Source organism: Pocillopora damicornis, chromosome 6 (genome assembly GCF_964200805.1).
Source record: "Pocillopora damicornis chromosome 6, jaPocDami1.2, whole genome shotgun sequence".
NCBI classification, from domain to species: Eukaryota; Metazoa; Cnidaria; class Anthozoa; order Scleractinia; family Pocilloporidae; genus Pocillopora; species Pocillopora damicornis.
Genome location: NC_142675.1, coordinates 7195151 through 7339329, shown reverse-complemented (window position 1 = coordinate 7339329; position 144179 = coordinate 7195151). Strand labels below are relative to the sequence as shown.

Here is a 144179-nt window from a genome sequence, read left to right as displayed (position 1 = left end):
CAGGCATTTGCCAAGTCATTGAAAATAGAGGAAACAGTGACAAGAGTCTGCCTGTGCCCAATTTCAAGCAATGCTTGCTCTAAAAAAAGTCAAAATTGCCTTTGACCGATTGTAAGAAAATATAAATAAGCCAAGTAACCCAATGAGAGCATCAAGAATCTTTTCTTATGAGAAGTGACAAATTACACTTCCCTCTGTTACTATCTGAAGATCTCCAACAATTAAAATTTGTGCTGGACATAATCTCTGATTGCTGAATCAACATCAGCTACTCTATGCAATAAAAACAAGTTTTACAACCACATTAAAATCAAGCCAAAGTGCAAAAAGTGCCTGTAGCCAGAAAAAAAGAATATATATATATATATATATATATACACACTTAAGTTAAAGAATTAAAGAGGATGCATCAATTCTCTGTGACTGAGTTTTGTGCCTAAGTGCTTGTCAGACAGAAAAGTTCTGTCTGACAAGCGCTTAGGTGCGAAATTTTGAGTCACAGAGAATTGATGTGTCCTCTTTAATTCTTTAACTTATGTATAATTAGCTCTACTACCACAGCATTGAGCACTTTATGCCAAGGTAGACTCTACCCCCACATTTACATATATTTATATATACATATTGTTTTTCTAAAACTATAAGCTAAAACACCAGAAATGGAAGTGGAAGTTTAGCTCAATGTGTGTAATTTGTCTCCCATTCAAGACTTGAAAAACTAATGTATGACTCCCAAAATATCTGAAAAAAATCAGCTATTCTATGTCCAATATTTATCTAATGGTTTGACAACAGGAATATTTTAAAAAATTGCAAAATCAAAAAAACTAAACAAAAAGGCAAAATTAATACAACCCCAAAGTACTTGAACCTTTGTATCTGGACTTCATTGGCAAATGGGCTCAGAAATTTTAGCTGTTCATCTTAGTACCAAAGTAGCAGTTTTTTGGACTTGTACCTCCAAAATGGTCACAACTTCATTAAATGCATGTGATGACAAACACACAAGAACAAAGGTCATGAACTTAAAAGGTGAGAGTGAATATTTTGCAACTTTTTATTTTAAGGCAAGAGATTCAGCACCACAAAATTGTCTCTCTTCACTGCAAGCAGAAGAGGTGAAGCAATAGATTTTTAGACCATACCAATCCATTCAGTTTCCAAGTCAACTTAGTCTAGTATCCTGCTAACCATACAAGGATACTCTGCAATAATTTTTTTTTGCAATCCACTGTTGCTCAGAGTACTGCTGATGAGATATCCCTTCTGGGTATCCAACTCTACTGAGGCAGAGAACTGTACAAAAAAACAAACAAATGAGCAAATTAATTTGTTGTTGGAGAACAGTAAATTTTTGCAACTACAAAGTTGCAAAATATTTGTAAGCAAACTGTGCATAAGAAGTAAAAACACAATAATGGTGATCATCAATGATGTATTTTCACCAAACTGTATATGTACTTATCAAGAAAAGAAATCATACATCTATGCACTTCAGTTTTAGTTCAGTATTCATGAATAAATAAGGATTGCTTGTAGACTTAAAAAACAAAACAAAGAAAAGTTTCTTACCCTCGATGGTAGTTGGAATTTCGAAAGCCATTCAGGAGGAACCTGTAGGTAAATATTTGTTTTCAAAAAAATTAAACTGTCTGATAACATCCTATCAATTCACTAATTTTTTAATTTACCAGATTTAAAAATTGGGTTTACTTTGTTTTATGTATGGTGCAAGTAAATACATATCTAATATATTTCAATAAAAATAAAGCAAATCTCGCCATTTTTGTAGGTGCAATCCCCGAGATTTGTCATCTTTAACTGACCAACTGGCACCTTGTGTGTTTTCCTTTAGGATATAATCGAAAGAAAGTAGTCGATAATGTACTCTTCACCATCCTGCTAAGTTTAATATACAAGAACTTACTTAGACAGTGCTCAGTTCTGTCGCCTCGTCCATAAAACAGAGATCCTTGAGCGATTTATAATATTGATTTACCCATTTCTTTCGGTGCCAATGTCACCTCTAAATTTTCATAATCGCTGATGTTTTCTGAATCATCAATCGACGTTTGAACCGTCTTACTCGAAGGACTTGATTCTGCACGCTGAAAGAGTGATAGCCAAAAAATCAGCTTAAGTGGATGCAAACAAAGAAATAGACATAAAAATATCAGTTCATCTTTTCAAGAAAAAGATTAAGAATTCAGAGTGAGAGATCCTAAAATCAGAGAATCTTGAAATAAGTTAAATCCATCTTATGCAAATGCAGTATTCGAACTGTAACCGTCTCTATCTCTCGGCGCCAAAATTTGATCACGTGACTTTAGTTGCGAAACCGCTGAGACTCAACAAGACTCGGGAGAAGAGGCGAACCATTCTTGCGTCAAATTCTCTGGTGGGAAAATTAATTATCGTACCGACGAAGAACTCGTGTCATCTCTAGGTTCAGCGTTCATTGCAATCAATTTCTTGAGCTTTAGACGCTCTTTTATAATAGGGATGTAGTGCCTTGGTACGTCTGCATCTTGGGCGATCGCAAGGAGATCTTGGCCACCGCAACCGTCTTTTTCTGCAAGATAAGATACGAACAAAGATCAATGGAGCGGTCAAGTTTGTGAATGTAAAGTTGCAGTAAAATACGTTGTTAAGAAATTTCTTTTGCCTACCTTTCCTTTCTTAAGTCTCATTCCATGCGACTGTAGCCAAGAAACAGCCTCTTCAGTGACGAATTCGCTGCTATAATTCATTATTGTTTCCGACGCACGTGGTCTAGGTTCGACTAATGCCATCACAGCCAGCTCACGCTCACGTCTCGAGAAAAAGCCAACGATTAATTCGTTGTGTGACTCGGTGTTCAGTTACGAGAGGATCCGTTGAAAATTTGAACACTTTATAAGGAATAGTATAGGGAACGAAATATGGTCGAAAAACGAAAATTATTTTCATATTTTCTTTTTTTTTTCAAAAATTGCACCTCGTTGGGGCCAAATTGGTCAATCCTACTTGGCTCTTGGAAGGGCCAAATTGAGAAAAAGTTCCAAAGTAGAATTCATAGGGGCCAATTCAGATTTTGGAGGGGTCGAAATGGTACTTGTCACGCCCGTTTTGGCTCAAATAGTCCAAAACGAACCTTGATGGGCCAAACTGGCCCTCGAGAAATTGGGGCCAATTTGGCTTTTGGGGTCAATTTGGCTCTTTTCATTTTACAGTGTAAAGCTGTCCTGGTTTTGACATCTTTTTTCTACAGATAAATTTTGACCAAATTTCGTTCAGCTATGATTTATCAACTCGTAAAGAGACGTAATTAATTTAATCACAAAAAAAATTCAAATAATTAAGACCTCAAACAAAATATCTTGGCAAATCTGACGTATTCACCACTACGGGAACGAAGCGATTTTGCCGTAACAGATGGCAAGAGTACGGCGTGCATTCCCGCCTTAGACATGCGCAGTCCGATGGGTTTTAAGTGTAGACTTCCGGTCGCCGTGGTGGAGCCTGCATCTTGAAGTCCCTAAAATCAGCCGAGAAGCTACTGCACGAACACGAAGTGGTAACAACAACTAGCTTTGTCATGTATTACTGCTACGGTGTTGGCAAAGGTCAATCTAAAGTCAGAAGGGCGCCTCAGATGAACTCTGGTTACGAGGGGGAATATTAAGTGGAGGGATGCAGGGGTGTAGGGGCTATGGGGAGACCAAGAGGGGAGGGGGGATTCCAAAACATTCCATAAAAATCGCAAATTAAATGTACTCTTTATTTTGATTTTTAAAAGACAGGTGTGTCGAAAACATGAAAAAGCTGTACCATGCTTCCTTATTATAAAAGTTTTATTCACTTGATTTTACGATCTTACTACAACGCTTCGGTTAACTCCCACACACAACTCTCGACTTATTCTAAAGAAACACACACCCAACTTTCCGTTGTAAGCACGTGGAACAGTGCCATATATGGCGCGATAAAACACGTGTCGCATGCATGTTTGTTTGGTTATGTATAGGTAAACGAAATCACTCATAGATGTCAATCAAATTAAGAATAATTAGCGTATCGTACAGTTTCCAACACAGGTGTGTAATTCACTTACACACCTAATTTTTTTTCTTCGCAAAAATTGAAAACATGGTGTGGAATAAAAAATAAAACCACTACAGATCTTTAATAGCTAAAATGTGGTGGCTAGCCCGATAAAGGAGAGGTTTAGATGTGGTTTTTAATACCCTTTTTCAGATATGATCCAAAAGTCAATACTTGCAGCAGATGCCTCTCGCACAGACTTATTGACTAACTGACTGACTGACTAACTAAGAGACCAAATTAATACATGAATGACTGAATGAATGAATGTCTCTTCAATGCCCCTTGATTTGTCACAGAGAATGTGGAAATTAAAGAATAAAAGTATTTTTTCAAGATTCCCAGACTGCAATGTTCCAACCAAGGATCACATATGATGGAATTCCTTTTGTTATCATTAGAAAGCGTGTGTATGATTGTCATCAGGGCACTGACAGGCATGCATCTGATAAGCAGCGAAGAAAAAATGCTAAGGTGACAAACCTTAGCATTACACTATCGTAATGTTTGAAGATATATTAATCCATGAACCTGTAGAGGCCAGTGTTTTGTGACCTTTGCCTGCGTGAGGCGAAAAAGTAAATAGTTGAAAAAGAAAAAAAATAGGACCAAAGCTGGGAAAATAGTTGTGCAGAATGTGTTTATACAAAACATAATGAAATATAATGAAATAAAAGACGCAGAAGACTCACATTTCTGCTTTCCAAGGAGCAAGAACCACTATATTTTCTACTAAATGGTGATTGCATGGCAGAATTGCTTTCTTTCGCTGATTTCAAAATTCCTACCTGCTAGAGGTACAAGACTAAATAAACAAAAAAGAAAACGTAAATTTATTCATGAAAATAATTCCAAGGAGTGTACGACTCGTTTGGAGGGCAGAAAAGTAATATGTGGAACAAACCATAGTAAATATTGGGCAAAGTCGACTAAATATGCAAGCTGTACCTCCAGCCAGTAGTAAAAAACGTTTTCACAATCACGTATTGGAAGAACCGTAGCCGTAAAAATTAGGCAAACACGACTGATGTTGTGTAGTGCCGCCATGGACGAAGGTAAACGAGAGGTGCGTATTATTTCATCAGTCAGTTATTCTTTTTTTTAAATATCATCCAGAACCGTATCATTTGGCAAGCAGTAGTTCCATTTCTGCTGCTTATATTATTATTATTGCTTGGGTATAATCAGGAAATTATGTGAACAACTGAGCACCTACCTCTCCAACGACCCGACAAAAGTCAACTGACGACAAGTTATGGTCAACGTTCTCTTAGGGGAAGGGTCTGTATGCATTTGCACAGATACTGACATCTAACCACATGTGGTTACCCCTCTAAAACTTTGGATGCAAAAAACCTATCTCGTTTTTCTGCAAACGTACCTTCTTTGAAGAAATTTATAAGGCATGAAAATTTCACGAATTGCCCTGAAATTTGGTCAAAATACTCCCAAGATATCAAACTATAAAAAATCTGTACGAAGGAATTCTGTTTTTCGAAATCAGTAAAATTTTGATAAGCAAACTGGACTGGAGAATTGCAAAGCAACAAATAACGATATCGAAAAATCCCGAAACGATTTTGAAGACTAACCCCTCAGTATTGGAATTGTGCAGAAATTTACATGTGCCGTCAGTGTCGATACCCGATTTTCTCAAAGAAACATCGTTTAATTGGAATTTTTGCAGCTCAGTCGGTTTACGATTAGATCAAGCTAAAAGGAAATTGATTTTCCCAGATAGCGCATTTTATAACTTTGCCACTGATACATAGTTTATGGTGGTTACGCTGTAACTAGGCGTTAACAGTATCTTTTTTTCGCGAAGGATACCCGTGAAAGTCGACCTTATTCTTAAATTTGAAGAGCAGTGACAATGAGTATGCTCGAAGGTGTTAGGTTGCAAAAACATGGCGCTATCGGTAAGAAGCAAAGATCTTGTAGATTATGCTGCACTAAATAATCTCTCTTCGGACATAATCTTAAGGAAATATAACCCGGAAATATAAACCCGGTTCAAAAATAAATCAATTGGAGAGCCTCGTCAGCAAGCGGTAATCGTCCAACAATACTTTCCAGCGTTGTAAACAGTGGACGGCTCATTTTATTACCAAAGTATTTGCGTATACACTATTCTATAATAGATCACACATGAGCTACCTACCATAAAGATGCCCGGCTAAATTTCCAAAATGGCTACCAAAACAACGAAGGAAAAGTGCCGATACTGCAAGCGTTTTCTATATTGTTCACCTTGTTGTGACACATGTCTACTTAACTGTGCATTGCATGAACGAGCGAATCATTGCTCTTCAAATTCCTTAATTTGTCCGAACTTTTAAATCGATCTACAGGAAATTTCTAACGGCTTTGAAGCTTTGTTTCCAGACGATGCAGTTGGGAGTGGGAGTTACTACATGTGATATTGCAGTTTTTTTTTTTCAGTATTTCTTAGACCATAAGCTTTTAAACTACAAGTGTTTATCGTAATTGATTATAATATCGTAATAATTTTAGGCGGATACAGGGCCCCTCTGGGCAACAGCCTCGTAGCTGTGGCCATCCAGTTTTAAATAAAGTTCACTTATTCACTCATATATCACGGGCGACGAGCCGAGAAAGAAAAATAGTCCAAAATGTGAGTGGTCAGCGGAGAAACAAGTTTTAACTATTTATATGGAGGCAAATCATTTGCAGTTGCAGAAAAGAATCGTGTTGTAAAACCAAAATGTCACCAAGTTATACTTCGCTAATTAAAAAAGTTAAGGAATTTTCCAAACACTTTGACTGTAAAAATATTTTTTACCGCTATATTAACCAACGGAGGCATCGGGAAAAGAAATCGGTGACACCGGGAGAGGCATCAAGAAGAATGATATTTACGTTTGCTAATTTGTTGTATGACGATAAAAAAGTATCTTGACTTCCAGTTGTTCAAGGTGTTAATGATACTTGCCTTGCTTTTCACTTGAATTTTGCAATCTAGATTGTTTTTTCCCGGAAAATGAAAAGCCACGCAACTCTTCTCTCGATTTTTATATTTTTGAGTTTTTAATAAGTTTGTATCCACCCATAGTTTATTAAAGCAATAAAGGATATATGTAAAGTTAACACTTTTCAGCGAAAAATAGCTGAACTTCTTATTTAGCGAGGTATCCTGTCAACAGAGAAAGATGTTTTTCGTCTTTTCACGAGCGCGGGACAAAGAGGAAAATCTGAGTCCCCACACGGAATCGAATTTCAAACCTGCGGAATCCGCGCTCCGATGCTCTACCTCTGAGCCACAGAGACTCTACAGTGAGCAAAGTCTATTGCGAAGTTCATATGACACGCGTCCTCCACACAGCTGGGATCAGCGATGTCAATAACGTCATGTTTGTAAATAGACTAAGAGAGATGGTAAAGTTTTGAGCGCGGTAAAGAAATAGAGAAAGATTTTCTCTTTGTCCCACGTTTGTGACAAGACGAAAACATCTTTCTCCATTTCACCGAGCTTAAAACTTACCATCTCTCTTATTCTGGGGGGCGCGCGTAGATAGTGCAGCGAACGAGTGAGATGAGAAATTCCATATCTGAAAGCAACCATGTATTATTCTGTTTATCGTTTAAACACAACAGCCCTTTACTGACAAGAAAAGCCGACTTTAATAATGAATGAAAATAAAAGGATCAGCAATCTCCGAATAAAAATCGTAAAATGAACGACTAAAAACGATGAAAAATGCTGCGGTAAAACCGTGTATGACGACTACAACTGAAAAACAAGAGAATTCTACATACAAGTATGCAAGGTTAGAGCGAATCTTAAAAAATCAAATAGAACAGAAAAGCACTTATTGGGGAATTAATTGTTCTAGCTTAGATGGCAAAATATGAAATAGAAACTATAACTGGAGCGACACAAACGAACGAAACGTGAGAATAAAACTAAGTAAAATATAGTCCAACAACAAGAGTAGTAAAAGGAACAGAGGTTGGTTTGCAATAAACTGATTGAAATTATGACGAGCTGTGCGAATATTGTGCGAACAAAAACGAATGAAGCGAGCACGTTTTTGAAAAAAAGCGCGTGTCCAATTATAATAACATCAGATGAAAATAAAATGAGAAATGCAAGTAAACAAAAGAGCGAATGTCCCTGATTCCTAACCAGGGAAAAGCAAATGCAAAAGCGGGCTAAAAACAAATTGCAATGAAACTATTTAAAAAAGTGAAACAATGTTATAACTAAGCAAATTTGCGGGGTTTACGCGCCAGAGAACAAGATAAGCGACTAAAAGCGATTCGGTAATTAACAAGGTCAAGCACATGTACTGACTGTAGCAAACAGTATAAACAATCTTCCCCTACCAGGAGCAAGTTCTCTAGCTCTTTAGCCTTCTCTCAAGCGAACAGTTCAGTAGGGCAGCACAAACTCAAAAGCATCGTTTCAAAAAAATTTATTACAGGGCTCTTTCAAGATTCACCTAAACAATAAGTAACTTTTTTTCTCTTTAAGCTGCAGCGAGTTACCGTTAAAGTTGCTTCCAAACAACATCGCGTGATTGCTTTCATATCACCTCTCGCTACAGGTCACGCTTCTTAAGATTGAAAAACAAGACACGCACGGCAGATTTTCCGCAGTTTCCGCATTGCAGTTAAAGACTTTCCGTTTTCGCCTGGTGATCTCTTCATTTTGCACCTTACCTCTGGCAAAGAAAGATAATGTTTTCCCTTCTATAGTAGTAACATGATCCTTCGTGGTTTTTTTTGTATATTTGGGCGTATCAGCGTCAGATAGCGTTTTTCTGCCAAAACTACGAATGATGCGTTCGTCTTCTTATATTTTCAGAGTTTTTAGTTGCAGAAATCCGCCTCTCCCACCCACTACCCCTTTGAAACTCTAACCTTCCACGCTCCTAATTGCGACTTAATCCCAATCAAAACTTTCCTCCTTCTCATGACTAATTGTTGGAATCTGATCAGTAGAGCTAAACTGTAAACCAAGCCTTTGAGTCTATTCCTTTGACGTCTCCATCGTCGACCCGTCCAAAGACTGGGCCAGAGAGACTGCCATAGATGGACCTGATCAGAATATTGTACGCAATTAACACATAAAGAGAGAGTCGGATAATCTGCGGGGACAAACAAACTCTGCACCTAATTTTCAATTACGAGATGGCTGTATTCAAATGTATTCAGCTGAAGCTACAAAGGAAAAGCATAAAATTTACCAGATAAATACTTTATAAAGCTATACTGAAGAATTATTGACGGTTGGTCCAACAAAACCAGACAGGCAATCCAACTAGGCTACGCAAATCGTATAATCTATTCCAATATGTTATTATTCGATCTAAAGAAATGAACGAGATACATTTGAGAAATTGAACAGGATCTATCGATTCATAAACACACGAGTAAAACTATTAGATAGAATTACATCACTGAGAACTTACTTCTATGACGATGTCTAGTAGGATTGTTTCACGGTGTATAGCTACGTACAGGTCAGCAACAGATGAAACAGGTCAGGGTATAACAGAACACGGGTCAGCAAGACAGGTTAGCAGAACTTGTACGTATCTTCGGATCTTAAGTATCTGAACTGAAAACTGAACTATTCACGCGGCTTAATTACATAAGCTAGTGTCAATCAAAATCAATCAGGAAAATCAAGTTAATAATTCATTGTATTGACGAAACAACCGTATTCCAATGACTTGCAATTTATCTGTGCAAACTCAATAGTAATAAAATCCCTTCATCAAAGAAAAAAAGGAAGAGGAATCTCCCATCCCCCGGTGGTAAATAAAATGTTTGGTCTCTAAAACTCTTTTCATGACTGTGGGAGCAAGATGGGTTGACATTCACCCTGACACCTAAGTTTGTTATCCATTCCCCGAATTTACTGAAAAAATTCTTTCTTACATTCCTACATACCCTAATTTAATACACTGTTCTCTTTATTAACCTGTATAATTGGTTTCTTTCGTCTTTCACCACAGGTATTTAAGCATTATCTCCACCAAATCCTTAGCATCCAAGCAAACTTCTTCCATCCTGTTTCCTTAATATCGCATGTCAATGGAGTCGCTTCGGTAACAAAAGTGTAATAATAATGACGTGGTACACTTCCTTTATTGGAATGGAGCAGATATTTCAACAGAAATCTCATCTTTGAAAACGAAGTTTCGAAAAAGTTACACAGCTTACTGCAAACGGCTTGATTGTAATTCCATTATAGGGTGCGTGGATTAAAACGACTTTCAAAAGAAGGAAAAGCCATCAGGGTTCTTAAATCAGTTTAGCGCAATACATATGACATTGGTATATGAGGAATACTACATTTTGCTCTCAGAATTGTTTCCTCCTTTTATTTCTCTTCACAGGAGGATATGTTAGTTAGCCACTTCCAGGAAAGACTGGAAATGGGCTTTGACAACAAAAACAAATGAGATGGGAGGGGGAGGGGGAGGGGGAGGGGGGGTTAGAAGGGAGGGGAGGGGAAAACTACTTTTCTGTTTCTTCCGCCAAGCTCTTATGAAACTTTTTTTTTTTAAACAATTTTATTTACAAGACGATCACTTACACTACTTACAGTATTAATTACACTTACATTGTACTTGCTACTAACACTACTGATACTTATACTTACACAAATTATGCATACACTACATTACGATACATGTATTACAATACTATTAGCATTAATTTAATTTACGTTTGGCGTATTTTCAAAGTTCTTTTCAATTAAAAGACAATCACAAGTAAAACATACAGGTCTCAAAAATGAAGTTAAGTATAAGTCTAACCTAAAAACAACAGCAGTATGAAAAATTAAAGTAAAAAAGCCCACGTGCGATAAAATTTCGGAAGTTCTTTTTTTGCGGTCGCGATCTCTTTTAGGATTTCAAGTTTTCCCGTGATGAACAGTAGGAAGATTTGAAAATCTAGGATGTCTCCGCAAAGGCTTGTGCAGAAAATGTGATATTTGGCTAACAATAGGCAATAATTTAGGACTTGCCAATGCTTTGTCCTATAATGCCAGCCATAGAGTATATGACCTGTGGATAACGTTATTGTTTCATTTGTTTTTTGGTGCCACCAGTCTTGAAACAGAATCCAGAAGTCGAGTATTAGTGTGCAGTTTATTACTAGGTGATGCAACGTTTGTTTTTCTGTATTGCATAGGTTGCATAAGGGGCTCTCTGAAATGCCGTCTCGGTAAAGAGTGGCGCGAGTTGGAAGCACGTTATGAATCACTTTATACTGAAACATTATTATTTTAACTTCGTTTGTTACTTTAAATGGCATAAGATAAACGTTCTTGATGGTAGTTTTTGTAAATCCGTGGCGTAGAATTTTGGTTTCGGCAGTGGGAGGAACAAAGACGGTGTTTAAAAGAGAAGAGTAAATAGAACTGGTTCTTAGGATGTTTACAGTAGTGTTCGCGTGTGTGACGTTTGGAATAGGGTTTGTAAGAATAGCTTTCCAGTCTTTTGGGATTGCGTCGACCAAGCCATAGTATGTGGTGAAAGGCACATTTAAATTAAATTTTGTGACAAATTCATGCCACTTCAAAAATTTCTGATTTTGGTTTAAAATGTCGCTTATCTTAGTAATACCGGTGTTATACCAAGTTTGGTAAAAGACAGGTTTTTTTCCTATAAGAATTTTTCTGTTATTCCACATTATTTCGTTTTTAGGATTTATTTTGGAATCGATGCCCGTTGAGATTTTAAACTCGCACCAATAATCTAACACTTTTTTGTAAAATGCATGAAGCTTATCATCGAGGTCTAATGTGCTTGGTGTAAAGTTGCATTTTGTTAGAAAAGCAAGACCACCATGTTTGTGTAAGAGCTAGTTAGGAATAATTTTCCAGGAGGCTTGTGAGTCATCTTGAATTCTGTTGACCCAAGCTATTTTGAGTGCTTTTTCCATGATATTGAAATCGCACATTTTCAAACCGCCATCTTTCTTTTCTCCAATTATGGTGTTTCTTTTTATTTTAGGGGGTTTTCCTGCCCAAATAAAGTTGAAAGTTAGCTTATTTATTTCTTGGATATAGTGATCTGGAACAGGGAGCACGGAGGCTGAGTAAATTAACTTAGATATCCCAAGTGTTTTAACTATGTTTATCTTTCCATAAAGAGTTAGATTTCTCCGTTGCCAAGTGATTAGCGTTTTCTCAAGATTACGTATTTTTTCACCGAAGTTCAGTCTATTAGCACTTTCTTGGTTATGAGAAAAATAGACACTAAGGGCATTGACAGGTTCTTTTGGCCATTTAAAACCAAAGGGTTCATCTGTTCTGTCTTTCCATTTGCCTAACCACATTGCTTCGGTTTTAGTTGTATTTATGTCTAGGCCAGAAAGTTCCTTAAACTCATTTAAAACCTTCAGTAGACTCACAATGGAATCGAGGTCACGAACAAATTCTGTTGTGTCGTCGGCATATTGACTTATTTTAAGCTCATGCTTGTTGACTTGGATACCTTTAATAGTAGGATCATTTTTTGTGGCTTTAGAGAGGAGTTCTATGCCGAGAACGAAGAGAACGCCAGACAAAGGGCAACCTTGCCTGACTCCCCGCTGGAGGGAGAAAAAAGTTGAGGCATGACTGTTATTCAGAACACAGCTAGTAACATTATTATAAAAAAATTTTTTATCCAATTTTGGATGTCGTGGCCGAAGTTGAAGAGCTGCAGTGTTTCTACCTTTACCAATCCTTCACAAGAATTCTTTTCTTCTTCACTTAGTGCGGTTACGTTTTCTGGAATAAAAAAAGGCGAGTTTTTAAAATTTTCGGGATTGATATTGGTGGAGCGGTATAACGACTCATAGAACTTTTTTTCTTCTTCTAAGATATCGAATTGATCTTCTATATAACAATTATCCCCAACTTTGAGTTTTGAGACTGTTTTAATATCTTGATGTCGTTTTTCTAAGCTGTAGAAGTACTTAGTGTTGCGTTCTCCTTCTTCATGCCATCTTACTTTGCTTCTCAGGATTGCACTTTGAGTTTTAATCAACATGATTTTTTTAAGATGTGATCTGGCACCTTGAAGTTCTAGTAAGATGTTTCTGTCGTGCGGGTTATTTTCCGCTCTGGATTGGAGGTCGTTTACTTTTTTGTGCAGTAATTTTTCTTCATCTCGATATTTTTTTGCTTTTCGTTTGGAGTACTTGATCGTGATGCCTCTTATCTCCATTTTTATGAGGTCCCATTTTAAACTTAAATCATGAGTCTCGTTGTATTTCTCTTTAAAAATTGGAATGTTTATCTTAAGTGCTGTTACGTATGCTTCATCTTTAAGTAAAGCTGTATTAAATTTCCAGAGTCCCGGTCCTCTTTTTTGGTTTAGGAGATTAGACTGTAGAACAAGTGAGACAGCGGAGTGGTCAGATTCGGGTGTGTGGATTATGTCACACTTCTTTGCTAATTGAATTAACTCCTGCGACACTAAGAACAAATCTAAGCGGCATTGAATTTTAAACGATTTAGTTCTCAACGTAAAACATTGCTTATCATTGTTCAGGATTCGCTATATATCACTAAGGTTATACAAATCACAAAGCGTGTTAATTTCTTGGATGACAGCTGCCTTTTTAGACACAGGATTTCCGCCTCTTTTATCATTTGGAGTGAGTGCGCAATTGAAATCTCCACCAATTACAATTGTATCTTGCGCGAATTCCTCGAGTTGTTGGTATAGTCTTTTGAAAAAAGAAGCTTGCTGAGCGACATCGTTAGGCGCGTAAATGTTGACGAGAACAATAGCTTTCTCTTCAAGTGACAATTTTAAAATAATGAACCTTCCTTGTTTGTCTGGAATGAATTTTTCAACTTTGAAATTCACAGAGGGATTAATTAGTGTGATGATACCTTTACTGCGGTTTGTGCCGTGGCTAAAGAAAGCTTTGCCACCCCATTCGTTTTCCCAGATGGGTTCAAGATTTTTGGAGCAGTATGATTCTTGCAAAAATATGATATGATGATTTTGTTTGTGTAACCATCGAAAAACGGTTCGACGTTTGATTGATTTATTAAGACCTCTAACATTTAATGACAGGCATTTTAGGTCAAAAGCAATGGCAGTATTAACGGTATTCATTTTGTTGGCGATTTAAAGAAACACAAGCCAGGCGTAGTGATAAGTAAACACTGATTTCTTCCTACCGAATTGTGTTGATTCACAACAAATTGGGACATGAACCAATTTGTAATTTTCGCTGATGGGCTGTTACGAGAACGTGAACGAGTAGAAAAAGAAGATGGTTGTTTCAACCGAAGCGTGTTGGTGTAACATGTAAAGCAAAGAAAGTGAAGCATAATAAACATAAAGACTACAACAACTACATAGTGCTTATGTAATAACATGGACAAAAAGGAAATTTGGATACTTAGCTCGATGAGATAGAGTCACTAACCCGGCACAGTTTTCCAGGCTTCTTGTCGACTTTGAATGTCTTCATTAAGATAACAAAAATTAAGTAGAAGCTACTTGATATTCAACTGGAATATTCGAGATGTTAAAAACATTATTATCAATAAAGAGAGATCTGTTGACTACCTTCGCGACGCGGCCAGCTTGTTTAGCAGCAAACATGGATTGTATAAGGGTTTTCCTTTCTTTCTGGATTTCTCGAGCAAAGTCTTGGGTAATGTATGCCTCACTGTGTCTGGCTGAGGACTTGATCCGGTTTTTAACATTGAATACAGCATCCCTATCTTCTCTCACAGCAAACCTAGCGATAATCGGACAAGGGCGAGCAGGAGTAGCTCCATTGCTTTGTGGCTTGCCCACGCGGTGGACGACATGAAAACGTATATGCTGGATGTTCATTTTAAGATCATTTTCTAGAACATCATAGATGATATTCTGGCAATTTTCGCCTCGAATTTCGGGGATATTCATGAAACGCAAGTTTTCTCGTCTCGTATAGTTCTCAAGAGCGACGAGGTTCTCCTGTGCTTCTTTCAAAGCAGGCTTAAGCTTCTCGTTCTCGGCTTGGAGCTTTTCCAGATCAGCTTTTAGGCTTTCGATTTCCGCAGACTGCTCGTCCATCATTTTTTGGTGAGTGCTTTTTGAATCTTTTAAGGCTTTTGACTCTTGCTGTAGGTCCTCGATGCTTGCCCACGCGAGGTTCACGGATTTCTCTAGCTCATTCAGTGTTGATTTGACGACATTGATTTCGTGTTTAAATTCACACGTAAGCTCTGAGATCTGTGTGTGTAGATTAGAGAAATTGTCTTCCATACGAGATTCTATGGCACTTAATTTATCAAGGAGTATTTCCGTAGAGCTGAGCGAGGCGATCTTCTGGTTTCTTTCCATTTCTTCGCTCTTCTGTTTGTTTCGTTTCGGAGTTGGCCTGTCGGCGGAGCTTGAACTTGACGAGCGTTCGGAGCGTTTTGACATGAGAATAAGCAGCGAGCAACAATTGTTTTAACTACCTGGTTGTGTCGATGTTAAGAAAAAGACATTTCTGGTTACATTTGGGTGAACTTAAATGGCCTGGTATGACTCTTCTCAACTAAGGAATCACAGAGCGCGAAGAACACGTCCGTCCGCCATGGTTCCTTCCCAGACTTCCCCAGCTCTTATTCAACTTACTGATGGAGTTTTCAAGTTTTCCTCCCCTTACAGCCCGTGTGGTCAGGCAATTAACGGAGGGATCATGGCTCTTGTAGGATAAGGAGTGGATAGGGGGTGGGAGGGGAGGGGAGGGGAGGGGAGGGGAGGGGTTGTACGGGAAGTGAGGGAGCATAGCAGCGTTGCTTTAGCAGCAGACAATTTCCTGTCCTTCCCAATCCCACTATTATGGCTTTGTTGAGGAAACATTAAGATTTTGCGATGTTTCGTTTCGTTTCGTTAAAAACCCAACGAAAAAAGAAACACTTACTGAATTGTGCTCGAAATCGTTAACTGTGAATAGTACCCGTTGTTTAGATCACTCCACTAACTAACAGTCGTCCACCTGGTCCTCATTGTTCGATAACGATGACCACTGCATAAATCTCCATCCGATGGATGGTGCAGTATTCTTTGTCAACACATCCGTTGGATAGCGATGTATTCATTGGATAGCGTTATCCGCCTTTTGAACAACTGGGTCCTATTCTATTTTAGAATCTATTATTTTTTTTAAAATATTTTTATATGACTTCGAGGATGTCGGTTTACGTTTCAAATCCGTTGTCTTGTCCTTATCAAAATTTGTTCAAACGATTTGGTTTCAATCTGTTGACCAAGCTCTAACTGCCAGTCTCTTTAGCAAAGAATCTATAATTGGTACAAATCCAGGTCTTCCTGCATGGGAAACCGACAATCATCCCTTCATTTCTGGGGCTATGCGTCCTCGCTTGCCGAATCGCACATCTACTAACTCATCACCAGAAATCAAGGACATTTCGAGCCCGCTAACAATTATCAGCGGTATATCGTATTACACTCCGGAACAATAGAATATCAAGAGAATTCAATATGACGGCGATTACGGCTCGATCTGCAAAGAAGAGTGTTTCGTACCATGACTTATACAATTTGAGCACCGCAGATCTTCTATTTGATGAAAAGAAAAAGAAAAGAAGACCTGCAAGTAAATCTTTGGGATTTTTCGAGGCAGAGCGATGACATGATGTCAGAATTTTGATTTGCTTTAATTTAATTTTCGCGCTAAGACTACTGAATTTGCATTCAATGCCTGGAATATTTTTATTCCGAAAAGGACCGAGAACTAAAGTATTTCCCTGCAAGAACATAAACAAATATGGCCGACGATTCGAAGATCAGCGTTGCTCGTGTTTAACTATTTCAGTCATAGTTTTCAACATGGCGTCTCGTCACTTACTCAACATGGAAAATAAGGGATATTCTGGCGCGTTGGGAACTTTTTTGATAGGAGGAAATGGCAATTTTACAGGATATTTGGACGATTCGAACTCTGTAGCAGTTAATTCGATCGAGAGCAGTTGACTTTATTGATGCACTTTCCTGTAATAGGCGAGTGTTTGGGATAGAGAACGACGGATTTTGAAGAATTGTATGGCGACCTAGGTCAATAATCAATGACAAAAGAACTGGCTCGGGAAGTAAGTGGTTTTTATTTATCGAGTCCCTGTGAGGTTTGATGAATAGCAGAATCAGTACTGAATATGTCTCGATCGAGAGCAGACGGGACCATGAGCTCCTGATTGTTATATTTTAGAAATTTTACAAATTTCCATACAGTTTCTTAATATATTATTTGGACGCCATTATGAACGAAATGCGCCAGCGCGGCCGCCATCTTGTCCAATATTTCTGCCGATGTCATAATTAGGCCCCAGGCCTGTGTGGTAATAAGCATCCGCTGGCAATACATCACCCTTTAAGAGTTATCAACAGCACACTTTGTTTACCTCGCCCCTGTTGTGTCCCCACCCATCCCCTTTCCCCGCACACCTCCCCTTTAGGAACCTCCCAGTGGTCAAATTTCATTTAATGGCTGTGCAGATCGAAACAGAAATAAAAAACAATGCCTATAAACTTTTTTTTGCTTTGGTTTATATTGAAAGAGAGGCGCTCGAGGCTTATAAAGAATAGAAAAAATATTGCTGCTCGTGGATGATACATGCTTATGATATTCCTTTCATAACAAAACTCTAAAAACAATGGCGTTTTACACTTCTTTCCGTCTAATGTAAATACCTCAGAAGCATAAACATCACCTTAAACGAAAAAAGCATCACAAAGGTAGCTATTATAACTTGAATGTAATCTTATCAAAGAGCAACTAAAGACAATTAAAAAAGCTCCTTCCTGCATCTGCAAAAGGGAAAATTAAAAAAACGTTACTTAAAAGGAAATGTACAAAAGTAAAAGTACAGTCACTTCAATCAATTGGTCAGAGTCTTGCTGACTTTGATTGCCTCGGCATAAAAAGGAGCATCGGCATCACTAATACTATTCTAAGACAAATGCCAATTGGTTAGCTTCCTGCGAACTTAGATTGGCCCAGCAACAAATTTAGCACCGGCAATATCTTTGCCGGACAAGCTCCAAATTGATTAGTGTCTTGTTGACTTTGATGGCCTCAGCAATAGATGTAGCACTGGTATCATTAATACGATTACGAGACAAATTCAAACTAGTTAGCGTCTTGTTGACATTGATTTCCTCAACAATAGATGTAGCACCGGTATCACTAATACCACTGTTAAACAAATTCAAATTAGTTAACGTCTTGTTGACCTTGATTGTCTCAGCGATCGATGTAGCACCGGCAGCATTTATACGATTCTGAGACAAATTCAAATTAGTTAGCGTCTTGTTGACTTTGATTGCCTCAGCAATAGATGTAGCACCGGAATCACTAATACCATTGTGAGACAAACTTAAATTGGTTAGCGTCTTGTTGACTCTGATTGCTTTAGCGATAGATGTAGCCCCGGCATCACTAATATGATTGTCATACAAATTCAAATTGGTTAGAGTCGTATGAAAATCTTGCCTCTGGTTGTCATCAAAAAAAAATTGTTCAAGCTTCATGGCGGACAACTCGACGTAACCAGAAACATATACCTCAAATCGTGTGCATATCATGCAGATAGTGCTGCACTAGTCCAGAAAGCTGCACCTTATTTCATGGGAATTTGAGCAATCCGAAGTCTTCTGAAGGTGCACTGTTCTACTTGTATGTCATTTAAAACATGTTGAAGTCGGCGGATCTACACGAAACTACCCTCACACCGGTCATTTGTCATAAACATGTACGTTATCATGATGCTGTATTTCTCCGTGAAGTTTCTATCGGTCGCTCCAAAGAGGACGAGAAATGGATATTTTTCATATATTTTAGCAGATTTCCGCTTTCTGAAGTAAAAACAAAACAACCCAAAAAAGAATGAAAGAAAAAAAAAACTTCGAATGAACGCTAGTAAACACTGAAAATCTGAGAGTATAAATCGTAACTGTCAGCGGCAGTACCACATGTAAAACCCAGTTGCAATCGCAATTTGAACGACATGGGCATCTCCTTTCAAAGAGCAGATTCGGGCAGTTATCACTTCCTTGTGACAGGAACTAAGATATTTCGAATCATCTGAAAACTGTCGGAAAACTGTTAGAACATTTGCATAAGATATGACGAGGAGAGACTTATCCCCGCCGCAGTGTAATCGAGTCAATCGATATTTCTTTCCATAACAAAGTTCGAAATAAAAGATTTAATGGAATCATAATGTCATAATTCCACCTTTCAAACAACTTATTATCCCCACGCAAATCGCAACTTGTCACTTGAAAGAATTTTCCCATGGTTAATATGTAATCTGGATTGCTTCATGTCCTTCAGGAAAAAGAAGAGTCAAAGCTCTCTTTAATTTTCCCCTGAGGTGGCCGGCTCACCAGGAAGAAACAGGAGATCGTTCGGTCCAATAACGTTGGTCTGTAGAGATTATCGAGCTAATAACTGAGAAGATTGTGCCCTTTGGTTCATCAGTGACAGCATTAACTATTTCAAATCTGTATTTCTCGGTCCAACCGACACTAAAAATAGTTCCTTTGTAATTTTGTAAGCACTTTCTATAGCATTTTATTGTCAAGGAAAATAAATCTCAAGGCTCAAAGCCAATATAACGTTCGAGCACGTGAAAGACTCCCTGAAAAAAGCTAAATTTTTGGAAATTGATTGTGATGAAATCCCTGTTCCGTTTGTTGTACAGCAGGGATACTGAGTAGTTCAAAATCTCCACTTGGTGATGATTTTCGTGCAAGTCGTACAAATTGCTATTGTGGCGACTGGGTTTTACATGTACTACTGCCGCTGACAAGTTGCGATTTCTGCCCTCTCAGTGTTTACGAGCGTTCAATCGAGGTTTTCTTCTTCTTTTTGGTTGTTTTCACCTAGAATGCGCGGAAATCTGCTGATATTTCGAAAAATATCCATTTCTCGTCTTCTATGGGACGACCGATGGAAACTTCATGGAGAAATACGGATTCACGCCATCGTGACAACGTACATGTTAATGACAAATGACCGGTGTGAGGATAGTTTCGTGTAGATCAGCCGACTTCAACATGTCTTAAATGACATACAAGTATAACATTGTATCTTCAGAGGACTTCAGATCGCTCAAATTCCCATAAAAGAAGGTGCAGCATTCGGAATCTGGATGATATGCACACGATTTGAGGTATATGTTTGTTGCTACGTCGAGTAGTCCTCCATGAAGGTTGATCAATTTTTTTTTAAAGATGACAACTAGAGGTGAGATTTCTCTTCGAGATATTGCTCATCAGATAACATTCTTTGAAAGCCTTAAATGTTTCATTTTTCTGAAACATTTATTGTTGAGAACATTAGATGTAAACATCTCCAAATTATGCAATATCTGATTTTGAGCTTCGTTCGCGAATTTCCTCCATAAAAAGTAGAGGCAGGCCCGCAGAGATTTTTACATATTTAATAACTAGAATATTATAACCAGCTAGGTGGGTAGTTTCAGTTGCAGAATCGGTGCACTTTTGGAGAAATTCAGATAAACGTTTTCCCTGTTTTACCCGACAACAAAAATGACCGAAACTGTACCGAGATGAATAATCTATTGGTGTGTTCACATTCACTCCCAGGGAAAATTGAATGAATCAATGTAGAGACGAGTGATGTTACTATGTATGATAGAAGTGCCAATTTGTGATGTTTTATTTAGCTTGAGATAGAAATAAAAATTTCACTCTTTTTGCGACGTTTTGGTGTGAAAACGAGGCCCTTGGCCTCGAAAAAGCAGCCGCTGTTACCATGGCAACAAGAGTGCTGCGACCTTTATAAAGGGTATTTTTATACATCCCTTCTGAGCGCCTAACTGCATGCAAAATTTGAAGGAGGGTTGAAAATTTTCATTCCCAAGATGTTTGATTCTTACAGGGACTTGTTCTTAATTCGGCTGTTTCGTCCTAGTTAGCAGCTAAACCTCGTCGCAAGCGCCCTCCAAAGGTTTTCAACACAGCACCACCACCAGGTCCCGGATCTGCAAATGAGGATGTTCCAGTGATAATTGTACATAATGTTGGTGTACAGGCAACTGATGATGACGCCCAGTTATTCTATTCTGTTGAGGAAGAGGTAGAGGAAATCTCCAAAGCCTTGGAGCTGCCAGATTTGGATGCCGAAGATTCTGATTGTGGCTCTGACTTTGAGTTTTCATAAACTACAAAAAAGTGTCAGTTTCACGCTTTATAACTTTATAAGTTGAAGTAAAAGGCCCATTTCCAACCTTGAGCCAACACGGTCGTTTGTTTTCGTTTTGAACCACCGCTTTTGTTTAAATAGCGCCTCTGATTGGCCAGTTATTTTTACCTTGTCACGTCTCAAATACCTGCCTTTTCTCCGATGAATTTGAAGAGCTTATCAAAATAATTCTGTTTAAAACAGTTCTATACGTTTTAATCCGGTATGAAATTGGATGAATCTATTGATTTAGTAGATTCCGAGGCAGTTTTCATTCAATTTTTTTAATTGAAGTTTGCCATCCTTGTTAAATAGGACCAAGGGTCACTTGAAGTTTCCTGCAAGTTCCTGAGAGGAACTTGCGCTCGAAAGAGTGGTCGGGGTTGTTGTCCATGCAAAGCAGCAAATAAGAATTGTAACATAAACTGTCAGTGTCGCTGACGTTCGAGTTCCTGCAGTGAAGTGACTACACTTAAAATAATTAAACGTCCGGCAGTGCGATATTTTTCCATATTTCTCTTCGAAATCCAAAAAATATTTATATGAAAATGTTCTACCTTTATGTACAATCCTCAAGCGCTTCCAGGCAGCCTAAAATTTCGAACTTGATGTTTCTCACTAACCCTGTCTACAGAGTAGGAAGCCATCCAAGCCCTTAAAATTTCAATGACACGGCTGGACACGGTCCTCAAACAACTCCATATTTCTCTTTGAAATATACTAATTTTTCATTGGAAAATATTCTACCTTCATTTACAATCCTCAAGCGCTTCTAAAAAGTGATAAAATGCCAACGTTCTCTGTTCCGCTGACCTTGTACACAGAGTGCGAAGAAATCCAAGCGTGACACTAAGAAAATTTTCACCAGACACTACCGGAAACGGTCTTCAAATAACTAAACGTCCGGCAGTCTGATATTTTTCCATATTTCTCTTTGAAAAAATACCAGTTTCTATCGGAAGTATTTTGTCTTCATTTAGAATCCTCAAGCGCTTCTAGAAAGTGAAAAATTTGAATATTGTCCTTTTCGCCGACTCTTCACAGAGTACGAAGAGCTCCAAGGGTGACACTTAAAAACATTTTTCTTTGGATTCTTCAAGACAAAATTTAAAATACTGTAAGGAAACAGTGAAATAACGAACGGCGAATGTATTTACCGTAAAACTGTTGACTATATGTTCAGGGTGGCTCTTGAGAAAGATGATTTTAGAAGGTTTTTAGTGATCTGGGAATTTCGTGTTACAGGAAATTGGGTCGCGGCGCGAGTTGCATCAAGGTTGGAAATGGGCCTTTAACTTGTAACTGTAGGATAAAAAGAGGCTCCGAAAACAACAGCGAAATAAACAAATTCTCCCAGAGTACCATTCTTTTTTATTATAATAGATTAAGTATGCATCATTCCAAGATTTCTTTTCCAGATTGCAGGAAAATGCCTTTCTGGGAGACTTATCTTTTAAAAATTTCCCGGGGGAGCATGCCCCCGGACCCCCCTAGAGGTTCGGGCCTTCGGCCCTCAATTTTCAAAGGTACTTGCCTACTTTGAAGGCAGTGTCCTTCTACTTCAAAGTTGTTTAAACCCTGCTTTCATTGCCTCAGCACGACATACTCTTCTAAGAAAAATCAACCTTGGTAGATTTGATTTAATTCGATTGCCTCCGCAATACATGTACCATCAAAATCTCTAACACGATTCCAAGACAAATCCAAATTGGCTAGCGTCTTGTTCACTTTGATTGCCTCAGCAATACATGTAACACCCGCAGCACTAAAATAATTCCAAGACAAATCCAAATTGGTTAGCGTCTTGTTCACTTTGATTGCCTCAGCAATACATGTAGCACCCGCAGAACTAATACCATTGGAAGACAAATTCAAATTGGTTAGCGTCTTGTTCGCTTTGATTGCCTCAGCAATACATGTAGCACCCGCAGCACTAATATAATTGTTTTGCAAATCCAAATTGGTTAGCGTCTTGTTCACTTTGATTGCCTCAGCAATACATGTAGCACCCGCAGCACTAATACCATTCTTTTGCAAATCCAAATTGGTTAGCGTCTTGTTCACTTTGATTGCCTCAGCAATACATGTAGCACCCGCAGCACTAATACCATTCCAAGACAAATTCAAATTGGTTAGCGTCTTGTTCACTTTGATTGCCTCAGCAATACATGTAGCACCCGCAGCACTAATATCATTTATAGACAAATTCAAATTGGTTAGCGTCTTGTTCACTTTGATTGCCTCAGCAATACATGTAGCACCCGCAGCACTAATACCATTGTAAGACAAATTCAAATTGGTTAGCGTCTTGTTCACTTTGATTGCCTCAGCAATACATGTAGCACCCGCAGCACTAATACCATTCTCAGACAAATTCAAATTGGTTAGCGTCTTGTTCACTTTGATTGCCTCAGCAATACATATAGCTCCCGCAGCACTAATACCATTCCTTGAAAAATCCAAATTAGTCAGATTCAAACCAGTTCCAAACGACTTGGATAAATGCGAGTGAAAATCGCTTTTTTCTCTTTTGCATTCGTTGATGGCCTCCAATACAATTTTTGCACCACCGCCTTCATTTTTGTTGACTTCATTTGTTAAACTCTTTACAAGAGCCACAACTTGTTTATCGCATTTCATGGCCAAAATTCCACACGAAAACAAAAGTATTTGTTTCAGTTCAACGAAATACCTTGGATCGGAAACTAGTTCTTCAGGTTTCATTTCCTTGCTTTGAATCTGAGAACAAATGAAGAATGCTGCAAGGAATTCTTGAAAACTTTTATGTAAGAAGGCATAATGCAATGTTTGTCTCAGTTTGCTACCACCAGGCTGCACTGACAGGAATCCAAATTCAGTCAGGTCTTTCGCATGGTTTCTCACTTCACTTTCATTAAAATCCAACTTATCGTCAAGTAAACTATTCAACGCTACCTTTCCAAGGTGATTCAATTGCGGTTTGTAATAGTTTGTCAAGTCTTCGATTGTTTCTAGTAGTCCCTTTTTTTTTCTATATCTTCTCAAAACACATTCAACCATATCCAAGTACAGTTGAGCTCTGCTTTCGGGGAGTGTGCCCTCAAACTCTTCGCATAAAAGGCAAAGAAGTGCTGTGTTTAGAGGATTGGCCGCTATTTCTCTCAGGTTTTTATCTCGCGACATCCGTTGCGAGAGCTTGGTGGCTAAATCCGTCCTTTCTTTAAAGTAATTGGTGACAAAGTCTTTCACATGCTTTTTAGTGAATCCTTCGATCTGAAGCAGCGCGTCACAACATTTTCTCACCTCCTTTCCAGCTTCGTGTCTTGCTGTTGCAACTATGTGGCATCTGGGGAGTTCTCTTCCTTCAATTAATTTGGAAAACATCGACAATTTCCCGGATGGTAACTCATCCAATCCATCCAATATCAATAAAATGCTGGACTGATTTTCACGAATAAACTGAAAAAATTGTTGTTTGACTTTTTCATCGATGCTTAGGGGCAGCAGCTGATCATCAATGGCTTCCCAAACGTCAGAGTGGATATCTCGACATTTCAGCAACAATACCACTTTAAATGCTGTTGAGCCGCAGCCCTGAGGTGCTTGCTGTTTTGTGGCCCAGTCGTAGGCGTACTTTTTACAATAGGTGGTTTTTCCCATACCAGGTTCTCCTTCAATCAACACTGTTCTCGGCGCTGAACACTCTTCATACGGGTCTAGTATTGACGACATGTCAACAAATACGTCAGTGATTTCTCCTCTCGTTTTCTTTCTTCTGACCACTTTGAGCCTTGTAAAAATATTGCCAAGAAAAAATTGAAACTCTTCACACCATGGAAATGGTGAGAGCCATCCCTCGCGAGTCTTGTACAGCTGGCGAATTCCATTGATAAGCTCAGTTGGATCAAAAACACCTAGCAGTAGCAAAATAGGTAATAAATCTAATGAATGCAGCATTGAAAATTGTGGTACATCTCTGGTATTCGGCACTGAATTCAAATATGCGAATGAGTACGATGCCGTTGCCAAAGAAATTACTTTGACGATGCAAAAAGGTTTAAGTGTATTATTCATGCCTACTAATTTAAAAGCCATTTAGATTTTGAATTAAGTTGAACCTACTCTGTTTGTTCGTTTTTAGCGATGTCTGACAGTGAAACTCTGTGTAAAATGAATTACTCGGGAGATAAGTATTCATATTATTGGAGCCGTAGTCTGAGCGAGGCTTTTTCGGAATATAGCGAGACTACGAACTAATGAATGAAAATCAAACAACGTCTTTCTGCCTTATTTGTCGCGCAGTTTCATCAAAAATGCTGCAGAAAACCGGAGGCTCGCCTGCGATGAAGTGGGAGGTTTTGCCAACAGTCCTTTCCTCAGGAAATGTAAAATAACCACATACATCTCATTCTAACCTATTTTACTCGAGACGATCCTCATTCAGCTATTTTCCCATGTAGAATTGAATACTCCACAATATGAGTGCAGGAAGGGTTTGGTTATTTTATTCAGAAATATGCGGATTACGTCTAATGCCACTAGGTATTCGGCACTGAATTTAAATAAGTGAACGAGTACGACACCATTGCCAAAGAAATTACTTGGACGATGAAAACGTATCAATGTATGATTCATGTTAATTTACTGACCAAAAGCCATTTAGATAATAAATTCAGTCGATCCCACTCTGTTAGTTTCTAACATCGAGTCGAACTTAACGTCAATATTTTCGTTAAAACTGTACGTTACTTTTACATCGTTCTACATTCTAATAAAAATATAATGTTTCCAGGCTAATAACGAGTGAACGTTTAAACAATTGAAGGGAATGAAAGTACACCGCAGAGACTATTCCAGAGATTGTTTAAATTGAAAAGCTGAATCTCTTTAACATAGGATTATTTCTCTCACTCTCTCTCGCTCTTACATACAGGAAATCTTTACTAAGGCTAAATTTGCGGTTAAGCAGGACAACTTTTATTGTATAATTCAACTAACCTTCACCCTTGCTTTCTCCCACTGGGGCTGTCAAAGTACACAGCTTTTCTTTCACTTCTTTTAGTTCGCTGTCCATCTTTGCCATTTCGCCTCTCATTTTGTCAAGAGACCCTTTCGTGGAATAACATTGGAACTTTTAGTCCGAGTGAGAGTCACTTTATTCATTAAAAGTTAACTAGAAAGATCCTTTTCCCTTCCTCGGTTTTTTTTTTAATTTTAAATAACATTCTAAAAAAGCTTATGGCTTGGCTTCAGCGGTTTCTAATAGTGAAACTCGGGAGATAGATATTGATAACAATGGAGCCGATAGTCTCAGTAAGATTCTTGTCGGTCAAAAGAGACAATGTAAGAACTAATAAACAAAAACCAAAGAACGCTTTTCTGCCCTCTGATTTCTCATTATGTGCTTAACAAAAGTAAAACTAGAGTAAGACAATAACCTTCTCGGCTAAATGTGTATGAGTACTGTCAGAAAATTATCCAATCCCAGAGATAGCCTCAGACTCCGTGCCATCCCTCTCATTCCACACATTACCTAGTATCTTCATTTGAAGCAAGAGTAGATTGGTAGCCAGGGTGTGCTCTTACAACAATACATTAACTAAAAAAATGTAAAATTGGCCGACATTAAGCGAACGATGTAGTAATGCTCAAAAGATGTGTTACGTACTCAAGTTAACAGAATCCCTGTTTATAGTTCAGTTTATCTGTGAGTAGCACTTTCAAGCAACCAACCTTCATTTGTGCTTTTTTCCATTGTGATCGTCAGGCTACTAAGCCTCTCTAAAACCTCGTTCATTTTAATCTCTATCTTCTCAGTTGTGTCTCTGAGGTCACCTAGCGAAGGTGAAATGTAAGAAAGATAAAAAGGAATTTCATACGCACGTTTACATCACAGATTCACTTTTAGGCGCAGATAAAACAATGATACGTATATCAATATCTAGTCAATTCCGAATAGATCAAACTCAACAAGACGCTTAGAAATCACAAAAATGCACTCCAGCAGTTTTACACGAGTACCCACCAACACACAAAAATACTGCCAATGAAAACACAGTGTGACCATTTGGGTTAATCTTCATTTTTCATACATGATACAAGAATAATGTTCCAAATACGTGACTAGTCCCGTCCAAAATGAAAACATCATGAGTTACCCTACACCGCGGTGATTCATCATGCAAAAAAAAAAAAAGCTGTAGAAGTCTAGAGACCCGCCTGCGATGAAGAGGGAAGTTTTGACTACAGTCTTTTTCTCAGTAAATGTAGAATATCCACATACATCTTATTCCAACCCATTTTACTCAAGACGATCCTCATTTAACTATTTTCCCATGCAGAATTGAATACTCCACAATACACCAGGAGGAAGGATTTGGCTATTTCATTGAGAAATATGTGGGTCACATCTAACGCTTCTAGGAAGTCAGGTTCATTATAAGAAAGGTAATACTAAAATAAGACTATAACCTATCTCGCCTACGATTATACACATGTATGAGTGCTATCAAAACACTATTAAATCCGAGAGGAAGCCAGGGCGGAAAATCTCAGATTCCGTGGCATCCCACAGATTACAGAGAATCTTCATGTAGGGTGCGTTCTTAGACTAGTAAAGAACCAAAGTATGCTGCGTTGGCCGACATCCAGCGATGAACGTGAGCTGCGTTATGAACACAAGAAAACATTGTCGCTCTTAATAATTTTTTTGTTGTGAGTAGCTCTTTCTACCAACTAACCTTCTTGTCCGCTTTTTTCAGCTGAAGCCGTCAGACTACTCAGCTTTTCTTTCACCTCTTTCATTTCAATCTCTATCTTGTCAATTGTGTCTCTGAAGTTTCTCTCCATAATGCTTTTCGCGCTTTCCAGCGAATCTGAAAATTTAAAAAAAAATGCGCATTTTCATAAGCAAATTTATATCACAGCTTCACATTAGGTGCAGATAAAACAATGATAGGTATACCAATATCTAGTCGATTCCGAATAGATCAAACTCAATAAGACGCTTAGAAATTACAAAAACGCACTCCAGCAGTTGTACACGAGTACCCACGAACAGACAAAAATACTGCGAATGAAAACATAGTGTCAACATTTGGATTAGTTCTTCATTTTGCACACAGCGCAAAAATGAAACTAGTTCCGACCAAATCTAAAACATCATGAGCTAGCCTACACTGCCGTGTTAACTGAAATAAATACTGGAAATATACCCTTTTCTAGTCTTCTGATTCATCCATATTGGCAGTACACAATATTTTTCTTACTTTCAATTTCTTCAAGCTTGTCTTTGATGCTGTCGTCGTCTTTCTTCCATTGTTTCATCAGTTCACGGTAATGCTCCTCGACATCTGGATCCATGCAATCGTGCTCAAGATTGTCGATTTCAGCTCTAAGATGAGCTCCTTCCAGTCTCGCCAAGGCTTCTCGTATCTCCTGCCAGTAAGCACTGAAACTAATGTCATCCACAAAGGCTTGAGATGCATGGCCGTATACAGTGTTTCTGTAATACTTCACTCTGGCGATATCATCTGCGATGCTTATGTCTGTAGCTAGGGGAAGACGATCCCATCCGTTGGCAGGAGGGCCCAAACCACAGATATTTCTAAGAAGCACCGTTAGAAGTGTGATATCGAAGGCTGCAGAAGACACGGGTGAGTGAGTAGGGTACAACCTTCCCCATTGCATGGGATTAAGCACTTTCTTCTTCCCTTTGCACAGTGATTGCAATGTAGCGTAATGCACTGACGTACTTCCCAAAACTATATGTAGAGTCGCTGGTGGATGTATTTTGTCAAAAGTGGACCGGAGCACTTGAGATCCAACGTCCACCAGGAGGCGGCATAGCCTTGCATAGTTTGTAGTCTCTTTCGTAGACGCAAATGGCGATGGAGCCGTAGCCATGAAACTGACTTTACCAGGATGACCTGTCAAACATGAATTGACAATGTGTTATGTTGATCAAATCCATTTGAAAAAAAATCCCGATAGCCAATTGAGACCGAGAATGGTTTCAAATCGTGATGCATGCAGAAACATATGGAAACAGGACACAATTATTCCCAGCAAATAAATTATTAACCCTTTAACTCCCACATCAAATTTGTAATTCTCCTTACTCCCAACCATACAATTCTTATAATGTTAGTTCAGAGAATTTAGTATTGGATCTTATCTGGTTGATATTGTGTTGATATTGTGTTGATATTGTAAGGAGAAATTCTGTCTTGGTCACTCATGGCAATTAAAGGGTTAATAAAGTCTCTCAAATGTTAATGATCATAAGTCAACTTTCAGTTGAAGCACTCTACAAACCAAGCTGTACTAAGTAATTAAACCAGCAGTATATCAGAAGGACCACCAGAATTTCAGCAACATTTTCTAAGACTATTCCACATGTTTGTGGCAAAACATAATCACAACCATCAATCACAATATAATTAAATATTAGGTAATTAATATAATGTATAGTTCTTGACACATTACCACGCAAAATAATTAATACTCACATAGATATGAGTGAAATGAGAGCGTGCAGAATTTTAAACAAATGCAAACAGGACACAATTATTCGCAGCAAATAAATTATTAACCCTTTAACTCGCACATCAAATTTGTAATTCTCCTTACTCCCAACCATACAATTCTTATAATGTTAGTTCAGAGAATTTAGTATTGAATCAACTTATTATCCCCAAATTTATATTTTTCTTTACTCTCATCACTTATCTGGTTGATATTGTGTTGATATTGTAAGGAAAAATTCTTTCTTGGTCACTCATGGCAATTAAAGGGTCAATACAGATTGACAAAACAAAGGCAATTTTCAAAAATGAGAAAAAAAAGAGCAGTGTTAGTACTCCTACCTTGTATAGAGTTTCCTGGGTTCAAGAAAATAACCCTTGAATCAGGGATAAAGTCAGAAAGTCTGAAAAGGGAAGCAGCAGAACAACAGTTACTATAATATATCAGTTATGAAAGACAATGACAGTCACAAATAAGGGCACTAACAGGTGCCCAAGGTTATAAGTGGTATTAACCACAACATTATATAATTATATCAATAATTTCATATTGTCAGCTGAGTTAATTGATAATGTAAATTTGCTACTGTGACGAGTTTAAAAGCTGACAATTTGTTTGTCAGCCCAATTGCTCTGATGAAGGCCTAACACTCAAAATGTCATCTTTTTAAACCCTATCAACTCAATTGATAATACTAAATTATCCTGGTATACTCTCCCACCAAGGCAGCACCACAGTTTCTTTAGAAACTTACCCCCTTTATTCATTTATAATTATCACAATTCAACTGGAATTAAAAAAAACAACAACAGAAAAAACCACCATGATTCACAAAGGCTGACCAAATGTGACCCTCTATATGATTTTAGGAACAAAGGTGATGACACACACTCAACACACCAACACATCATGCAGAATGCCAATTGTTCTCGTGACATTTACTAACAGTAGTGAAAAATATATAGATCTGTAATATTAGCAGTGAACTGCACTCTGGAGAGCTTTGATTGGTCATACATTACATACATGTAGGCTTTCCTCCTCAGGGAATATCACTCTAGCTCATTAACTGTTCAGGTGGAGCTAAGAAACAACAGCTTAATAGAAAGTTATAGTTTATGCTATTGTTAGAAAAAAATCACCCCTTCATGCTTGTGTTACAAGCTGGATGAGCATTCAATTTTGAAACCTTTCATTACATATTCATCTCTTTCTACAACTTACTCAATAACACTTTGGTTCTATCATTAATCATATATAGGATTCTATTTTCATCAGTAAAATCCACCTGCACAATTTTCCTATGATCATAAGGACATAATAAAGTCTTAAAAGTCACTTTGACACCTGTTTCTTTGAAACAAAATGGGCCATCATGATTCTGAGAATCATGAGGGCAATTCCATGTTACAGACATTACATTCAGAGACCAATTTTTTGGAAACTAATTTCCTTAACAAACTTATTTTGCACAGTTTTCAATGTATAATTTGTACAAACATTCCTCACAGGGTACATGACCATCAGCAGAAAAAGAAACTTTCCTTTCTTTCACAAAGGCTTCCAAAATTTTTGTGTTAAACTCTGTTATGAACATTACAAAAAAATCAACCTACAATTTTTTGTGTTCACTTGACACTTTTTTTGCCTGTGAATTGACTACTCAGACAATAATTATTTTAAAATAATAGGAACAAATTAAGCTGCTTCACAGCTTTGTAAAATCTAATTGTACATGTATCCCTTATTCTGTAGTTAGATTTGAGCTTAAGCTAAAAACTTCCTGTTGTGGACATTACATAATTTTTGTTACAGACATTACACTGTGGAACTTCTTTTTTACACTGGTAAGAATAAGGAATAGTTTTGTTTATCTAGGAGCTTTTTATAATTGGCTTTGTCAGAACTGATAATCTTAATCAGGCCCAATTACAAGTTAACCCTTTAACTCCCAGAGGTGATTAATGTAAAACTTCTCCCTACAAACCATACATTATTCAGGAAACATGTGATGAGAATATTCAAACTTATCAGGTAGAAGCTGCTATCTTCATCTAGCACCAAGTTCTCATAACTAATTTACAAGGAAATGTGTAGCAGCTAGAGGGGAGAATTAACAATTAGATCTTGGGAGTTAAAGGTTAATTCTCTTTTCTGGTTGTGCTGATAACCAAAGCATTAATATCACACTTGGGTGTACAAATTGTAACTGTGGTAGGTGGAGTATCCCATATGGAGCATGCTCCTTACAATTCCATTTTATTGAGCATACTCTAACTAGTGTTTCTGCTGTCTTTTGGTTCTTGCTTTCTGAGATGCAGTACAGGTTTCTAGTGTGACAACAAGTTTTACATTGGAAGAGCCCTTAGGGTTACTGATATTGGGGTTGAAATCAAATTTCTTCACCAAGTTTTGAAAACATTTAACTGGCCTCTGAGGAGCAATATCGATATTGTCCACAAGAGAAGAAACTACTGTGGCTCCAAAGAGCTGAAAGGCATTGGACCCTTCAATATTCCAAGTCTTTCATATATTGAGAAGATTTTTTTAAATATCTTTGAAAATAAAATGTTGCAAATAAATGATCAAATTAACAGCAGATTGCAAAAGTTAAACACTGCTTTAATAACCAAACTTAGATTGTTCTGATCTTTTTGTAAGAGTACTATTCATTGACTCTTAGTAAGCCAGTTGCACTTGCTCTCATTTACAAAGTACATCCATTTTGGAAAAAATCCTATCTGCAAGTTTTTCTATGTGTTGAGTTCTGTTAGTTTTGTTGTTCTGGTGAGACTTAAGGAATACAATTGTGTCTTACTGAAATCATTTTAAACCTTTCAGCATGCCAGCTATTTTCATACACTTTTCATTGGTCAAAAATAAACAGCCTTTCTTGGCCATTTCCCGCAAAGTCATCTTTCAGATTACTATTTTTTAAACAATTTAGGGTCTCCTAATCCACAACATTTTGGATTGTTTACATGATCTTTGTGATTTGTCCAGCATTGGGTTTGATTTTGTGCCTCGACATGCTACAAACATCATCAAAAGTAACCTAGCTCTCCACATGAAAAAAAAGATTATGCAAAAATCCATGATTGGGCTAGATATGAAATAATTTATTTTATATGAATTAATTTATTTTTTAAAATAGAATAGGTCATGATGGTTTTGGTTATTTTTATCATCCTGTAAAAATTGCTCTTGCCATTCGGTGAAATATACTTTTACACAAATGTTTTGGCTGTCAATGGCTTTATGTAATGGCAATTTATGAATATCTTGAATGTGTTGGATTGTTTACGTGATCTTCATGATTCATCCAGCATTGGGTTAGATTTTTTGCTTAGACATGCTACAAACATCATCAGAAGTAACCTCTCCACATGAAAAAAATAATTTACACAAAATTGACATGGTAGCTGCTAATTGCCAAAGGGTACCTTGAAGGACTTAAGTTAGGTTTAACTTGGCAAAACCTATGATAGACAGTTTGCAAGAATGTACTAATTTCCCAAGACATGCAAGTGTGGGGTGATTATGTACTTTGTCAAGGATGGAACCTGAGATTTCTGCACAAGATCTTCCATATTCCTGTTTTAGGAGGGGAGCTTAAACTTTGATTTTATATAGATTTATAAGTCTTAATCAGTGACCAAATTACCACCCAACACAGGAACCAAAGAGATGACTCAATCAGCATAAAATTGAGTCTCTCAAATGTTTATATTCATAAGTCAACATACAGTTAAAGCACTCCACAAACCTAACGGTACACAGTAATTCAACCAGCAGTATATTAAAAGGACCACCAGAATTCCAGCAACATTTTCTAAGAGTATTTCCACATGTTTGTAGCCAAACATAATCACAAGCATCGATCACAACATAATTAAATAGGTAAGTAATATAATGCATAGTTCTTGACATAACATTACCAGAAAAATTAATTGATACTTATAACATGGATATAATGAAATAAAAGCATGCAGAATTCTAAACATATGCAAACAGGACAAAATTATTCCCTGCAAATAAGTTATTAAGTAAACCCTTTAACTCTCAAATCAAATTTGTAATTCTCCTTACTCCAAACCATACAATTCTTGTAAGGTTAGTTCAGAGAATTTACAGTATTATTGGATCAACTAATCATCCCCAAATTTATACATTTCTTTACTCTCATCACTTCTCTGGTTGATATTGTGTTGATATTGTAAGGAGAAATTCTGTCTTGGTCACTCATGACAGTTAAAGGGTTAATACAGATTGACAAAATGAAGGCAAGTTTCAAAAATGAGAGAAAAAAAGAGCAGCAAGTCCTCCTACCTTGTATAGAGTTTCCTGGGTTAAAGAAAATAACCCTTGAATCAGGGATAAAGTCAGAAAGTCTGAAAAGACAAGCAGCAGAACAACAGTTACTATATATCAGTTATGAAAGACAATGACAGTCACAAATAAGGGCACTAACAGGTGCCCCAAGGTTATAAGTGGTATCAACGGCAACAATTTATAATTGTATCAAAGTACTTTCTTATTGTCAGCCAAGTTGATAAATGAATGTAAATTTGCCTCTGCGATGAGGTTAAAAGCTGACAATTTGTTTGCTCTGACAAAGGGCTAACACTCAAAATGTCATCTTCTTAAACCTTATCAACTCAACTGATAATACTAAATTATCCTGTTATACTGTCCCACCAAGGCAGTACCACAGTTTCCTTATAAACTTATACCCCCTAATTTATTCATTTATAATTATCAAAAGTCAACTAAAATTAAAAACAACAACAAACAACAACAACAACAACAAAAACAACAACAACAAAAACCTCCATGATTCACAAAGGCTGACCAAATGTGACCCTCCATATGATTTCAGGGACAAAGATGAGAACACACACACAACACATCAACACATCGTGCAGATTGCATAACTTTAAAATCTAGTTGTATTCCTTATTCTGTCGTTAGATTTTGTGTTTGAGGAAAAAACTTCCTGTTATGAACATTACACAATTTTTGTTACGGACATTACGCTGTGGAACTTTTTCTTACACTGGTAAGAATAAGGGAATATTTTTATTTATTTAATATGAACTTTTGATAATTGACTTTGTCAGAACTGATAAATTTATCTTAATCAGGCCCAATTACAAGTTAATTCTCTTTTTTGGTTCAGCTGATAATCATAACATCAATACTAAACTTAGGTGTACATGTAATGGTGGTATCTGGAGTATTCCATAAAGAGCATGCTCCTTACGATTCAGTTTTAATGAGCATGCTCTAAATAGTGTTTCTGCTGTCTTTTGGTTCTTGCTTTCTGGTGCAGATTTCTAGTGTGACACCAAGTTTTACATTGGAAGAGCCCTTAGGGTTACTGATAATGAGGTTGAAATCAAATTTCTTCACCAAGTTGTCAAAACATTTAACTGGCCTCTGAGGAGCAATATTGATATTGTCCACAAGAGAAGAGTCTTCTCTGACTCCAAAGAGCTTAAAGGCACTGGATGTTTCCATGTTCCAAGTCTTTCATATATCAAGAGGCTTTTTAAATATCTTCAAAAAGAAAACGTTTTCAAATAAATAATCAAACTACCTGCAGATTGCAGTAGTTAAACACTGCTTTAATTATGAAACTTGGATTGTTCTGAACTTTTTGTAAGAGCACTATTCATTGACTGTTAATAAGCCAGTTGATACTATTTTGGAAAGGTACACTGCACTGAACTGTATGAATTGACAACTTTCTCTATAGTATTATCAGTGCAATGACCTTTGAAAGTTGAAGTATTGCTTATTTTAAGCTACATTTCTGAAACATTGCATGCTATATTTTAATTTGTTATCTTCAGATATTATAAAAGAAGGTGCTGACTCTAAATATATGTCTCAGAAAACTTAATTCACACTTGGATTCACACTTTTTGAAAATTTATACTCCTCATGTCAGCGTGGTGTTACTTTTCCTAATCAATGTACAGTTGTTGTTATGGTTATTGTTAATGGTGTTTAGTTAAAAGCACTGAAAACTTGGATATGATAAATTTGAACAAAATTGGTATGCATGTGGCATTTATTTCTCCAAAGAGAATTACCATAATTAAAGTAATGCAGTCATAATGTCCATAATATAATATGTCTATAATGTGATGTCTGTAATGTAATGTCTTTAATATGATGTCCATTATATGAAGGGGGCTTTATGTTTTCATGTGTTTTCCAGGATTTCGATAATTTATAACACTCAAGTTTAGGCCCCTAGAAAGAAAAAAAGGAGCCAGGCTGACAAAAAAAAAGGTAATTTAGTGTTAACAACTGGGTTGAAAACGTAAATTAGCCACCGTAAAGAGTAAAAAAGCTGACGTTTCGAGCGTTAGCCCTTCGTCAGAGCGATTAGAAAGCCTTCTAATCGCTCTGACGAAGGGCTAACGCTCGAAACGTCAGCTTTTTTACTCTTTACGGTGGCTAATTTACGTTTTCAACCCAGTTGTTAACACTAAATTACCTGCTATACTCTCCCACTGATGCAGCACCACAGTTTCTTTAGAAACTTACCCCTTCATTCATTTGACAAAAAAAAAGGTTTTTAATTTCAGAGAAAACAAAAAAAGAGGACTGGTTTTATTATGGACATTATGTAATATCCATAACAAAATAATGTTACTTGCTCTCATTTACACGTACAAAGTACACCCATTTTAGAAAAAATCTTATCCACAAGTTCTTCCTTGTGTTGAGTTCTGTTAGCTTTGTTCCTCTGGTGAGATTTAATGAATACATGTGTCTTATTTAAATCATTTTAAACCTTTCAGCGTGTCAGCCATTTTCACACACTTTTCATTGGACAAAAATAAACAGCCTCTCTTAGCCATTTGCCACAAAGTCAACTTTCAGATTACTATTTTTTAAACAATTAAGGGTCTCCTTAATCTAAAAATCCATGATTGGGCTAGATATGAAATATTTTAAATTTCATCATTTAAGCAGTTGTAAGATGGTATGGGCCATGATGGTTTTTCATTATTTTTACCATCCCCTAAAAATCCCTCTGGCCATCCAATGAAATATACTTTTTAATTACACAAACATTTTGGCTGTATGTAACTGTGATTTATGAATATCTTGAACATATCGGATTGTTTACATGTAATTGTCACAATTCATCCAGCACTGAGTTAGATTTTGTGCTTCAATATGCTACAAACATCATCAAAAGTAACCTCCACATGAAAAAAAGTAATTGAAGTGTCTGCTTTAAATCCTAATGCAACTCATACACAGCTAAATGTTCAACTTTGTTTTTGCTAATCAAGAAGTTGATAATTATAAACATGGATGTTTTCAAGTAGAAGCCTGTTGTGAGCTTAAGCTTGCTATCACCTTTCTCCCAAAAATTGTATGGATGGTCAGAAATACAGAACCTTGCATAAGAGCAAGCAGTTGCATGCTATACTGGTCAATTTACACCTGTAACAACCAAAGCAACTTTCTAATCATTACATGCATTTCAGCTGCAAGGTCCAACATAATAAGACATGGTGTCAAACACTATTGAAGGATGACAACATTCAATTTATACTCCTGAGCGTAAATTCAAAGGATCGAACCACTGGTTAAAGATTGATGCAAATTTAATTAATGGCCTATCTTGCTACTTTAACATTATATTTTATATTCAAAGCAAACTGATATTCATGAAAAAAAGAGAATAGCCCATAATAACATTTTTCATTCCCATGAGAATGAGACACAAAAAATCCTTACATATATGTCTTATATTAAAGAGGGAAAAATGGAAAAAAAAACATATATACCTACCCTGTTAAGATTTCCTGCCTTCAAAAAATCACAATATGAGCAGTCAGAAAATGATGGACATGTAATAACTTCTGAAAAAGAAAAACATAAAATAAATATTAATCTAATGTGAGAGATATTGACAGTCACAAAAATTCCATTTAAGGTGCTATATTTATTCCTTTAACTCCCATGAGTGACCAACACCAACACCAAATTTCTCCTTACAATCAACCAAATAAATGACAAGAATTAAGAAAAATTTCAATTCAGGGATAATTAGTTGATCCAATACTAAATCCTCTGAACTAACATTATAAGAATTGTATAACTGACAGTAAGGAGAATTACAAATTGGATCTGGGAGTTAAAGGGTTAAGGCAGTAATTGTTGCTATTGAACAATAAAATGAACTGAAGAAAGCTTTAGGACAATCTGAAAGACATAGATGACATAAGGCTGTTTCACTCGATCATGCTCAAAAGGGGTTGTTGGAAAATAATTGAACTCAAGAGGAATATATCCTACAATGGTAAAACCTTCAGATATTTCAATTCATGGATACTGCATGTGTTTGCTATTTTTAGAACACAGCAAGTTGAACCGGGAACTGAGGATAATTAAATATAATATATAATATGTAAATATTTCATTCAACAAATTGCCAAGGAAAACTTCAATAGTTTTTGGGAAACTTAGCTTTGAATCAGCTGTTGCATAATTTAACATCTGCAGACTATTCAGTGGTCCCTGTTACTACTAAAGTAAAACTATATGCTAAGGCACAAAGAAAGATTGCTTTGGAATTAGAGTTCAAATGCTCAATAGCCTCTTCAGTGTACACTGAACCTCATTTGCCATTTTCTTTCCATCCCTCCCTAGTCAATGGTTATTTGTTATGGAAATATTCCCTATCTTTTGGGTTTTCTGCATAAGAAAGCCTCTCTGTTAATATTATGTTTTAGCACTATTAGATTTATCAGCTTATATGCATCAAATGAGAGTCACACTTTGTGGAAAATTAGTTGACTATAACCAAGACTGCACGATTTGTCCCAAACATTACTTGTGGTCAAATGTCCTATGGTTTATCAGATTGAATTTAAAAGCACAATAATTTTGTTGAAAAAAATACCATCGATAAATAATGCCTCAGTCGAGTTCTCGGAAAACATGTCATCGAATTAGAGAAGGCTAGTCATTCTCTAGCACTGGAAAACAAACTGTGAGTAAAGGCTTTCGCTTTCAGTTTCCTGTCGCCTTCGAAAATAGCAACTTCCGCCAAGACTGATACGTATTGCGTGTTCCAATCTTCACTAAAGCATTTCCCTGTCCCGTTAATCTAGATCAGAAACGACTGCTGGAAGTAAAACATCTGGTCTGAGTACAAAACAGACCCTTACTAAAGTATGAAATTCAAATAAAGTGACCTTTTAGTGCGCATCAATTCATAATTCATGAATCTACTTACCTCTCAGAATGGCGCTTTAAACGAAATAATTACGTGTAGGTACGTGTAGAGGATACGCAATCGACCTGAAAAGAGAAAAAAGTAGCTTATGTATCAGTTATATCTTCACCATATGCTTATTTCCAAAGGCTTGTGTTAAAATTGTACGTAATCATACGCATTTACGCGAGTGAAATACCGTAAGTCAACAACGGGTTATTGAAGTTTAAGTTAAAGTTACAGAGTGAATAACTTTACTATTTTGTCTGTACCTGCTCTTTCTTCGCGTCAACTCTTGTCATGAACAACAATGTAAGTTTAAACCGGTTTTTTTTTTTGTTTCCTGATCTTCCGTCGAGAGAACGAAGAAAGTCATAAAAGTTAGGTATTCTAACAGACTCAGAGAAGGGAGTTGTTCATGACATGCGCAGATAAGACCATTCTGAAATGAAATATAACACCTAAAATCGAGTAACACCATCACGCAATAAAACTAACTTTGCAATGCGTTTCTCGGCCTCAGGAAGAAACATCGTTCAAAAAATTGCAACGGCATTCTTTTAACGTTCACATGAACAATAAGCAACTTTTTTTTCCCCCAAAGCTGCTGACGAGTGACGCGTGATTCATTTCATACCACCTCTTACTACAGGTCACGCATGTTGACAACACACGCATGGCAGATTTATAATAGCATTATTTTTATTGCCAAAACTATTGACGAGTGATGCGTTAGTCTTCTTACGTTTTTAAAATTTTTAAAGGTCGGAATCTGTCCCCTTAAAAACGCGGCCAGAAACTCTCAACTTCGACGCTCGTAGTTGCCACTTAATCCCAATCAAAACCTCCCTCCTTCTGATTACTAATTGTTGGAGTCTGATCAGCAAAGTTAAACTGTAAACCAAGCCTTTAGGTCTGTTCCTTTGATGTCTCCATCATCAACCCGTCCAAAGACTAGCTAGGCGAGGACTGACCCAGATGGACCTGATCAGAATATTGTACGCAATCAACACATGGACAGAGAGTCGGATGGTCCTGCGGGGATTAAAGAAAGGAACTCTGCGACTGATTTTAAATTCATGCTCTCAAATATATTTTTAAGCTGACGCCTACAAAGGAAAGGCATAAAGTTTTCAAAATAAATACTTCATAAAGCTCTACTAAATAATTATTGACCTTATTCCTATAACTTGCAATTTATCTGTGCAAGCTCAAATAGTGAAGATAAAATCTGAATTGAACCCTGAGTCAAACGCACAGAAAGACTAGCTTCATGTTGTAAGGCGCCGGTCATTTTTTATCGCCTATGGGGGTTGGAGGATTTTGGTTGTGTCACGACTAAATTTACCTGCTTCCCCCATAATATACTTATGATTCCTCATTGACAGTCAATTGGCGGTCAGTTTTCTATAGTCCCCCTTACAACCCTGTTAGCGACAACTGATCAGCCTCCGTTCACTGAAAACCATGTAAATCCCATCCCCCATCCGCCCCCCCCCTAAAAAAAAAACCGAAGACGAATCGTCCCTCCCCCGGTGATAAATAAAGTGTCTGGTCTCTAAAGCTCTTCATGTAACTGAAATTTGTTTGTCTTTGAAAAAATTTACTCGTGCTTATTTATTCCAAATTGAACTCGAACTCATGTGACCACCTCTACAAATTCAAATTGGTTAGCATCTGGTCGACTTTGATTGCCTCAGCAATAGATGTAGTTCCAGCATCACTTATATCATTGCTACAAAAATTCAAATTGGTTAGCGTCTTGTTGACTTTGATTGCTTCAGCAATAGATGTAGCGCCGGCTTCACGCATACCATTGTCAGACAAATCCAAATTGGTTAGCGTCTTGTTGATACCACTGCTACACAAATTTAAATTGGTTAGCGTCTTGTTGACTTTGATTGCCTCAGCAATAGACGTAGCGCCGGCTTCACTCATTCCACTGTAATACAAATTCAAATCGGTCAGATTCAAACAAGTTCCAAAAGACTTTGCTAACCGTGATTGAAAATCACTCTTTTGTCCCTCACATTCGTTAATGGCCTCCAATACAACTTTTAAACCACTACCTTCGTTTTCGTTGACTTTATTTGTTAAACTCTGTACAAGAGCCACGACTTGTTCACCGCATTTCATGGCTAAAATTCCGCACGAAAACAAAAGTACCTCTTCAAGTTTAACAAAATACTTTGGATAGGAAACTTGTTCGAAGAATGCTTCAAAGAATTCTTGAAAACTTTTATGCAAGAAATCCAAATTCAGTCAAGTCTTTTGCATGGTTTCCCAATTCACTTTCATTCAAATCCAATTTGTCGTTGAGTAAACCATTCAACGCTACTAACCCGAAGCGATTCAATTGCGGTTTGTAAAGATCTATCAGTTCTTCTTCCGTCTTTAATATTCCCTTCTTTTTTTATATTTTCTCAAGACACATTCAACCATACCCAAGTACAGTTGAGCTAAATCGTGCCTTTTTTTAAAGTACTTGGTGACAAATCCTCCCACATGGTCTTCAGTGAATCCTCCGATCTGAAGCAGCGTATCACAGCATTTGCTCACCTCTTTCTCAGCTTCTTGTCTTCCTGTTGGAACTATGTGGCATCTCACATCTCTTTCTTCAATTAATTCGGACAAAATCGACAATTTACTGGATGGTTACTCATCCAATCCATCCAATATCAATAAAATGATATTTTTGTTTGACTTCTTTATCGATTTCTTGCAGGGACAGAAGCTGATCATCAATGGTTTCCCAAACGTCAGAATGCATTTCTCGACATTTCAGCAGCAATACTTCTTTGAATGCTGTGGTACCACGCAGCAAAACATTTGAACATTAGGGTATAACGTTTTACTTATTTAACCAAATGTTTGTCTCTGAGTAGGAATATAACTCTTAATTCGTACACTCGAAGCGTGAAATCGAGGTCAAGATATTGAAACGAAAGCTATCCTCGATCACAAGCTTTACTCTGTTCCAGTTAAACAAAACACTAAATCAACTTGTTCACAAAATGTTTCGCTTGCCTATAAGTTGGAACTCAAAGACACCTGAATGCTTGTGTAGTAAGTATTGTATGTCGTACCCTTAAACGTTTCTTCGATCGTAGATTAGTGTATTTTGTGTACAGCTGAATAAACTACTTGCGTTGAATTTTCATTCAGCTTCGGACTTAACTTAACCGTTACTTGTGTGATTCAAGTTTTGCCGTGTTGACGATCAGAAATGATATTGACTTCAGGTGGCTTTAATTTGAAGAAAAATTGAGCGTTAAAACGGATTACCAAAAGGTGAAAAAATTTGATAACTCAATAATTCTATTCGCTCTTGTTTCTGACTTTAATTGAAATTTTGATGTCTAGAAAAGCCAAAGAAGTGTCGAAAATTTCCCAGGTATATTTCAAAGCCAGGCGAAATGAGTTGATAACGGTTATTAATTGAGTCAGTTCATCCCTGGTAGAGGAAGTGGCGCTGATACAGTCGTCGATGTAGCGACCGTAGATTTCAGGTTTGGGGCCGTTGTATTGACTGAAAAATTGGTGTTCGATAAAACCTACGAAACAATTGGCGTAGCTGGGTTCCATTTTGCTTTATTAAAAGCAATTAACTTTTCTACCCCGCATTTTTTACCCCATGGCTCGGGTGTCATCTTTCCTTGAATGTTTTCTTCAATACACCCATTTCATTTACATAACGATAAAGCAAAAAGACCAGAGTGTCTATTAAGAAGCTTTTAACAAATCATATTTTATTCCAGCGTCAATCTGAACTACATATTAACCTAACAATTTTTTTCTGCTTCGTGAAGCCTCTGAGTTTGGGTTTGAGTTTAGGTTTGGGTTCGATCAAATTCTTGATCCACATATTTTTTTAAACACGTGGAATTCAACGTCTCCCTTTTACTTTCTTTGGCTACACAGGTTTCTGATGGGGTCAATTTTTTAAATCTAATTGACAGAATGAACCGACAGGAATCTAGAGGTAACATTTCATCTGTGCAAGCTCATTGGTCAAGTCGTGCTGTAAATTATTCCATAATTTCCTGTTTCTGACTTGTTGGATACGAGATTGGTATAGCCAGTTCATATCAGGCGCGGGCTCATGGAACAACTGTTAAATATAGTGCACATATTATAATAAGTATATACAGTAATTGTACGAAAGACAAAGGTTCTTTGATTACGGCTTACGTCCATTTCTTAGGCAAGACCACTGAATTAAGAAAAATGTGGGGACTTCGATTCATTAACCGGTTCTAGGCGTTCATTTACTAAAAAAGAACGAAATAAATGAACTGCGCGATGGTACCAACAAAACAGTACGCGACCCGACCCACCCCTGGCCCGTTTTTTTCACTCAGCTGCTATCATCGCATCATTTACTATAATTACACTTTGCATTTGCAGGAATTGTACGTGAAAAGTTAAGTGGTTTTTTCAAAGACAATACTCTGGACGCCAGTAATAGCAATGTACACTGTATGTCCCGTTACAAATCCATTTATTTCCTCTTTCACGACAAAGCGCAGTTTACGTGACGATAACTACCAATAATTCCCAGAGCACTAACTTTTGTTGACTGTTCCAAAATTGTATGGTCAGCACCCGTTCTTATTATTTTATTTTGTTATCCTCTCCAGGCTACTCGAGAGAGCACTAATGATTTAACAAACATCTCCAGGGTAAAACCTGTGCATTTTAATGGTAGGTGTTAAAATATTATCACACTTTCGCGACATGCTCCTGATTGTGGCGACAAATCCTAGCAGATAAAGTTATTTACCTGCATAAATCAGATCTTAAAATTTAGCTTCTTGTGGTCTTACCATACCATGTATTTCACAATTTCTCTACATTTCGTTTCCCGTAGAAAAGTTAGGAAATAGTCATTTCCCTCTGGGCAAAAATCTTCAAAATTTTATATACAATTTTCAGCAAATTCATCTCTCAAAGCTAAGACGATTGCACAAGTAATGTGCCAATTATAATTTTTATTAGGATAAGGCTAATTTTTAATTAATAATACTTTCAGTGTAAAAGTATTTCGAGTTAGTATCGCAGGTAGATGCGGTCTTAGGGAAAGCAATTTTTTAGCAATTTACTAAAACTGCAGACAACTACGGCACACAGAACGAGATCTCATCAATCTAGTTAATTGGATATTTTCTGCACTATCCTGCCTTTCAGAATTGAGTCAGAAAATAAACTGAACTCCAACGCTTGTGTCGAGCATGCGTGTAAGTGCTAAACATGTAAAAGAGAAAATGAGAGTATACTTTATCGGTAAACTGATAAAAGCGTTACAGCGTTTAAGAATATAAAATCAATTGAGTTATAACGTTCCAGCCTAATTGCTTAACACAAAATGGCTTTTTCTACCAAGTAAGCGTGTGAGGAAAAGATGATTCAGCCCTGAAACTTGTTGTGGCAAAGTGTTCAAACTATTAGCCGGTCATATACCGCGGAAATCTATCTAACTACACCATTAAATCCTCGACGTTTGCATACAACTGCTTGTCGTACATTGTCATGTTGATCAGCTTCTGCAGAAAAGAATAATATAATAATTGGCATCATTAAAAAAGTGTTCCTCTTACGTTATAAGCGTTTATCCTCCCAAGTGGTCAGCATTTCACACCAAAACAAATTCAAGAAAGTATTTTACGGTGTCGTTTGCTGCTCTTTGTGCGTCTCAATACAATTTTGCAATAATCCTACCATCTTTTAAATAACCATAATGAGTCAATTGTCGCAAGGACATTCTAGTTCGCTTCCTCCTTGTTTTTCGTGGAGTGCTTGCTTCAGTGACATAACAAGAAGATGCAATCCCAACTTCGTAAAAAGTACGCTATCTAAGCTAAACGCTATTAAGTTTAAAACCCTATTTAGCTAAGCCTAAGTTAGTCGGTCTAACGTGAAAAGAAACTTTCATGTTGAAGAAAATTCTCACCTTGTGTAGGGTTTCCATGTCCTTAAGCTGATTTTTCAATTCAGTAAAAGTTGGTCTTGCATCTGGGTCATTCTTCCAGCACTTCATCATAATCTGATACCTGGTATTGTTCAAATGATCTGTTAGAGATTTAAAGAACGTTTCCTTGTAGGATGAGAGAGAACGAATTGAAAAAACACTTACAATTCCTCATCAACATGTTGTGGTTTAGGCATCCTGTATCCTTCCTGAAGTAAGTTTGCAATTTTTCTTCCATCCATTCGTGGGTAAGGTGAACCACCTGGAAGAGCCATAAGACCATCGAAATATAAATGTGACGAAAAAACGACCTTCACTGAAACACCACCCATGTCATTTGATGTAGTTTGAAGCTCTTTACGTTTGTCTAAGTGAACACCTTACATTGCTTAATTGAACATGGTATATAGCAAAAAACATATACAGGGCCTTATAAATTTCCATTCGATGTTACCTATGGTAAAAATCTCGAACAGCAAAACTCCATAACTCCATCTGCAGAAAGACAAATCAAACAAATATATATTGGGTGACTGAAGACATAAACATTTTATACGACAACTAAAATATATGTATTCTTTGACAAAGCATAGAATTCATGTCCTGATTGAAACTGATAAAACTTAGAGAAAGATGTTTTTCGTCTTGTCACGATTGTGGGACGAAGGAAAAATTTTGAGTCCCCACGAGGAATTGAACCTCAGACCTTCGGATTCCGCGCTCCGATTCTCTCTCTTATTTTTATTTACAAACATGACTCTATCGACATTGCTGATCCTTGCAGTATGCAAGAGAATAGAGTCGTAGAGTCTCTGTGGCTCAGTGGTATGAGCATCGGAGCGCGGAATCCGATGGTCTGAGGTTCGATTCCTCAAGGGGAGTGAAGAATATTTTCATTGTCCAACGCTCGTGAGAGGATGAAAAACATCTTTCTCTATTTCTTTACCGAGCCCAAAACTTACCCTTCCTCTTATTCTATTGGTAAAACTTGTTGGAAAATTGCTACGGGTAATAATCGGGTATACTTACACATCACTTTTGGTGGTATATTTACCATACATCAAGGCCTCATAAGCTGTCCACTTCACTGGAAGACGGCCCTAAAGATTTCAAATATCACTTTTTGAAACACCTAAAAAATTATAGGAAGCGACCGGTCAAAGACAGTGATATTTAAAATTATACTCGTATACAAATGGCTGTTTTCATTATGGTCCCATCCAAGGATTTTGTCATTGAAATCAGGAGTATATCAGCTTTATCACAACAATGATTGCGAAAGATAATTGAACTGAACGATATGTAGTACCGCCCCCACCTCCCCTCTTTCTTGATTACCTTAGTCTTTCGTTCATAAATATTTTCCTGCTGCACATCTCTGGCCATTCCGAAGTCTGTCACTTTACAAGTTTCCTTTTGTCCAACCAACACATTACGAGCCGCAAGGTCTCGGTGAATGATCTAAGAAAGCATTGATACGAGAGCAAAAATTAGCGATTTCAGAAGAAAAAGAACTGAAATGAAATGATTCAGATAGGAATATAGAAATATCCAGCGACATAATATGGTGTGTGTATTTCTCTTTCTTCCAGATGGCAGAAAATTAAAATTATTATAGTTACTGCTCCATCTTCCAAAGGGAAGCAAACTACTTCATTTCTGCAATACCTAATTATTTCATAGAAAGCTTATCTTAAGATTTTATTCGAAATAGGATTCTGTAATTTAGCAGTTTAGCAACCGAAGACGAATTTTTGAATTTCAAGTTTTAATTCCTTTTCTTTCTTGTCACTAAAATGGATATTCGTTGTACACTCAGTTTAGGCTGAATAAAAGATCCTATTCATTCACATCTCTGCCTTTGCCTACACGAGAAAAACCCAGATATTTAATTTCGATGAGGTGCACTTGCAGCGATGCACAAATATCGCCATTCGCACACTGAAATACAACTTTGGTGATGACGTCAAAACTGGTAGGGTTCCCGGAAACAGCCTCAACGAGACGGTAAGAATACGTTTGCATATCCCGGGCGTGATCTTGTGAAGACATATTATTCTATGCAAGACATAGCTTCACATGACGATACACCTTACAAGAAGGTTTTAAAATTGTTCTTCTTTGGTGCCTTTGTAATTAACTTACAGATTTTGAGGACAAATAACTCATTCCATCAGCAATTTGCCACGCAAACTTCATCAGCTGCTGTGACGTCAGATTTGTTTGTGGTTTGATATCCGGGTCTTTGAAGTAAGTGTCTTTTAATCCACGGCTCTTTCTCAGGTAACCCAGCAGATCCCCAAAAGGCACATATTCAATCAAAACCAGCAGCTGTTCTGAAGAAATTAAACAGTTTCATTTATATATTTCTCCCTCTAAAAAAATTAGCAATAAGTAAAATAAATAAATAGCACAGTCAGGTTCAATACTTTTGAAGAAATCGCACGAAAACAAGATGTAGTTTTACGAAGAAAAGCTGAAAAACCTTGTAACGGTCTCATAAGAAGATACAGGCCAAATATTCTCTTAGAAAAAACGATTCTGCTCATACAACAGAATGGCTTGTACAATGGCAAATATTTGGTCTTCGTCTATCAGCAAATCTAAGAGCGTCGCTGTTAGCTAAAAAAGGATAAAATTACCATATGCGATGGTTGTTTTTTGTGCGCGATTGTGAAGCAGTGAATCTTCCATTGAAGCAAATTATCAATGACGAGAAAGCGTTACAGAGTAAATCAGATGCAAAATGTGTACAGCAAAATTGGACCTCATAATCAAAGCTTACCAGATTCTGTAACGCATCCCAGAAGTTTAATGACATAAGGATGTGGTTTCAGCTGCTTCATTGTGTCAAGTTCTTTCATCAAATCTCTCTTGTCCGATTCAGTAGCGTTTGCTGGAGCGTTAAAAACAAGGAGTAAAATTTGGTTAACGGAAATAATATGCAAAATGTCGAATAGCGACATAAGTTATCGAATGACAAATAGCCAAAAGTTACGTAACCCGGTAACAGTATATGACTGTAGGCCAAGACTGTCATTCAATTTACAGTTCAAGAACTCACTTTTAAGCATCTTAATAGCCACTGTGGTCGCTTCAGGACTCCCTTGAAGTCCTACTGCTGTTCCCTTGGCAACCTGACCAAAAGCACCTTTACCAATAATTTTTTCTATGGTCACGTGGTGTCTTGGAACTTCCCAGCAGCGTGTTAACGGATGAAGAGGCACGTAATCAGCACCTGAAGCGGTACTTTGTGCTTTTCTATCATGTTTGTTGACTTCTATGAGATCCATATATTCCGCAGGAGGCTGGGTGAGTTCTGCTGAATCGGGTAGACTTGGTTCGCTATCTTCTAATCCTGTTTCATTCTATTAAACCAACATACCGTTAAGGTATTCATATACAAATCTGTTATTAATCCCAATAAAATTTCCTACATTTTCATAAAAATCAGTTTACCCGTTTTCATCAGACAAGCGTTTATATTATTTCATAACAAGAGATTATTAATAGTTTATAATCTCTTGTCCTTAAATATTACTAATATTTATTATTACTAACACTTTGTTCTCTGCCATTGAAACTATCATGTCCAATGCAGTGATCGAGGTTCATAGCATATTCGTTGAAGCTACAAACCGCAACATGAAGATCGTCGATTGGTAGTGCGATTTTTTGACAAATGCACACACGAAAAAAAAACTCTTGCTGTACTAAGCTCCTGGACTAACGCTTGGAAAATAAGGCATCAAGATAAAGAGACGGCCAAAACGGCGTGAAAAAAAAAATCATTTACAAAACAAATATCAACCGGGTGCAGACCAGTTTGCGATCTATGAAGTGAAACCACGCAGTTGAACCAGGGACAACCGAAAGAAAATCGATGGAGCAGCTTGGTAAAGGACATGATCCCAGGACAAAGATCCTATCGAGTCAAACTTCTTCCCATATTTTATTGTGCCTGTCATTAATGCATTATGCCTTTTTGGTAGAACTACACCTTTTTTCCTTCCTATTTGTTGCAAGCGTTTATTTCCTTCTAGAGATTACATAATTACTGGCCACACTAACATGACCTCAATGTCTTAGCTGTAACTTACGTAGGAAACACCTCTTTCATCTTCATAAGTCCTACAATTGAGAAAGCATAAAAATACTTATTTTGAGCAAAGAATCAGTTTAAGTGGAAGTTTGTTATACGATGATACCATATCTGGAACATTACATCGAGACAATCCAAGTGCCAAATTCTTACCTCTGTTTCCCAACAGCGCCTGAAAAAGAACGAAAGGAAAAAAAAGACAAATGATGTGGATGTGGGTCAAGATTTGCTTTTACTTAATAAAGAATCTTGCAGCCAAACCCTCTATCATAGATTATGAATTTTTTACCTACCTTTCTTATGTAGCCAGATTATGTAAATAATTAGAAGAACGATTATGAAGGCAAGAACCCCATTTATGGCTAACGAGACGTTGTTAGAAGGGCAGTTACATTCCTCAGGACCTAAAATGATTCAGTTTACAAAGCTTGATCAGATAACATTCAAACAACATTTACAGTGATCGTGGTCAATACACTGCTCTCACTACATAGCTTATGCTCTAGAACGAAAACCGTTCACTCGAACTGGCTAGGTACTAAGGAAAAGCAAGGTGCTACTCTCTCTATAATAATTTTTAAAAGTAAGATTTTGTTTAATTTAATAAAAACAACAACAGCGACGAAAATAAAACTTGGAAATATATGACTCACAGAAATGACTTGCTTAATTAAACAGATACGGAATACAATTAAAAATGTCCATCTTCGGACGAATACGTGTAAACACTTAACAATAATATTTCTTTGTAAAACATACTTTTTGTTGTGCTTTCCGAGCCGTCTGTGGTTATAAAAACTTGTTTAATTGATTCTGGATCGACTTTGAAACCTCCGAATTTCTCTTGCCTTGCAGCATCCAACAGGACAGTCAAAACATTGCTGACGACTACACTTCGATTGAACCTCATCATGAAGTCGAGAACAACACTGCCACACCTTGGTAAGGGGGAAGGATGTAAAATGCCGAATCGAACACCGTGCCGAAAAGAGTAAGACGCGTAAGTTATGACTGATTATACAGTCTGTATTAAACAAAAAGAAATCGGGGGAAGAGTTCATTTAGGTTTGCTAGTAGTTTCTTCATCCGCTTTTACATTCTTCACCTATTCAAACATTTGTCACCTTTGGAGAATATAACTACATTTCCTATTGCTAATATTTGTTTATCTCTCCCTTGAAAGCTTATTACGATTACAATACAAAGCCATTTGTTACAATAAATAACATTTTCATTAAAGGACCTTGTTGCTGTCTTTGCTCTGTGAAAAACCTTAATTTAAATAACGTTACTTGAGAAATAGTTAAACAGGTTATGAATTAGGAGAACCGCAGTACTTAAGTTACGCAAACGTTACACTTGGGGATATGGGCGTCTTGTGGTCTGTTTTGACTTATTATAAATGAGTAGCCTAAAGATTAGAAAGAATCTAGCGCCAAACAAAGTATGTTACCGAAAGGACAGAGTTTACAGCGAGAGCAATTCGACGAAGGCGCACCTTGCGTGACAAAAATTGAGTAACCACACGGCTTCAATTGCATAATCAGTCATAATTTATGCATTGTGCCCTTTACGGCACGGTTCTCTATTCGGCATTCCATTTGTACTTTGGTGACTTTTAAGTGTTAAAATACATTGAGATTTAACCAAAAGAGTATTTATGATCTATTAAACCAAGGTAAATAAAATTAATTCATGTCATTCTGTGTCAATCTGTTGCTGTACATTAAATAAAATGTACTTCAAATGTAGATTATTTTGCATTAACTAAGATTTTTTAGAGCAGAAACACCAATTTTAACACTAAAATACGCCAAACTGAGATAAAGCTCCTCTCCGCCGCAGAACACAGATTTGCGTTAGCGTTTGTTGTTTCAGTGTTGAGACAAACTGCACCTTACCTGGTGTTCACGGTGTTGGCGGATGAGCAGCCAAACTTAAAGGCAATTTGACAAGCCTAAAAGCACATTTAAAGAAAAAAATGTAAATTTGAATACTTGTTTCGTTATTGAAGATCGTTCAAAATGTCTTTTTGTTTTAACAGAAATATTGAGATTTCGGTCAACAATAGATTGATTAAGATTCCCTTTTAATGACAAATATTATGGAAGTATTCTATACACTCCGGTACACGGATCAAGTAGATTATCTAACCATTTCTGGAAATTTCGCAGCAACTTCTGAACGTCTGCTACAGTTCCCCTGTATCGTCGCTGTCAGGTAAACTTCTGTGCTTTCTGAAGCTGAAGAAAAGCCTTGTCCTTTTACATTTACGAAAAACATGAAGAGCCTTGGTTCACAAAAACTGCCGAGAAGTGGTTCCATCTAACAATAATTCAGCTTGAACATTGTTATGACTGTTTGTGAGTCTACAGTCCTTCGCTAAGTTCCAGGTCCTCAGTAACTTAATTCACTCTTTGTCTTTTACTAAAACTCATTTTGCAACACTAAAGAACATGCTAATATGATGACATAGTTTTACAGGGTGGTAAAAAAAAGAAAACGCCTATAAAAAAACAGTTACCTGCGGGAGTTGTTTGGGATGAAGTGGCAACTGTACTTGAAACTGTTTGAACTGGGAAAAAACAAAATACGACTTAAAATGATCGACAAGCAATTTTAAATTTTATGACATCATCAAACCAACCTCAAAACACATGATAATAATAATACGTTAGCTTAAGTAATTTTTTTCACGGAGGTTTAGGGTATGAATGAAGGGAAGTGAATGTAGAGGACTTTGTCGCAACCTTGACAGATCGGATAAATCTATCCCTTCCTGGGTGAACTCCGAGAACGCGACCCAAAGGCCACCGACTAAGGTAAACTCTTTCATCAGGAATTAAAACCAGGTTTCCAACAGCAAAACTATGACGTGGTCTGATCCATTTCTACCGTTCTTCCAAATTTAACAGATTTTACGAAAACCATCTCCTCTAAAATACGTCAGCAAGGTATTGAACCTGCTTCCAGCGACGATGGCAGTACAAATCATTCTTAATGAGGACTCCTGGCGGCAAATTTAAATCCAATCGAAGTAACAAATGGTTATTAGTCAAAGATTGTGAATCAATAGGACTGAATGCTATTGCTGAGAGTCAATGGTCGACCATTGAGAATTCCCTCAACTTCTGCCATCAACGTTGGCCGTGCGTCTCCAGAACCAATTGTTGCTTTTTAAAAAAAGGGCTCGTAAGATCTTTCTCACTGAACGAATCATGTGTTCCCAGACTCCTCCCATGTGTGATGCTTCAGGGAAATTAAACTTCCTCTTGATGTTCTTCTGATGTAGGAAAAATTCTACCTTCTGCTGATTCCAGTTGTCTAGGGCTTCAGGGATTTCTCTCTCTCCGCTATTTAACTTCATACCATTGTTATCTCTTATCATTTTTGGCGTCCTTCTTCTGCTGATGAATCTTCATAGAGCACGAATAAACGATTCTGTTTCGAGAGACTCGCTCACTTCAACGTGGATTGCTCGGATAGTTAAGCAAGAGAAAAGACACCATAACTTTTAATTGTACTTCTGCATTGCTTCATAAACAGTGGGCCAAAGGAATCTATGCCAACGTTAGAAAACGGGGGTTTATCTGGAAAAAGCCTGTTGCCAGGTAAATCTAATATCAATTGTTGGCCCTTTGCAGCATTTTGTTTCTGGCATGTCAAACAGTTACTGAGTACTCTTCAAAGGGCAGCCCGTGCCTTGAAGATCCAGTACTTTTGTCTCAAACTGGTCTGGACATATTCTTGACCTAGATGACCCACAGACTGATGAACATCCATGATGAGCAGTTTGGTAGCATGGTGCTTTGAAGATAACAGCAATTGATGTCTCGATTGGTAATCCGATGAGGGATTTTGAAGCCGACCACCGACTCTCAATATTCCCGCTCTATTAAGAAATGGTCTCAATTTGTACACTGAACCAAATGAGCCAATAACTTTCAATTTACGCTTCTCAGATTCGCCTGGGCTCAAGTCTGGGAGGACTTTAACCACTGGTGAGAAAGCTAATTTTTGCACGTATGTGATGATTTGAGCCTCTGCATGTCGTAATTCGTCTATCGACAGCCTTCCACAAGGTAATGGATCAACAGGGTCCTCTTGTAAGCACCTCTTGCTCTTAGGGAATTTTTCTAAAATCTCAGACGCCAAGCAACTCCCTTCTTAAGCTTAAACCATGACGAATATTGCAGAACCATTAGGCTCAGTGGTCGTTTATCCTCCATGAGAGTAACATGATTTGTTCGCGCTTGACCCCTGACCCCTCGGTCTGACTAAAGAGAGTGGATGGGTGGGTTACGATGTTTCACTTTCCCAAATAAACTTAGGGCCTTTGAACCAAACTTCCCTCTTTAATAACTCCTTTACCGTTAGTCTTCGGCCGGCATCGTCAGCTAGGTTGATGCTTGTTGGCACAAAGTTGTACTGGGAAGGTTCTGAGACATCATGTATCACTGCCAGGCACTTGGCCACAAACATGTAGAATCGTTTGTCTCTTTGCTCTTGATATATTTGAGGACAGCTCTGGAGTCTAACTAAAACACTGTGTTGTCAAATTTTAACTAACATTCTTCTTGTAACGTCTGATTCATTCTGACAGCTAAAACAGCGGCTGACAATTCCAATCTGGGTATAGTCATCTGTTCCACGCGAGCCAAGCGAGATTTCCCAGCGACGAAACTGCAGTGGGTGCGGCCATTTTCATTGACGAGTTTTGCAAATGGAACAGTCCCATAAGCAATCTGAGAGGCATCTGCGAAGTGGTAAAGCTCTGCATTTTGTACCCAGCCAAAGTCGATTGCTTTCAAACATATTGGTAAGGCAACATTTAAAAGCATAGGTACATCACATAGCCATCGTCTCCAAAACTGACATTACTTCCCCACTATCTCTTCATCCCAGGTGAGTCCTTGTTTGCAGAGATCTTGAAGGAGCTTTTCAGCTAGTAAGATAATTGGTGATACTATGCCAAGTGGATCATAAATGGAGCTAGTCACTAAAAGAATCCCTCTTCGTGTGAAGGCCTTATCCTTTGGTACCATCTTGAAAGTAAACATGTCGCTATCCATGTTACATTGAACACCAAGGGTTACTTCAATAGGAAGTACACCAGAATTTGAATACAAATCCAAAATTGATGAAGCTCTGTCTCAGGTTGGAATGGCTTTGAGGACTTGCCTCCTGTTATACAAGCATTTAGTTTCAATTGAAATCCACCTCTTAACAGTAGGACACACAAATCTTCTCTCAATTCACAGGCGAGCTCAGTCAAACACCACTTGCAGTTTCTCAGGCTTATTAGGATTGAAGGCAGCATATAATTGACTGGTGATATCTTGACTCGAGGTTGTTCATTGTGGTTTTTTTAATTTTGGCTCATTTTCGCAAACCAATATTTTAATTCATTTTGACAACATATCAGTTCAACTGATACTGACATCATACACTACTTACATCTTACATCTGAAGAAAACATTCCCTATCCTCGAAATTCTGTTCAAAACATCAGGAACATCAACAAAAGTCTTCATCTACCTGAAAATACTGCTAACTAGCACATGTGTTGATCGTCACGCACAACACGTCAACCTCATTACCAGGGTCTCTATTCCTCCCTGTTCGGGGTTGTAATGATTCACTGTGCGGGGAGTTTTATTGACGCAATGTAAACTGGTATAGAACATTTTTCCTGTTTTGGATTATAAATCAAAAGTAATTAAAAATGCTCAAATATGTTTCTACTTACCCTTTATGTTAAGTCTCACAGTGGCTTTTGCTCCATCTCCAACGTCATTATGTGGGACACATTTGTACTCGCCATAGTGCTGAGATCGATTGACGTTATTGAGAGTATACTCACTGTTGCTGTTCTCGCTTAAGAGGCTGCCATTGAAATAGAACTTGTAAATTGACACTTGTGGCACAGCAGCCATAATTATGCACTTGAATGTAACAGTGTCTCCTTCAGTGACGGTATTTTGTGCAGCATCGGTCGTGAGCCTCGCACCTTCAGGTTTGTCTAAAAATTTAAATCAAATCAAAATCTCAATCTCAGTTTATTTCATCGCTCATACATTTCGCCTGGTTATAAATCATAACCCCTTTTAATAGCCTAGAGAGTGCATGATAATGCAACAAGGAAGGGTTAATCTTGTATCGGTCCATGGAGTGCCTTGGGCAGAAAATATAACGCTTTTGAGATGGAAAATTGTAGCAAGTCATTTACCCATAGTTAGAATGCTGACTATAAGCAAAATACTTTAACTTACACATTGCACACTGAAAAATAATTGCATTACTGCAGCAAGAAAAATAATACCATCTATGTTGTTACTTGGATAGCTACTTTCAAATTCTCTTTTGATAAAAATGAGCAATTTGTGAAGTCCAGCTTTATATTTTAACGGACATGAAAACGTTGTCGCTCATGATAAATTTTTGATGAAAATCCCTGGATTTGAGAAAGGAGACGAGTGCAACAGTGCCCTAGACGCTGCACGTGAGAGGATCTCATCTCGCAAAAAAAAGCGGAAACCCAATTTGAATTTAAGACATTCCTTATTTTCCTCAATTGGTACCAGGATGATATATTTATATAAGAAATTCCTGAGGAACAGAGCCTCCCTTTATCAATCTAAGAGGAATCTTAAGTCAAGGGCCTCATAGGCTAGATGCCTCTAGGTAGAGGAGCATCTTCAAAATCATCACAGACTTTTGGCTCGACTCCACCACCAAAAATTCATTTTTTTGTCAAAAATCCAAGCTTCCTCAAGTTTGCTGTTGCAAAGTGCTTTAGCAGTAGCAGAGTGAAAAACCAAAACGAAAAACCAGGGAGATTTTGGTCAGGTTGTGTTCATACTATCGTGGCTCGTTTTACTTCCTGAGCGTCTGATTCAGGCTAAAGAGAACTACAATTGTGATGATAAGTATTCTAAATTTGCACGGGCAATAGTATGTAAACTGTTTGTTTGAATGAAAAACTTTAGGGAAACTGAACGAAGGTAAGAATTCATTACAAATTCCTGGATACCTCTATAGTAATTCTACCACGTTGCAAAGAAGGCGATCTCTCGGACACAATTCCGGATATTTTGCCATACTGTATTGATATCATTTCTACAATTTCTGCTTACTAGCATCGTAATTAGATGCTGAAAGTAAATGAAAAAAAAACCAGTACGAGAAGAACAAGAAGTGTTATCAAGTTCTTAAAACATATTTTTGAATGCGATATTTTAAATACGGTTTTAGATTTCTAAATCGTTCCCTTATTCTGTCAACCTAACTCTTTTAGCTGATCCAAAAATGCTAAAAATTTGAAATGATTTTTTAACCAGAAATGGATAACTGTGCTTGTGGTAGAATAGTATGGTTATAGATATTGTCATAGTAAATCAACAGCCGAATTATTGCTCTTTTTTATTACACTATGTTCTAAACTTTAGACCAAAAAAATCAAGTTCGTAATAAATAGAAATTTTAGACACAATTCTTAAAACTGTTTGTTTCAAATTGTAAGATATATACATTAAAAAAAACAATACTTCTAATTTTTGTTTGCCTAAAGGGGTTAGGTACCCTACATACTAGGGTGACAAAAGTTGTTCTGCTTTGCCGAAAATCTCAACAAATTTTGTCTGCAATAAATTTAAAATTTTATTATTGCGTGCGCACTTGCAAACAACTAAATATTTGATAACCACAAGGTCCAGCACATTAAAATTGAACACCTTTCTTTAGGTTCTGTTCGAGGGAAAGGTTATGTTAACATGTAAAAACTGTAATTCTTTAGGGAAACTGTTGCTTCGTGATGAAAATTATTGCTCATATTTTATTCTATTTTTTTTCTTCGTTCTTCTCTTTGTCGTCCTTCGTCTTCACAGCTCGATTGCAGCGCAAAAATTAAATATTTTGGTCGGTTTCTGTGTGAATAGACTCTCTTAAAGTGAGATAAAATTTACTTGATTGACAGGAAGGCACCTCAGAAGTTTTCTACGGCTTAAACTTTTTGTAGAAAAAAATTGCGTACTGAGAGACAGAAATTCGTCCGATGCATCCGAGCTTTTGATGAGTTTTGACGAATGGTATGTCACACTTTCTCCATCAATGAAAAACGTTTTGGAATTGGAAGGTACATTGTATGAAATAACAAAACTCCGAGTTTTTGTTTATTTCCTCTAAGTATCTACAATATCAACAACTAAACCTAAGCGCAACTACAAATTTTTTCTAAAGCATTTCCTCCTTACAACAAGCCTTATAATTTCATTGGCTGAAGACCTAAATAAAAGTGAAATGCTACTCGTTTTACCTCGGAATTTGCCCGCAACAAAACGACCTTCAAATTTTTATTTGAAAAAGAAGTCAACGAAACAAGATAAAAGGTCGACTTCACCCTTTGCACTTCAAGGAATATTTGTTTATTTGTACAGGGATAAAGTGGATATTACATTAGCTGAACATGCTGGTGAGCAATTCGTTGCAAGTGATCATGGAGGCTGTTGTATGGCTGTTCACGACGACTGCTGTGAATCTGACGGAAAGGCTGAAAGTGTTGCAAAGACTGTTGGGCTGAAGTTTTTGCTTCTTTAAAGCTGGCGACAAAAGTCTGCCACATTTTCTCAGCTGGAAAGACGAAGAACGAGAAGTACATTGAAGACTGATCGGGTTTCTGTGGCCCAAAATAAGTGAAATGTGGCGACACCTAAACCGGCTTCACATAACTAAATATATTGGCTGTCGTCGTGGAGAGCACTACCTAATTTTCCCACCAGGGGCCCGTTTATCGGAAGTCCAGGTAGTTTAACGGCCCGTGAAGCTTTTTTGTTTTATTTTAGATGTGCGTTTCAAACGTTTTGAGAGTTATGCAATAAAACTTTCAGCTAAAGAGATAAAATTAACTGATTAGGGTGCCAGAACCTGCTCCTCTGTTCTTTAAATTTTTATTTTAAAACATGACTCTGCGCCCGTTAAGTTAAGAGGCTGGCAAAACGTGGAATTCTCGTCAGTTCGTCTACGGTTCGAGAGCGTGAGAGCAGCAAGGCTATACTATGCAGCGGACTGCTTATTGCCAGCTGATTCGTGGCACCAAAAAAGGCCAAGCGTCTGGAGCTAGCTCAACGCATCTTAGAGAGTGGCAACACTTTCCACAACATGATTTTCAGCGACGAGTGTTCGATCTCCCCTCCATTGTTCATGTGTGGGGGAATCAGTAGACAGGGTGCCACCAAGATTTGCATCTTTGATGGCATCATGGGTGCCAATCTCTTTTGCAATGTTCCGGAGACGACGCCTATTCCGTTTATTATTATTATTAAAGTTACGAGCACGAGTTCATACAGGATAATGACCTGAAGTACACGAGTAGGCGAGCGCAAACTCTCTTCGACGAGGAAAAAATCAACTGGTGGCGTACTCCCTCTGATGAGTCCTGACCTTAAGCCCAAGGAAACCTTGTGGCGTGAACTTGTAAATGGAGCTCGTAAATTGTATAAAGAAGTTCTGGGAGAGGAAGGTCACGCCAGAGAAGCGTGCAAAATAAATAGATCATATTTTGCGAAAGGTTGTTTCAGCTGTGTTGAAGGCTCGAGGCTCGAGGTGCTGAAACAAAATATTACAAGCGGCTCTTTTGGGAGCCACCGCGCCCTGCTCCACCTAATTCTCTATTGACATTGCACGGTAGGTAGCTAAAAATGGCTCTTAGGAGGCACCAAATCTAATGAAAGTCAATAACCAGTGAGATCTTCGTATCACAAAGAACTCTCTACAATATTGATATAGTTAAACAGTGGGATATAATTAAAGAAACTTCGTTTCTCACACTAAAATCCTAAAATAAAAACAAAAAATGCTGATATGACAAAGATTATGATCAGTTTGCGTAAAGCAAAACGAGAAGAGAAAAAAGGAAAGGAAGAGGGACTCAATTATGGAAGGTTAACCGTTAAATGAAATAAAACATGTTAATATCACGAAGATTATGGTCAGTTTGTGCAAAGCGAGACCAGAGTGATTTTCGTCGAGTGATTTTCGCCAATGTTTATTGAACCGCATGAAACTTACACATAATGAAAGCTATTATATTGCGACATAAAAAGAGCGTATAAATACAGCAAAGTTTACAGAAACGGTCTTGGCGTCCTTTCCTTGTGTTAATCATAAAGAATGACGACGTAACCTGTGACACGATTTCGTTCTTATGAATGCGAATCGTTATCGCATCAAATGAAATTTATATCATATGTAAGGTTAGATCTTAAAGTTTAACTAATTTTTGGTTTTGAGGATGTAAAATTAAAAGTTCACACAAATACGGAGAAATTGTTCAAAAAGCGACTTGGTTTCCACTGGAGTCTCTTCTGGGAACGGACGTAACTTTGAAAATACTATTTCCCAACACCATATTTTTCTCGGGGTTTGAAACTAATGTCATCATGAAGCAGGACACAAGAAAACTGCTTTCGATTATCTTCCAATAACAATAAAAATACTTTTCGGACGAGTTAAGAATTATCAACGAACATGCTTTTCTTAATTTAACGACCTGAAACAAAACACTAAAGTAGTAAGTTAAAGTAGTAAGTGCTTAGAAAACTGTTTCACCAAACAACGCCTACGCGTGTCTGTTGTCATTATAATTATTTTAATGAAAATAAGCACGCTAGTGGACGCTAAACTTAGTTATCGTCAACGTAAAGTTGCAAACAACAGGGTAGTTTGCATGATAATGTAAACTAAACCGGCCAATCAGATTACAGACTTTTCGATCTGACTTAGCCGTAAGAGAAGTGTAAAAGCCCAAATAGTCCGCTTCAGCCACTCTCATTACCACCATTAAAATTGAAAATCTATTATGGAAAATAAAGTTGTTAAAATCATCTGGAAGCGTGGGCAGTATTTGAACCTTTACCGTTTGACAATCATCAATTCGTCCCCACTTAAAGAGGGGCAGAAAGTGCAGGTGATTTGGGCAAGACTTGTAAGGAGCAGATGGCAGTTGTGGATTGGTACCCGCTGGAAGTGGGGGTTCAGCAAACTTTCACAGAGAGCGATCTGCCGCCACGCCAAGCAATGGCAAAGAAGGAATCGGTAAGTATTCGTTCAATAGACTACCTTTAAGTTTGACATACCTATACTTGTTGACTTTTTTTTAAATACATTTTGATCTCACTCGCAGATTCCAGAGTCATCCTTGGCAAACACAAATGAAACAGTGGGAAAGAAAGGTTACAAACAGAAAGGAAAAAAAAGGAAAAACCTCAAGGAAAAGTAGGTATCACCAAACACAGATTTTTTCAATGTTAGCAGAATTTGTTTCTAAAACTTCACAAGCCTCGCATGTGTTTTGCGGCAACGCCAATCGCTGACTCTCATTTGCAACCAAAACTTACTTATGGGTATTGATCATTAGATTTTATATTCAGCATCACCTTCGAAGGACGCAGAGTCGATTCCTTTTTCGGAATCCTCAGATTCTTGTCTATTCAAGCAATAAACTGACGCTTTTTATCTCGAAATTTCACTGAACTTTTGTTTCAGAGCAAAAATTCGACGAAATAGCGCTCTTTGTTCAACGGAACTTTCGCTCAAAAAGCCTTGAATTGTCATTCGAACTTTTGCACGAAATTTCGACGAAAGTTCAGAAGAACAAAACAGGAAATTCATGCATTTCCCTTGCGTTACTTTTACACAGTACTGTACATTTAATATTTAAAGGTGAAGTGATTATTGTTGAACGATCTCCGAGACGAAGTTGAAGCGATTATTCATCAATCGTCACCAAGCCTGAGGCGAATAACTTCTGTTATTAGTATAATCGCTGACATGCTTTCAAATTCTGTTGTAAATGTTTTTTGTAAATTGTAAATTGTAAATTCTTAGACAATAGTTTGGATTACCTGTATCAAGATAAGCAGCCAGTTTAAAATATGTGTGCAAGTCTTAGGTATGCAGTTTTTAGTTTAGCCGATTTTCGCACCTGTTAGCTTATCTCAGCAAAAAACATGTAATTTCTCAGCTGACAGAATTTTGACCAATTCTTAGCTTTCCATTAAGCCCCAAACAGAGCCCTCACACAGAAGTAGACTATGCGTTAGCTTAGTGCGCTAGTTAAACGGAGTGAATTCTGGATTGTCACAATGATTCGGAAATGGTTTTAAACCATTTTCTGAATTAAACACAGTCCAACTGAAGCAATGACTTGGCAAAAAAATGTCACATCCTTCTAAGTAAAGTAACATGAGCAGTGATTCCACAAAATTCAATTGTCCCAACCAGTAATTGGGACCAATGCATACAAAGCTGAAAAGGTTTTGTATGCATTGGAGAACTTGCTCTCAAGGTTCCCTTTCACTTTTGAACAGATTTGTCAGTTCTGGGTAACTGACCCCAATAACAGGATTCGCACTGTAAATAAAGTAAATTACAGTTAAGATATACTTACACTGAACTACAATTGATGTGTCAACAGCAGTGACTTCCACTGAGTTATTGGCTCGACATGTATATTGTCCTGCATCTGTTCTGTTTATATTATTGAACTTTAAAAACGCAGCTTTCTTCCCTGAACTTTCCAGTACTCCATTTCTAATCCAAGCTACATCCGGCAGTGGTTTCCCTGAAGCTTCACAGGCCATGGTGACAGGGGATCCTTCAATGTAATATTTTCCTCTTAAAGAGATGTTTATAAGTATTGCCTCTGAAAAGTAAAAGAGATTATATCATTCCTCAGAAGGCATAGCAAATCTTACTTGGACTGAGTCTTGAGATTTACCCAATGTCAATAAAATAAACAAAAGAATCCAGGAATTAGTCTCCAATATAAGGAGGCTCAAACTTCATTCAGTACACGTTAACCTCTTGGTACTAGTTACTGGAGAACTTGCAGACCCCCAGCCTAGGGAATTAAGGGCTAATTCAGGAAGTCATTCTTTGGGATAAGGACCCTGGCTTCTAAGCTACCCTTGATTTTTTTGGGCTACAAGATGTCTGGCCCTTGATTGGCTCTAGCTAAAAAAACCAAAGGCAATTAATGATTCGTTTATCCTTTTTAAGCCACAATAACCTGATATCTTTCTATCGCAATACAATTTTGAAAGAGAAGTAGTGTGATAGGTATTGCATTACATTTAAAATAAGCCAGCAGAACTTAGCAAATGCATGATTAAAATAAAGGAAAGAAATAAGATTATGTAATGGCTGATGAGCGCAAACAATTTTTATTCACGAGTCATAAAGGATCAAAAACAAGCAAGTGAACATAGTAACCAGTAAGTTTGGATTCTTCACGACAAGTGAATAAAATCGTTCAGACAGACAATGAGGTAAATTGTACATGGGTATTGAGATATCACGGACATTTTCAACTTTGAATCACAGTCAAATGACAAAGAAATTACATACTCAATATCACACTCGTTTAAATGTACTTAATGTTGTTAGGACATCCTAGATACTGTATTCAAAAATGAAAGGTAAAACACTCAGAAATAAGATTAAAAAGTCTACTCAAAGAACATTAGGCTTCCATTTTATAAATGAAAAGTTTTGGCCATGTTAATCATCATTGAATTATTTACTGTTTGCATGCTCAGCGTCTTTCACAGAGCATAAAGAGCTTGGTTTATGGACTTTGTTGTTTTATCGCTTTCATTGTGCTCCATCACAAAAATCCTTTAAGTCTCAACTTGCTCCTTGTATCAAAAATTACTTGAGGAAGTCACCATTCTATTGACTAAATTTACATCTGCAGACCTTGAAGATCATAATCCTCAGAAAGCAGCACATGGTGCAGTGCCAATTTTCATTGCCTTTCATTACAATCTTTTCACACCAATTTCATTTCACATGCTGCCTGTGATTGGTCATGCAATATTTTCCTTCATTGATTCAGCAAAATCCTACTACCAGTTGGATTGTTTTGGAAGTTTTGACAGATGTACCATTTTTAATCGACAGCTTCACTAAGAAAAAATCTCAGCACTCATATTAATAACAGTTATCTATGCATAACAAAGTAGTTAAGTAGATGGTGCCAGAATAATAGAGCAATAACTATCTGATAACTCTTAGATTTAGAGTAAATGGTAGAGTTTCTTTTCTCCTTTTAGGTGTGTGGTGTCACATGCCAAGTAAAAGTAGCACCATTCTTCTCAAAAGTCTGGTTGGCTAGCTACTTTCAGCCCTGCATATAAATGTTTGTGCATATTTATGCTATTTTTTACTTTTCCAGATCTTAGAAATATGAGACATGAGTTGAATGCATTTGATTTATGTTTAATTATTAATGTTTATGTCTGTAATAAGTACCTGCCACAATAAGCTGAACTGTACTTTCTACTGGGTAGGAAAAGCTTCCCCATATTTCACATTCAAATTTGGTATTGTCTCCAGGGTTGATGTTCTTTATGACCAGGGTAGCTCTTCCTTCAATTTTAACTCTTCCTTTGTAAGATGCAGGAATATTAGGATTTTCTTGGACACCATGACTGCTATTAACCATCATTCTGACAAATTTACCACCAACTAGAACACTATAGAGAATGTTCTGAATGTCATTATGTGGATCAGCGTAGTCCCACACCAGGTTGGCATCACTACCATTGATAAAGTAGCTTGGATTAGAAGGTTCCTGGGTGAAATGCACATCCACACCCCCTAAAATAGACAACCATAAACATAATATTCTCAGCCCTTTAGTTACATGTGTAACAATATTAATTAGGAAGAAGGGCTAAAATAGAGTCCACCACAGAGGCACTTTTAGTGTAAGCAGTAACAACAATAAGTGTAAATATGCACTACATTGGTATTCATTGATATCAATCAGCTCGAAATATACTTTCATTTGCTAAGAAACATAGTTCAAACAGTAATGTGCCTTTGTGTAACTTCTCAAACAATATAAATTTTGGTTTATTCGCTCTAAAGGTCTGTTTCTACTTACAACAACAACAATTTTAGGACAAGTGCATTTCCAAGTTTAATATTATACTTTAATTGGTGTGACTAAGTTCCAAAAATGGTTAAATGTGGTTGAGACATGTAAGAAATATACTTAGATACTTCATAGTTAAGTGTGAACATGTAATTTCTATTCACAAGTTTTGGAAAATAAAATCATGAGCAAGGAACAAGCAAGTTTTTGTCTAGACTATGAGTGGATAAAAATTGTACAAGCAAAAACTAATCATAATGTAATTTGAGGAAATGTGGGTTGTGTGTGTTGCAGAAAATAGAGCAACATTTACATTACTGCTGAAACAAAGTAAAGGCAAAAGTGAAGAACAAATTAGTTGAATGAAATTAGCTTTCATTAATATTATAGGAATTATAGTGCCAATTTAAAACATAAATGTTTTCTCATTCACATGTGCAGGAATCAAATCGCAAAGGTGGATTGTAATACTTTTTTTATCTGAGTCAGAATCTACAAATTTAAGTCTTTTGTATCATTTTGGAGGAGATTCCACTTTAGTTCTTTGGATTGCAAATGTCAGGGATTGATCAAGGCATATATTAAGACAAAGATTGCAATCAGTTTGCATAAGGAGAAATCAGAATGATTTTCACCAATTTTCATGAAGTCTGGCTTTCTCTGACATTATCTTCATTAGTAAATCTAACTTGTTTACACCAATGGCTGAATTCTTGTTTTAAACCTTGAAGTCATGATTCTATAGTTGTCTGCAACCAGCAAACCTCACTGACATTCACTTTCATTCATTTTGGCAAGCCTCCAAACCACAAAGGCATAAAAAAAACCCATACCATTGTTTTCACTGGTCAAAATATCTTCTACAACTTGTGATTGGTCAGATGCTATTTTCTCACTAGTGAGAGAAACCATCCTACCTATCAGAATTTGTGCAGTTTATTACAAATCTTTTTGTCGTTGTTGTTAAATTAGCTTGAAGTAAATCTCAGTAGGTATATACATCAGCAAAGATATCTTCACATACATTTCAAAAAGTTTGATCCTGGTAATTCTTTAACTGTTTTTAAATATACAACAAAAATAAGTCATCCACTACCAGTGTGGGATACCACACTTATATGTGCATAAAGCTAAAAACTTGCCAAGCCGACAAATCATACATGTAGGTATGAGCAAACAATGCTCATTTATCCATCCAAGAACATTGGGAAGTTTCTTTACATGATTGCTGCCTGGAGGAAAAGTCACACTCAACTTAGCTAGCAGAAATTATCCTTGCTGAGGTTATTGTTTGAACCAATACTGATTGGAAAAATCGGTAACAGCTCTTCCCAATAATGAGTGATGGATGGAAAGGAAGAGAGTTTATGTACAGATGGCAACTCTCTTCTGAGTTTGCACAGCTATCACGTTTGTAATGGAAAGCCACCTGACAAAGCAGTAACTTTCCTCATGGCTAAAAAGACGACTCACACTAATTAAGAAAATATTGCACTTCTAAGTTTCAATGTTGATGTTAAATTCTGAACGTACATGGTATTGTTACACTTGAAACATAAAATCATTTGCTCTTCATTTCTATCGCATCATAGCTATTCAGACTTCATTTATCACGCGATTGAAATCCCAACATCATATCTAAATTTTGAAATACAAAAACTGTTGAAAGCAACCTTGGAGTTCGGAAATCATTTTGACGAAAATCACGTTCATAAATAAAGGGTCGGCGTTTTCGATATCTAAGCTTAAAATGGCAGATGGTAAAAAAATACTGTCAAATCCTTTGTACGGGTGAATAACTTCACACTTACCTGACCCGTGAAACTTTACCAGCAGAAGAAAGAGTAAGTAAATTTCATAATCACGCAAAGACACCATCCTGTCAGACCTTTGCTGATGCCTCAATGAGGAAGGATGTGCCAAAATCTTCTGGAAGTCACTTGACGGGATGGCCTATAAGGCCCTAATTCGTTTTGAGACTGGGACCGAGTGTCACGATCCCTGTCGGCAAATTGCCAGAACAACATGACGGATGGTGCGATTCATGGAAAAAAATCCCATTTATGTCAGACAATTAGGACATTTGCATGAATTTTAGAAACTTTTCTTCCGGAGAAACGTTCCATTCCGATTAAACTATGTGTGAAACTTGCGAATGTGACGAATGAGAACAAAGACACCGATATCGATCACGCGCGCGTAGATGAAAGTCACGCAAGTAAAAAGTAACTTGTAACAGACAGATTTCAACTCCTCTTTCTTGTTTATCGACCGTGGATTCTTTTCCAAGGGCTACTAAATAAAAATCAAGGTCGGGTTCCACTGATCTATCGCCTCTGGGGATGCACGAGAGTACCCATATTCCTGGGGCCGGAACCGGAAGTCAAGTGGATTACAAATGAAATAATAACGCAATCCAGACGCGTAAAGTCAGTCAGTACATGGAAAGAAATTCGGGAGTCATTTTGAATACATTTTTTTTTTAAAGAGTAATTTTCCTCAATCTTGATTCAGCTTCTTCGAACCATGTGGTCTTAAAACATCTCCAAGACCTTTAGTTTTATGGCTGATGTAAAAAGGGACTTTAAGATACGGTACGGTGAATCTGTACTACGGCTACCTTGGCCGCGATAGATAAGGGTGAGTACGGAGTATTTCCCTCCAAATACGAATCGTTAAGTTGCAGCGACACTACGGCGAAAAGCTCAGAGCTCAAAGCGTTGTTGTACAGTCATTCTATTGGCAAAAATGTCATCCTTCAAGGAAGCAAGAGAGTTATTCCGTCTTTGTTATAAGATGAATTACATTAGTGATGACGAATTTTTGTTGCTTTACACCAGCTACAAATCACAAAACCTAGAACTTCCGTATGACTCGTTCTCTGAATTTGACTTCGAAAATTTTAGCGACGAATGTTTGGCACAGTTTGGACTTTAAAAAATGCACATACCGTAATATAAGATGCAGTCAAGGGAGTGTTTGTGATGGAAAAGAGGCTTTATGTTTGCTGTTATGTGTTTTCCATATCAGTATAGCGACATGGTACATTTATTCACCAAGCCTGTTCCTGTTATCAGCATGATAAGAAATAAAGTGTTGAATTACACTTATGCAACTCGCGGTCATCGTATTCAACAATGGAACTATCAGCGGGTCACCCCACCTATCATGTAAACGTGATCAAAGTAAAATAAAAAAATTATATGGACAGGCGGGTTACCTCACCTACCTGAGGTCCCCCACCTCCATGTAAACAGGCCGTAAAGGTGTAAACATGTAGTACTTTTCATCCTCCGCACTGAATTTACAATCAGGTAACTTATATGAACAGCGGTACGGTACTTTGGGCACGCCCTTTCTTCGCCGAATTTCTGTTTATTCTGCTGTTATGTAACAGTCTTTGAGGACTATTTTCTCTTAAGATATCTTTTCAAGTATGATTCTAATTCTGTTAGTAATTTCATTATAATTTTTATATTACCAATCCTGTTTTAGTTATGATCAACCTCAACCGCAATAGTCAAAAATTTAAGGTAGAAAATGATTTTGTAAAGCGTAAACAGCTCGAAAGTACCTACTTAGTATGTGAACTCCGTTCTGTGTAGCTTAACGTGATTCGCTAGTTAAGTGTAAAAGGATGAAGAAGATTAGAGATTGACAGCTCAGTGAGCGTCACCTTTATAAGCGGTGACCCACACTACTCTTGAGAGATCTGAGCTAGTTCCCGTTATAGTAAATTGTGTAGAAAAAGGAGAGAATGGAGAAATAGTCAACAGAACGATGGCGTAGTTTACAGGATTCCCTGTGAATGCGGCAAGGTGTATATCGGAGAGACTGGAAGACCTACGTAAGACAGAATTAAGGAGCACGATCGAGACATCCGACTCGCCCGTACCGAGACCTCCGCTGTTTCAGAGCATGCCCACAACACTGGACACAAGCCACTCTGGAACGAAGTAAAGTTTATTGATCGTGACCCTTATTACTACACGCGCAGAGTCAGAGAGGCAATTCATATCAGACTCCACCCTAACAACATCAACAGGGATAGTGGAATAGAAATTCCAGAAGCGTGGATGCCCACGATCAAAAAACACAACAACAGGAGAGCTGTGCGACAGCGGACCGCCGAGGGAGCAATTCACTGAATGAAACAGCAAGGATCGAAATGCACCAATCAGAACTGTTGAAAAACAACTAATCACAACAGAGCATCATGCTTTATAAGATCACACATGATCAGTCGACCTCATCGCCTGAAGAAGACTGGCAGTGTGCAGTCGAAACATCGCGATCTACATCACACGTGACTACCTCGTGAGATAAACGAAAAACTTAGCTTTTATTGTTATTCACGACGATGAATAACCACAGCCTTTTTTTACGAAATCTTGAATGGTGTAAACCACTGAACAAATTTCCTGCAGAATAGGTGGAAATCACATTTGCAGAACCCAACAGAATTTACTCCTACTTTAAAAAAACAGAGAATGCAAAATGACATTTAACAAACAAGGCGGTACAAGGAAGAGTAAATCAGTGCAATGTCATCTCTGTCGGGGAACTAGTTAGTTATTACTTTTTCGCAAGTCTTTCTAACAACACCATCATAGCCTGAGTTTGCTGTTGTTGTTGTTGTTGCAAAAAAGCCACTTGAAGTGTTTGCATCTGATCTTGTCGCTATGCCATGTTTGCAATCATAGCCTACTGGTTTTTAAATATCTGCGCTTCCTTCTCTTTTTCGTTTTCAACTTCTCTTGCTTTCAAAGTGAGCTCCTCTTCACGGATCTTAAGCTCCTTTTGTGCCTTTTCCCGTGGAAATTCGGTAACATCAGCTCCGCTTCTTCGCTGCCTTTTCGCTTTTCTTTCACAGTCCTCATTAGCCTTTCTTTTAGTTTCACCAAGTCTTTCCAAGGCTTGGAAACACATCTCCTCGGTTTTTTTGCGATCTGTTTCTACGCTCTTGCTGCTACAAGATTCTCTCGTTAATCCTGCTAATTTCTCTCTCAGAAGTTTATTCTATCAGTACGCCGAACTTCGTTGGTTCGGGAGATGCACCACTTGCTTTTGCTTCTTCTTTACTTTACTGTCGAAATCTTCTGAGTAGCAAGTCAAATCTCTCTCTCACCACCCTTTGATTTACTTTGAATTTGACTGCAGTCACACTGTTGAGGTTTTCAGAAATTTGCGTCCAAATTCTTCGTTCAGCTATGATTTCTCAACTCGTAAAGAAACGTTAGTAATTTAATCACAAGGAAAACATTTAAAATAGTTAAGACTTCAGAAAAAATATTATGGCAAATTCTGACGTACTCACCATTACGGGAACAAAACGATTTTGCCGTAGCAGACGGCAAGAGTACGGCGTGAATTCCCGCCTTACACATGCGCAGTCCGATGGGTTTTTAAGTGTTCCCTTCCGGTCGCCGTTGTAGAGCCTGCATCTTAAAGTCCCTAAAATCAGCCGCGAAGCTATTGCACAAACATGAAGTGGAAACAACAACTAGCTTAGTTATGTATTACTGTTACGGTGTTGGCAAAGGTAAGTCTAAAGTCAGAGGGGCGCCTAAGATGAACTCTGGTTACGAGGGGGAATGTTAAATGGAGGGATGCAGGGGTGTAGTGGTCATGGGGAGACCAAGGGATCCAAAAACATTCCATATAAATCGCAAATTAAATCTACTCTTTGTTTTGATTTTTGAAAGACAGGTGTGTCAAAAACGTGAAAAAGCTGTACCACGCTTCCTTATTAAGTCACTGTTTATTCACTTGATTTGACGATTTTACGACAACGCTTCATAACCGTGACATATATGGCGCGATAAAACACGTGCTGCATACATGTCTGTTTAGTTATGTAAGATAAAGAAAATCTCTTATAAATGTTAATTAAATTAAGAATAATTAATGCATTGTACAGTTTCAAACACATGTGCGTAATTCACTTACCTTGTTTTTTTTTCTTTTGTTTTTTTGCGAAAGTTGGAAAAGATAGAAAGGAATAAAAAATAAAACCACTGCAGAACTTCAATAGCTAAAATGTGGTGGCTAACCTGAAAAAGGAGGGGTTTGTATGTGGTTTTCAATACCCTTTTTCAGATATGACCCAAGTCAATACCTGCAGCACATGCCTCTTTCACAGACTTATATTATTGACTAACTGACTGATTGAATACCAGACAAAATTGATAACTGAATGGCTGAATGAATGAATGTCTCTTTAATGCCTCATTGATTTGTCATAAAGAATGTGGAAATAAAAGGGAAAAAATATTTTTTCATGATCCCCAGACTGCAAAGTCTCCACCAAGGATCACATATGATTAAGTTCCTTTTGTTATCACTGGAAAAAGGGAGAATGATTGCCATCAGGGCTCTGACAGGTATGCAGCTGATGAGCAACGAAGAAAAAAATGTTTGAAGATATGTTATTCCGTGAGCCTGTAGAAGACAGTTTTTTGTGACATTAGCCTGCCCTGAGGTGAGAAAGTAAATAGTTGAAAAATTAAAAAAAAAGGACCAAAGCTGGGAAAACAGTTGTGCAGGGTGTGTTTGTTTGTACAAATAGAATGAAGTAGAGGACACAGAAGACTTACATTTATGCTTTCCAAGGAGTAATAACCACCTTGTTTTCTACCAAATGATGATTGCATGGAAAAATTGTTTTCTTTAACTGATTTCTAATTCCTACCAGCTAGAGGTACAAGACTAAATGAAAAAAGAGAAAATGTAAATTTATTCACGAAAATAGTAATTCCAAGGAGTGTACGACTCGTTTAGAATGCGGAAAAGTAATATGGGCAAAGTCGACAAAATATGCCAGCTGTACCTCCAGCCAGTAGTAAAAACTTTTTCACTATCACGTATTGGAAGAACCGTAGTTAAAATTAGGCAAACACGACTGACGTTGTGTTGTGCCGCTAGGGACGAAGGTGAACGAGAGCTACGTATAATTTCATCAGTCAGTTATTCTTTCTTTTTTTTTTTAGTATAATCGAGAACCATATTATTTGACAAGCACCGGTTCTATTTCTACTGCTTACATTATTATTGCTTGGGTATAATCAGGAAATTATGTGAACAACTGAGCACGTACCCCTCCAACGACCGAACAAAAGTCAACTGATGACAACTTATGGTCAACGTTCTCTTAGGGGAAGGGGTAGGTAAGTATTTGCTCAGATACTGACATTTATCCACATGTGGTTATCCCTCCAAAACTTTGGATGCAAAAAGCCCACCCCGTTTTTCCGCAAACGTGCCTTCTTTAAAGAAATTAATAGGGTATGAAATTTACGAATTGCCTTCAAATTTGGTCAGAAGACTCCCAAGATAATAATCTATAAAAAAACTGTGTGGGGGAATTCCGTTTTTCGAAATTGGTAAAATTCTGATAAGCAAAATAGACAGAAAAATTGCAAAGCAACAAATAGCAATATCAAAAAACCCCCGCACGATTTTGAAGAGCAACCTCTCAGGATTGGAATTGTGCAGAAATTTTATTGTGCGGTCTGTGCTGATACCTGATTTTCTCAAAGAAACATCGTCTAATTGAAATTTTTGCACCTCAGTCGGTTTACGATTAGATCAAGCTAAAAGGAATTTTTTTTCCTGTAGCGCATTTCATAACTTTGCCACTGATACATAGTTTATGGTGGTTACGCTGTAACTAAGCGTCAACAGTATCTTTTTTTCGCGAAGGACAACCGTGAAAGTCGACCTTATTCTCGGATCGGTGACACTGTGCATGCTCAAAGGTGTTAGGTTGCAAAAACAACAGGCGCGATCGGTAATAAGCAAAGATGGTGTAGATTATTTTGCATTAAATAATCTCTTTTCGGGCATAATCTTAAGGAAATATAACCCGGAAATATAAACCCGGTTCAAAAGTAAATCAATTGGAGAGACTTGTCAGCAAGCGGTAATCGTCCAACAATATTTTCCAGCATTGTAAACAATGGACGGCTGATTTTATGACCAGCGTATCTGCGTATACACTATTCTATAATAGATCACACGTGAGCTAACTACCAAAAAGATGCCCGGCTACATTTCCAAAATGGCTACCAAAACAACGAAGGAAAAGTGCCGATACTACAAGCGTTTTCTATATTGTTCGCCTTGTTGTGACACATGCCTACTTAACCGCGCATTGCATGAACAAGCGAATTATTGCTCTTCAAATTCCTTGATTGGTCCGAACTTTTAAATCGATCTACAGGAAATTTCTAACGGCTTTTGAAGCTTTGTTTCCAGACGATGCGGTTGGGAGTGGGAGTTACTACATGTGATATTGCAGTTTTGTTTTTTTTTCAGTATTTCTATAAGTTTTTAAACTACGAGTGTTTATCGTAATTGATTATAATATCGTAACAATTTTAGGCGGATACAGGGCCCCTCTGGGCAACAGCCGCGCAGCTGTGGCCATCCTGTTTTAAATAAAGTTCACTCACTCACTCGTATATCACGGGCGACGAGCCGGGAAAGAAAAATAGTCCAAAACTTGAGTGGTCAGCGGAGAAACAAGTTTTAACTATTTATATGGAGACAAATCATTTCCAGTTGCAGAAAAGAATCGTGTTGTAAAACCAAAATGTCACCAAGTTATACTTCGCTGATTAAAAAAGTTAAGGAATTTTCCAAACGCTTTGACTATAATAATATTTTTTACTGCTATATTAACCAACGGAGGCATCGGGAAAAGAAATCGGTGACACCGGGAGAGGCATCAAGAAGAATGATATTTACGTTTGCTAATTTGTTGTGTGACGATAAAAAAGTATCTTGACTTCCAGTTGTTCAAGGCGTTAATGACAGTTGGCTTGCTTTTCACTTGAATTTTGCAATCTAGATTGTGATTGTTTTACGCAACTCTACTCTCGATTTTTATATTTTTGAGTTTTTAATAAGTTTGTATCCACCCATTGTTTATTAAAGCAATAAAGGATATACGTAAAGTTAACACTTTTCAGTGAAAAATAGCTGAACTTCTTATTTAGCGAGGTATCCTGTCAACAGAGAAAGACGTTTTTCGCCTTTTCACGAGCGTGGGACAAAGAGGAAAATCTGAGTCCCCACACGGAATCGAATTTCAGACCTGCGGAATCCGCGCTCCGATGCTCTACCTCTGAGCCACAGAGACTCTATGGTGAGCGAAGTCTATTGCGAAGTTCATATAACACGCGTCCTGCACACGGCTGGGATCAGCGATGTCGATAACGTCATGTTTGTAAATAGATTAAGAGAGATGGTAAAGTTTTGAGCGCGGTAAAGAAACAGAGAAAGATTTTCTCTTTGTCCCACGTTTGTGACAAGACGAAAACATCTTTCTCCATTTCTTTACCGAGCTTAAAACTTACCATCTCTTTTATTCCAAGGGCGCGCGTAGATAGTGAAGCGAACGAGTGAGATGAGAAATTCCATATCTGAAAGCAACCATGTATTATTCTGTTTATCGTTTAAACACAACAGCCCTTTACTGACAAGAAAAGCCTACTTTAATGATAAATGAAAATAAAAGGATCAGCAATCTCCGAATAAAAATTGTAAAATGAACGACTAAAAACGATGAAAAATGCTGCGGTAAAACCGTGTATGACGACTACAACTGAACAACAAGAGAATTCTACATACAAGTATGCAAGGTTAGAGCGAATCTTAGAAAATCAAATGGAACAGAAAAGCACTTATTGGGGAACTAATTGTTCTAACTTAGATGAAAAAATATGAAATAGAAACTATAACTGGAGCGACACAAAAGAACGAAACGTGAGAACAAAACGGAGTAAAATATAGCCCAACAACAAGAGTAGTAAAAGGAACAGAGGTTGTTATGCAATAAACTGATTGGAATTATGACAAACTGCGCGAATATTGTGCAAACAGAAACGAATGAAGCGAGTACGTTTTTGAACAAAGGCGCGTGTCCAATTACAATAACAACAGATGAAAACAAAATGAGAAATGCCAGTAAACAAAAGAGCGAATGTCCCTGATTCCTAACCACGGAAAAGCAAATGCAAAAGCGGGCTGAAGACAAATTACAATGAAACTATTTAAAACAATGAAATAAAATAATAACTAAGCGAATTTGCGGGGTTTACGCGCTAGAGAACAAGATAAGGGACTAGAAGCGATTCGGCAATTAACAAGGTCAAGCACATGTACTGAACGTAGCAAGTAGTATAAACAATCCTCCCCTACCAGGAGCAAGTTCTCTAGCTCTTTAGCCTTCTCTCAAGCGAACAGTTCAGTAAGGCAGCACAAACTCAAAAGCATCGTTTCAAAAAAATTTATTTCAGGACTCTATCAAGATTCACCTAAACAATAAGTAACTTTTTTTCTCTTTAAGCTGCAGACGAGTTGCCGTTAAAGTTGCTTCCAAACAACATCGCGTGATTGCTTTCATATCACCTCTCGCTACAGGTCACGCATCTGAAGATTGAAAGAAGACACGCACGGCAGATTTTCCGCACCACACATTGCAGTTAAAGACTTTCCGTTTTTCGCCTGGTGATCTCTTTATTTTGCACCTTTCCTCTGGCAAAGAAAGATAATGTTTTCCCTTCTATAGTAGTAACATAATCCTTCGTGGTTTTTTTTTTTGTATATTTGGGCGTATCAGCGTCAGATAGCGTTTTTCTGCCAAAACTACGAATGATGCGTTCGTCCTCTTATATTTTCAAAGTTTTTAGTGGCAGGAATCCGCCTCTCCCACGCACTACCCTTTTGAAACTCTAACCTTCCACGCTCGTAGTTGCGACTTAATCCCAATCAAAACTTTCCTCCTTCTCAAGACTAATTGTTGGAATCTGACCAGTAGAGCTAAACTGTAAACCAAGCCTTTGAGTCTGTTCCTTTGACGTCTCCATCGTCGACCCGTCCAAAGACTGGGCCAGAGGGACTGACATAGATGGACCTGATCAGAATATTGTACGCAATTAACACATAAAGAGAGAGTCGGATAATCTTGCGAGGATTAGACAAAGAAACTCTGCGCCTAATTTTCAATTACGAGATGGTTGTATTCAAATGTATTCAGCTGAAGCTACAAAGGAAAAGCATAAAATTTACCAGATAAATACTTTATAAAGCTGTACTGAAGAATTATTGACCGTATTCCCATGACTTTCATTTTATCTGTGTCAAACTCAATAGTAATAAATCTGAACATAATCTTGAGTCAAACGCTCAGAAAGACTCGCTTCATGTTGTTAGCGGTCGCTCATTATTTATCGCCTATGGGAGGGGGGGTGGTTACGCCACGATAAAATTTATGATTCCCCCTCATTGACAGTGAATTGGTGGTCAATCTTCTATAGTACTCCCTTACACTCTGTTAGAGACGACTGAGCACCCTCCCTTCCTTAAAACCATGTGACCCCCCCCCACGTCTCGTGTTTCTCCCTACACTTCTTTCGTGCTCTAGCCGCTTCCTGCGTGCTTTATAACAGAAAAGAGCACAGTCAAGGTTTCTCTATTTGTGAAACACTATTTTCTTTATTAACCTGTATAACTTGTTTCTTTTGTCTTTCACCCCAGGTATTTTAGCATTATCTCGACCAAATCCTTAGCATCCAAGCAAACTTCTTCCATCCTGTTTCCTTAATATCGCATGTCAATGGAATCGCTTCGGTAACAAAACTGTAATAATAATAGCGTGGTACTCTTCCTTTATTGGAGTGGAGCAGATATTTCAACAGAAATCTCATCTTTGAAAACGAAGTTTCGAAAAAGTTACAGCTTACTGCAAATGGCTTAATTGTAATTCCATTATAGGGTGCGTGGATTAAAACGACTTTCAAAAGAAGGAAAAGCCATCAGGGTTCTTAAATCAGTTCAGCGCAATACATATGACATTGGTATATAAGAAATACTACCTTTTGCTCTCAGAATTGTTTCCTCCTTTTATTTCTCTTCCCAGGAGGATACGTTGGTGTCAAACATCGGAAGCCACTTCCAGGAGACTGGAAATGGGCTTTGACAACAAAAACAAATGAGATGGGAGGGGGAGGGGGAGGGGGAGGGGGGGTTAGAAGGGAGGGGAGGGGAAAACTACTTTTCTGTTTCTTCTGCTAAGCTCTTATTAAACTTACTGATGGAGTTTTCAAGTTTTCCTCCCCTTACAGCCTGTGTGGTCAGGCAATTAAGGGAGGGATCATGGCTCTTGTAGGATAAGGAGTGGATGGGGGGTGGGAGGGGAGGAGAGGGGAGGGGAGGGGTTGTACGAGAAGTGAAGGAGCATAGCAGCGTTACTTTAGCAGCAGTCAATTTCCTGTCCTTCCCAATCCCACTATTATGGCTTTGTTGAGGAAACATTAAGATTTTGCGATGTTTCGTTTCCTTTACATGTTTTTGCTGTTAGAAATTAAAAACCCAACGAAAAAAAACATTTACTGAGTTGTGCTCCAAATCGTGAACTGTGAATACAACCCGTTGTTTAGATCACTCCAATAACCAACAGTCGTCCACCTGGTCCTCATTGTTCGATAACGATAACCACTGCATAAATCTCCATCCGATGGATGGTACTGTATTCTTTGTTAACACATCCGCTGGATAGCGGTGTATTCATTGGATAGCGTTATCCGCCCTTTGAACAACTGGGTCCTGTTCTATTTTAGAATCTATTAACTTGTTTAAAGTATTTTTATATGACTTCGAGGATGTCGGTTTACGTTTCAAATCCGTTGTCTTTATTTTTGATGAAAGTGTTTTTCAGAGAGTTCCTTATAAAATTTGTTCAAACGATTTGGTGTTGACCAAGCTCTAACTGCCAGTCTCTTTAGCAAAGAATGTATAATTGGTACAAATCCAGATCTTCCTGCATGGGAAACCGACAATCATCCCTTCATTTCTGGGGCTATGCGTCCTCGCCTGTCGAATCGCACATCTACTAACTCGTAATTAGGCCCCAGACCTGTGTGGAAACAAGTATCCGCTGGCAATACATTACCCTTTAAGAGTTATTCACAGCACACTTTGTTTACCTCGCCCCTGTTGTGTCCCCACCCATCCCCTTTCCCCGCACACCTCCCCTTTAGGAACCTCCCAGTGGTCAAATTTCATTTAATGGCTGTGCAGATCGAAACAGAAATAAAAACAATGCCTATAAACTTTTTTTTGCTTTGGTTTATATTGAAAGAGAGGCGCTCGAGGCTTATAAAGAATGGAAAAAATATTGCTGCTCGTGGATGATACATGCTTATGATATTCCTTTCATAACAAAACTCTAAAAACAATGGCGTTTTACACTTCTTTTCGTCTAATGTAAATACCTCAGAAGCATAAGCATCACCTTAAACGAAAAAAACATCACATAGGTAGCTATTAACTTGAATGTAATCTAATCAAAGAGCAACTAAGGACAATTAAAAAAGCTCCTTCCTGCATCTGCAAAATGGAAAATTAAAAAAACCTTACTTAAAAGGAAAAGTACAAAAGGAAAAGTACAGTCACTTCAATCATTCCCCCAGAAGTCAGTTCAACTCACTCACAGTTTTGTTCACATTTGTTACCATTGTTAGACAAATCTTAATTGGTCAGAGTCTTGCAGACTTTGATTGCCTCGGCATAAAAAGGAGCACCGGCATCACTAATACTATTCTAAGACAAACGCCAATTGGTTAGCTTCCTGCTAACTTAGATTGCCCAGCAACAAATGCAGCACTGGCAATATCATTGCCGGACAAGCTCCAAATTGGTTAGCGTCTTGTTGACTTTGATGGCCTCAGCAATAGATGTAGGACCGGTATCACTAATACCACTGTTAAACAAATTCAAATTAGTTAACTCCTTGTTGACCCTGATTGCCTCAGCAATAGATGTAGCACCGGCATCACTAAGAAGATTGACAGACAAATGCAAATTGATGAAATTAAGAGATCCTCGCAGCTAAGAACACTACTGAAACGAGTAGTTGTAAATAGGACTTGAAAAAAATTTAAGCCTGTACGAGATTTGAAGCCATGACCTCTGCGATACCGGTGCACCGGTATCGCAGAGGTGACCGGCGACCGTTGTGAGGATAGTTTCGTGTAGATCAGCCGACTTCAACATGTTTTAAATGACATACAAGTATAACAGCGTATCTTCAGAGGACTTCAGATCGCTTAAATTCCCATAAAAGAAGGTGCAGCATTCGGAATCTGGATGATATGCACACGATTTGAGGTATATGTTTGTTGCTACGTCGAGTAGTCCTCCATGAAGGTTGATCAATTTTTTTTTTAAAGATGACCACTAGAGGTGAGATTTCTCTCCGGGATATTGCTCATAAGATAACATTCTTTTAAAGCCTTGAATGTTTCATTTTTCTGAAACATTTATTGTTGAGAACATTAGAAACATCGCCAAATTATGCAATATCTGATTTTGAGCTTCGTTTGCGAATTTCCCCCATAAAAAGTATAGGCAGGTCCGCAGAGATTTTTACATATTTAATAACTAGAATATTATAACCAGCTAGGTGGGTAGTTTCAGTTGCAGAATCGGTGCACCTTTGGAGAAATTCAGATAAACGTTTTCCCTGTTTTACCCGACAACAAAAATGACCGAAACTGTACCGAGATGAATAATCTTTTGCTGTGTTCACATTCACTCCAAGGGAAAATTGAATGAATCAATGTAGAGACGAATAATGTTACTATCTATGATAGAAGTGCTAATTTGTATTGTTTTATTTAGCTCGAGATAGAGAAATAAAAATTTCAATTTTTTTTGCGACGTTTTTGTGTGAAAACGAGGCCCTAGGCCTCGAACAAGCAACTGTTGTTACCATGGCAACAAGAGTGCTGCGACCTTTATAAAGGGTATTTTTGTGCATCCACCCTGAGCGCCTAACTGCATGCAAAATTTGAAGGGGGGTTGGAAATTTTCATACCGCAGGATGTTTGATTCTTACAGAGACTTGTTCTTAATTCGGCTGTTTCGTCCTGGTTGGCAGCTAAACCTCGTCGCAAGCGCCCTCCAAAGGTTTTCAACACAGCACCACCACCAGGTCCAGGATCTGCAAATGAGGATGTTCCAGTGATAATTGTACATGATGTTGGTGTACAGGCAACTGATGATGACGCCCAGTTATTCTACTCTGTTGAGGAAGAGGTAGAGGAAATCTCCAAAGCCTTGGAGCTGCCAGATTTGGATGCCGAAGATTCTGATTGCGGCTCTGACTTTGAGTTTTCATAAGCTACAAAAAGTGTCAGTTTCACACTTTATCACTTTATAAGCTGAAGTTAAAGGCCCATTTCCAACCTTGAGCCAACGCAGTCGTTTGTTTTCGTTTGAACCACCGCTTTTGTTTAAATAGCGCCTCTGATTGGTCAGTTATGTTTACCTGGTCACGTTTCAAATACCTTCTGCCTTTTCTCCGATGAATTTGAAGACCTTATCAAAATAATTCTGTTTAAAACAGTTCTATACATTTTAATCCGGTATGGAATTGGATGAATCTATTGCTTTAGTAGATTCCGAGGCAGTAAACGCTTATGGATCGGTTGTTGCTAAAGAGAAACGCGAAAATCCTTGCGAGCATTTCGAAGAAGGTGAAAATGTTGATCCACCACGTTTTCATTCATTCATCAATTTTTTTAATTGAAGTTTGCCATCCTTGTTAAATAGGACCAAGGGTCAGTTGAAGTTTCCTGCCCGTGGAGAGGAACTTGCGCTCGAAAGAGTGGTCGGGGTTGTTGTCCATGCAAAGCAGCAAATAAGAATTGTAACGCAAACTGTCAGTGTCGCTGACGTTCGAGTTCCTGCAATGAAGTGACTACACTTAAAATAATTCAACGTCCAGCAGTGCGATATTTTTCCATATTTCTCTTCGAAATCCAAAAAATACTTATATGAAAATGTTCTACCTTTATGTACAATCCTCAAGCGCCTCCAGGCAGCCTAAAATTTCGAACTTGATGTTTCTCGCTAACCCTGTATAGAGAGTACGAAGCCATCCAAGCGCTTAAAATTTCAATGACACGGCTGGACACGGTCCTCAAACAACTCCATATTTCTCTTTGAAATATACTAATTTTTCATTGGAAAATATTCTACCTTCATTTACAATCCTCAAGCGCTTCTAAAAAGTGAAAAAATGCCAACTCTCTCCGTTTTGCTGACCTTGTACACAGAGTACGAAGAGATCTAAGCGTGACACTAAAAAATTTTCACCAGACACTACCGGACACGGTCTTCAAATAACTAAACGTCCGGCAGTCTGTTATTTTTCCATATTTCTCTTTGAGAAATACCAGTTTCTATCGGAAGTATTTTGTCTTCAATTAGAATCCTCAAGCGCTTCTAGAAAGTGAAAAAATTTGAATATTGTCTTTTTCGCCGCCTCCTCACGGAGTACGAAGAGCTCCAGGCGTGACACTTAAAAAATTTTTTCTTAGGATTCTTCAAGACAAAGTTCAAAATACTGTAAGGAAACAGTGAAATAACGAACGGCGAATGTATTTACCGTAAAACTGTTGACTATATGTTCAGGATGGCTCTTGAGAAAGACGATTTTAGAAGGTTTTCAGTGATCTGGGAATTTCGTGTTACAGGAAATTGGGTCGCGGCGCGAGTTGCATCAAGGTTGGAAATGGGCCTTTAACTTGTAACTTGAAACTGTAGGATAAAAAGAGGCTCCGAAAACAACAGTGAAATAAACAAATTCTCCCAGAGTACCATTCTTTTTTATTATAATAGATTAAGTATGCATCATTACAAGAAGATTTCTTCTCCAGATTGCAAGAAAATGCGTTTCTGGGTGACTTTTCTTTTAAAAATTTCCCGGGGGAGCATGCCCCCGGATCCCCCTAGAGGTTCGGGCCTTCGGCCCTCAATTTTCAAAGGTACCTGCCTACTTTAAAAGGCAGCGCCCTTTTACTTCAAAGTTGTTTAAGTCGTTAAAACCAAAAAAAATTGGTTAGCGACATGTAGCACCCGCAGCACTAATACGATTAACTGGCAAATACAAATTGGTTAGCGTCTTGTTCACTTTCATTGCCTCAGCAATACATGTAGCACCCGCATCACTAATCCCATTATAAAACAAATCCAAATTGGTTAGCGTCTTGTTCACTTTCATTGCCTCAGCAAAACATGTAGCACCCGCATCACTAATACCATTATAAGACAAATACAAATTGGTTAGCGTCTTGTTCACTTTCATTGCCTCAGCAATACATGTAGCACCCGCATCACTAATACCATTATTAGACAAATACAAATTGGTTAGCGTCTTGTTCACTTTCATTGCCTCAGCAATACATGTAGCACCCGCAGCACTAATACGATTACTTGACAAATCCAAATTGGTTAGCGTCTTGTTCACTTTCATTGCCTCAGCAATACATGTAGCACCCGCAGCACTAATACCATTGTTTCGCAAATACAAATTGGTTAGCGTCTTGTTCACTTTCATTGCCTCAGCAATACATGTAGCACCCGCATCACTAATACCATTATTAGACAAATTCAAATTGGTTAGCGTCTTGTTCACTTTCATTGCCTCAGCAATACATGTAGCACCCGCAGCACTAATACGATTACTTGACAAATCCAAATTGGTTAGCGTCTTGTTCACTTTCATTGCCTCAGCAATACATGTAGCACCCGCAGCACTAATACCATTGTTTCGCAAATCCAAATTGGTTAGCGTCTTGTTCACTTTCATTGCCTCAGCAATACATGTAGCACCCGCATCACTAATACCATTGTAAGACAAATCCAAATTGGTCAGATTCAAATCAGTTCCAAACGACTTCGATAAATGCGAGTGAAAATCACTTTTTTCTCTTTTGCATTCGTTGATGGCCTCCAATACAATTTTTGTACCACGGCCTTTATTTTTGTTGACTTCATTTGTTAAACTCTTTACAAGAGCCACAACTTGTTCATCGCATTTCATGGCCAGAATTCCACACGAAAACAAAAGTATTTGTTTAAGTTGAACGAAATACCTTGTATCGGAAACTAGTTCTTCAGGTTTCATTTCCTTGCTTTGAATCTGAGAACAAATGAAGAATGCTGCAAAGAATTCTTGAAAACTTTTATGTAAGAAGGCATAATGCAGTGTTTGTTTCAGTTTGCTGCCACCAGGCTGCACTGACAGAAATCCAAATTCAGTCAGGTCTTTTGCATGGTTTCTCAATTCACTTACATTAAAATCCAGCTTAACGTCAAGTAAACCATTCAACGCTACCTTTCCAAGGTGATTCAATTGCGGTTTGTAATAGTTTGTCAAGTCTTCGATCGTTTCTAGTAGTCCCTTTTTTTTTCTATATCTTCTCAAAACACATTCAACAATATCCAAGTACAGTTGAGCTCTGCTTTCGGGGAGTGTGCCCTCAAACTCTTCGCATAAAAGGCAAAGAAGTGCTGTGTTTAGAGGATTGGCCGCTATTTCTCTCAGGTTTTTATCTCGCGACATCCGTTCCGAGAGCTTGGTGGCTAAATCCGGCCTTTCTTTGAAGTACTTGGTGACAAATCCTTTCGCATGCTTTTCAGTGAATCCTTCAATCTGAAGCAGCGCGTCACAATATTTTCTCACCTCTTTTCCAACTTCGTGTCTTGCTGTTGCAACTATGTGGCATCTGGGGAGTACTCTTCCTTCAATCAATTCGGAAAACATCGACAATTTACTGGACGGTAACTCATCCAATCCATCCAATATCAATAAAATGCTGGACTGATTTTCACGAATAAACTGAAAGAATTGTTGTTTGACTTCTTCATTGATGTCTCGGGGCAGAAGCTGATCATCAATAGCTTCCCAAACGTCAGAATGGATATCTCGACATTTGAGCAACAATACCACTTTAAATGCCGTTGAGCCGCATACCTGAGGTGCTTGCTGTTTTGTGGCCCAGTCGTAGCCGTACTTTTTACAATAGGTGGTTTTTCCCATACCAGGTTCTCCTTCAATCAACACCGTTCTCGGCGCTGAACACTCTTCATACGGTTCTAGTATTGACGACATGTCAACAAATACGTCAGTGATTTCTCCTCTCGTTTTCTTTCTTCTGACCACTTTGAGCCTTGTAAAAATACTTCCAAGAAAAAACTGAAACTCTTCACACCATGAAAATGGTGAGAGCCATCCCTCACGAGTCTTGTACAGCTGGCGAATTCCATTGATAAGTTCAGTTGGATCAAAAATACCTAGTAGTAGCAAAATAAGTAAGAAATCTAATGAATGCAGTGTTGAAAATTATGATACCTCTCTGGTATTCGGCACTGAATTTAAATATGCGAATGAGTACGATACCGTTGCCAAAGAAATTACTAGGACTACGCAAAAAGGTTTAAGTGTATGATTCATGCTTACTGATTAAAAGCCATTTAGATTATAAATTCAGTTGAACCTCCTCTGTTTGTTCGGCTTTACCGGTGTGTGAATTTCTGTTGTAAAATAAATTACACGGGAGATAGATATTCATATTATTGGAGCCATAGACTGAGCAAGGCTTTTTCGGGATATAGCGAGACTACGAACTAATAAATGAAAACGAAACAACGCCTTTCTGCCTTCTTTGTCACGCGGTTTCATCACAAATGTTGCAGAAAACTGGAGGCTCGCCTGCGATGAAGTGGAACATTTTGCCAACAGTCTTTTCCTCAGGAAATATAAAATAACCACATACATCTTATTCTAACCTATTTTACTCGAGAAGATCCTCATTCAACTATTTTCCCATGTAGAATTGAATACTCCACAATATGTGCGAAGGAAGGGTTTAGTTGTTTTATTCAGAAATATGCGGATCACATTTAATGCTGCTAGGTATTCGGCACTGAATTTAAATAAGTGAACGAGTTCGACACCATTGCCAAAGAAATTACTTGGACAATGAAGAAAAGGTATCAATGTATGATTCATGTTAATTTAATGACCAAAGGCCATTTAGCTTATAAATGCCGTCGAACCTTCTCTGTTAATTTCTAACATGGAGCAGACCTTAATGCCAATATTTTCGTTAAAACTGTACTTTATTTTTATATCGTTCTCCCTTCTAATAAAAATGTAATGTTTCTGGGCTAATTACGGGTGAAAGTTTAAATAATTGAAGGGAATGAAAGCACACCACAGAGACTATTCCAGAGATTGTTTAAATTGAAAAACTGAATCTCTCTAAGATAGGATGATCTCTCTCTTACATACAGAACATTGTTAACTACGGCTAAATTTGCGGTTAAGCAGGATAACTTTTATTGTATAATTCAACTGACCTTCATTCTTACTTTCTCCCACAGGGGTTGCCAAAGTACACAGCTTTTCCTTCACTTCTTTAAGTTCATTGTCCATCTTTGCCATTTCGCTTCTCATTTTCTCAAGAGGCCCTTTCGTGGAATAACATTGGAAATTTTTAGTCCGAGTGAGAGTCACTTTATTTATTAAAAGTTAACTATATAGATCCTTTTCCCTTCCTTTGTGTTTTCTTTTTATTCTATACAACATTCTAAAAAACCTTTTGGCCCAGCTTCAGCGGTTTCTAATAGTGAAACCCAAGATATAAATATTGATATCATTGGAGCCGATAGTCTGAGAAAGATTTTTGTCAGTAAAAGCGACATTGTAAGAACTAATTAATAAAAACCAAAGAACGCCTTTCTGCCCTCTCATTTCTCCTTATTTCCTCAACAAAAGTAAAACTAGTATAAGACAATAACCTTCTCGGCTAAATATGTATGAGTGCTGTCAGAAAACCATCCAACACCGAGAGGTAGCCTCACATCCATACCATCCCATTCATCCCACACATTACCAAGTATCTTCATTTGTAGCCAGAGCAGGTTAAAAGCCAAGATGTGCTCTTACAACAATACATTACCTAAAAGGATGTTAAATTGTCTGACATCACGCGAATAATGTGGTCATGCTCAAAAGATGTGTTAACAGAATCCTTGTTGATAGTTCAGTTTATGTGTGAGTAGCTCTTTCTAGTAACCAACCTTCATCTGTGCTTTTTTCCACTGTGGTCGTCAGGCTAGTAAGCGTTTCTAAAATCTCCTTCATTTTAATCTCTATCTTCTCAGTTGTGTCTCTGAGGTCGTGTCTCATCTTTTCTCGAGAATCTGGAAATTTAAGAAAGATAGGCGCAATTTCATAAGCACATTTACACCACAGATTCACGTTTAGGCGCAGACAAAACAATGGAACGTATATCAATAACTAGTCGATTCCGAATAGATCAAACTCAATAAGACGCTTAGAAATTACAAAAATGCACTCCAGCAGTTATAAAAGAGTACCCACGAACAGAAAAAATATTGCCCATGAATAACAATGTGTACATTTGGGTTAATTCTTCATTTTTCACACATAACGCTGGAATAACGTTCCAAGTATGTGACTGGTTCCGTCCAAAATGAAAACATCATGAGTTAACCAACACCGCGGTGATTCAAAGCTGGAGAAATCTAGAAACCCGCCTGCGATCAAGTGGGAGGTTTTGCCGACAGTCTTTTCCTCAGGAAATGTAAAATAACCACACATCTTATTCTAACCTATTTTACTCAAGACGATCCTAATTTAACTATTTTCCCATGTAGAATTGAATACTCCAATACGCCAGGAGGAAGGATTTGGTTATTTCGTTGCGAAATATGCGGGTCACATCTAACGCTACTAGGAAGTTAGGTTCATTATAAGGTAATACTAAAACAAGACGATAAACTATCCCGACTACGATGATACATATGTATGAGTGCTGTCAAAACACCATTAAATCCGAGAGGTAGCCAGGGTAGAAAATCTCAGATTCCGTGCATCCCACACATTACATAGAATCTTCGTGTAAAGCCAGTGCCAGTATTGATCAGGGTGTGCTCTTGGACTAGTAAAGTATGCTGTGTTGGCCGACATCCAGCATTTACCGTCGTCATGCACATGAGCTGCGCTATGTACCCAAGAAACAGTGTTGCTCTTAATAATTTTTTTGCTGTGAGTAGCTCTCTCTACCAACTAACCTTGTGCCCTTTTTTCAGCTGAGGCCGTCAGACTACTCAGCTTCTCTTTCACCTCTTTCACTTCGATCTCTATCTTGTCAATCGCGTCTCTCGTGTTATCCAGCGAATCTGAAAATTTCAAAAGGTATGCACATTTTCATAAGCAAATTTATATCACAGCTTCACGTTAGGTGCAGATAAAACAATGATATGTATATCAATATCTAGTCGATTCCGAATAGATCAAACGCAATAAGACGCTTAGAAATCAACAAATGCACTATAGCCGTTGTACACGAGTACCCACGAACAGACAAAAATACTGCAAATGAAAACGTAGTGTCAACATTTGGGTTAATTCTTCATTTTACACACAATGCAAATATACCTTCCAAATATACGACTAGTGCCGACCATGATGAAAACATCATGAGCTGACCTACACTACCGTGTTAATTGGAAATATATACTTTTGTAGCCTTCTGATTCATCCACATTGGCAGTGGATAATGTTTTACTTACTTTCAATTTCTTCAAGCTTGTCTTTGATGCTGTCGTCGTCTTTTTTCCATTGTTTCATCAGTTGACGATAGTGCTCCTCGATATCTGGATCCATGCAGTCGTGCTCAAGGTTGTCGATTTCAGCTCTAAAATGAGCTCCTCCGAGTCTCACCAAAGCTTCGCTTACTTCCTGCCAGTAAGCACTGAAACTACTGTCATCCACAGAGGCTTGAGAAGCATGGCCGTATACAGTGTTCCTGTAATACTTTACTCTGGCGATGTCATCTACGATGCTTATGTTTGTAGCTAGGGGAAGACGATCCCATCCATTGGCAGGAGGGCCCAAACCACAGATATTTCTAAGAAGTACCGTTAGAAGTGTGATATCGAAGGCTGCAGAAGACACGGGTGCGTGAGTAGGGTACAACTTTCCCCATTGCGTGGGATTCAGCACTTTCTTCCTCCCTTTGTACAGTGATTGCAATGTGGCGTAATGCACTGAGGTACTTCCCAAAACTGTATATAGAGTCGCTGGTGGATGTATTGTGTCAAAAGTGGACCTAAGCACCTGAGATCCAACATCCACCAGGAGGCGGCATAGCCTTGCATAGTTGGTAGTCTCTTTCGTAGACGCAAATGGCGAAATAGCCGTAGCCATAATACTAACTTTTCCAGGATGACCTGTCAAAAAGAGAATTGACATTAAGTAATGTTAATCAAACCCATTCGAAAAAAAAATCCCGATAGCCAATTGAGACCGAGAATGGTTTCAAATCGTGATGTCATTTTCTAAATCCTTTTAAGCAAGGAACACCAACGAAAGAACCTAATAAGAAATTTAATCTGAGATTTTTCATTTCAACCCAGTTTCTAGATTAAGAAAGAGTTTTGTTTTTCAGTTTACAAAGTAACAACCAGAGACATAAACAGCAGAAATGAAACGCGATTTGAAAGGTTAAGGGGAAATAAGTTTTTTTTTTCCTCTCTAGGGCCTTAAACCCGGTCAGTTCTGGCTGGTTGACGTTTGATTCTTAATCATCATCATCATCATCATCATTATCATTTTATTTGATAATGCAGGTACCAAATTGGCAGCCAAGAAGGCTGATGTGGACCTACACATCACTAAAATAATTAAATCATATATACTATACTGCTAAAATAAAAAACTAATCTAAAAAGAGAAACTTAATCTTAAAATTTAGGATTTATTATATCTAACAAAATTCCCCATTTCGCCTAAGAAGTATCTAATAATAAAGTAATCACAGTTGTACCAGCATTAATACAAAAGCCGCACCCGTTTTTACTACTTCATGCAGCATCACAAAGATCTGACCATTGCCGGCGTAACCATTATATCTAAACCTTAAAACCTCCATAGCTCCAAAACGATGCACAAGCAGACACAAATATATAAACTACAGTTAAAAATCAAAGCAAGACTGCACAACCCCCATTTACCACCCTGCAAAGATCACTGCTACAACTTGGTCACTTGAAACATAATTGCAAAAGCATCATCTATCACCATCCCAACAAGGACAAAAACTACACAATCAAAAGCAAACTACATAATCATAAGCAAACAACACTGTGTTAAGAAAATTTTCGTCAATAAGGGAATCATGCAGTTTAACTGCACTGAACTGTATGAATTGACAACTTTCTCGATAATATTATCAGTGCAATGGCCTCTGAAAGTTGTAGTATTGCTTGTTTTAAGCTACATTTCCGAAACATTGCATGCTATATTTTAATTTATCTTCAGATATTATAAAAGAAGGTACTGACTCTAAATATGACATGTCTTTCAGTGAACTTAATTCACACTTGAACTCAAACTTTTTGAAAATTTATACTCCTCATGTCAGCTTGGTGTTGCTACTGCTAATGTACAGTTGTTGTTACGGTTATGGTTATTAGTGTCTAGTCAAAAACACTGAAAACTTGAATGTCATAAATTTGAACAAAATTGGTATGCATGTAGCATTTATTTCTCCCAAAAGAATTACCATAATTAAAGTTATGCAGTCATAATGTCCATAATATAATGTCTTTAATGTGATGTCTGTAATATAATGTCTGTAACATAATGTCCATAACATAAAGTGGGCTTTATTTTTTCTAGTGCTTTTCGAGGATTTTGGCAATTTACAACACTCAAGTTTAGGCCCCTAGAATTTGTAAAAAAGGAGCCAAGCAGACCAAAAAAACTGGTTTTCAATTTCAGAGAACACAAAAAAAGAGCTATTTTCATACACTTTTCATTGGACAAAAATAAACAGCCTCTCTTGGCCATTTCCTGCAAAGTCAACTTTCAGATTACTGTTTTTTAAAACAATTTAGGGTCTCCTTATTCCAAAAATTCATGAGTGGGCTAGATATAAAATATTTTAAATTTCACTATTTACATATAGGTCAATATGAATAGGTCATGATGGTTTTGGTTATTTTTACCATGTCGTAAAAATTGCTCTTGCCATCCGATGAAATATACTTTGACACAAATGTTTTGGCCGTCAATGGCTCTATATATGTAATGGTAATTTATGAATATCTTGAACATGTTGGATTTTTTACATGATCTTCGTTATTCATTCAGCTTGGGTTAGATTTTGTGCTTTGACGTCCATGCTACAAAAATTATCAAAAGTTAAACCTCTCCACACAAAAAAAATGATTTATGCAAAATCACCATGGTAGCCGCTAATTGCCAAAGGGTACCTTAAAGGACTTAAGTTAGGTTTAACTTGGCAAAACCTTAATGATAGACACTTTGCATGAATGTACTAATTTCCCATGCAAGACATGCAAGCATGGGGTGATAATTGCTAATCCATATGTACTTTGCCAAGGATGGAACCAGATCTCTGCACAAGATCTTCCATATTCCTGTTTTAGGAGGGGAGCTTAAACTTTGATTTTATATGAATTAATAAGTTTTAATCAATGACCCAAAATTGAGTCTCTCAAATGTTAATATTCATAAGTCAACATACAGTTGAAACACTTCACAAACCCAGCTGCATGTAATCAATAATTAAACCAGCAGTATATCAGAAGGACCACCAGAATTTCAGCAACATTTTCCAAGAGTATTTCCACATGTTTGTAGCAAAACATAATCATGCACAACCATCGATCACAACATAATTAAATAGGTCATTAATATAATGTATAGTTCTTGACATAACATTACCAGGCAAAATAATTAATACTCACATGGATATAAGTGAAATGAGAGCATGCAGAATTCTAAACATATGCAAACAGGACACAATTATTCCCAGCAAATAAATTATTAACCCTTTAACTCCCACGTCAAATTTGTAATTCTCCTTACTCCAAACCATACAATTCTTATAATGTTAGTTCAGAGAATTTAGTATTGAATCAACTTATTATCCCCAAATTTATATTTTTCTTTACTCTCATTACTTATCTGTTTGATATTGTGTTGATATTGTAAGGAGAAATTCTGTCTTGGTCACTCATGGCAATTAAAGGGTTAATAAAGATTGACAAAATGAAGGCAAGTTTCAAAGATGAGAGAAAAAAAGAGCAGCAAGTCCTCCTACCTTGTATAGAGTTTCCTGGGTTCAAGAAAATAACCCTTGAATCAGGGATAAAGTCAGAAAGTCTGAAAAGAAAAGCAGCAGAACAACAGTTACTTTACATCAGTTATGAAAGACAATGACAGTCACAAAGAAGGGCACTAACAGGTGCCCCAAGGTTATCAGTGGTATTAACCACAACATTATATAATATCAAATTAATTTCATATTATCAGCTGAGTTGATAATGTAAATTCACCACTGTGATGACAATTCCTTTGTCAGCCCAATTGCTCTGATGAAAAGGCTAACACTCAAAATGTCATCTTTTTTAACCTTATGAACTCAATTGATAATACTAAATTATCCTGGCATACTCTCCCACTGAGGCAGCACCACAGTTCTCTAGAAACTTACCCCCTTTATTTATAATATTAGCAGTGAACTGTAATCTGGAGAGCTTTGATAATTCATAGATTACATACTAGGCTTCCCTCCTCAGGGAACATCACTCTAGCTCATTAACTGTTCAAGAAGAGCTAAGAAACAATAGCTTAGAATTCTAAACATATGCAAACAGGACACAATTATTCCCAGCAAATAAATTATTAACCCTTTAACTCCCACGTCAAATTTGTAATTCTCCTTACTCCCAACCATACAATTCTTATAATGTTAGTACGGAGAATTTAGTATTGAATCAACTTATTATCCCCAAATTTATACATTTCTTTACTCTCATCACTTATCTGGTTGATATTCCGTTGACATTGTAAGGAGAAATTCTGTCCTGGTCACTCATGGCAATTAAAGGGTTAATACAGATTGACAAAATGAAAGCAAGTTTCAAAAATAAGAGAAAAAAAAGCAGCAAGTCCTCCTACCTTGTATAGAGTTTCCTGGGTTCAAGAAAATAACCCTTCAATCAGGGATAAAGTCAGAAAGTCTGAAAAGGGAAGCAGCAGAACAACAGTTACTAAATATCAGTTATGAAAGACAAAGACAGTCACAAATAAGGGCACGAACAGGTGCCTAAAGTTAAAAGTGGTATTAACCGCATCATTTTATAATTATATCCAAGTAATTTCATATTATCAGCTGAGTTAATTGATAATGTAAATTTGCTACTGTGACGAGTTTAAAAGCTGACAATTTGTTGCTCTGACAATGGGCTAACACTCAAAATGTCATATGTCATCTTTTTAAACCTTATCAACTCAGTCGATGATACTAAATTATCCTGGTTTACTCTCCCACGAAGGCAGCACCACAGTTTCTTTAGAAACTTACCCCCTTTATTCATTTATAATTATCACAATTCAACTGGAATTAAAAAAAATCAACAACAACTACAACAAAAACCACCATGATTCACAAAGGCTGACCAAATGTGACTCTCCATATGATTTCAGGGACAAAGGTGATAACACACACACAACACACCAACACATCATGCAGAATGCCCATTGTTCTCATGACATTTACTAACAGTAGTGAAAAATATATAGATCTGTAATATTAGCAGCGAACTGTACTCTGGAGAGCTTTGATTGGTCAGAGATTACGCAGGCTTTCCTCCTCAGGGAATATCACTCTAGCTCATTAACTGTTCAGGCGGAGCTAAGAAACAACAGCTTAATAGAAATTTATTGTTTATGCTTTCGTTAGAAAAAATCACCCATTCATGCTTGTGTTACAAGCCGGACCAGCATTCAATTTTGAAACCTTTCATTATATATTCATCTTTTTCTACACTTTACTCAATAAACATTTCAGTTCCATCATTAATCATATATAGGATTCTATTTTCATCAGTAAAATCCACCTGCACAATTTTTCTGTGATTGTAAGGACATAATGAAGTCTTAAAAGTCACTTTGACACCAGTTTCTCTGAAATGAAATGTGCCCTCATGATTCTCGCAATTCCATGTTACAGACATTACATTCAGAGACCAGTTTTTTTTGGAGACTAATTTCCTTAACAAACTTATTTTGCACAGTTTTCAATGTATAATTTGTACAAACATTCCTCACAGGGCACATGACCAAATTTATCTTAATCAGGCCCAATTGCAAGTTAACCCTTTAACTCCCAGAGGTGATTAATGTAAAACTTCTCCCTACAAATCCACACATTATTCAGGAAACAGGTGATGAGAATATTCAAACTTATCAGGTAGAAGCTGCTATCTTGATCTAGCACCAAGTTCTCACAACTTATTCACAAGGAAATGTGTAGCAGGACCTAGAGGGGAGAATTACATGTAACAATTGGATCTTGGGAGTTAAAAATTAATTCTCTTTTTTGGTTGTGCTGATAACCAAAGCATTAATATTACACTTGGGTGTACATGTAACTGTGGTATGTGGTGTATCCCATATGGGACATGCTCCTTACAATTCTGTTTTATTGAACATGCCCTAACTAGTGTTTCTGCTGTCTTGGTTCTTGCTTTTTGAGACACAGTACAGGTTTCTAGTGTGACACTAAATTCTACATTGGAAGAGCCCTTAGGGTTACTGATATTGAGGTTGAAATCAAATTTCTTCACCAAGTTGTCAAAACATTTAACTGGCCTCTGAGGAGCAATATTGAGAGAGAAGAGTCTACTGTAGCCCCAAAGTGCTGAAAGGCACTGGACATTTCAATGTTCCAAGTCTTTAATATACTGAGAGGCTTTTTAAATATCTTCAAAAAGAAAATATTTGCAAATAAATGATCAAACTAACTGCAGATTGTAGTAGTTAAACACTGCTTTAATCACTAAACCTAGATTGTTCTGAACTTTAAGTGTACTATTCATTGACTTTTAATAAGCCAGTTGATACTATTTTGGAAAGTTACAATGCACTGAACTGTATGAATTGACAATTTTCTCCATAGTATTATCAGTGTAATGGCCTTTGAAAGTTGAAGTATTGCTTGTTTTAAGCTACATCTCTGAAACATTGCATGTTATATTTTGATTTGTTATCTTCAGATATTGTAAAAGAAGGTACTGACTCTAAGCATGATATGTCTTTCAGTAAACTTAATTCACACTTGGACTCCAACTTTTTGAAAATTTATACTCCTCATGTCAGTGTGGTGTTGCTACTGCTAATGTACAGTTGTTGTTATGGTTATTGTTATTAGTGTTCGGTCAAAAGCACTGAAAAATTAGATGTGATAAATTTGAACAAAATTGGTATGCATGTAGCATTTATTTCTCCCAAAAGAATTACCATAGTTAAAGTCATGCAGTCATAATGTCCATAATATAATGTCTATAATGTGATGTCCATAATGTAATGTCTGTATCATAATGTCCATAACATAAAGTGGGCTTTATTTTTTCTTGCGTTTTCCCAGGATTTTGCTAATTTACAACACTCAGGTTTGGGCCCCTAGAAAGTAAAAAAGGAGCCAAGCAGACCAAAAAAAATTGTTTTCGATTTCAGAGAAAACAAAAAAAGAGGACTGTTTTTGTTATGGACATTATGTAATGTCCATAACAAAATAATGTTACTTGCTCTCATTTACAAAGTACACACATTTTGGAAAAAAACTTATCTGCAAGTTCTTCTTTGTGTTGAGTTCTGTTAGTTTTGTTCCTCTGGTGAGATTTAAGGAATACATAATTGTGTCTTACTGAAATCATTTTAAACCTTTCAGCATGCCAGCTATTTTAATACACTTTTCATTGGACAAAAATAAACAGCCTCTCTTGGCCATTTCCTGCACAGTCAACTTTCAGATTACTAATTTTTAACCTCATTCCAATAACCCATGATTGGGCTAGATATGAAATATTTTAAATTTCACTAATTAGGCAGTTGTAAAATAGGATAGGTCATGATGGTTTTGGTTATTTTTATCATCTCGAAAAAATTGCTCTTGCCATCCAATGAAATAGACTTTCACACAAATGTTTTGGCTGTCAATGGCTATATAATGTAATGGTGATTTATGAATATCTTGAACATGTTGAATTGTTTACACAATTGTCACAATTCCTCCAGCACTGAGTTAGATTCTGTGCTTCAACATGCTACAAACATTGTCAAAAGTAACCTCCACATGAAAAGAAGTAATTGAAGTGTCTGCTTTAAATCCTAATGCAACTCATTCACAGCCAAATGTTCCAACTTTCTTTTTGCTAATCAGGAAGTTGATAATTATAAACATGGATGTTTTCAAGTAGAAGTGTACGTGTTGTGAGCTTAAGCTTGCTATCACCTTTCTCCCAAAAAATCATATGGAAGGTCACAAATACAGAACCTTGCATTAGAGCTAGCAGTTAATGCATCCTATATTGGTCATTACACCTGTAGCGACCAAAGCAACTTTTTAATTATTAGATGCATTTCAGCTGCCAGGTGCAACATAATAAGACATGGTGTCAAATACCATTGAAGGATGACAACATTCAATTTATACTCCTGAGCATAAATTCAAAGGATTGAACCACTGGGTAAAGATTGATGCAAATTTAATTAGTGACCTATCTTGCTACTTTAACATTATGTTTTATATTCAAAACAAAATGATATTCATGAAAAAAAGAGAAGAGCACATAGTAACATAGACTTTTTTCATTCCTATGAGAATAAGACACAACAATCCTTACATATATGTATCATATAAGGGAAAAAATGGGGAAAAAAACCTACCCTGTTAAGATTTCCTGCCTTCAAAAAATCACAATATGAGCAGTCAGAAAATGAGGACATGTAATAATTTCTGAAAAAGAAAAACATAAAATAAATATTAGTCAAATGTGAGAGATATTGATGTTCACAAAAATTCCATTTAAGGTGCTACATTTATTCCTTTAACTCCCATGAGTGACCAAGACCAAATTTCTCCTTACAATATAGATACATTATCAACCAAATGAGTGACAAGAATTAAGAAAAATATCAATTTGGGGATAATTAGTTGATCCAATACTAAATTCTCTGAACTAACATTATAATAATTGTATAACTGACAGTAAGGAGAATTAAGTAATTGTTTCTATTGAAAAGTGTAATGAACTGAAGAAAGCTTTAGGACAATCTGAAAGACATAGACGACATAAGGCTGTTTCATTCGATCGTGCTGAAAAGGGGTTGTTGGAAAATAATTGAACTCAAGAGGAATCCTATAATGGTAAAACCTTCAGATATTTCAATTCATGGATACTGCATGTGTTTGCTATTTTTAGAGCACAGCAGGTTGAACTGGGAACTGAGGAAATCTAATACAAGAAAACTTTAATAGTTTTTGGGAAACTTAGCTTTGAATTGGCTGTTGCATAATTAATTTAACATCTGCAAACTATTCAGTGGTTCCTGTTACTGGCAAAGTAAAGCTATATGCTAAGGCACAAAGAAAGATTGCTTTGGGATTATAGAGTTCAAATGCTCAATAGCCTCTTCAGTGCACACTGAACCTCATTTGCTATTTTCTTTCCATCCCATCCTACTCAATGGTTATTTGTTATGGAAATATTCCCTATCTTTTGGGTTTTCTGTATAAGAAAGCCTCTCTGTTAATATTATATTTTAGCACTATTAGATTCATCAGCTTATATGCATCAAATGAGAGTCACACTTTGTGGAAAATTAGTTACTTATAACTAACTGTATTAGACTGCACAATTATTTGTCCCAAACATTACTTGTCGTCAAATATCCTATGGTTTATCAGATTGAATTTAAAGGCACAATAATTTTGTTGAAAAAATATCATTGATAAATAATGCCTTATTAATGACTGATAAATAATGACTTATGTTAGGTTCAACCTGGCAAAACCTATGATAGAGAGTCTGCAGGAATGTACTAATCTCCTGAGACATGCAAACATGGGGTGATAATTTCTAATCCATATACTTTGTCAAGGATGGAACCAGCTCTCTGCACAAGATCTTGTATATTCCTGTTTTAAGAGGGGAGCTTAAACTTTTATTTTTATAAATTAACAAGTCCTAATTAACCAGTGACCCAATGACCACCCAACACAGGAACCAAAGAGATGACTCAACCAGCATAAAATTGAGTCTCTCAAGTGTTAATGTTCATCAGTCAATATACAGTTGAAGCACTCTACAAACCAAGCTGTGCTCAGTAATCAAACCAGCAGTATATCAGAAGGAACACCAGAATTTCTACAACATTTTCTAAGAGTATATTCCACATGTTTGTAGCAAAACATAATCACAACCATCGATCACAACATAATTAAGTAGGTAATTAATATAATGTATAGTTCTTGACATAACATTACCAGGCAAAATAATTAATACTCACATGGATATAAGTGAAATGAGAGCATGCAGAATTCTAAACATATGCAAACAGGACACAATTATTCCCAGCAAATAAATTATTAACCCTTTAACTCCCACATCAAATTTGTAATTCTCCTTACTCCCAACCATACAATTCTTGTAATGTTAGTTTAGAGAATTTAGTGTTGGATCAACTAATTATCCCCAAATTTATATTTTTCTTTACTCTTATCAGGGATAAAGTCAGAAAGTCTGAAAATGGAAGCAGCTGAGAACAACAGTTACTATATATCAGTTATGAAAGACAATGACAGTCACAAATAAGGGCACTAACAGGTGCCCCAAGGTTATAAGTGGTATTAACAGCAACATTATATAATTGTATCAAAGTACTTTCTTATTGTCAGCCGAGTTGATAAATAAACGTAAATTCGCCTCTGAAATAAAGTTAAAAGCTGATAATTTGTTTGCTCTGACAAAAGGCTATAACACTCAAAATGTCATCTTTATAAACCTTATCAACTCAACTGATAATACTAAATTATCCTGGTATACTCTCCCACCAAGGCAGTACCACAGTTTCCTTATAAACTTATACCCCCTTTATTCATTTATAATTATCAAAAGTCAACTAGAATTAAAAACAACAACAAACAACAACAACAAACAACAACAACAAACAACAACAACAACAACAACAAACAACAACAACAACACCACCATGATTCATAAAGACTGACCAAATGTGACCCTCCATATGATTTCAGGGAGAAAGATGAGAACACACACACAACACATCAACACATCATGCAGATTGCATAACTTTAAAATCTAGTTGTATTCCTTATTCTGTATTTAGATTTTGTGTTTGAGGTAAAAACTTCCTGTTATGGACATTATACAATTTTTGTTACGGACATTACGCTGTGGAACTTCTTCTTACACTGGTAAGAATAAGGGAATATTTTTATTTATTTAATATGAACTTTTGATAATTGACTTTGTCAGAACTGATAAATTTATCTTAATCAGGCCCAATTACAAGTTAATTCTCTTTTTTGGTTCAGCTGATAATCATAACATCAATACTAAACTTAGGTGTACATGTAATAGTGGTATCTGGAGTATTCCATAAAGAGCATGCTCCTTACGATTCAGTTTTAATGAGCATGCTCTAACTAGTGTTTCTGCTGTCTTTTGGTTCTTGCTTTCTGGTGCAGATTTCTAGTGTGACACCAAGTTTTACATTGGAAGAGCCCTTAGGGTTACTGATAATGAGGTTGAAATCAAATTTCTTCGCCAAGTTGTCAAAACATTTAACTGGCCTCTGAGAAGCAATATTGATATTGTCCACAAGAGAAGAGTCTTCTATGACTCCAAAGAGCCGAAAGGCACTGGATGTTTCCATGTTCCAAGTCTTTCATATCTCAAGAGGCTTTTTAAATATCTTCAAAAAGAAAATGTTTTCAAATAAATAATCAAACTAGCTGCAGATTGCAGTAGTTAAACACTGCTTTAATTACAAAACTTGGATTGTTCTGAACTTTTTGTAAGAGTACTATTCATTGACTGTTAATAAGCCAGTTGATACTATTTTGGAAAGTTACACTGCACTGAACTGCATGAATTGACAACTTTCTCTATAGTATTATCAGTGCAATTGAAAGTTGAAGTATTGCTTGTTTTAAGCTACATTTCTGAAACATTGCATGTTATATTTTAATTTGTTATCTTCAGATATTATAAAAGAAGGTGCTGACTCTAAATATACATGTATGTCTCAAAAAACTATATTCACACTTGGACTCACACTTTTTGAAAATTTATACTTCTCATGTCAGCGTGGTGTTACTTCTCCTAATCAATGTACAGTTGTTGTTATGGTTATTGTTAATGGTGTTTAGTTAAAAGCACTGAAAACTTGGATGTGATAAATTTGAACAAATTGGTATGCATGTAGCATTTATTTCTCCAAAGAGAATTACCATAATTAAAGTCATGCAGTCATAATGTCCATAATATAATATGTCTATAATGTGATATCTGTAATGTAATGTCTTTAATATGATGTCCATTACATGAAGTGGGCTTTATGTTTTCATGTGTTTTCCAGGATCTCCATAATTTACAACACTCAAGTTTAGGCCCCTAGAAAGTAAAAAAGGGGCCAGGCTGACAAAAAAAAATGGTTTATAATTTCAGAGAAAACAAAAAAAGAGGACTGGTTTTATTATGGACATTATGTAATATCCATAACAAAATAATGTTACTTGCTCTCATTTACACATACAAAGTACACCCATTTTGGAAAAAATCTTATCCACAAGGTCTTCCTTGTGTTGAGTTCTGTTAGTTTTGTTCCACTGGTGAGATTTAATGAATACATGTGTCTTACTTAAATCATTTTAAACCTTTCAGTGTGCCAGCCATTTTCACACACTTTTCATTGGACAAAAATAAACAGCCTCTCTTAGCCATTTTCCACAAAGTCAACTTTCAGATTACTATTTTTTAAACAATTAAGGGTCTCCTTAATCTAAAAATCCATGATTGGGCTAGATATGAAATATTGTAAATTTCATCATTTAAGCAGTTGTAAAATGGTATGGGTCATGATGATTTTTATTATTTTTACCATCCCCTCTGGCCATCCAATGAAATATACTTTTACACAAACATTTTGGCTGTATGTATGTAACTGTGATTTATGAATATCTTGAACATATTGGATTGTTTACATGTAATTGTCACAATTCGTCCAGCACTGAGTTAGATTTTGTGCTTCAATATGCTACAAACATCATCAAAGGTATGTAACCTCCGCATGAAAAAAAGTAATTTAAGTGTCTGCTTTAAATCCTAATGCAATGCATTCACAGCCAAATGTTCCAACTTTGTTTTTGCTGATCAAGAAGTTGATAATTATAAACATGGATGTTTTCAAGTAGAAGCCTGTTGTGAGCTTAAGCTTGCTATCACCTTTCTCCCAAAAATCATATGGATGGTCACAAATACAGAACCTTGCATAAGAGTGAGCAGTTGCATACTATACTGGTCATTACACCTGTAACAACCAAAGCAACTTTCTAATCATTAGATGCATTTCAGCTGCAAGGTCCAACATAATGAGACATGGTGTCAAACACTATTGAAGGACGACAACATTCAATTTAAACTCCTGAACGTAAATTCAAAGGATCAAACCATTGGTTAAAGATTGATGCAAATTTAATTAGTGCCTATCTTGCTACTTTAACATTATGTTTCATATTCAAAGCAAACTGATATTTATGAAAAAAAGAGAATAGCCCATAATAACATAAACATTTTTCATTCCCATGAGGATAAGACACACAAAATCCTTACATATATGTCTTATATTAAAGAGGGAAAAATGGAAAAAAAAACATATATACCTACCCTGTTAAGATTTCCTGCCTTCAAAAAATCACAATATGAGCAGTCAGAAAATGATGGACATTTAATAATTTCTGAAAAAGAAAAACATAAAATAAATATTAATCAAATGTGAGAGATATTGACAGTCACAAAAATTCCATTTAAGGTGCTAGATTTATTCCTTTAACTCCCATGAGTGACCAACACCAAATTTCTCCTTACAATCAACCAAATAAATGACAAGAATTACGAAAAATTTCAATTCAGGGATAATTAGTTGATCCAATACTAACCCAGGTTGAAAACCTTGGTAAGATCTGGACAAGATCTTGGTGAAATCATGGCAAGATCTTTGATAAAATCTTGGCAAGATCTTTGGTAAGATCATGTAAGATCTTGGACAAGATCCTGCAAGAAGCTGCAGGATCTTGCTAAGATCTTGACAAGATCTTTCAATGATCTTGGAAAGATATTTTTAAGATCTTGCTAAGATCTTGACAAGATCTTTTAATGATCTTGTCAAGATCTTGGTTATGATCTGATCAAAATTTTTGTAAAATCATGCAGGATCATGGTAAGATCTTGACAAGATCTTACAACCCTTGCGAAATGGCTTTTGGAATTCCTAGGATTTTCCTAGGAATTCCTAGGAATAAAGGTGTGAATTTTCACGGTAAATTCGGACTGGGAATTCCCAACCATAACAACTCTGGTTCTAAAAACCTAGAAATTCCTAGAAATTCCCAAAAATTCCCAGAAATTCCCAGAAATTCCAAGTTTGTAGCCAACAGGACTTGGAATTCCTAGGAATTCCTAGGAATTCCAACTCAGAGAACCGATGACTTTCCCTGAAAAGCTGTAAATCTAAAAAATTCCTAGGAATTTCTGGGAATTTTTAGGAATGTTTAAGAATTACTGGGAATTTTAAGCAAAAATTTGAGGCTAATGATATAAAATAAATACTTTAAATTAAAAAAACCCAGCTAAAATTCAAGTATTCAATGAAATTTATTTAGAAGCTTAATTAAGGCTTACATGTAAAATATTTTTGATTAATTACTAACATCAATGTGTGGTAATATTAGGATGGAATTTGATTTATTTTTCTTTTCTTGAAAACTTCATACGGATTAATCCTCAATTACAGCTATTCATATAAAATAGTTCTAATCAATCATTAAATCTGGTTTGACACAAATTGTGAATAAAATCTGTTGATTCTCTTCCATAAAATACAATTTATCTTAAGTTATATTTATATAGTTATATTCTTGGGAGTGAAGGGGCTAATTACAGACAAATAAAATTGATTTTTTTATTAAAATCTTGTTGTAACTGTAACAATAAATTAGAATGAAGTTATCCTAAACTGCAAACTTAGCTGCTGTTTGTACTGTTTGTATTTTTTTCCTGGGCTCACAATGAGTTGGCCTTGAATGAGGTTGTCAACAAGAACCTTGACCATTTTGTATCTGGATTCCTTGACATCTGAATTTGAAAAAAAATAATATATTAAAATATGTATGTTTAAAGCTCAGACCAGGCTTTTAAGATGGCTATGAGGAAAAGGGCATTCATTGGATTCTCAAATTGAGAAATCTCTGTTATATTGAGTGACTTTCATATTGGAGTTAGTACATCTCTCTCATGGATTTTACTAAAAAAGGGCTGAATACATTATTTTGTTTTTACCAAGGAGGGCTTCTTTATGTACTAAGGTTTGTTATGAATCTTGAATGTTCCCAAACGTGACTAGAGGAATCTTGAAACCTTACTGATAGGTTTATTTCATTGTAAAGTATAAGCTTAAAAAACTGCGGCATGCAAGTGACCGATTCGATTCTCAGAATTTTTCTAGTTTCAGTTGCGCCGAGCGTTATGTAAGCTTAGTTCAACCCGCTACATCTATTCTTTTATAAGATTTTGATCACGTAACGAATATCGCAATTTTTACTCACCACAAACTTTCAAAATCGTAGCTTTACAGATGGCCACTCGACCCTTGTTTGTACCAGTCCATATGTCAACTGCTGTCCCTTCTTTTAACTCCACGGCGCCAAGGACTTTCTTCTCTTTTACAACACTCACGCTATTCTTGTTTTCCCATTGAACCACAATAATAGCTATCTTTAGAAATGTTATATTAAGCAAAACAGTTGAGAAAAGCGATCAACCGATGAAAAGTACATTCAAAGATGAGCGCCAAATGGAGTCTTCTTTGTTTCCGATCACGCGCATGATCACGTGGATCTTTTAGGACTTGTCATTGGCTAGCAAAGTGAATCCGCTGGCTTGCCGATTGCAGTGTTAAGAGAAGCGCCCAACTTTATTCTGACTTCTCCGACCAGTTCTCTGCTTCTAGAAGATGGATAGCTTGGTGATATAAATAAAGATGTGAGCTTACTCTATGTAGAAATAATCGACAAGAATCGATCGTATTACAAATGCACGATTTGTGGCCGAAAGTTGTCGAGGAAACAAAGACTCGAAACTCACTTGAGTTGTGTTAATGGCAAAGGTGAGAAATAACACAAGCCAATCACAGTTTTGAATGCGACTACAAATCGTCTTTTACCCTCATATTTATAAAAGAAGGATACCACATTCGGAAGTATAAGAGATACATAGATGATCCCTGAGTGTACCAGTACCTAAATCTACACAGCTTGACCGTAGCAAGCGTTCAGCAACACGTTCCAACACCGCCATCTCGATTCCTCAGTCAGTCGTTTCCACTGAACTTAAAGCAGTATTGACAACAGAGTAGAGTGCGTCTTACAAAGGAGAAACATTTGTACAAGAGACAGGAGTAGCTATATGCGATTACAGAGGTGCGTTGGAACTCTGGTCCACAAATAGTTATGCACTGCCCGAAGTATAAAACAATTTTGTTGATAGCTGACAGATAGAGAAGAACAACAAGTAAACTTAAGAGCTGTTATTATTGAAGTGTGACTAGCACTTTTCATTTTTATATAAAGAAGGACTTGTAATTTGCACCAAAAATAAAAAGATGTAATATTTTTTTGGGAGATCCAGTGATTGGGACATTTAAGAAATTAAGTTATGAAAGGAAACTTAGTTGGTACTTCTCACTACTAACAAGTCTTGTTGACAAATATTTTCAGATCAGAGTTTCAAATAAAGTAAATTGAAGACGTCATATAAAAGGTGTTTTTCCTCAAAGGGAACATTGACTACCTCTGTCTTGTCTGCATGCCAAATGTTTGCAAAGTGTGTGGATGATCCACAAGTATTGGAACTCTTACAAAAATGTTTTGTAAGAATAAAAACAGCAAAACAAATTACAGCAATTAGTCATGAAAATAGAGCAAAAAAACTGAAAAAAAAAGCAGCAACAACAATCATGAAAAAAGAAAGATTAATTAGGTGTTGAATTTGTTTGTCTAAGGCATGAAATTTCTACTAAAAGTATTGTCAACAAAAAGTCTCGGACAGCGTTTGAGGCAACTGAGCTTGACTGTTCCATGGTTTTCTAACAAAGGCAACCAGTAATGTAGGTTAGGGAAGTAATATAACAATGTAATTATTGTTAATTATTGTGAAAGTTGGCAATTTCCATTTAACATAACTGACAGCTGGTTCATGAGAAAATCCATATTAATGTAAAGATTTACTAAAACTTAGTTTGAGTAATAAATTTCATGATCTTTTAGTTATAAACATGTACATGTATGTATATCTCTTGGTAAGTTTTGTATAGCATACCTTTTATTGAGCCAAAGTTTTAAGCCTCTGAAATGACTCTTTTTCTTAAAACCTTCACATTCAAGGTATTGAGAATTTCTTAGAATTTATGTGGACCTCAGGGTATTAAAATTGCCTAAAATTCAATTCCCAGAAATTCCCAAGAGTTCCACACTTCTTAAATTATAGGTAGTTTGTAAAGCTGAGAATTCCTAGGAATTCCTAGGGATTCCAAGTCCTCACAAAACTGGAGTCTTCCTTTCCCAGAAATTCCCAGTAATTCCAAGCTTTTTAAATCAGAGTTAATTTGCATAGTTGGGAATTTTTGAGAATTCCTAGGAATTCCCAGGAATTCCCAGAAATTCCCAGAAAACTGGGAATTCAGTTTGCAAGGGTCATTTGCATAATTGGGAATTTTTGAGAATTCCTAGGAATTCCCAGAAAACTGGAAATTCAGTTTGCAAGGGAATGATCTTGGCAAGATTTTTTACTATCTTACATGGTAAGATCTTAGCAAGATCTTTCAGTGGTCTCAACTTGCCAAGATCTTGGCAAGATCCTTCCAAGATAAAGATCTTGACAAGATCATCCAAGATCTTTCATGATCATAAAAGATCTTGACAAGGTTCTCAACCTGGGAAATCCTCTGAACTAACATTATAAGAATTGTATAACTGACAGTAAGGAGAATTGCAAATTGGATCTGGGAGTTAAAGGGTTAAGGCAGTAATTGTTGCTATTGAACAGTGTAATGAACTGAAGAAAGCTTTAGGACAATCTGAAAGACATAGATGACATAAGGCTGTTTCACTCAATCATGCTCAAAAGGGGTTGTTGGAAAATAATTGAACTCAAGAGGAATCCTACAATGGTAAAACCTTCAGATATTTCAATTCATGGATACTGCATGTGTTTGCTATTTTTAGAACACAGCAAGTTGAACTGGGAACTGAGGATAATATATAAATATAATATATAATATGTAAATATTTCATTCAACAAATTGCCAAGGAAAACTTCAATAGTTTTTGGGAAACCTAGCTTTGAATTGGCTGTTGCATAATTTAACATCTGCAGACTATTCAGTGGTTCCTATTACTAGTAAAGTAAAACTATATGCTAAGGCTCAAAGAAAGATTGCTTTGGAATTAGAGTTCAAATGCTCAATAGCCTCTTCAGTGCACACTGAACCTCATTCGCCATTTTCTTTCCATCCCACCCTCCTCAGTGGTTATTTGTTATGGAAATATTCCTTATCTTTTGGGTTTTCTGTATAAGAAAGCCTCTCTGTTAATATTATGTTTTAGCACTATTAGATTTATCAGCTTATATGCATCAAATGAGAGTCACACTTTGTGGAAAATTAGTTAACTATAACCAAGATGCACGATTTGTCCCAAACATTACTTGTGGTCAAATGTCCTATGGTTTATCAGATTGAATTTAAAAGCACAATAATTTTGTTGAAAAAAATATCATCGATAAATAATGCCTCAGTCGAGTTCTCGGAAAACATGTCATCGAATTAGAGAAGGCTAGTCATTCTCTAGCACCGGAAAACGAACTGTGAGTAAAGGCTTTCGCTTTCAGTTTCTTGTCGCCTTCAAAAATAGCAACTTCCGCCTAGACTGATACGTATTGCGTGTTCCAATCTTTACTAAAGCATTTCCCTGTCCCGTTAATCTAGATCAGAAACGACTGCTGGAAGTAAAACATCTGGTCTGAGTACAAAACAGACCCTTACTAAAGTATGAAATTCAAATAAAGTGACCTTTTAGTGCGCATCAATTCATAATTCATGAATCTACTTACTGTACCTCTCAGAATGGCGCTTTAAACGAAATAATTACACCCGAGGTACGTGTAGAGGGTACGCAATCGACCTGAAAAGAGAAAAAAAGTAGCTTATGTATCAGTTATATCTTCACCGTACCATACGCTTATTTCCAAAGGCTTGTGTTAAAATTTTCGTAATCATACGCATTTACGCGAGTGGAATATCGTAAGTCAACAACGGGTTATTGAAGTTTAAGTTAAAGTTACGGAGTGAATAACTTTACTATTTTGTCTGTACCTGCTCTTTCTTCGCGTCAACTCTTGTCATAAACAGCAATGTGAGTTTAAACCGATTCGTTTCCTTGTTTCCTGATCTTCCGTCGAGAGAACGAAGAAAGTCATAAAAGTTAGGTATTCTAACAGACTCAGAGAAGGGAGTCGTTCATGACATGCGCAGATAAGACCATTCTGAAATGAAATATAACACCTAAAATCGAGTAACACCATCACGCAATAAAACTAACTTTGCAATGCGTTTCTCGGCCTCAGGAAGAAACATCGTTCAAAAAATTGCAACGGCATTCTTTTAACGTTCACATGAACAATAAGCAACATTTTTTCCCCCAAAGCTGGAGACGAGTGACGCGTGATTCACTTCATACCACCTCTTACTACAGGTCACGCATGTTGACAAGACACGCACGGCAGATTTCAAATAGCATTTTATTGCCAAAACTACTGACGAGTGATGCGTTCGTCTTCTTACGTTTTTAAAATTTTTGAAGGCCGGAATCTGTCCCCTTCCCCCCCTCCCAAACCCCCCCCCCCAACCCTTAAAAACACGGCCAGAAACTCTCAACTTCGACGCTCGTAGTTGCCACTTAATCCCAATCAAAACCTCCCTCCTTCTGATTATTAATTGTTGGAGTCTGATCAGCAAAGCTAAACTGTAGACCAAGCCTTTAAGTCTGTTCCTTTGACGTCTCCATCATCAACCCGTCCAAAGACTGGCTAGGCGAGAAGACTGACCTAGATGGACCTGATCAGAATATTGTACGCAATCAACACATGGACAGAGAGTCGGATGGTCCTGCGGGGATTAAAGAAAGGAACTTTGCGACTGATTTAAATTACAGGATGAATGCTCTCAAATATATTTTTAAACTGACGCTTACAAAGGAAAAGCATAAAAATTTTAAAATAAATACTTCAGAAAGCTCTATTAAAATATTATTGACCTTGTTCCTATAACTTGCAATTTATCTGTGCAAGCTCAAATAGTGAAGATAAAATCTGAATTGAACCCAGAGTCAAACACTCAGAAAGACTAGCTTCATGTTGTAAAGCGCCGCTCATTATTTATCGCCTATGGGGGGGCTGGAGGATTTTGGTTGTGTCACGACTTAATTTACCTGCTTCCCCCATAATATACTTATGTCTCCTCATTGACAGTCAATTGACGGTCAGTTTTCTATAGTCCCCCTTAAAAATCTGTTCGCGGCAACTGATCAGCCTCCGTTCATTGAAAACCATTGAAATCCCATCCCCATCTCCCTCCCCCCTCAAAAAAAAAAAAAAGAAAGATGAATCGTCCCTCCCCGGTGATAAATTAAGTGTCTAGTCTCTAAAACTCTTCACATAACTCAGTTTTGTTAGTCTTTGAAAAAATTCACTCGTGCTTATTTATTCCAAATTGAACTCGAAATCATGTGATTAACTCTACAAATTCAAATTGGTTAGCGTCTAGTTGACTTTGATGGCCTCAGCAATAGATGTAGCTCCAGCATCACGAATACTATTGCTACACAAATTGGTTAGCTTCTTGTTGAATTTGATTACCTCAGCAATAGATGTAGCGCCGGCTTCACTCATACCATTGTCAGACAAATCCAGATTGATTAGCGTCTTGTTGACTTGTCTTGTTGGCCTCAGCAATAGATGTAACACCGGCACCACCAATACCATTATAATACAAATTCAAATTGGTTTTGAATCTAAGCACAAATGAAGAATGCTGCAAATAATTTTTGAAAACTTTTATGTAAGAAATCCAAATTCAGTCAACTCTTTTGCATGGTTTCCCAATTCACTTTCATTCAAATCCAATTTGTCGTTAAGTAAACCATTCAACGCTACCAACCCGAGGCGATTAAATTGCGGTTTCTAAAGATCTCTCAGGTCTTCTTCTGTTTCTAATAGTCCCTTATTTTTCTACATCTTCTCAAGACACATTCAACCATATCCAAGTACAGTTGAGCTAAATCGTGCCTTTCCTTAAAGTACTTGGTGACAGATCTTTTTATATGCGGAATTTGAGTGAATCCTTCGATCTGAAGCAGCGCGTCACAACACTTTCTCACCTCTTTTCCAGTTACGTGTCTTTCTGTTGCAACTATGTGGCATCTGGGGAGTATTCTTCCTTCAATTAATTCAGAAAAATCGACAATTTACCGGATGATAACTCATCCAATCCATCCAATATCAATAAAATGATATTGTGATTTGACTTCTTCATCGATTACTCGGGTCAGAAGTTGCTCATCAATGGCTTCCCAAACATCAGAATGCCATGCTTTGAATGCTGTGGAGCCACGACCTTGAGGTACTTGCTTTTTGGTGGCCCAGTCGTAGGCGTACTTTTTTACAGTAGGTGGTTTTTCTCATACCAGGTTCTCCTTCAATCAACACTGTTCTCGGCGCTGAACACTCTTCCTACGGGTCTAGTATTGACGACATGTCAACAAATACGTTACTGATTTCTCCTCTCGTTTTCTTTCTTCTGAGCCTTGTAAAAGTATTGCCAAGAAAAAACGGAAACTCTTCCCACCATGGAAATGGTGAGAGCCATCCCTCGCGAGTCTTGTACAGCTGGCGAATTCCATTAATAAGCTCAGTTGGATCAAAAATACCTAGCAGTAGTAAAATGAATAAGAAATCTAACGAATGCAGCATTGCGAGCAAGAATCTCATATCAATAATCATATGCTCGCAACATGCAGGAAGTTTATCTCCATGGACATGATTAATCGAGCTAGCTTGCCACAAGTCTACTGTATATAAGCGTTAGAGTGTCCGAAGTACTGAACGGAAGGTAGTAGGTTTGAGTCGCAACTGAATAAAAGTCGTACGCGGTCATTAACTATCTATTTCCATTATATTTCAAAATCATGTCGCTGCATTTCTAGTGTTCTTGTTGGTTCTCTCAGTTTCGGTTATCATGCCCTACACTTTTTTGCCAAAATAATAAATAAATTAAACAAAAAATAATTTAACAAAAATAACGGAGCCAAAAATAGCCCCCCACTCAAAAAACTTGCTGCGCGGTTCGTGCATTGTATTTTTCAGAGAGAAGAAAACATGATGCCGGGATGTTGGCAGACTCCAACCTGTTGGCAGATCTCAACCCATATGCCCTTTCGCCAGCTGGACGGCCTCTATGTATATATGGTGATCCGGCTTATCCTTGGCGAGTGAACCTCCAAAGCCCATTCAGAAATGCAGTTTTGACGGCTCAGATGGAGATATATAGCGAAGCCATGAGCTTTGTTTGGTCTTCTGTGGAATGGCTCTTCGGAGACATTGTAAATTATTTCAAGTTTTTAGATTTCAAAAGAACTTAAAATTTGGTTTTGAGCTCAGTAGAGAAAATGCATATTCTAAAAAGACAAAATTGGCATCTGGCAAGCATTTTCATGATAGGTGTTTTTTGACTTATTTAAATGTTGGAAAATGAATGGAAATAAGATATTGCCATAAGCCATTCATTAAAAATTATAATAAGCCAGTTGATCATTTCTTATTCCTTTTGGCGGTCTTGCCTTACAGGTAGAAATTTCGGTCACCTTTTTCTTAATTTGATCGCGAATTTGACATGGAGAAAGATGTGTTTGCGTAAATTACAATTTGCGGCTAAATATTGGTATATTGCCATTAGGTTGCGAAAAGATGTATAATTACGAAGAAGAATGACTTTACCTTATAAAATATTGATCCCGTACAGGAGTTTCCTGGAAATAACCGTCCCTATACTTTTACCACTGATATTCTAGTTGTCGAATTCCCGATCAGGAAAATAGTTCTTAAATTTTCATTTAGCACGTTCGACACCTCTTTTCTTGGAGGTGACTTAGGGTGTCAACAAGTAGTACTTTTCATCCTCCGCACTCAATTTATAATCAGGTAACTTATACGAACAGCACGTAGCTCTTTTAGGGGCGGTACTCTAAGCACACCCTTTCTTCTCCGAATTTCCTGTTTATTCTGCTGTTATGTAACAGTCTTCGAGGACTATTTTCTCTTAAGATCCTCAATTATGATTCTAATTCTGTCAGTGAGTTCATTTTAACTTTTATATTACCAATCTTGTTTTAGTTATGACCAAACTTGACCGCAAGAGTCAGAAATTTAAGGTAGAAAATGATTTTTTAAAGCGTAAACATCTCGAAGGTACCTACTTAGTATGTGAGCTCCGTTCTGTGTAGCTTAACGTGATTCGCTAATTAAGTGTAAAAGGATGACGAAGGTTAGAGATTGATAGCTCAGTAAGCGTCACCTTTTAAGCGGTGACCCCCACTTTCCTTACGAGATCTGAGCTAGTTCCCATGATAGTAACTTGTGTAGAAAAAGGAGAGAATAAAGAAATAGCCAACAGAACGAGTGATAGAAAAACATCTAACAATATCGTTTACGCACTTTTAAGGAACAGGCTCACCTGCTCGTATGAAAATAACACTTCTAAGTTCTTTCGGTGTAACCCCCAAAACCTTTTTCCTACTTTGCATAATACTATGCTTTTTTAAACTGAACACAAAGAGAGTATAATTGTAGCACTAAAATAATTTATCCATTTAAGATATATCTTGAATGGTATAAACCACTGAACAAATTTCTAGCAAAATAGGTGGAAATCATAATTGCAGAACCCAACAGAATTTATTCCTACTTTAAAAAAACAGAAAATGTAAAATGACATTTAACAAACAAAATCATTAACTTGAAGCTGCAATAAATTTACAAGGAAGAGTAAATCAATGCAATGTCATCTCTGTCGGGGAACTAGTTAGTTATGACGTTTTCGCAAGTCTTTCTAACAACACCATCATAGCCTGTGTTTGTTGTTGCTGTTTCTGCAAAAAAGCCATTTGAAGTGTTTGCATCTGATCTTGTCGTTAAGCCATGTTTGCAATCATAGCCTCCTGGGTTTTAAACATTTGCGCTTGCTTCTCTTTTTCTTTTTCAACTTCTCTTGCGTACAAGGCGAGCTCCTCTTCACGGATCTTAAGCTACTTTTCTGACTTTTCCCGTGGAAATTCAGTAACATCAGCTCCGCTTCTTTGCTGCCTTTTCGCTTTTCTTTCACAGTCTTCATTGGCCTTTCTTTTAGTTTCACCAAGTCTTTCCAAGGCTTGGGAACGCATCTTGGTTTTTTTGCGATCTGTTTCTACGCTCTTGCTGCTACAAGATTCTCTCGTTAATTCTGTTAGTTTCTCTCTCAGAAGTTTACTCTAACAGAACGGCGAACTTTGTTGGTTCGGGAGATGCACCACTTGCTTTTGCTTCCTCTCTACTTTGCTCTCGACATCTTTCGAGTAGCAAGTCAAATCTCTCTCTCACCACCCTTTGATTTAATTTGAGATTGACTGCAGTCACACTGTTGAGGTTTTCGGAAATTTGCGTCCAAATTCTTCCGCTTTCATTGCTTCCTTTCTTGAACTTGTAAAACTTTTGTACCAAAATTTCTTTGTACAGCAACACGTCGTGCGCTGTTGTCCACTAAATTGGCTCGTTGTAAAAGTCAAAATTAGCGGAAATAAATGAACTTTCTAATAACTTGTTATCAGTACCCACCAACTTAGTGCCGGAAAAGTAAACTGAAGAACTGTCCCTGATTTTGACATCTTTTTTCTACAGATAAATTTCGACCAAATTTCGTTCAGCTATGATTTATCAACTCGTAAAGAAACGTAAGTAATTTAATCACGAGGAAAAAAATTCAAATAATTAAGACTTCAGAAAAAAAAATTATGGCAAATTCTGACGTACTCACCACTACGGGAACGAAGCGATTTTGCCGTAGTAGATGGCAAGATTACGGCGTGAATTCCCGCCTAAGACATGCACAATCCGATGGGTTTTAAGTGTAGACTTCCGGTCGCCGTAGTAGAGACTGCATCTTAAAGTTCCTTAAAATCAGCCGAGAAGCTACTGCACGAACACGAAGTGGTAACAACAACTAGCTTTGTTATGGATTACTGCTACGGTGTTGGCAAAGGTAAGTCTAAAGTCAGAGGGGCGCCTTAAATGAACTCTGGTTACGAGGGGGAATGTTAAATGTAGGGATGCAGGGGAGTAGTGGTCATGGGGAGACCAAGGGATCCAAAAACATTCCATAAAAATCGCAAATTAAATCTACTCTTTATTTTGATTTTTGAAAGACAGGTGTGTCAAAAACGTGAAAAAGCTGTACCACGCTTCCTTATTAAGTCACTGTTTATTCACTTGATTTAACGATTTTACGACAACGCTTTGGAACAGTGCCATATATGGCGCGATAAAACACGTGTTGCATACATGTCTGTTTAGTTATGTATAGATAGAGGAAATCTCTTATAAATGTCAATTAAATTAAGACTAATTAACGCATCGTACAGTTTCCAACACAGCTGCGTAATTCACTTACCTTGCTTTCTTTCTTTTGTGTTTTTGCAAAAATTGGAAAAGATAGAAAAGAATAAAAAATAAAACCACTGCCGAACTTCAATAACTAAAATGTGGTGGCTAACCTGAAAAAGGAGGGGTTTGTATGTGGTTGTCAATACCCTTTTTCAGATATGACCTAAAAGTCAATACCTGCAGCACATGCCTCTCGCACAGACTTATATTATTGACTAACTGACTGATTGACTACCAGACAAAATTGATAAATGAATGACGGAATGAATGAATGTCTCTTTAATGCCTCATTGATTTGTCACAAAGAATGTAGAAATAAAAGGGAAAAAAGTATTTTTTCATGATCCCCAGACTGCAAAGTCTCCACCAAGGATCACATATGATTAAGTTCCTTTTGTTATCACTGAAAAAAGGGAGAATGATTGCCATCAGGGCACTGACAGGTATGCAGCTGATAAGCAACGAAGAAAAAAATGCTTAGGTAACAAACACGGGATTGTAATGTTTGAAGATATGTTATTCCATGAGCCTGTAGAAGCCAGTTTTCTGTGACCTTAGCCTGCCCTGAGGCGAGAAAGTAAATAGTTGAAAAATTGAAAAAAAAAATAGGACCAAACTGGGAAAATAGTTGTGCAGGGTGTGTTTGTTTGTACAAATAGAATGAAGTAGAGGACACAGAAGACTTACATTTATGCTTTCCAAGGAGGAATAACCACCTTGTTTTCTACTAAATGATGATTGCATGGCAAAATTGTTTTCTTTAACTGATTTCTAATTCCTACCAGCTAGAGGTACAAGACTAAATAAAAAAAGAGAAAATGTAAATTTATTCACGAAAATAGTAATTCCAAGGAGTGTACGACTCGTTTAGAATGCGGAAAAGTAATATGAGCAAAGTCGACAAAATATGCCAGCTGTACCTCCAGCCAGTAGTAAAAACTTTTTCACTATCACGTATTGGAAGAACCGTAGTTAAAATTAGGCAAACACGACTGACGTTGTGTTGTGCCGCTAGGGACGAAGGGGAACGAGAGCTAAGTATAATTTCATCAGTCAGTTATTCTTTCTTTTTTTTTTTTTTTAGTATAATCGAGAACCATATTATTTGACAAGCACTGGTTCTATTTCTGCTGCTTACATTATTATTGCTTGGGTATAATCAGGAAATTATGTGAACAACTGAGCACGTACCCCTCCAACGACCCAACAACAGTCAACTGATGACAAGTTATGGTCAACGTTCTCTTAGTGGAAGGGGTAGGTAAGTATTTGCTCAGATACTGACATTTATCCACATGTGGTTACCCCTCAAAAACTTTTGATGCGAAAAGCCCACCTCGTTTTTCCGCAAACGTGCCTTCTTTAAAGAAATCAATAGGGTATGAAATTTACGAATTGCCTTGAAATTTGGTCAGAAGACTCTCAAGATAACAATCTATAAAAAAAACTGTGTGAGGGAATTCCGTTTTTCGAAATTGGTAAAATTTTGATAAGCAAAATAGACAGAAAAGTTGCAAAGCAACAAATAGCAATATCAAAAAATCCCCGCACTATTTTGAAGAGCAACCCCTCAGGATTGGAATTGTGCAGAAATTTAATTGTGCGGTCTGTGTTGATACCCGATTTTCTCAAAGAAACATCGTCTAATTGGAATTTTTGCACCTCAGTCGGTTTACGATTAGATCAAGCTAAAAAGAATGTTTTTTTCCTGATAGCGCATTTCATAACTTTGCCCCGATACATAGTTTATGGTAGTTACGCTGTAACTAGGCGTTAACAGTATCTTTTTTTCGCGAAGGACAACCTTGAAAGTCGACCTTATTCTTAAATATGAAGATCGGTGACACTGAGCATGTTCAAAGGTGTTAGGTTGCAAAAACAACAGGCGCGATCGGTAATAAGCAAAGATGGTGTAGATTATGTTGCATTAAATAATCTCTTTTCGGGCATAATCTTAAGGAAATATAACCCGGAAATATAAACCCGTTTAAAAAATAAATCAATTGGAGAGCCTTGTCAGCAAGCGGTAATCGTCCAACAATACTTTCCAGCATTGTAAACAGTGGACGGCTCATTTTATTACCAACGTATTTGCGTATACACTATATAAATCACACATGAGCTACCTACCATAAAGATGCCCGGCTACATTTCCAAAATGGCTTCCAAAACAACGAAGGAAAAGTGCCGATACTGCAAGCGTTTTCTATATTGTTCACCTTGTTGTGACACATGTCTACTTAACCGCGCATTGCATGAACGAGCGAATTATTGCTCTTCAAATTCCTTGATTTGTCCGAACTTTTAAATCGATCTACAGGAAATTTCTAACGGCTTTTGAAGCTTTGTTTCCAGACGATTCAGTTGGGAGTGGTAGTTACTACATGTGATATTGCATTTTTTCTTTTTTATTTCAGTATTTCTCAGACCATAAGTTTTTTTAAAAACTACGAGTGTTTATCGTAATTGATTATAATATCGTAATAATTTTAGGCAGATACAGGGCCCCTCTGGGCAACAGCCTCACAGCTGTGGCCATCCTGTTTTAAATAAAGTTCACTCATTCGCTCATATATCACGGGCGACGAGCCAGGAAAGAAAAATAGTCCAAAATGTGAGTGGTCAGCGGAGAAACAAGTTTTAACTATTTATGTGGAGACAAATCATTTGCAGTTGCAGAATAGAATCGTGTTGTAAAACCAAAATGTCACCAAGTTATACCTCGCTAATTAAAAAAGTTAAGGAATTTTCCAAACGCTTTGACTGTAATTTTTTTTTTTACCGCTATATTAACCAACGGTGACACCGGGAGAGGCATCAAGAAGAATGATATTTACGTTTGCTAATTTGTTGTGTGACGATAAAAAAGTATCTTGACTTCCAGTTATTCAAGGTGTTAATGACAGTTGGCTTGCTTTTCACTTGAATTTTGCAATCTAGATTGTTTTTTCCCGGAAAATGAAAAGCCACGCAACTCTACTCTCGATTTTTATATTTTTGAGTTTTTAATAAGTTTGTATCCACCCATTGTTTATTAAAGCAATAAAGGATATATGTAAAGTTAACACTTTTGAAAAATAGCTGAACTTCTTATTTAGCGAGGTATCCTGTCAACAGAGAAAGATGTTTTTCATCTTTTCACGAGCGCGGGACAAAGAGGAAAATCTGAGTCCCCACACGGAATCGAATTTCAAACCTGCGGAAGCCGCGCTCCGATGCTCTACCTCTGAGCCACAGAGACTCTATGGTGAGCGAAGTCTATTGCGAAGTTTATATGACACGCGTCCTGCACACGGCTGGGATCAGCGATGTCGATAACGTCATGTTTGTAAATAGATTAAGAGAGATGGTAAAGTTTTGAGCGCGGTAAAGAAATAGAGAAAGATTTTCTCTTTGTCCCACGTTTGTGACAAGACGAAAACATCTTTCTCCATTTCTTTACCGAGCTTAAAACTTACCATCTCTCTTATACTAAGGGCGCGAGTAGATAGTGCCGCGAACGAGTGAGATGAGAAATTCCATATCTGAAAGCAACCATGTATTATTCTGTTTATCGTTTAAACACAACAGCCCTTTACTGACAAGAAAAGCCGACTTTAATAATGAATGAAAATAAAAGGATCAGCAATCTCCGAATAAAAATTGTAAAATGAACGACTAAAAACGATGAAAAATGCTGCGGTAAAACCGTGTATGACGACTACAACTGAACAACAAGAGAATTCTACATACAAGTATGCAAGGTTAGAGCGAATCTTAGAAAATCAAATGGAACAGAAAAGCACTTATTGGGGAACTAATTGTTCTAACTTAGATGAAAAAATATGAAATAGAAACTATAACTGGAGCGACACAAAAGAACGAAACGTGAGAACAAAACGGAGTAAAATATAGCCCAACAACAAGAGTAGTAAAAGGAACAGAGGTTGTTTGCAATAAACTGATTGAAATTATGACGAATTGTGCGAATATCGTGCAAACAAAAACGAATGAAACGAGCACGTTTTTGAACAAAGGCGCGTGTCCAGTTACAATAACAACAGATGAAAATAAAATGAGAAATGCAAGTAAACAAAAGAGCGAATGTCCCTGATTCCTAACCACGGAAAAGCAAATGCAAAAGCGGGCTAAAAACAAATTACAATGAAACTATTTAAAGCAGTAAAACAAAGTAATAACTAAGAGAATTTGTGGAGTTTACGCGCTAGAGAGAAATTATGAAAAAATTAGAAATTAATTGGAGTCAGGTCAGGTACATCTTTTGCCTGCTACTGGTACCCTGTAACCCAGTACTACCTGCCGCAGAACCACCACTGCCTTGTGGTTGCTTTCGGGAGAAGCGAAGGCTATGGGAGTAAACCCTGACAGAAAATCCGGTGTGGAGCCCCGTAGGCGGCTGGTGGAACAATGTGAAACCTTCCGGCAACTCCTGCAGCTGCGCTGGCACCGACCGTATCGGCTCGTCCTTTCCGTCGGACCCTACCAGCAACGCCGAGAGGGGGATCCTGGCGACTGGGCACACCAGGATTTCCATATCTTCCGCCCAGGCCTGCACCTGGAGAGGTCACTCCAGCTTCGCTGACCAGCGTAGGTATAACACGGAGAGCAGCAGTCTACCGGTTATAAGTCCAGGCTCGTTTGGCGTAGAGCCGGGCGCCAGGGGTTGCTCTCGACGGTGGAAGGGGTCTTCGAGCCCCATTGGGTAGCTAACGCCCGCCTCAATCCGGGCAGCCCCCGGACAATTGAGTTGCTACCCCGCCACAACCTGCTTGCTCCATTGGGTGCTTGGAGCTTAGGCAAAACCGACAGGCAGGTTGTAAAGCCCCCGCACCAGGCAAACAACAAAGAAACAAGAAATCACCAGCCTTACAGCTTGCTACTTGGAACGTCAGAACAATGTGTCCTGGCCTCTCTGACGACCTCCAGCAAATCCATGATGCCAGGAAAACCGCCATCATCGACCGTGAGCTGTCCAAACTCAAGGTCGACATCGCCGCCCTTCAGGAGACACGCCTCCCCGCACGTGGCAGTCTCAAGGAGAAGGACTACACCTTCTGGCAGGGACTCGAGCCAGAAGAGCGCCGCCTGTACGGGGTCGGCTTCGCAGTGCGCAGCACCCTCCTGTCTTCAATGGAGCCTCCCTCTCAGGGTACCGCAAGGATCCTCTCTCGACCCCCTCTAGACCAGCAAACATCTTCAGCGTCTACGCCCCCACACTCTGCGCTTCCAAACAACATCGCGTGATTGCTTTCATATCACCTCTCGCTACAGGTGATGCATCTTAAGATTGAAAAACAAGACACGCACGGCAGATTTTCCGCAGTTTCCGCGTTGCAGTTAAAGACTTTCCGTTTTCACCTGGTGATCTCTTTATTTTGCACCTTTCCTCTGGCAAAGAAAGATAATGTTTTCCCTTCTATAGTAGTAACATAATCCTTCGTGTTTTTTTTTTTGCATATTTGGGTGTATCAGCGAAAACTACGAATGATGCGTTCGTCTTCTTATATTTTCAAAGTTTTTAGTGGCAGGAATCCGCCTCTCCCACCCACTACCCCTTTGAAACTCTAACCTTCCACGCTCGTAGTTGCGACTTAATCCCAATCAAAACTTTCCTCCTACTCATGACTAGTTGTTGGAATCTGATCAGTAGAGCTAAACTGTAAACCAAGCCTTTGAGTCTGTTCCTTTGACGTCTCCACGGTCGACTCGTCCAAAGACTGGGCCAGAGGGACTGACATAGATGGACCTGATCAGAATATTGTACGCAATCAACACATGAAGAGAGATTCGGATAATCTTGCGAGGATTAAACAAAGAAACTCTGCACCTAATTTTCAATTACGAGATGGTTGTATTCAAATGTATTCAGCTGAAGCTACAAAGGAAAAGCATAAAATTTACCAGATAAATACTTTATAAAGCTATACTGAAGAACTATTGACCGTATTCCAATGACTTGCAATTTACCTGTGTCAAACTCAATAGTAATAAATCTGAATATAATCTTGAGTCAAACGCTCAGAAAGACTCGCCTCATGCTGTTAGCGGTCGCTCATTATTTATCGCCTATGGGGGGGAGGGGCTGGTTACGCCATGATAAAATTTATGATTCCCCCTCATTGACAGTGAATTGGTGGTCAATCTTCTATAGTACTCCCTTACACTCTGTTAGAGACGACGACTGATAACCCTCCCTTCCTTAAAACCATGGCCCCCCCCCCCCGCACCATCAAAGAAAAAAAGGATCCCACGGTGGTAAATAAAATGTTTGGTCTCTAAAACTCTTTTCATGACTGTGGGAGCAAGATGGGTTGACATTCACTCTGACACCTAAGTTTGTTATCCATTCGCCGAATTTATTTAAAAAATTTTTTCCTACATTCCTATATACCCTAATTTAATACACTATTCTCTTTATTAACCTGTAGAACTGGTTTCTGTCGTCTTTCACCACAGGTATTTTAGCATTATCTCGACCAAATCCTTAGTATCCAAGCAAACGTCTTCCATCCTGTTTCCTTAATATCGCATGTCAATGGAATCGCTTCGGTAACAAAACTGTAATAATAATGACGTGGTACACTTCCTTTATTGGAATGGAGCAGATATTTCAACAGAAATCTCATCTTTGAAAACGAAGTTTTGAAAAAGTTACACAGCTTACTGCAAACGGCTTGATTGTAATTCCATTATAGGGTGAGTGGATTAAAACGACTTTCAAAAGAAGGAAAAGCCATCAGGGTTCTTAAATCAGTTCAGCGCAATACATATGACATTGATATATGAGAAATACTACCTTTTGCTCTCAGAATTGTTTCCTCCTTTTATTTCTCTTCCCAGGAGGATATATTGGTGTCAAACATCAGAAGCCACTTCCAGGAAAGACTGGAAATGGGCTTTGACAACAAAAACAGATGAGATGGGAGGGGGAGGGGGAGGGGGAGGGGGGGTTAGAAGGGAGGGGAGGGGAAAACTACTTTTCTGTTTCTTCCGCCAAGCTCTTATTAAACTTACTGATGGAGTTTTCAAGTTTCCTCCCCTTACAGCCCGTGTGGCCAGGCAATTAACGGAGGGATCATGGCTCTTGTAGGATAAGGAATGGATGGGGGGTGAGAGGGGAGGGGAGGGGTTGTACGGGAAGTGAGGGAGCATAGCAGCGTTGCTTTAGCAGCAGTCAATTTCCAGTCCTTCCCAATCCCACTATTATGGCTTTGTTGAGGAAACATTAAGATTTTGCGATGTTTCGTTTCCTTTACATGTTTTTGCTGCTAGAAATTAAAAACCCAACGAAAAAAAAAACACTTACTGAGTTGTGCTCCAAATCGTTAACTGTGAATACTACCCGTTGTTTAGATCACTCCACTAACTAACAGTCGTCCACCTGGTCCTCATTGTTCGATAACGATAACCACTGCATAAATCTCCATCCGATGGATGGTGCAGTATTCTTTGTTAACACATCCGCTGGATAGCGATGTATTCATTGGATAGCGTTACCCGCCCTTTGAACAACTGGGTCCTGTTCTATTTTAGAATCTATTATTTTTTTTAAAGTATTTTTATATGACTTCGAAGATGTCGGTTTACGTTTCAAATCCGTTGTCTTTATTTCTGATGAAAGTGAAAAGACTTTATCAGCTCTATCTTTCAGAGAGTTCCTTATAAAATTTGTTTAAACGATTTGGTTACAATCTGTCGACCAAGCTCTAACTGCCGGTCTCTTTAGCAAAGAATCTATAATTGGTAAAAATCCAGATCTTCCTGCATGGGAAACCGACAATCATCCCTTCATTTCTGGGGCTATGCGTCCTCGCCTGCCGAATCGCACATCTACTAACTCGTAATTAGGCCCCAGACCTGTGTGGAAACAAGCATCCGCTGGCAATACATTACCCTTTAAGAGTTATCCACAGCACACTTTGCATGTTTACCTCGCCTTTGTTGTGTCCCCACCCATCCCCTTTCCCCGCACACCTCCCCTTTAGGAACCTCCCAGTGGTCAAATTTCATTTAATGGCTGTGCAGATCGAAACAGAAATAAAAAACAATGCCTATAAACTTTTTTTTTGCTTTGGTTTATATTGAAGGAGAGGCGCTCGAGGCTTATAGAGAATGGAAAAAATATTGCTCCTCGTGGATGATACATGCATTGATATTCCTTTCATAACAAAACTCTAAAAACAATGGCGTTTTACACTTCTTTTCGTCTAATGTAAATACCTCAGAAGCATAAGCATCACCTTAAACTAAAAAAAACATCACAAAGGTAGCTATTATAACTTGAATGTAATCTAATCAAAGAGCAACTAGAGACAATTAAAAAAGCTCCTTCCTGCATCTGCAACAGGGGAAATTTATAAAACGTTACTTAAAAGGAAAAGTACAGTCACTTCAATCATTCCCCCAGAAGTCAGTTCAACTCACTCACAGTTTTGTTCACATTTGTTACCATTGTTAGACAAATCTTAATTGGTCAGAGTCTTGCTGACTTTGATTGCCTCGGCATAAAAAAGGAGCATCGGCATCACTAATACTATTCTAAGACAAATGCCAATTGGTTAGCTTCCTGCTAACTTAGATTGGCCCAGAAACAAATGCAGCACCGGCAATATCACTGCTGGACAAGCTCCAAATTGGTTAGCGTCTTGTTGACTTTGATGGCCTCAGCAATAGATGTAGCACCGGTATCACTAATACGATTACGAGACAAATTCAAACTAATTAGCGTCTTGTTGACCTTGATTGCCTCAACAATAGATGTAGCACCGGTATCACTAATACCACTGTTAAACAAATTCAAATTAGTTAACGTCTTGTTGACCTTGATTGCCTCAGCAATAGATGTAGCACCGGCATCACTAAGAAGATTGACAGACAAATTCAAATTGGTTAGCGTCTTTTTGACTTTGATTGTCTTAGCGATCGATGTAGCACCGGCAGCATTAATTCGATTCTGAGACAAATTCAAATTAGTTAGCGTCTTGTTGACTTTGATTGCCTCAGTAATAGATGTAGCACCGGCATCACTAATACGATTGTGAGACAAACTTAAATTGGTTAGCGTCTTGTTGACTCTGATTGCTTTAGCAATAGATGTAGCACCGGCATCACTAATATGATTGTCATACAAATTCAAATTGGTTAGAGTCGTATTGAAATCTTGCCTCTGGTTGTCATCAAAGAAAAAAATTGATCAAGCTTCATGGCGGACAACTCGACGTAACTACAATCATATACCTCAAATCGTGTGCATATCATGCAGATAGTGCTGCACTAGTCCAGAATGCTGCACCTTCTTTCATGGGAATTTGAGCAATCCGAAGTCCTCTGAAGGTGCACTGTTCTACTTGTATGTCATTTAAAACATGTTGAAGTCGGCGGATCTACACAAAACTATCCTCACACCGGTCATTTGTCATAAACATGTACGTTATCACGATGCTGTATTTCTCCGTGAAGTTTCTATTTTTCCGCTTTCCGAAGTAAAAAACAAAACAACCCCCAAAAAAAAAAAAAAAGAAAAAGAAAAAAAAGAGGAAAACTTCGAATGAACGCTAGTAAACACTGAGAATCTGAGAGCATAAATCGTAACTGTCAGTGGCAGTATCACATGTAAAAACCCAGTTGCAATCGCAATTTGAACGACATGGGCATCTCCTTTAAAAGAGCAGATTCGGGCAGTTATCACTTCCTTGTGACAGGAACTAAGATATTTCGAATCATCTGAAAACTGTCGGAAAACTGTTAGAAAATTTGCATGAGATATGATGAGGAGAGACTTATCACCGCCGCAGTGCAATCGAGTCAATCGATATTTCCTTCCCTAACAAAGTTCGAAATAAAAGATTTAATGGAATCATAATGTCATAATTCTACCTTTCAAACAACTTATTATCCACACGTAAATCGCAACTTGTCACTTGAACGAATTTTCCCATGGTTGATATGTAATCTGGATTGCTTCATGTCCTTCAGGAAAAAGGAGAGTCAAAGGTCTCTTTAATTTTCCCCCGAGGTGGCCGGCTCACCAGGAAGAAACAGGAGATCGTTCGGTCCAATAACGTTGGTCTGTAGAGATTATCAAGCTAATAACTGAGAAGATTGTGCCCTTTGGTTGATCAGGGACAGTATTAATTATTTCAAATCTGTATTTCTCGGTCCAACCGACACTAAAAATAGTTCCTTTGTAATTTTGTAAGTACTTTCTATAGCATTTTATTGTCAAGGGAAATAAATCTCAAGGCTCAAAGCCAATATAACGTTCGAGCAAGTGAAAGACTCCCCGAAAAAAGCTAAATTTTTGGAAATTGATTGTGATGAAATTCCTGTTACGTTTGCTGTACTGCAGGGATACTGAGTAGTTCAAAATCTCTACTTGGTGATGATTTTCGTGCGAGTCGTACAAATTGCTATTGTGGCGACTGGGTTTTACATGTAGTACTGCCGCTGACAAGTTGCGATGTCTGCCCTCTCAGTGTTTACGAGCGTTCAATCGAGGTTTTCTTCTTCTTTTTGGTTGTTTTCACCTAGAATGCGCGGAAATCTGCTGATATTTCGAAAAATGTCCATTTCTCGTCTTCTATGGGGCGACCGATGGAAACTTCATGGAGAAATACGGATTCACGCCATCGTGACAACGTACATGTTAATGACAAATGACGGGTGTGAGGATAGTTGCGTGTAGATCAGCCGACTTCAACATGTCTTAAATGACATACAAGTATAACAGTGTATCTTCAGAGGACTTCAGATCGCTCAAATTCCCATAAAAGAAGGTGCAGCATTCGGAACCTGGATGATATGCACACGATTTGAGGTATATGTTTGTAGTTACGTCGAGTTGTCCGCCATGAAGGTTGATCAATTTTTTTTTAAAGATGACTACTAGAGTTGAGATTTCTCTTCGGGATATTGCTCATAAGATAACATTCTTTCAAAGCCTTGAATGTTTCATTTTTCTGAAACATTTATTGTTGAGAACATTAGAAACATCGCCAAATTATGCAATATCTGATTTTGAGCTTTGTTTGCGAATTTCCCCCATAAAAAGTAGAGACAGGTCCGCAGAGATTTTTACATATTTAATAACTAGAATATTATAACCAGCTAGGTGGGTAGTTTCAGTTGCAGAATCGGTGCACCTTTGAAGAAATTCAGATAAACGTTTTCCCTGTTTTACCCGACAACAAAAATGACCGAAACTGTACCGAGATGAATAATCTATTGCTGTGTTCACATTCACTCCCAGTGAAAATTGAATGAATCAATGTAGAGACGAATAATGTTACTATGTATGATAGAAGTGCCAATTTGTAATGTTTTATTTAGCTCGAGATAGAGAAATAAAAATTTCAATTTTTTTTGCAACGTTTTTGTGTGAAAACGAGGCCCTAGGCCTCGAACAAGCAGCTGTTGTTACCATGGCAACAAGAGTGCTGCGACCTTTATAAAGGGTATTTTTTTGCATTCACCCTGAGCGCCTAACTGCATGCAAAATTTGAAGGGGGGTTGAAAATTTTCATTCCCCAAGATGTTTTATTCTTTCAGAGAGTTGTTCTTAATTCGGCTGTTTCGTCCTGGTTGGCAGCTAAACCTCGTCGCAAGCGCCCTCCAAAGGTTTTCAACACAGCACCACCACCAGGTCCAGGATCTACAAATGAGGATGTTCCAGTGATAATTGTACATGATGTTGGTGTACAGGCAACTGATGATGACGCCCAGTTATTCTATTCTGTTGAGGAAGAGGTAGAGGAAATCTCCAAAGCCTTGGAGCTGCCAGATTTGGATGCCGAAGATTCTGATTGTGGCTCTGACTTTGAGTTTTCATAAGCTACAAAAAGTGTCAGTTTCACACTTTATCACTTTATGAGCTGACGTTAAAGGCCCATTTCCAACCTTGAGCCAACGCGGTCGCTTGTTTTCGTTTTGAACCACCGCTTTTGTTTAAATAGCGCCTCAGATTGGTCAGTTATTTTTACCTGGTCACGTCTCAAATACCTTCTGCCTTTTCTCCGGTGAATTTGAAGACCTTATCAAAATAATTCTGTTTAAAACAGTTCTATATATTTTAATCCGGTATGGAATTGGATGAATCTATTGATTTAGTAGATTCCGAGGCAGTAAACGCTTATGGATCGGTTGTTGCTAAAGAGAAACGCGAAAATCCTTGCGAGCATTTCGAAGAAGGTGAAAATGTTGATCCACCACGTCTTCATTCATTCATCAATTTTTTTAATTGAAGTTTGCCATCCCTGTTAAATAGGACCAAGGGTCAGTTGAAGTTTCCTGCCCGTGGAGAGGAACTTGCGCTCGAAACAGTGGTCAGGGTTGTTGTCCATGCAAAGCAGCAAATAAGAATCGTAACGCAAACTGTCAGTGTCGCTGACGTTCGAGTTCCTGCAATGAAGTGACTACACTTAAAATAATTCAACGTCCGGCAGTGCGAAATTTTTCCATATTTCTCATCGAAATCCAAAACATATTTATATGAAAATGTTCTACCTTTATGTACAATCCTCAAGCGCCTCCAGGCAGCCTAAAATTTCGAACTTGATGTTTCTCGCTAACCCTGTATACAGAGTACGAAGCCATCCAGGCTTAAAATTTCAATGACACGGCTGGACACGGTCCTTAAACAACTCCATATTTCTCTTTGAAATATACTAATTTTTCACTAGAAAATATTCTACCTTCATTTACAATCCTCAAGCGCTTCTAAAAAGTGAAAAAAGCCAACGTTCTCCGTTTCGCTGACCTTGTACACAGAGTACGAAGAGATCCAAGCGTGACACTAAGAAAATTTTCACCCGACACTACCGGACACGGTCTTCAAATAACTAAACGTCCGGCAGTCTGATATTTTTCCATATTTCTCTTTGAAAAATACCAGTTTCTATCGGAAGTATTTTGTCTTCATTTAGAATCCTCAAGCGCTTCTAGAAAGTGAAAAAATTTGAATATTGTCCTTTTCGCCGACTCTTCACAGAGTACGAAGAGCTCCAGGCGTGACACTTAAAAAATTTTTTCTTAGGATTCTTCAAGACAAAATTCAAAATACTGTAAGGAAACAGTGAAATAACGAACGGCGAATGTATTTACCGTAAAACTGTTGACTATATGTTCAGGACAGCTCTTGAGAAAGACGATTTTAGAAGGGTTTCAGTGATCTGGGAATTTTGTGTTACAGGAAATTGGGTCGCGGCGCGAGTTGCATCAAGGTTGGAAATGGGCCTTTAACTTGTAACTGTAGGATAAAAAGAGGCTCCGAAAACAACAGTGAAATAAACAAATTCTCCCAGAGTACCATTCTTTTTTATTATAATAGATTAAGTATGCATCATCCCAAGAAGATTTCTTCTCCAGATTGCAGGAAAATGCGTGTCTGGGAGACTTTTCTTTTAAAAATTTCCCGGGGGAGCATGCCCCCGGACCCCCCTAGAAGTTCGGGCCTTCGGCCCTCAATTTTCAAAGGTACCTGCCCGCTTTAAAGGCAGTGCCCTTCAACTTGAAAGTTGTTTAAACCCTGCTTTAATTGCCTCAGCAAGACATTCCATTCTAAGACAAATCAAACTTGGTTAAATATCATTCCTAAGCAAATAAAAAATTGGTTAGCGTCTTGTTCACTTTGATTGCCTCAGCAATACATGAAGCACCCGCAGCACTAATATCATTGCCTCGCAAATCCAAATTGGTTAGCGTCTTGTTCACTTTGATTGCCTCAGCAATACATGTAGCACCCGCAGCACTAATATCATTCCAAGACAAATCCAAATTGGTTTAGCGTCTTGTTCACTTTGATTGCCTCAGCAATACATGTAGCACCCGCAGCACTAATACCATTCTTTCGCAAATCCAAATTGGTTAGCGTCTTGTTCACTTTGATTGCCTCAGCAATACATGTAGCACCCGCATCACTAATACCATTATTTCGCAAATGCAAATTGGTTAGCGTCTTGTTCACTTTGATTGCCTCAGCAATACATGTAGCACCCGCATCACTAATACGATTCCCAGACAAATACAACTTGGTTAGCGTCTTGTTCACTTTGATTGCCTCAGCAATACATGTAGCACCCGCAGCACTAATACCATTGTAAGACAAATCCAAATTGGTTAGCGTCTTGTTCACTTTGATTGCCTCAGCAATACATGTAGCACCCGCAGCACTAATATCATTCAAAGACAAATACAACTTGGTTAGCGTCTTGTTCACTTTGATTGCCTCAGCAATACATGTAGCACCTGCATCACTAATATTAATCCAAGACAAATCCAAATTGGTTAGATTCAAACCAGTTCCAAACGACTTCGATAAATGCAAGTGAAAATCACTTTTTTCTCTTTTGCATTCGTTGATGGCCTCCAATACAATTGTTGCATCACCGCCTTCATTTTTGTTGACTTCATTTGTTAAACTCTTTACAAGAGCAACAACCTGTTCATCGCATTTCATGGCCAAAATTCCACACGAAAACAAAAGTATTTGTTTAAGTTCAACGAAATACCTTGGATCGGAAACTAGTTCTTCAGGTTTCATTTCCTTGCTTTGAATCTGAGAACAAATGAAGAATGCTGCAAAGAATTCTTGAAAACTTTTATGTAAGAAGGCATAATGCAGTGTTTGTCTCAGTTTGCTGCCACCAGGCTGCACTGACAGAAATCCAAATTCAGTCAGGTCTTTTGCATGGTTTCTCAATTCACTCTCATTGAAATCCAGCTTATCGTCAAGTAAACCATTCAACGCTACCTTTCCAAGGTGATTCAATTGCGGTTTGTAATGGTTTGTCAGGTCTTCGATCTTTTCTAATAGTCCCTTCTTTTTTCTATATCTTCTCAAAACACATTCAACCATATCCAAGTACAGTTGAGCTCTGCTTTCGGGGAGTGTGCCCTCAACCTCTTCGCATAAAAGGCAAAGAAGTGCTGTGTTTAGAGGATTGGCCGCTATTTCTCTCAGGTTTTTATCTCGCGACATTCGTTGCGAGAGCTTGGTGGCTAAATCCGTCCTTTCTTTAAAGTACTTGGTGACAAATTCTATCACATGCTTTTCAGTGAATCCTTCGATCTGAAGCAGCGCGTCACAACATTTTCTCACCTCTTTTCCAGCTTCTTGTCTTGCTGTTGCAACTATGTGGCATCTAGGGAGTTCTCTTCCTTCAATTAATTTGGAAAACATCGACAATTTCCCGGATGGTAACTCATCCAATCCATCCAATATAATTAAAATGCTGGACTGATTTTCACGAATAAACTGAAAAAATTGTTGTTTGACTTTTTCATCGATGCCTAGGGGCAGCAGCTGATCATCAATGGCTTCCCAAACGTCAGAGTGGATATCTCGACATTTCAGCAACAATACCAATTTTAATGTTGTTGAGCCGCAGCCCTGAAGTTCTAGCTGTTTTGTGGCCCAGTCGCAGGCGTACTTTTTACAATAGGTGGTTTTTCCCATACCAGGTTCTCCTTCAATCAACACTGTTCTCGGCGCTGAACACTCTTCATACGGGTCTAGTATTGACGACATGTCAACAAATACGTCAGTGATTTCTCCTCTCGTTTTCTTTCTTCTGACCACTTTGAGCCTTGTAAAAATATTTCCAAGAAAAAACTGAAACTCTTCACACCATGGAAATGGTGAGAGCCATCCCTCACGAGTCTTGTACAGCTGGCGAATTCCATTGATAAGTTCAGTTGGATCAAAAATACCTAGTAATAGCAAAATAAATAAGAAATCTAATGAATGCAGCGTTGAAAATTATGATACCTCTCTGGTATTCGGCACTGAATTTAAATATGCGAATGAGTACGATACCGTTGCCAAAGAAATTACTAGGACTACGCAAAAAGGTTTTAGTGTATGATTCATGCTTACTGATTAAAAGCCATTTAGATTATGAATTCAGTTGAACCTCCGCTGTTTGTTCGGCTTTACCGGTGTCTAACAGTGAATTTCTGTTGTAAAATAAATTACAAGGGAGATAGATATTCATATTATTGGAGCCATAGTCTGAGCAAGGCTTTTTCGGGATATAGCGAGACTACGAACTAATAAATGAAAACTAAACAACGCCTTTCTGCCTTCTTTGTCACGCGGTTTCATCACAAATGTTGCAGAAAACTGGAGGCTCGCCTGCGATGAAGTGGAAGGTTTTGCCAACAGTCTTTTCCTTAGGAAATGTAAAATAACCACATACATCTTATTCTAACCTATTTTACTCGAGACGATCCTCATTCAACTATTTTCCCATGTAGAATTGAATACTCCACAATATGAGCGAAGGGTTTAGTTATTTTATTCAGAAATATGAGGATCACATTTAATGCTGCTAGGTATTCGGCACTGAATTTAAATAAGTGAACGATTTCGACACCATTGCCAAAGAAATTACTTGGACAATGACGAAAAGGTATCAATGTATGATTCATGTTAATTTAATGACCAAAGGCCATTTAGCTTATAAATGCCGTCGAACCTGCTCATTAATTTCGAACATGGAGCCGAACTTAATGCCAATATTTTCGTCAAAACTGTACTTTATTTTTATATCGTTCTCCCTTCTAATAAAAATGTAATGTTTCCGGGCTAATTACGGGTGAAAGTTTAAATAATTGAAGGGAATGAAAGCACACCACAGAGACTATTCCACAGATTGTTTAAATTGAAAAACTGAATCTCTCTAAGATAGGATGATCTCTCTCTTACATACAGAACATTGTTAACTAAGGCTAAATTTGCGGTTAAGCAGGATAACTTTTATTGTACAATTCAACTGACCTTCATTCTTACTTTCTCCCACAGGGGTTGCCAAAGTACACAGCTTTTCCTTCACTTCTTTAAGTTCATTGTCCATCTTTGCCATTTCGCTTCTTATTTTCTCAAGAGACCCTTTCGTGGAATAACATTGGAAATTTTTAGTCCGAGTGAGAGTCACTTTATTTATTAAAAGTTAACTAAATAGATCCTTTTCCCTTCCTTTGTGTTTTCTTTTTATTCTATACAACATTCTAAAAAACCTTTTGGCCCAGCTTCAGCGGTTTCTAATAGTGAAACCCAAGATATAAATATTGATATCATTGGAGCCGATAGTCTGAGAAAGATTTTTGTCAGTAAAAGCGACATTGTAAGAACTAATTAATAAAAACCAAAGAACGCCTTTCCGCCCTCTCATTTCTCCTTATGTCCTCAACAAAAGTAAAACTAGTATAAGACAATAACCTTCTCGGCTAAATATGTATGAGTGCTGTCAGAAAACTATCCAACACCGAGAGGTAGCCTCACATCCATACCATCCCATTCATCCCACACATTACCAAGTATCTTCATTTGTAGCCAGAGCAGGTTAAAAGCCAAGGTGTGCTCTTACAACAATACATTACCTAAAAAAATGTTAAATTGTCTGACATCACGCGAATAATGTGGTCATGCTCAAAAGATGTGTTAACAGAATCCCTGTTGATAATTCAGTTTATGTGTGAGTAGCTCTTTCTAGTAACCAACCTTCATCTGTGCTTTTTTCCACTGTGGTCGTCAGGCTACTAAGCGTCTCTAAAATCTCCTTCATTTTAATATCTATCTTCTCAGTTGTGTCTCTGAAGTCGTGTCTCATCTTTTCTCGCGAATCTGGAAATGTAAGAAAGATAGGCGCAATTTCATAAGCACATTTACACCACAGATTCACGTTTAGGCGCAGACAAAACAATGGAACGTATATCAATAACTAGTTGATTCCGAATAGATCAAACTCAATAAGACGCTTAGAAATTACAAAAATGCACTCCAGCAGTTATAAAAGAGTACTCACGAACAGAAAAAATATTGCCCATGAAAACAATGTGTACATTTGGGTTAATTCTTCATTTTTCACACACAACGCTAGAATAACGTTCCAAGTATGTGACTGGTTCCGTCCAAAATGAAAACATCATGAGTTGCCCAACACCGCGGTGATTCAAAGCTGGAGAAATCTAGAGACCCGCCTGCGATCAAGTGGGAGGTTTTGCCGACAGTCTTTTCCTCAGGAAATGTAAAATAACCACATACATCTTATTCTAACCTATTTTACTCAAGACGATCCACATTAAACTATTTTCCCATGTACAATTGAATACTCCATAATACGCCAGGAGGAAGGATTTGGTTTCATTCGGGAATATGCGGGTTACATCTAACGCTACTAGGAAGTTAGGTTCATTATAAGAAAGGTAATACTAAAATAAGACGATAAACTATCCCGCTTACGATGATACCTATGTATGAGGGCTGTCAAAACACCATCAAATCCGAGAGGTAGCCAGGGGCAAAATCTCAGATTACGTGGCATCCCACACATTACATAGAATCTTCATGTAAAGCCAGTGCCAGTGGTGACTAGGGTGCTCTAAGACTAGTAAAGTATGCTGTGTTGGCCGACATCAAGCGATTACCGTCGTCATGCATATGAGCTGCGTTATGTACCCAAGAAAACAGTGTCACTCTTAATAATTTCTTTGCTGTGAGTAGCTCTCTCTACCAACTAACCTTGTGCGCTTTTTTCAGCTGAGGCCGTCAGACTACTCAGCTTCTCTTTCACCTCTTTCAATTCGATCTCTATCTTGTCAATTGTGTCTCTCGTGTTATCCAGCGAATCTGAAAATTTTAAAAGGTATGCACATTTTCATAAGCAAATTTATATCACCTATCTTGCCTACGATCATACATATGTGTGAGTGCTGTCAAAACACCATCATATCCGAGAGGTAGCCAGGGCAGAATATCCCACATTCGGTGGCATCCCACACATTATAGAGTATCTTCATGTATGACCAGTGTGAGTGGTGGCAGGGGGGTACCCTTAGATCAGTAAATTACCAAAGTATGCTGCGTTGGCCGACATCCAGCGATTACCGTCATCATGTACAAGAGCTGCGTCAGGTACTCAAAAAGACAGTGTCGCTCTTCAAAACTTTTGTTTTCAGTGGATAGCTCTTTCTACCAACTAACCTTCTTGTGTGCTTTTTTCAGCTGAGGCCGTCAGACTGGTAAGCTTTTCTTTCACCTCTTTCATATCAATCTCTATCTTGTCAGTTGTGTCTCTGAAGTTTCTCTCCATAATGCTTCTCATGTTTTCCAGCGAATCTGAAAATTTCAAAAAGTATGCGCATTTTTATAAGCAAATTTATATCACTGCTTCTCGTTTAGGTACAGATAAAACAATGATACCTATGTCAATATCTAGTCCATTCCGAAATATATACTTTTGTAGCCTTCTGATTCATCCACATTGGCAGTGGACAATGTTTTCCTTACCTTCAATTTCTTCAAGCTTGTCTTTGATGCTGTCGTCGTCTTTCTTCCATTGTTTCATCAGTTCACGATAATGCTCCTCGACATCTGGATCCATGCAGTCGTGCTCAAGATTGTCGATTTCAGCTCTAAAACGAGCTCCTCCCAGTCTCACCAAAGCCTCTCTTACTTCCTGCCAGTAAGCACTGAAACTACTGTCATCCACAGAGGCTTGAGAAGCATGGCCGTATACAGTGTTCCTGTAATACTTCACTCTGGCGATATCATCTGCAATGCTTATGTTTATAACTGGGGGAAGACGATCCCATCCATTGGCAGGAGGGCCCAAACCACAGATATTTCTAAGAAGCACCGTTAGAAGTGTGATGTCGAAGGTTGCAGAAGACACGAGTGAGTGAGAAGGGTACAACTTCCCCCATTGCGTGGGATTCAGCACTTTCTTCTTCCCTGTGTACAGTGATTGCAATGTGGCGTAATGCACTGAGGTACTTCCCAAAACTGTATGTAGAGTCGCTGGTGGATGTATTTTGTCAAAAGTGGACCGGAGCACCTGAGATCCAACATCCACCAGGAGGCGGCATAGTCTTGCATAGTTGGTAGTCTCTTTCGTAGACACGAATGGCGATGAAACCCCAGCCATGAACCTGACTTAACCAGGATGACCTGCAAACAAGGAATTGATATTAAGTTATATTAATCACACCCATCCAAAAAAAGAAACTCTCAATAGCCATTTGAGACCGAGAATGGTTTCAAATGGTAAGGTCATTTTGTAAATCTTTTGGAGCACGGAACATCAACGAAAGAATTTATCACCTATGTAATGAACATCACAATAACTTCATTTTGGTGGAAGGTTGATCAAAACCAGTAAAGTGGAGGGGGACAGGGGGCGAGAGCCCGGGAGAACAGGGGGACAGGAGAGGGCGGGAGAGGGTGGAAAGAGGGAGAACAGGGGGCGGGAAGTGGGAGCAGAAATAAAGAAGGCAATAGTTTGTTATTTATTACTGGGTATTATTCAGTCAAAAACGCTTATCTAGCAAAGTTTTGAAATTTCCTATTAACATCCACCAAGGCTTAAAAGAAAATTTTGGAAGCAAGAAAACGTAAATTTGTACTCGGGCTGGAAAAACAGCATTTTTTCAGGTGAATTTGGAAATCCCTTCAATTCGATGACGCCATAGGTCACGAACTGTAATAGCTTTCATCGGGACCCAAGGGTCCCCCTGCCAAAACAAAGGCCAGCAAATGAACAATAATGTTAAGTTTTGGCACAGTTTGAAAGTTAAACCCAGGTTTCTGATCCTCTTGATTAACCTGAAGACAGAGCAAGACAATGAAGGGTGGGAGTCGGGAGGCAAAGGGGCACAAAACTACGGGAGGCGGGAGAACGTGGTACGGGAAGTGGGAGACTCTGACCCCCTTGTCTCCCCCCACAGTAAAAATCAGTGCACATTTTACAGGTTGACCACCATGCAACACCTGCAGTTCCATGAGCAGACCCAAAACTGCACCAATACCACTACCATAAATATATTAACACTACGTCTGGTTGCCAATATTTGCATAGAATCACCATGGTAGCAGCTAATTACTGAAGGGTACCTTGGAGACCTTATATCATATTATATCAACTTGGCAAAACCTATGATAGACCGTTTGCATGAATGTACAAATTTCCCAAGACATGCAAACATGGGATAATAATTGCCAACCCATGTACTTTGTCAAGGATGGAACCAGCTCTCTGCATAAGATCTTCCACATTCCTATTTTAAGAGGGGAGCTTAAACTTTGATTTTATATAAATTAATAAGTCTTAAACAGTGACCCAATGACAACCAAATGAAAACCAAAGCCAAAGAGATGTGATTTGCTCAGCATAAAATTAAGCCTCTCAAATGCTAATGTTCAAGTGCATCAATCACAAAATGATCAAAACAACCCATAGGTCATTGTGCAGATGAAGCACTCTACAAACCTAGCTCTACACAGTAATTACAACCAACTGTATATCAGAAGGACCACTAGAATTTCAGCAACTTTTTCTAAGAGTGTTTTCACATGTTTGTAGCCTTAAAAAATCATAACCATTGATCAAAAAATAATTAAATAGGTAATTAATATAATGCATAGTTCCTGACAAAACATTACTAGGCAAAATAATTATTACTCACATAGATATGTCTGAAATGAGAGCATGCAGATTTTTTTATACAAACAGGACACAAGTACTCCCGGCAAATAATTATTAATAGAGATTGACAAAATGAAGCCAAGTTGCAAAACTGAGAGAAAAAAAGAGTAGTAATTCCTCCTACCTTGAATAGAGTTTCCTGGGTTCAAGAAAATAACCCTTGAATCAGGGACAAAGTCAGAAAGTCTGAAAAAGGGAGGAACAGAACAACAATTACTGTATATCAGTTATGAAAGACAATGCATGGTGTTGCTACTGCTAATGTGCAGTTGTTGTTATGGTTTTTGTTATTAGTGTTTAGTCAAAAACACTGAAAACTTGGATGTGATAAATTTGAACAAAATAGGTATGCATGTAGCATTTATTTCTCTCAAGATAATTACCATAATTAAAGTCATGTAGTCATAATATCCATTAATGTCCAAACAGGACACAATTATTCCCAGCAAATAAGTTATTAACCCTTTAACTCCCACATCAAATTTGTAGTTCTCCTTACTCCCAACCATACAATTCTAATAATGTTGGTTCAGAGAATTTAGTATCGAATCAACTTATTATCCCCAAATTTATATTTTTCTTTACTCTCATCACTTATCTGGTTGATAATGTGTTGATATTGTAAGGAGAAATTCTGTCTTGGTCACTCATGGCAATTAAAGGGTAAACAAAGATTCAAAAAGTGAAGGCAAGTTTCAAAAATGAGAAAAAAAAAAGAGCAGCAAGTCCTCCTACCTTGTATAGAGTTTCCTGGGTTCAAGAAAATAACACTTGAATCAGCGATAAAGTCAGAAAGTCTGAAAAGGGAAGCAGCAGAACAATAGTTACTATATGTCAGTTATGAAAGACAATGACAGTCACAAATAAGGGCACTAACAGGTGCCCTAAGGTTATAAGTGGTGTTAATGGCCACATTATATAATTATATCAAAGTAATTTCATATTATCTGCTGAGTTGATAATATAAATTCGCTATTGTGGTGAGATTAAAAGCTGGCGATTCGTTTGTCAGCTTAATTGCTCTGACAAAGGGCTAACACTCAAAATGTCATCTTTTTAAACCTTATGAACTCAGTTGATAATACTAAATTATCCCGGTATAGTCTCCCACCGCGACAGCACCACAGTTTCTTTAGAAACTTACCCCCTTTATTCATTTATAATTATCAAAAGTCAACTAGAATTTAAAAAAAAAACAACAACAACAAAAACCACCATGATTCACAAAGGCTGACCAAATGTGACCCTCCATATGATTTCAGGGACAAAGGTGAAGACACACACGCAACACACCAACACATCGTGCAGAATTCCCATTGTTCCGCGACATTTACTAACAGAAGCCAAAAATAAATAGATCTGTAATATTAGCAGCAAACTGTACTCTGGAGAGCTTTGATTTGTCATAAATTACGTGGGCTTTCCTCCTCAGGGAATATCACTCTAGCTCATTAACTGTTCAAGCAGAGCTAAGAGACAATAGCTTAATAGAAAGTTATTGTTAATGCTATTTTTAGAAAAAATCATCCATTCGTGCTTGTGTTACATGCTGGACGAGCGTTCAATTTTGAAACCTTCCGTTACATATTCATCTCTTTTTACACCTTACTCAATAAACACTTCCGTTCTACTATTAACCATACATAGGATTCTATTTTTAGTCGGGCGACCGACCATAGGTTTACCCTCGGGTTTCTCCACAAAGCACAGTCACGTGCAATGGCGAATACCGCAGGCACGTAATGGAGGCGCAACCTTCTTTCCACTATGTCGAACATGGCGGATTTGTCGAATATCTTAGCGAATGGTGTCATCTTTTCTACGCTCAAGCATACAGACTCACACATCGTTCGCGGTAGACCCACTCTAAAGGATGGTTTGTGTAATGAGCGTATATTTCGAAACGGGTCGTTCCGCGAACTTAAAATAGCAAAAGAATCAAAGGATTTAGCGAAGGTCTCACTAGAATCAAACCAGAAATCAAATAAGTTATCAGAGAACAGAAAATGTGGACAGAGTGACCAAAGAACATTTGCTGATTAAGACAAGGTGCAGCGTTATATCCGCAAGCGGATATGAACCCCCGGTCCAGATCCGCTGGCGGATATGGACCCCCCTCCGCGGATTTGGACCCCTTAACAAAACTGAGTGAAAACATCATCCTTAATGTTCTAATAAAAATGGATGATACTTTACGTTCCAGAGCGTACTAAAGTATGTTTTCAATTCAAAACATGCGTATCGTTAATGCATACGAACTGGCATCCCGTCGGATGTTTCTTTTGACCAAGGGAAAATGGGCAAGAATTTAGTTTGATGTCTTGAGAGAGGTCGTTTTTTTAACCTTTTCCGCGATAGTCGAACACCGTTAGATTCAATAAGAAACAAACTTGTGACACTAATTTATTTTGTCATTGTTCAATGCCCGAGTGTTGGGACGACATGTTACAGTGCGAGGGATTTAAGACTGCCTCGGAGGACGAGTGGCTTTGTATTGTCCGCAGATTGCCAGACTCTAGACGTCTTCGTAATTGTTAAGGTGTTATTTCGGATCCTTCAACAGTTAATAATCGTTAAAATTAGAAAATAAGATTGAGTTCGATGTAATAGTCTCCACTTTTGCTAAGACGTTGACATTAACGTTGATTTGCATCTGAAAATAAGCTGAGAGTTCCAATAGTTCAGAATAGAAACATTTTTACTTATTATAGACTTTACGAAAGACTTGTAATACGAGTAGTTTCTTCGTTCTTGTTCAAAAACTGTTTAATGTTATTATTTTAGAAAATTAGACTGAGTTATTTCTGTGACTGGACGCAATAGTCTCCACTATTGTTATGACGTTTCGTAACAATGTTGATTCTCATGAGAAGAAGCAAAGATTTATTGCAACAATTTCAATAGTTCGAATGCAGTAGTTTGTTCACATCTAATTCTTGCGTATACTGTTCGACTCGATATAATGAATGCGATAGAATTGGAACGAAATGACTGTTGTTGTTTTTTTTTTACCTTCATTGAGGAAATGTTGTGTTGTGATTGAAAAGAACGTCTACAAAAAAGCTTGCAAATACAAAGGATGCTTAAAAGGAAAGTTTGGTGGGGGGTCCAAATCTGCGAAGGGGGGTCCATATCCGCTAGCGGATTTGGACCACGGGGGTTCCGAGATTCTCTATGCAAATCTTCACAATGGGGAATCTTTGAAAGCGGGAATCTTTAAAAACGTAACAATTTTTTTGGCAGATGGCAGTGTCACTCGATTATCATTTCTTTTATCAGCCTGAAAGATAAGTCAGTCATCAGCCCTGTAAGCAATCATGATTGAATACTCTGATCTACATCGTTTTCCGGTATTATCTTCAGGGTTCAAAATAACAGCCGGTTGCCGTTTTAAAAGCTTTCTGGAAACGTAAACAAGTAGAAAATTTCGAAATTTGAAACGTGCTACAGGGAGTATTTTTGTTTACAGTATTCAGCTTTTACGTATTTGTTCAAGCGTGAAACATGCAAGTTTGTGTCCATACCGTCAATTTACCATGTTTATGTTTCTGCACGTACATACTACTTTTAATCAAGATTTATTTTCCGCCAAATCCTGGTTAATGTAATGTTTAAAAAACGAGCAGGAGTATTTTATCGGGTTTTTGACCCGATAAAACACGTGCTGCGAGTTTTTTGAACGACTTCAAAAACATTCTTGGAAAAGCGTGTGTCAAGAGAGTTCATAACAATTATGCTTTTGTGAACGTTAGAAATTAGCATACGAGAAAAACATTAGCGAAAACGAGTTAGAGTCACTTCTGCCAACTGATCTTGAATTCGAAGTTTCAGATGATGTATTGTCTAATATGCCTTTACCAGATTACTGTACTAATGAAATAGAGAATTTTTCCAGATGTGTATTTCACAACTGTACTATTAATTTGGTGCAAAAGTAAATTTACTGTGTGAAATTTGTTGAAAGAACATTAAATATGTTCCCACCATTTGTTGTGTCAGTTTCTGTGTTGATAATTAATTAATATTCATAAGTCACGTGCAGTGTCTTTATATCTGATAAAACACCGCATACTAATAAGGATGAGGTTTATCGATATAAAGTCACTGCACGTGATGTATTATCTACCATTTGATAGGTTAATGGGCTTATGAATCATTAATGAGTTTTTGAAGTAAAATTAAAGTTCTGCTACCAAATGCATGAATTAAAGCTAAAACTGATTTCACACGGAAAGTAGTTTTTCAAACTAGATGTTTTTATCGTTAAATTTTGTTTGGTGTTCTTGAAGATTATTATCTGCTGAAAGTCATTTTTCATGATCATCTGAGCAGAACCACAGCAAGATAACTTCACATGAGTTTGCATATTCTAAACTCAAAGATGAATCTTTGAAGTGGTTCATCTGCAATCCATTTCTACATTTTAGTTGATTATTTTCTCTCTTATATTTTTCCATCTCTGATAAGGATGAGTTGGCGCGGCATTTTTAAAAATCTTTCTGACAATGCTTTCTAAATATAATTCGGCTGATTGTCAACAAAATACGTTGATTGTTATGTATCCAAATCCAAAACATTTAGGGTAACTGAAAAAAAAACAACGAAGCGTAACGATAAATCAAGAGTTAGAGAAGAAGACTTTTGCTTGAAAAACAACTCTCTTTTGCAATATACAAGGATTGCTTAAAGATTGAAAAATGCAAAGTTTTACTTTCAGTTTCGTTTGCATAACCTCCTCAAAACTAATTACGGTTTCCTGCATTAGCAAGGTGCTGTCGCTAATGTGGATAACAGGAAGGCTGTTGAAAAAATTTTCTCGCCACTGTAGAGTAAAGCAGAAATATTTTGAAGCATGCAATCAGTATGTAAGCAAAAGCTTCCTGATTTGATCAAATATCAGTCGCGAAAGTCTGCTAATTAAATAATCACAAAGCCATTCATGGCTGACTGACTTTCAAAGTCCTACTACCAAACGCATGACTCGAAGCAAACCTGATTTCGCAGGGAAAGTAGCCGTTTCTCACGAAAGGATCCTGTTTTTCAAACTAGATGTTTTTATCCTCAAATTTTGTTTGGTATTCTAGAAAGATTATTATCGGCTGCAAGTCATTTTTCATGATCATCTAGGCAGAACCACAGAAAAATAGCTTCACAGGAGTTTGCATATTAATTAACAGGGATGAATCCTTGAAGTACTTCATCTGCAGTCCATGTCTATATTTTAGTTGATTATTTTCTCTCTTGTATTCATCCATCTCTGTTAATTTTCTTTGTTGTATCCTCCAAGTTTGGAATCACGCAGTTGGCGCGGCAATATTTTAAAACTATGTGACAATGCTTTTTCAATATAATTCGGCTGATTGTCCACAAATTGCGTAGTTCGTTATGTACCCAGAAGCAAAACATTAAAAGTAACTGACAAAGACTACGAAGCCTAACGATAAATCAAGAGTAAGAGAAGAAAACCTTTGCTTGAAAAGCAAGTCTCTTTTACATTATTTAAAGACTTCGTAGAAGATTGAGAAATGCGAAGTTTTACTTTTAGTTTCGTTTGCGTAACCTCCTCTAAACTAATTACGATTTCCTGCATTAGCATGGTGCTGTCGCTAATGTAGATCACAGGAGAGGCGTTAAGAAAATTTGGTCGCCACTGTCAAAGTGAAAAGAGCTTGTAGAAGCATGCAATCAGTATGTAAGCAAAAGCTTCCTGACTTTATCACGTATCAGTCGCAAAAGTCAGTTCAATAACCGCAAAGCCATTCATGGCTGACTGACTAACAAACTTTCCAAACCTTTTTCTTCTTGCAACACGATTCAAAGACATCCAGTACAAATAAAAAAGACTCAAATGATTAGAGTCCTGTGGCGAAGACAGGAATTTGTATAACCATAGCAGTAACACATAAACGATATCACTTGCTGAAAACAAAGTTTAAAAAGTTTTACTTATGTGTTAATCTCAAAACAAACAACTTTGCAGGGGAGTTGAAACGAAAACTTCAATCCAGTTGTGTTCACGATCAAAACGCAAATACCTCTCAAATTTTTCTTCCAGCTTTGTTTCAAATGAAATATAAGAGTTTTTATGAACTACTCAATAAACTTTAAATTGATGACAAACTTAGAGACTCGGAGCGAGGCCAGTCGACTACAGATCGAGACAGGAACGGCCAATGTAAAAGCAGCAACGAAGAAAAATTTCTTCTATATATGAACCCGTTTTCAGAAAAAATACATCCATAAGTCCGTTCGAATCAGAGAAACAAAACTTTTTACTTTTACCTCTTTAAAGTGCTCCATAATGGTCGAAAGAGGCTAAATCAATTTCAAAATTTCACTGGTTGCAGGTGATGATCACATAATAAACAAGCTTTCAATGTACAGTATGATCGTAAGCGTATAAAACTCCAGCTTTAGTGACAATGACAGAATTAAGTAAAGTAGCTATCAAAGGTGTAATTTAAGGCTTGGATGATAAGTTAAGTTTTCCTTCATTTCATTCACCAGAGCCATAGTCTACCAAAAGTATCATCGCAGCGTAGAAATGATCCAAGACTACGCAACAACATACCGTGAATCAGTCCTTGTCGCACCCACAAGTCACGCATGCATGCATTCATAGGTAATTTCGATAATAATAGATTTACCACATCTCGAAAACATATTCTGGAACACTCACGGCTGGTGTTATTCCGCAAATTTGTCCAAGGTATAATGTCTCTTTGCAAATCCTTTCAAGAATGTAAGTTAACATGGACGCGGAGTACGGAAAACATCACAGACAAAAGTAATGATATCCAATAAAGAAATACCTGAGTCAGATCTCTATGCCTCCTTTTTTATAATTCTTTCCTTCTTCTTTCTTTTTGTTTGGGTTCTTCCTAAAAAGCTGGAGCATAACAGCGAGAATAAATAAAAAAGTAACAACTTGCATCTCACCGGGTAAACTCTGTTGTATGAACAATTAAAGTCCTACTACCAAACGCATGACTTAAAGCGGAAACTGATTTCACAGGGAAAGTAGCCGTTTCTCATGATATTTTTATCGTTAAGTTTTGTTTGGTATCCAAGAAGATTAGTATCTGCTGGAGGTCATTTTTTGTGATCACCTGGGCAGAATTACTCAAAGTAAGAGAAAAAATAGATTCACGGTTTTTGCATCATTAAAACTCTAGCGTGATTGCCTACAAGATGCGTTTTCTATCATGTACCCAAAAGCAAAACATTTAAGGTAACCTAAGAAGACTACGAAATCTACGACGAATCAAGAGTTAGAGAAGAATTGTTTTGCTTGAAAAGCAAGTCTTAACTGTCATATACAAAGATTGCGTAGAAAATCCAGAAATGCAAAGTTTTACTTTTAATTTCGTTTGCATAACCTCAAAACTAATTACGGTTTCCTGCATTAGCATGGAGCTGTCGCTAATGTAGATCACAGGACAGCCGTTAAGAAACTTTTCTCGCCACTGCAAGTGTAAAACAGAGCTATTTCGAAGCATGTTATCAGTATATAAGCAAAAGCTTCCTGATTTTATCGAATATCAGTCGCGAAAGACAGCCGGCTAAATAGGCACAAAGCCATTCATGGCTGACACTTACAAACTTTCCAAAACTTTTTCTTGTTGTGAAACGATTCAAAGATATCCAAAAAGAATAAGAAAGACTCAAATGATTAGAGTCCTATAGCTAAGAAAGGAATTATGTTTGACCTTAAAGGTAAGACATAAACGTTTTTACCTGCTGAAAACAAATTTAAACTTTTACTAGTGTAATAATCTCAAAACAGACAACTTTGCGGGAAAGTTGAATACGAAAACTTCAATCCAGTTGTGTTCACGATCAAAACGCAAATACCTCTCACATTTCTCTTCCAGCTTTGTTTCAAATGAGCTGTAAGAGGTTTTATGAACTACTCAGTCAACTTGAAAGTGATGACAAACTTAGAGACTCAGAGCGAAGCCAGTTGACGATAGATCGAGACAGGAACTGCCAAATTAATGGCACTCACGAGGAAATTTCTTCTGTATATGAACACATTTTCCCAACAAACACACGTTCATTAGTCCGATCGAATCAGAGAGACAAAATTTTGCTTTTACCTCTTCGAAGTGCTCTATAATAGTCGTGTGAGACCACTTCAATCTCAATTAATCAGCGGTTGCAATTGCTGATTGTACAATAAACAAGCTTAAATTAAATGTACAGTATGATCATAAGCGTATAAAATTCCAGTTTAAGTTGGTTGATAACAGAACTGAGTACAACAGCTATACAAGGTGTAATTTAAGGCTCGACTGATAAATCAAGTTTTCTTACAATTCATTTACCCAGAGCGAGCTCAGTTGGCGAAAGATGGAGACAGGAACTGCCAAATTAATGGCAGCCACGAGGAAATTTCGTCTGTATACGAACACATTCTCAGAACAAACATACTCTCATTAGTTCGATCGAATCAGAGAGACGAAACTTTACTTTTACCTTTTGGAAGTGCTCTGTAAGTGAGTCGTATAGGGCTTATTCGATCTCAATTAATTATTGGTTGCAGTTGATGATCGTACAATAAACAAGCTTAGGTTAAATATGCAATAGCATAATAGTCATCTAAAACTCCAGTTTTAAGTTGGACGATGACAGAGCGAAGTAAAATAGTTATAGAAAGTGTAAATTAAGGCTCAGATAATAGGTTAAGCTTCTCACTTTTTCATTTACCAGAGCCAGAGTCTACCAAAGTATCATCGCAACGTAGAAATGATCCAAGACTACGCAACAACATACCCTGAATTAGTTCGTGTCGCACCCACAAGTCACGCATGCATGCATTTATAAGTAACTTCCATAATAATAGATTCACAACATCTCGAAAACATTTTCAGAAACATTCACGGCTGATTTTTTTGCGCAAGTTTGTCCAAGGCGTAATGTCTCTTGCAAATCTTCGCACAGGTGTAAGCAACCTTGGACGCGGAACAAAGAAAAAGTATGTACATCACAGACAACCCTAATTATGTCTAATGATGAAATACTCGTGTCAGATCTCTATGTCTCCTCTATAATTCTTCTTTCTTCTTTGTTCGTTTGGGTTCTTCCTGAATACCTTTTTTGACTCTTAGATGTAACTCTCTTCAAAACAGCTAGAGTAGGAGCTCGAGATTTCTATCGCGTGATAGTTCAACGGTTGGGGCTTAACAGTGAGAATTAATAAAACAAAAACGATTTGCATCTTACCGAGTAACTCTGCTGTATGTAAAATTAAAGTTCTACTACAAAACGCATGACTTAAAGCAAAACTGGTTTCACACGGAAAGCAGTTTTTCAAACCAGATGTTTTTATCGTTAAATTTTGTTTGGTATTCTAAAAGATGATTATCTGCTGAAAGTCAATTTTCATGATCATCTGAGCAGAACCACAGCAAAATAACTTCACATGAGTTTGCATATTCTAAACTCAAAGATGAATCCTTGTAGTGGTTCATCTACAATTCATGTCCATGTTTTGGTTGATTATTTTCTCTCTTATATTTTTCCATCTCTGATAAGGGTGAGTTGGCGCGGCATTTTTGTAAATCTTTGTGACAATACTTTCTAAATATAATTCGGCTGATTGCCCTCAAAATGCATTGATTGTTATATATCCAAAAGCAAAACATTTACGGTAACTGGAGAGGACTACGAAGTCTAACGATAAATCAACAGTTGGATAAGAAGGCTTTTGCTTGAATAACAGCTCTCTTTTGCAATATACAAGGATTGCGTAAAAGATTGAGAAATGCAAAGTTGTACTTTCAGTTTCGTTTGCATAACCTCCTCAAAACTAATTACGATTTCCTGCATTAGCATGGTGCTGTTGCTAATGTGGATCACAGGAAAGCCGTTAAAAATATTTTCTCGCCGCTGTAAGAGTCAAACAGAGATATTTTGAAGCATGCAATGAGTATATATGCAAAAGCTTCCTGAATTGATCAAATATCAATCTTGTAAATCAGCTAATTAAATAATCACAAAGCCATTCATGGCTGACTGACTCACAAACTTTCAAAAACTTTTCCTTGTTGCGAAATGATTCAAAGACATCCAATAACAATAAAAAAGAGTCAAACGATTAGATTCCTATAGCTGAGAAAGGAATTTTGTTTGACCGTAAAGGTAAAACATAAACGATTTGACTTTCTGAAAACAAAGTTAAACTTTTGCTGATGTAATAATCTCAAAAGTAGCAACTTTGCGGGAAAATTGAAAACTAAAACCTCAATCCATTTGAATTCACGATCAAAACGCAAATACCTTCCGAATTTTTCTTCCAGCTTTGTGTCAAGTGAAGTGAAAGTGATAACAAGCCAAAAAAACTCAGAGCAAGGCCAGTTGACAACAGATGACGTGCATTTATAAGTAATTTCCATAATGATAGATTCACAACATCTCGAAAACATTTTCGGGAACATTCACGGCTGATGTTTTTCCGAAAATTCGTCCAAGGTACAATGTCTCTTGCAAATCTTCGCAAAGGTGTAAGCTACCTTGGACGCGGAGTAAAGAAAACGCACGTACATCACAGACAATCGTAATTATGTCTTATGATGAAATACCCGAGTCAGATCTCTATGCCTCCTCTATAATTCTTCTTTCTTCTTTGTTCGTTTGGGTTCTTCCTAAATACCTTTTTGACTCTTAGATGTAACTCTCTTTGAAACAGTGAGAGTAGAAGCTCGAGATTTCTATCGCATGATAGTTCAACGGTTGGGGCTTAACAGTGAGAATTAATAAAACAAAAACGATTTGCATCTTACCGAGTAACTCTGCTGTGTGTAAAATTAAGGTTCTACTACAAAACGCATGTATTAAAGCAAAACTGGTTT

At 37.5% G+C, this 144179-nt stretch overlaps 5 protein-coding genes, 3 long non-coding RNA genes and 2 pseudogenes across 10 annotated transcripts in view; 1 reads left to right on the top strand and 9 right to left on the bottom strand.

Annotated features, from left to right (window-relative positions):
• Positions 1 to 616: 616 nt before the first annotated feature.
• Positions 617 to 3216, bottom strand: LOC149043707 (uncharacterized). 2 transcript variants are annotated; one of them, XR_016187968.1, is made up of 5 exons: positions 2670 to 3216; positions 2421 to 2572; positions 1928 to 2108; positions 1573 to 1614; positions 617 to 1296 (listed from the first exon to the last, which is right to left on the bottom strand). It is a non-coding gene; the product is annotated as an uncharacterized LOC149043707 (long non-coding RNA). The 2 variants fall into 2 exon arrangements; XR_016187967.1 differs by having other exon boundaries at positions 1573 to 2108.
• Positions 3217 to 22630: 19414 nt separating this feature from the next.
• LOC149043706 (uncharacterized) lies at positions 22631 to 29206 on the bottom strand. Of its 2 annotated transcripts, XM_089210544.1 has the most exons (5): positions 28527 to 29206; positions 27999 to 28133; positions 26992 to 27093; positions 26257 to 26367; positions 22631 to 25172 (listed from the first exon to the last, which is right to left on the bottom strand). In XM_089210544.1, the coding sequence occupies exons 1-5, from the start codon at positions 29161 to 29163 to the stop codon at positions 22900 to 22902; spliced, it is 3258 nt and encodes a 1085-aa protein (XP_089066670.1). In that variant the 5' UTR covers positions 29164 to 29206; the 3' UTR covers positions 22631 to 22899. The 2 variants fall into 2 exon arrangements, with proteins under 2 accessions (XP_089066670.1, XP_089066671.1); XM_089210545.1 differs by lacking the exon at positions 27999 to 28133.
• A 14123-nt stretch (positions 29207 to 43329) lies between these two features.
• On the bottom strand, positions 43330 to 66134 carry LOC149043705 (uncharacterized). Its single transcript, XM_089210683.1, has 20 exons — positions 65854 to 66134; positions 63415 to 63762; positions 61550 to 61804; positions 54854 to 55126; positions 51629 to 51679; positions 51259 to 51347; positions 51006 to 51061; positions 49864 to 50042; positions 49398 to 49508; positions 49258 to 49276; positions 49103 to 49133; positions 48067 to 48370; positions 47788 to 47898; positions 47148 to 47338; positions 46341 to 46463; positions 46032 to 46102; positions 45457 to 45497; positions 45168 to 45264; positions 44985 to 45084; positions 43330 to 44577 (listed from the first exon to the last, which is right to left on the bottom strand). The coding sequence occupies exons 1-20, from the start codon at positions 65918 to 65920 to the stop codon at positions 44512 to 44514; spliced, it is 2583 nt and encodes an 860-aa protein (XP_089066809.1). The 5' UTR covers positions 65921 to 66134; the 3' UTR covers positions 43330 to 44511.
• A 2483-nt stretch (positions 66135 to 68617) lies between these two features.
• On the bottom strand, positions 68618 to 69429 carry LOC149043704 (uncharacterized; annotated as a pseudogene).
• An 11270-nt stretch (positions 69430 to 80699) lies between these two features.
• On the bottom strand, positions 80700 to 90266 carry LOC149043703 (uncharacterized). Its single transcript, XM_089210542.1, has 5 exons — positions 86498 to 90266; positions 85997 to 86104; positions 84980 to 85102; positions 84257 to 84367; positions 80700 to 83188 (listed from the first exon to the last, which is right to left on the bottom strand). The coding sequence occupies exons 1-5, from the start codon at positions 87177 to 87179 to the stop codon at positions 80952 to 80954; spliced, it is 3261 nt and encodes a 1086-aa protein (XP_089066668.1). The 5' UTR covers positions 87180 to 90266; the 3' UTR covers positions 80700 to 80951.
• A 7820-nt stretch (positions 90267 to 98086) lies between these two features.
• On the bottom strand, positions 98087 to 105646 carry LOC149043701 (uncharacterized). The gene is made up of 3 exons (XR_016187991.1): positions 105474 to 105646; positions 105217 to 105282; positions 98087 to 99783 (listed from the first exon to the last, which is right to left on the bottom strand). It is a non-coding gene; the product is annotated as an uncharacterized LOC149043701 (long non-coding RNA).
• LOC149043702 (uncharacterized) lies at positions 102095 to 102715 on the top strand. The gene is made up of 2 exons (XR_016187992.1): positions 102095 to 102209; positions 102414 to 102715. It is a non-coding gene; the product is annotated as an uncharacterized LOC149043702 (long non-coding RNA).
• A 4592-nt stretch (positions 105647 to 110238) lies between the features above and the next one.
• LOC149043700 (uncharacterized) lies at positions 110239 to 116381 on the bottom strand (annotated as a pseudogene).
• Positions 116382 to 125139: 8758 nt separating this feature from the next.
• LOC149043699 (uncharacterized) lies at positions 125140 to 131788 on the bottom strand. Its single transcript, XM_089210546.1, has 6 exons — positions 131133 to 131788; positions 130827 to 130961; positions 130365 to 130472; positions 129345 to 129467; positions 128622 to 128732; positions 125140 to 127552 (listed from the first exon to the last, which is right to left on the bottom strand). The coding sequence occupies exons 1-6, from the start codon at positions 131767 to 131769 to the stop codon at positions 125598 to 125600; spliced, it is 3069 nt and encodes a 1022-aa protein (XP_089066672.1). The 5' UTR covers positions 131770 to 131788; the 3' UTR covers positions 125140 to 125597.
• An 8397-nt stretch (positions 131789 to 140185) lies between these two features.
• Positions 140186 to 144179, bottom strand: part of LOC149043698 (uncharacterized) — a 16540-nt gene continuing 12546 nt past the window's right edge. The window contains exon 9 of the mRNA XM_089210610.1: positions 140186 to 140215. Coding sequence (XP_089066736.1) covers positions 140208 to 140215 — 8 coding nt within the window. The 3' untranslated portion in view covers positions 140186 to 140207. The remainder of the gene's footprint in view (positions 140216 to 144179) is intronic.

Excerpts from the sequence above, each read along its gene's own strand:
- LOC149043706 (XM_089210544.1), bottom strand. The coding sequence starts at position 29,163 with ATGGCTACGGCTCCATCGCCATTTGCGTCTACGAAAGAGACTACAAAC. Across the intron at positions 27,094-27,998 it reads TGAAAAAAGCGGACAAGAAG|GTGACCTCAGAGACACAACT; the intron begins GTTAGTTGGTAG and ends CACCTTCGCTAG. Across the intron at positions 25,173-26,256 it reads GGGAGAAAGCAAGGGTGAAG|GTGTTTTTGATCCAACTGAG; the intron begins GTTAGTTGAATT and ends TGCTACTGCTAG.
- LOC149043705 (XM_089210683.1), bottom strand. The coding sequence starts at position 65,920 with ATGGTGTCTTTGCGTGATTATGAAATTTACTTACTCTTTCTTCTGCTG. Across the intron at positions 46,103-46,340 it reads TTTATGAACGAAAGACTAAG|GGCCGTCTTCCAGTGAAGTG; the intron begins GTAATCAAGAAA and ends TGAAATCTTTAG. Across the intron at positions 45,498-46,031 it reads TATACCACCAAAAGTGATGT|ATGGAGTTATGGAGTTTTGC; the intron begins GTAAGTATACCC and ends GTCTTTCTGCAG.
- LOC149043703 (XM_089210542.1), bottom strand. The coding sequence starts at position 87,179 with ATGTCAATTCTCTTTTTGACAGGTCATCCTGGAAAAGTTAGTATTATG. Across the intron at positions 86,105-86,497 it reads CAAGCTTGAAGAAATTGAAA|ATTCGCTGGATAACACGAGA; the intron begins GTAAGTAAAACA and ends TGAAATTTTCAG. Across the intron at positions 83,189-84,256 it reads GGGAGAAAGTAAGAATGAAG|GTATTTTTGATCCAACTGAA; the intron begins GTCAGTTGAATT and ends TGCTACTACTAG.
- LOC149043699 (XM_089210546.1), bottom strand. The coding sequence starts at position 131,769 with ATGGCTGGGGTTTCATCGCCATTCGTGTCTACGAAAGAGACTACCAAC. Across the intron at positions 130,962-131,132 it reads CAAGCTTGAAGAAATTGAAG|ATTCGCTGGAAAACATGAGA; the intron begins GTAAGGAAAACA and ends TGAAATTTTCAG. Across the intron at positions 130,473-130,826 it reads TGAAAAAAGCACACAAGAAG|ATTCGCTGGATAACACGAGA; the intron begins GTTAGTTGGTAG and ends TAAAATTTTCAG.